General features: G+C 36.0%; 1 long non-coding RNA gene across 3 annotated transcripts; it reads left to right on the top strand.

The window, feature by feature from the left end:
* The first annotated feature begins 33890 nt into the window (after positions 1 to 33890).
* LOC124960513 (uncharacterized) lies at positions 33891 to 141193 on the top strand. 3 transcript variants are annotated; one of them, XR_007104085.1, is made up of 4 exons: positions 33901 to 34000; positions 136127 to 136205; positions 139835 to 139967; positions 141004 to 141193. It is a non-coding gene; the product is annotated as an uncharacterized LOC124960513 (long non-coding RNA). The 3 variants fall into 3 exon arrangements; XR_007104087.1 differs by lacking the exon at positions 136127 to 136205 and having other exon boundaries at positions 33891 to 34000; XR_007104086.1 differs by lacking the exons at positions 136127 to 136205; positions 139835 to 139967; positions 141004 to 141193 and adding exons at positions 50231 to 50411; positions 50711 to 50851 and having other exon boundaries at positions 33894 to 34000.
* The last annotated feature ends 2986 nt before the right edge of the window (positions 141194 to 144179 follow it).

Here is a 144179-nt window from a genome sequence, read left to right as displayed (position 1 = left end):
TACCAATAGAGGTTCAATGAGGGCTACAGTGAAGTGGAGGGAATGTTGTTTTGTAAGGTGAGAAAACACAGTTTTTCATTTCTGTAAAATTTCATATCTAACAATTGATAACTGTTAGCTGGAAAATACCTCTTCTCCCACTCTACTTATGTTCTCCATAGACTTTTGACTCCTTGATGAATGGTCTCTATCTTCCAAATGAGTCTTTTGAGAATAGAATGTTAATATGTTTAGGCATAGAAGTTCCCAGAATATCATGGATGAGGAAAAATGTGTATTAGCATATATTTTTAATCACAGAGAATGAACCACTCATGTCCCTGATAGCCAAATCTACTTTTCCATGTTCTTCCATTCAAAATAGATGGAACATGGCTAAAACACAGAAATTGCCATTTCAGAAATAAACAAAGAAAATAAAAGCTGAAATCCCTAATTTTGTTTTTCTCTGGTTCCTTTATTCTCAGATATGAGATTACTTTTAAAATGAGTAATTTTATCCAACAAATACATTAGACTTCCTTGGGTACTCTTCTGTGTGATAAAGTGGCAAAGAAGTGGACACCAAACTCTATTACCAGAGTCAGGATGCATGATTCAGTGCCCTCTAGACAGTGGATTATGTCCTGGGAAGAAACCTCTGATCTACTAAGTTCCTTCTCTGCCTGTATTTACAAGCCACTGTTCAGAATATGCAACAAACTTTGTAGATCTCTGGAGTCAGCAGGAATGAGAAGGGGAGAATTTGATCCAGTGCAGATGGAAGGAATTTGCTGCAAGGCCAAGTCTGTTCTCTCCATTGTGTACAATAATTAAGGCCAAGAGCAACAGAACACTAGGAGTTCAAAGAATAGAGATAGACAGCATTTTCATCTAAGATGCTCTTTTATGGTCACACCTATATTACAAGCAGTTTTTATTTCCAAAATAATGGACTTGGAATTAAAAACAAGTCAGTAAAGTTTAAATATATGTGTGTTGTAAATAATATGAGCATGTGTATATGTGTGTATATATCCTCAGGCACACACACATACACATCCTTGAAATAGGCCAAGGAGAAAAAATAAACTAATAACCCCTAAAATACATTTGATTTCCAGCTCTTAAGAAACTCACTCTAATATATCTAAGGAAAATGCAGAATTTTAAAACTACTTTCCATTTAGTAAATGCTATCCTAAAAATTTCAAGGAAGAGCTGATGTGCAGGAGAATTTTGAAGGGTTTCTTTTTCTTTTTAACTGAATTCAGGAAGAGGACAAGTGAAGCACGGTGGTATTTATCTGAACAACTTCTGCTGGTACCAACACAGATATTTAGATCTCCCAATATATTTACCTTGAAATTAAGCAAAAAAAAAAAAAGCTATGTATTACCCAATATAAACAATAATGATCTAACTTTAACACTGCAGTTAGTGTATTTGAAAAATCAATAATAATAGCTAAAATTATGGCATTTTGCTTATTAACTGAGTTGAGAAATGGAAATCCAGAGATAAGTTTCAGAGACATTATTATATACTGCCAAGAATTTTACAAATTCATATTTTGTTTTTAGAGTTTTTACATAAACTGATGTTTTCATTTTAAGAGTTATTTTGATATAAAATGACCTCCTTGTCAAACATGCATATACTTATACTCTGCTGTATAAATGGTAGGCACTCAATGAATATTTGTGAAATTACCTAATTCATAACACATACAAATTTAAGTGATCCTTACTACCAGAGAAAATATTCCAAAACCTTACAGTGATAAGATCAGATGGGAAAACAAATATTATACATAAAAATATTCACCAATAGCAGACCAGTTGTAAAAATTAATCTCTTTTTATACATAATGACTCACTTAACAATAGACACTATTTCTCATATTCTGCATCATCTCTCCAGGTCAGGCTTTTTTATGTTGAACAGTACAGTGAAAATGATTCAAATTGGTTTCAAAGTAAAATATCAAACCGTGCACAGATGCAGAATTCTATGAAACCCCCAAATGGGATGTCAGATGTGATTGTTGAGTTTGTATAATTACAGATTAAATTAAAAATTAAAATCATGTAGAATCTGTCATTTCCCAATTGAAGAAAAAGAATTGACATGAATGGTGACATGGTAGGTGCTTCCGAAGAAGAATGATTTTAATATCAAAGGAAAATTGGCAAAATCTTTGAATATTTTAATATTCAAAAAATTAATGCCCATATAATACTGCTATGAGAGAAAAAAGGGGACCATTTCTTTTCTTTTTCTTCATTGTAAAAATTAGCTCACAGCTTCATTTAGAATCTAAATTTTATTAAACAAAAATTCAAATGAAAAACTTCAACTATTATGTATATATTTATTCTCATGCTAAAGATATAATCAATTTTGTTATCAAATTTTTGCTAAAATATGGTGTTTTATTTAGTTGATCTATTTATTTATTCATTCATTCATTCATTTATTGAGGTACAGGATGAAACCCAGGTAAGCACTCTGCCACTGAGCTACAGCCCCAGCCATTTTTAAGTCTTATTTTGAGACAGGGTCTCATTCAGTTGCCCAGACTGGCCTTGAACTTGTGATCCTCCTGCCTCCGCTTCTCAAGCTGCTGGATGTATAGGTGTGCACCCATGTGCCCTCCGGCTGGTTGGTTTCTGCTTCAATGTAATCATGATTGGGAGTCTTTTCCTACAGCTCACAGGTATGGAGCATTACCTGAACTTCTCACAGTACCTTTTGGGAGGCTATTCCAGTTATGTAGGTGTTCATTTAATTATTGCAAAAAGGAAGAGATTGAACCCAATTATAATTAATTTCCCTCCTGAACAAAAAATTTAAATTATATAACCCTGTCAATAATTTCATTAGAATTCCTCTCGTGTAAGTTCTTTCTGTACATTCCTATAGTCACCTCCTAGGTCATGCTTGGATGACTCAGCTTCATATCCCATGTTTAATGGGCATCACAGAAATATCTGCGGAACCAATGCAGAAGGCACTGAGAAACTAGAAGCCTCCACTAAATCAATGACAAGTAAGCGTTCCCACTTTGATTACTAAACATCACAAATTTTTGGAGCACTCTTGTACAAAAGCATATGATTTGCTTTAAACCACAGACAAGTTCAGGCAGGTGAAACCATTATTGTAATGGTTGAGAGCTTGGGATTTGGAGTAACAGTTCTCAGTGCAAAGCCCAGTTTGATGCTAACTGAATGTTCCTTTTTTTTGTTTTTCTGAGACAATTTACTAAATATATTTAAGCCCCATTTTCCTTCTCTGAAATCCTGAAATTCAATTCTACACAATAAATATTTATTTAGTGAAAAATTAAATAAGATACACATAAATTGCCTACTACATAGAAATTAGCCCACAGTTACCTAGAGCAAAGTTTGTGCTAAACATATGATCATGTATTTGTTCTAATTGTGTTCATACACACAGTATATTTATAAATAAACAATTTATTGCCGATGAATGCTGAACCAAATTGAGTCCAATTGATTTAACATGATAATGCTTTGAAGTTAATTTGAAATATACTCCAAAAATTGGAACAGAATGAATTAAAAGAAAACCATTTGTCTTAAAATTTCAGTAATATAACTTAATCATTTATAATCTTATTTATGAAAAATACCTTTTGATACATTTTGTTTGAATTCTAAATAAATTGATTTTGCATTCCCTAAAAATATATTTCGGTTTTTCTATAAGCTTTTAAAGACTGGAATAAAATTTTTCTCTGCCAATTTTGATGTGGAAAGAACAGTTTACCAAGTGATCAATAAATAATATGTACCAATGTAATCGGGGTGATATACCAAATCAGTTCTAAATACAGATTCCTTGCCAGTCAGGATGGAAGCCAGTTATGATCAACCATGTGGTTGTGTTAATGCATATCAATTGGATATCAGCTTTGAGTGTTATAAATATGCACTTTATTATTTCTCATTGTTACTTATCACTCATATAATTCATCCCTTGTATTACAATTTCAGTTTTCTGAAATGCTGGAAGTCACGTGTGGTTAATGGTCTCTTTTACTTAAAACATAGAGACAAGATATAAACAGATATCCCTTTCACTAAAATTTAGTTTGTTAACACTAGTGAATTATTCAGGGTCACTGCACAAAACAGTACACTTGCATTTGTAAGAGAATTACAAAGGAGATGAAGAGTCATAAGACTGTAACTATAAGCTGCTACCTCCTTTATGTAGGTCTGAAGAAATGGGGGACAAGAAGTCCCTGGCATCCAGACAGAGAGACCTTTAGAGGAGGTCATCCTGAGTGGAGCAGGGACATGTCACAGACATTTCAGTCAATTATCCTGAAGCAAACTTCCATGGATGGAGTTGTGGGACATAACATCCCAACTTCCTTATCGCTGCTCTGATCTCTTCCAGGGTTTCTTATTGGTCAAACATTCAGAATTTAGAAGGCAAGGGTTTTCTCTCCATATAGTCCTTAAAGCTCAGAACCCTAAAGCAAAAGGAAGCATGCAAATGTCTGGAGCATGGTCTGCAAGGACTGACAGTGGAACATGCATGACTATTCATCTCTTCTACCTCATTCCCCTACCAGATATTTAAACCTTCTACCAAACACATCTAAAGATGGTTTTGACCTCGGTTGTACTCAGATCTAAACCCTTACAAAAAGACAATTCCTCTGGGATTGGAATATATAGATGATACTAGCAGTCATCTGACTCTACCATCTGAAGTTTTTCTTTAGAAAAATTAAATTTCTACTGTTCTTAATATTTAAACATTTCCAATGTATATCAATTCAGGCTTCAGATTGACATGGAAAGAGTTAAAATTTGGATCCTCAAACTTACTACAAATCTGCATTTTCTTCAAGTGGAAAAGAGAATATTATTACATGTGTTGAATTAGGAAGACACATTCAATGGTCACACGAGTGGCCATTGGCTCTGATACTAATGGCTAAGTGCTCTTTGAAATTTTAATAAAACATTGTCAATTCCAAAGGAGTACAACCAATTTGATAAGGTTATTATTTAATGTCATCCACTAATGCCCAATTTCCCTGTAGGGAAATAGCTATATGACAAGCAGACATAGTCACTAGAAAATTAAGACTCAAGATTCAAATAGGAGAGTTAATAGAATAGGAGAAAGGTCCAATCTCTACTAAATGCAGTAGCTACCTCCCAAGAAGAGAAATAGCCAGATATTTTCTGGGAAACCAGGCATATCGGGAATCAGGCAAAGCTGTTCCTCAGGAAGGGAGACAAAGGAAACACATCCAGACACTCCAGAACAAAAATAATCTGATCTCTATGGGCTCTGTGAGGTGCAGGAGCACCAAGTCAGAGAGTCTGAGAATCAAGGCATGATTGCAAGTTCCATTTGAGGATATTATAAATGTGATTCAATTTTCACTAATGTAATTAAACTAACTGCACTATTATACCTCATACTCTGACCCCTTCTTAGAAGCCTCAGAAGACTGTTCATTGACCCAGTAACATCGCTCAGAATTAGGATGTTTCCAGAGGGATGGATACTGAAAACCCACTTAGGACACAGATGATAAAACATTCAAGGATTATTCAAGGGTGGCCCAAATCCCTCCTGGGTCCTTCCATGACTTGTTCTCCTCTTGTCTTATTAAACTTCGAGAGATAATCAACAGAACAGAGTCGACTAGGGTAAGCCCTTGACTGATCTTGCCCTCTTGATCTCATGATAACTGTAGAAAAGTAAAAGATACTATCAAAGAAAAGTGGCACTACCTGTTTCCAACAACCTGATCTTTCTAACATTTTATATCTAGTGGAAATAAGTACTGGAATATTTCCTCTTAAAACGGAATATTCCCCAAATTATTACATGATCAATTTCTTACATAGAAATCTTAGATCATGCAACACATATGTGATCACACTTTGTATCCAAACACTTTTTGACATTACAGCAGTTACAGGAGGAAAGAGAAAACAGGAAGAAGGCAAATATAGGGGCTGAGACATCCACCCTAATAAAAGTTCTAATAGAGCCCTAGATATTCAGCATCAAATGCAAAGAATAAAAAGAACAATCCAAAATACTGCTAATGTACATAGCAAGGATATACACTGAGCAAACTGAAGTCTCTACTTATTTGAATGAAAGTAATTTTTTAAAGAATAACCTGAAATATAAACTTTTAAAGCCTGTACAACAGTGTAAGAAATAATAAAAGGTTGCTAAATCATAGTTGAACATTTTAAACAAAGTCAGGGATAAACTTATTCATTTATTTAATGTCATTGTATGTATGATTCTTAGAGAAGATAGAACAAAACTTATTTTTATAGTTGAATAAAATTCCTGTTCTTAGAGGTAAGTTGCTAACTATATAATTTCATTGGTTCTCAATATTCATTATGAATTAAAATCAAAATCCAAACAAAATAAAAAACAAAACAAATAAATAAGCAAATACTTTTGGAGGTTCTAATTCATTGTTTTGAGATGGAAGTGGTTGCTAGTATTATTTTTTGTCTTACTAAAATAATTCAATTCCCAATGGGAAATTCATAGCCACTAATCTAATTGACTCTGAATCACTCATTTTACAGGTGATCAAATGACTACAGAAAATATATGATTTATAAATCATATATTTATATGTATATATATTTATACACCATCAGTTATTAGGAAGAACACTGGACTTGTGACCAGAAGATATAAGTTTGAGTCACAACTTTCTTACTAATTGTGTGAAACTGTGCAACTCACTTAACTCTATTTCAGGGTATTTACTGGGAACATGAAAATAAAATAACTGTTTGATCTACTTTTCAGAGTTATTGAGAGGATCAAGTGATACAAACTGTATAAATTATTTTGTGTAATGCAAAGGACTACACATGTATTAGGAGTTATTTTTTGTTGATTTTAGTAGTCTAGAGCAGAAATACAGAGCAGAAATCTTCTCCATGTATTTTACTTTTGCTTTTGTAACCATTCTTGATTGCATCAGCGACTGTATTACACAACCAGTTATCATGCATTGTGTAAACCAGCGTATGGTATTAACTAGCTTATCCTCATACATTGGCAATGAATTTACTTAATCATGCTCCAAATGTCCTAAAACGTTCATATTCAAATTATGATCTGGGCCAAGAACTGATGGCATTGACTTCACCACAGAGCTTAGCAGAAGTGCATTGGTCTCATGCTTCACCTCAGATGCACCAAATCTGAACTGTCAGTTTAACAAGATCCCCAGGTGATTCAAATGCACTTTAAAGTTGGAGATGTATCATTCTATAGAATTGTGATGGGTTGACAGATCTGGCTCCATGAGAATGTTATAGATCAGATTTTAAGGGAAATGACTAAACAGACTCCATTTTGCTCTGAGACTCCATGTTATGGAGGAAATAAGCTTCTCCCATGGGAACACCCTACCTCTTTACCCATCAACAATTACTTAACTTCTCCCATGGGAGCACACCACCTTGGTGCCCATCATTGTTTGCTTAGCATGACATGTTTAGCAATACAAAATGACAATTCTTATGTAATGAAAAATTGCTCTCTTTTGATTCCTATTGCTCCTAAACAATGTACGATGTCAACAGTGATTGTGTGGGTGTTAGTAACCATTCTTTAGTTTGTACCTAGGTAAGGGTCATTTTGACCCACTTTGCCCCCTGTTGATGATCTCATGATGTTAGTTTATAAATTCAAATCATAGCAACAGACACTTATGACTGATGTGATTTTTGGTATAAGAACCCCTACAACCCTATGGTCGGGCTGTTCTCCCAATAACCATTTTTTGGGGCATTGTGTGAGACAGTCAGCTGGCCGGCATAATAAAGACTCTCAAATTTGGACTTCTCAGTGGTGATCAGTCTGTTCTTAAGTTGTACCCCATAACAGGAATTTCAGGATGTTTTGGCACAATGAAATAGATTCAGGATCACTCAAACAATTCTTTTTACATGTGAATTCTTCAAAAACTAAAAATTGACATGATAGGTATGTGTACATAGATTGTGATTCAATTCGAAACCATCGGATTAAGTAAATGTCCTCTTACTCTGTTTGGGCTGAATAACAATATTCATTTCATTAATTTTCTCAAACTCTCTTTAGATTTCTTCTCATAATAATCAATTCTTAGCAGCAATTTTGATTCATTTGAACTAATAACTATCAGATCCTGTGGAAGCTTAGGGATTTAACATTCTCATTTTAGATGAGATTTTTTGAACAGAAGTGATTAGGCTGTATATGATCAAAGTCCCCCATTGACTGTAAATGCCTTTCCTCCATTCTTCAAAGCCACAAATTCATTTTACTCAACCCAGGTTGAAACTAATTTGTGATTCTTAGGGGTGGCCAATGCATGCAGCTTAATATTTCAACCACATCTTTTTGTTTATGGAAGATACATCCTTGGTAATTTTAATTTAATCAGAATATCAAAATTTACAGAGAGTTTAAGGAACAAAATATGGTCTTATTAATCAGACATTAAAAAAAGAAGTAAATAGTTTTGTCTTTATTTTTTCTCAGAAATTCTGTGCTCCAATTAATTATCCTGTCTTAAGTCATTCCCCAGGCTCTGCACAAATTAGCAGTGTCTGAGTGGAAATTAAATAAGGTGAAATCTTAGCAAATGGCAGCTACTTCAGTTACTCAGCCATCACACAGACCATGCATACTGAGCGAGTGGAAATTTTCCTGCAACCCCAGATTTCCCTCCATATTTAATTGGGTGTAAATTTCTGCCTATTTATATTCAGTCTATTAATAGATGTCAGTCCAAGAATGTCATGGACTTGAGGCACATTGCAATAGGCTTATGATTAATTTGTTCCCAGGGGAGGTAATGATTTTTGAAAAGCATGGCCACAAAACGTGAGCAGAGCAACGAGATGTGGCAGGAAAGATGTTTCCTAGAACATCTTTCAAAGATTTTGTGAAGCGAGTCAACAGGAAAAAAACACAGTAATCCACAGGGCTTTGGTGCAGGAAGGATTCATGGGGGCTCCTGCTTTGTACAACTATTAATTTCACTTTAGAAAATATAAGAATGGAGAGAGAGAAACTAAGCCCCAAACAAAAAGTAAAAGCCTATTGCAGAGGATGAAGTTTCTAGAATAGATTCCTTCCCCATCACCTCTACCCCAAAGAAAATTCTGGTTATCATATCAGCACAGGACACCTGTCAATATTTCTTCTTTTTTCATGTGCATGATGCTGGGGATTGAACCTGAGGTTTTCTTTGTACATGCCACAACTAGTCAATTTTTCTATCACAATTCTCTGACAACCTTACTTAGTATTAGAAATGATACAATCAGCTATTCCTAGGACCAGGAAGGTTTTACCTTAATTTAAATAAGCCTTTAACTTGATGTATGTCCTTTGTAATATAATAATACATGAACCTTTATAATTTGTTTTTTTTTTTCACTTTATACAGGAATATTTCATACTAAGGCAACACAATGCACTCATGGCTACATTCACCAATATTATCATTTTGGTTATGTTCTCGATGTAGCTCTCAAGGGAAGTGTTTCTCCCTGTGGTTTCTCTCCCCCACTTGAGATACAAGGACTCATCCAAGTCAGGGATTTACAGGTATTCTGTACAAATGAATTTCTTCTGACTATACATAGATTCCTCTTCAATATACAGAATAACAGATGATCTATCAAGTGGAGTGTCTGTGGTTGGTAAAACTGATATGTATAATGAATGGTAAATAAACCCAAATGCCCAGAAGTTTCACTGAAGATGAAGATGTTTCTGAAAGAGTCCACTTTTCAGTGACTACTGGGCATTGTGGAGCGGTTGAAGCATTCTAGGTCAAGTTCACTTTAATTAGTTTAGTTTCATGGGCCACAAAAACACTGAAATAGTCTAGCTTCTGACAGAATGTAACAGAAAGAGAATCAGACAAGTAGGTTTCAACCCCTGCTTTTGTCACTTATTCACAGAGTAGTCTCAACTCCTTCAATATCCTCACCTATAAAATGTGTACCTTGCTGTGTTATTGGCAATGATAAAATGGGATAACATAACACACTAAGAACATTGTCCAGGACATAATAAAGTTTTCAATAAATGCCACTTCCCTTTATTTTCTTTTTTTAAAAATGGATTAAAGTAGTTTTCAGAGCTTAAAGTACATAAAATGTGTTTTAACAAATAATACGAGATAACTTGACTACTAAAATACTGAGTGGATGCGATATGAATACCTATATGCCATTTGTGATTGATAATTCTGACCCTCCATGGTGGTTGATTTTTATTTCTAAATACCACTGAGAAATGAAATCTACAAACTGAAGCTATACAGCTAGATTTATTCCAAAACTTATTTTCTATCAATTCACATATCTAGTATCTCAATGCATTCTGGGGCTTTAAGAGCTATTGCTCTTGTAGAATGAAATTTCATTTTCATCTGGAAATTTTTAAATCAAATGTATCATTTTTCCCACCTTTAGCTAACATTTTCTGGAACACATAGATGTAATAATATCCTACCCCCTTACAGTATTGTATACTCATTAACACCGCATATGCCAACACAACAGAGAATGCATACCTTCCATCACACTGATATGCTTCCTGTATGTATCAATAAGTCATATATACCAGTAATCATAACGAATACTGAAATGCTGATAGGCAATTGATAAAGAGCTATCTACTGCCTGAATTCTTCAAGGGTGCTCCTAATCCTTTTCCCCTTTCCCGGAAACTTCCCCACATGTCTCTAAAATCTAACAACTGAACACATTTGGACTTCCAAGTCATCAGCACAAGTGCTAAAGTCTAGTTTTCTTGACTGGTGTATGTGTTGTACCTATTGTTAAGTAGTAGTGTCCTCTGCCTACACCTCTGTGTTCTTGTTCCTGTTCCAGCATAGGATACAATCCCAATATTATATAGAAAACCAGTGCCAGCTTACTCCATACTACTTGATTTCTGTTAGTCCCTCTCCCTCTTCCACTTCATCGACCCTTGACAATCATGCTACTGATTCAGTGTAAGGACAATCTATTTTCAGTCCTTGGTTTATCTCTTCTGAGTCACTTTAGAGCCTCCTCTCCTCATATAGAAGAGATTTTAAGACTTTTTCTTACTTTAATGCCATGACACTCGCCTGCCTGTCAAACTCTTCTAGGCTTTCTTTGAGTGACTGCCCTGACTGTATTCCTCTCTAAGCACCATCATGCCCATTTCCGTAAAGACCAAGAAGATGAGAAAGGAGAAGTTAATTCTTAGTGCTGTAGAAGGTATTCTGTCTGGCACTGTACCCGTTAAGAAGTGATACATACTTTTTAAGATGAAGACAGACTGATGCAAAAAAGGAAGAATTAGTCTTTGTTGGCTCTGCCAGAATGCCTTCCAGAACAGTTGGGGGCAGGGAGCAGAATTGATCACAGTCAATGATATCAGTGAGTCATAAATTGTAGCCATCCACAGTTGATCAGAGTTTTGTTATTTTATTCTTTGGAGGTTTGAGAGATAAAGTTCTGTGGAATGGCAAGAATATTTGAGAATAGTTCAAGACCCAATGCTGATGTCTGCATCAATTCTATGTCTTTGCTTCCAGTTAACCTACCAACTAAAAGCTATAGTTGACCAAGTTTGACCAGCTCTTTTACTTCCCTTCTTCTGGGGTCCTTTTTAACCTGAACTTTTTTCATTCACTTGGCATTTGATTTTTCCTTGACTCACCCTTACAGATTTGATGATGGATACAGATTCACCAGCAGGAATAATTGCTCCCAATTTCTGAGGACAAAGATCTAAACTTGCCCTGTGATTCCATTCAACTTCTGTGACTCTTGGAAACTATGCAGTCACCTTCTATTTTCCATTTATTCTACTGGCTTGTATAGAGGTATAACAAAACAAAATGCAGCCTTTTTAAATTGCCATATTTATTGCAGAATTAATCATTATTAAGAAGTGAATATAAAATTATTCAGTTTATGTAAAGGAAACTTTCTTATTAATACATAAACCATTTGTACCTATTCTTTCAGGATATGGGAAAAGGTCACAGATTTATTTCCTTCCCCCAATGTGTGGGGAAAATCTAGTTCAGTATCAAACTTTTTGTAACAGCATTGTCCAGAGTCTTTAGCCAGAGACTTCAAGAAGAATGGAGGGAACCTACACACCCTGCAACAGGACTAAGAGCTATTGAACTGTGGAACACATGGTTCTTAGCCTTTCTGTAAGTAACTGACTTTCTGTAATTGGTTCTGTTTTCACCTTTGTTATGATTTTATATGCAAAACAATTAATCTTAATATGTTTGATTCTAAATAGAAAGCATGAACATGTTACTTTAAAGACTATACCTATTTGGCATAGGTTTGATGAATATACAAATTATATACTCTTTTTGTGTTGATGCTAATAAAATTCTGGGGCCAGAACTGAGATAGGTAATGAGGTTTCTTAGTGCACCTAGTGCTTCCCTCTTGGCTAAGTCTTATTGGCCTACCTTAGTCTCACCCACTGCCAACATTGTTAGGTGATACTGAATGAATCTCACCTATGCATTTGGGCAGAAGTCAAAAATGTCTCATTTTGAGCTACACTACTCCTTCAAGGTTTAACAGTTTACATGATGAATCAAAATGTTATTTTGTGTATTTAGGCAAAGAAAGGTTAAAATAGGTATTATCAGAACCATGTTGTATGGATTTTCCTTTTTCTAGCTCCAAATTTACCTGGTAATTGACTGATAAACTTGATTTTAAATGTGGGTTCCTGGTCTCACACTCAAAGATTCTGATATAACCTTTCTTAGGTATCAGGGTCCAAAAATTCATGGTTTAATAAATACCTGGCATAACGCTGAAGCAAACTATGCATTGAGTACTTCCTCAAGGGATTGCAGACCAATTCAGAACAGATGCTGTTGACTTCTTAACTGTTCAGCAGATGCTGTCAAATACCTTAAATATGCTTCAGTTATTTTATCAGAGAAACAAAAGAAATATAATAGGATATCTAGAAATAGACCAAAGTACATATGGCATTTTGATATTATAAAGGTGGCATCCAAATTAAGGGGGGAAGGAGGAAGAGAACTTTTTTTAAGGAATTGTATTAGGACAAACAGATAGTCATTTGAGAAAAAGATAAATTTGGATTTGTACCTCACACATTATACCATACACTTGATAAATGCAAATTGATCAGAAATCTAAATTCTAAAAATAATACCATACAAATACTAAAAAAAGAAATCCATGTGAAAAAAAATCTTAGAATTGGTTCAATAGTAATTATAAGAAGGATGAATATATTCTATTTCATATTCTTTTAATCTTTCCTTGGGGAAATTCATATTATAGAGAAAAAAAGACTAATGCAATTTTACATAAAAAGGTCTCAAAATATATTTGTTAAAACCCCTGATTTGAATAAATAAAAGATTTACTTATGTCACAGAAAAATACCAATAGCCTTAAACATTATAAAATGCTCAGGGAGTGAGTATGTTGCTATTTTGGGAAGAGGGTTCTAAAGCAGAAGCATGTTTGGTATAAAAAAGAAATACTGTATTGGTTTCACATACTGAAGCAAAAATGAGCAAGAATAAGAGTAGAGAAGGCTAGATTGATGCTCCTAGGCTCAGGTTAGATCAATGCCTTTCATTCTAGGCAAAGTGGAAAGACATTGATTTTCAGTAGGAAACCTGCTGTGACCTATATAGAAAGGATCATTCTGGCTGCCAGGTTGGGCAACATAGACTAACAGTGGGCTCATACGTCCCTTATGTTTTTACTATGATTCTCCTCCTTAAGGTAAAAATACAGGACTGCTACTTGACTCTCCCCAAGACATCCAAGAAACACACACACACACACACACACACACACACACACACACACACACACACACCATCCTTGAAAATGCACCTGTAAGTGCCAGAAAGAACTGAGTTACAATCTGATGCTGACACCTAAAAGCTGTACAATCATGAGCAACATACTACCCTCTCTAAATCTCAGCATCCATATCTACTGAATGGATAAACACAATAGTCATGTTATGTTTCCTAAAGAGTATTGATGGAATTAAGTAAGGTTGTGTGTATAAGTCCCTGATTTTAAATGCCTGCTGGTGGTTTCTTCCCTTTTCTTTCAAGTTGGCCTCTAAACCTTAATCCGTCTGTTGTTTTAGGTCAAGTGACAAGAGTCAGGTGAGAAATTAATCCCTGCTAAAATGAAGGAGTTCCATTCTCAGAATGTGGACTGTTCACAAAGGTGTTCACTGTTATCCTTTATTACCTTTAACTTGCTCACCCAGTGCTAGGAGAGTTGAATAGAATCTCTCTACCCTATTGCAATGACCTTGAATAAATTCTTCCTTGCCTGTTTAACTTGCCTTGTGCAAACTTTCTTTGATAATAGACAATTCCTTATCAAGACCTGATCACTCACTAAGGCCCATGATTGAAACTTAAAAATCTTTTTTTTTTCCCCAAAGGGAAAAAAAAGAACCCACTGTCTTCTTTCAATACTGTCTCTGATATAGCCAGACTTGGCAATTATACCTATGAGGGGCACCTACTTCAACAGTTGTTCCCAGGGATAGGAATGTGTTCAAGAAAACATCAAAACTTGCTGATAGATCTTCCTTACCTATGTAATTGACTGGCACTTTCGATTTTTCGATTGTCATATAGGGAAAATAAATTGCCAACCTTCTGCATATGACCATGCATCTCCTCCATACCTCCTTAACTGTCCAGTAAAATCAATTTCCTACGTTTTCTCCCTTTTCCTGAAGCATCTGTCTGGTCACTTTGGTGGTAACTGGGCACACCTCAGGGACAACTGGTTATGGGGTTATTGCTCAATATATCTCTTTGATACTAACATTGAGGTAAAAGATTCCAGATGCCAGCAACATTTAGAGACAGAAGGTTATCTCTGGTTCTTATTTGCATCTCTTTGTTCTTATCATCAAAGTCAGCAGTATAACACAGTAGTCATAAAGGAAATTCTTCTACTAACTCATTATGTACTGCTTCCCAGGATAGCATCATAGCTGACATTTCCCTTGCTACAGTTCTGATGAATGCACTGCCCTAGGCAAGGCACTTAACTAGCCTCAGGTGAAAGAGCCTCTTGCTTCTTAGAGATTTTTTTCTGTGCTTTGCATGAAGGAGACTTGGAACAGAAATATGCATGCACTAGCAGGGCAAATGGGATAAAGATCTCCCCTTAATCAAGACCAAGAGGGACTTTGATAACATCTACTTTCCCACAAGAAAAGGTTTCATTAGGCATGTTTTTAAAAGTGGCCATTTATGAAATCATAGGTGAGTGATCACCTCTTACCTAGCATTTTCCCTTCGTGAATTAGAGAATTAGAAATTTATGGCATCTTTGAAGTGCAGAATGTATGCTGAGAATTTGGTCTCAACTTAAGGAATAGAATCTTATCAGTTGAAATGCAAGGAGCAAGTTTGGAAGTAAAATTGTTACAAAGAGAATTCATGTGTGAGGGAATCACTACTGTCCTTATTTCTGAGACTATTTGATTCCATTATTTTAAAATTTCAACAAAAATAAATGGAGGGCACAATGGACTGCAATTGGAGTTTACACAGAGTCTACTGGATTGTTGTAAGGCTTTCCTTTTAGTAAACTTAGAATGGGATTTAATAAAGATGACCAATATATTCTTTATAGAGGTTGTACCAAATCAGAATTCCTCAAGTGAATTGTGATGGCCTGTTTCCCTGTACCGTAGCACCTCACAGTGTACAAACTTCTTAACCTTTACCAGTGTGCGTGGTAAATATAAAAACTCTGTAGTTCTAGTTTAAATTTTTTATGATGTGTGAAGTTGAACAGATATTATATGTTTAAGAGTCAGTATTTCCTTTACTGTGAACTTTTTATTCACCTCCTTTGCTTAATTGTTTATTAATTGTTGCTTATGTCTTATGGATTTAGAGCTACAGCCATTTGCCTGTGATATAAGTAAGTGTTTTTCAGGGTTCCATAGTTGTCTTATGGCTTTCTTTATTGTGTTTTTTCAATATAAAATTCAAAACCATTTTTAGTCAAATTTATCAATTTTTTATTTCTTTTGTCACTTCTGAACATTGCATCATACTATGAAAAATATATTAAAATCATTTTACCAATCTTTTTCATAGCCTATATTTCATATTTAAATCTAGAATTCATTTAGGTGTATATTATGAATCCAATTTTATTATACTCTAGGTGACTGCCCATAATCCCAACAAGATTTACTAAAAAATCTGTCAGTTCCTCCCTGATATGAAATGCCTCATTTAACACATGCTTAAAATCATATATTTAATTGGTTCTATTTCTGGAATTTCCAAGATATTTCATTGAATAGTCTACATGTATGTCAATTTTACACTGTTTTAATTATTCAGATTTTAAAATATGTTTAAGCATTCAGTAAAGATTCCTGGAGCCCTGGCAAAATGTCCTGAACATTACCGTTTAGTTTTAAATCAAATTTGTCCAATAAGAAAACAATGAATGAAATTGATATTTATACATATTCAATGTACAGAATGAATAGCTAAATAAGAATTATTAGCATTATTATGTGAGTCCTTTCAAGAATACAATATTTCTTTTTTTTTTCTTTTTTGTATTCTGGATCTCCTGGGAGTTGTCTTCATTTTCTCAAATGGAATTAAATGTTTTCACATCACATCACTTAGCCTTTTTCTCTACTACAGTCCATTCCACTTTATGTTATGGTTTATGTTGTTGATTGTTCTTTATTTTTTTACTTTTTTGTATCATCTTTATATCCTGGACATCTAACCCATATTGATGCTCCAATACTGTTTTCTGCTTGATTGGTTTAAGGTAGTTCCTCTGGCCTCTGATAGCCTTTGCCTGCTTTCCTGGTTCACCAGTACCAATACCAGACCCTATGAAACTCCCCTATTCTATTCTTCTCTGGTGTAACTCAAGCCAGGAGGGTGACACAAGGCTGGGGGTCCTACACTATTGGTCTTGTTTCTGGTTTACTCTAGATTGAAACCAAGCAAAACCTGTTTCTTAATTGCAGACTCTGATATTTATGCTTAAATATTAGAACACATAGTTACTTCTGCTTCCTTCTCCTTTGGATTCTTCTTTGGATGGGCCCAGAACTCCTGTAAGGCATCATTATTAGCCATGCAAATGTTAATTTTGAAGAGCAAGAAATAAGACGATAGCATCATTTATCGATTTACTTTCCAAGGGGGACGTGATGGAGACAATGGAAAGGAAGGGCTTTTGAAAACACAAAATCTAGAATTTGTTACTTTCTTCTATTTAAAGATTCCCCTCCACTCTAGCAGTCACCTGAACAATGCATGCCGACTTGCATTTTTCTCTTGTCTATATTTTTTTAGAAGTCTATTAGAATGATGATTTTTCTCAACTAAACTTGTTAACATACAGTTTCAAAATTAGATTCAATAATTTCTTAGAACCTCTGATACTTCAGATGCTGATAAATATTTGCAGTTATATTTTATCATTTAATAGTCCTAATAATTCTGTGAATTAAGGACAACTATTGGCATTGAAAGATGAGCAAATTGAAATTCAGAGAGGCTAAAATTAGCATTCTTCTTATTCACACATCCATTGCATTCTGGAATCATGATTGGAATCTAGGGTTAATTTCTTTCTCAAAAGATATGTCTCTTCATTTTTTGCTACAAAATTAAAGGAGGCACTGTTTTCAACAAGCATTTGGATTTATTCTGTGGTAGTCTAATATCTATAATAGTCCTCACTGTGAACTTAATTCTCCTAGTCCCCATGTTCATATGTGAAAATCCTAACCTCTAATGTATTATGAGGTAGGGCATCTAAGAGATTAATTAGATCTTGAGAATTAAGCCCTTGAGAGTGGAATTATAATGTGCCTTTACAAAAAAACATGAGAAAGCCTGCTTTTCTCTCTCAGCTTTCCACCATGTGAGGAAGCAACTAGAAAATGATCATCTGCAACCCAGAAGAGGTCCTCTCCAGTATCAGACTGTGCTGGCTTCCTAGTCTCCAACTTCTAGACTCGAGAACTATGGGGAAAAAATTCCTGGTTTTTGAAAACATTCAGTCTAGAGTATTCTGTTGTAGCAGCCTCAACTAAGAGAGTGCTTCATGATCCCTCTCTCCTGTGAGGACACATCTTTGTGTTGTTCCCTCATCTCCTGTGAGGACAATATCTTGTGACTTGCTTAAATCAATGAAATACAGAAAATGTGAAGAGATGTCACTTCCATGATTAAGTTTCAAAAGGCTCTGGATTCTGTTTTGCTGATAATCATTTTTTCTTGCTTCCCAGTTGGCTTTCTTTGATATTAGATGCTATTTGGAAAGGCCCATGTGGCAAGGGATGGACAGAGACCTGTAGACAACAGTATATAAGCAACTGATGTCTTAGTTCCAACATTCTGGGGAAGAGAATTCTGCCAAAAACTAGTGAGTGAGCTAGAAGCTGCATCCTCTGAGTCGATTCTTGAGATGACTATAATCCTAACCAACACCTTGACTACAGCCTAATGACGTACCCTGAAATAGGGGACCCAGAGAAACCATGAGCAAATTCCTGAAAAACAGAAACTGAGATAATAAAATTGTGTAGGTTCAGGTTGCTGACTGTTGGGGTGATTTATTATAGCACAATGGATAAGTCATTTATTTTGCTTTAGAGTTTTTGGTGTAGGTAGGTCTCACTGAGTTGGACTTTTCTCTGTTCAACAATGTCTGGACATTAACTGGAATAATCAGATATGCTGAGGCCAGGAGTAGCTGGGGACTACCAAGCATCTCTCTGTCTTTGTATGGTCTCATGGTCTCTCTATGTGACCTTTCCCTGTGGTGCTTACAGATCAGTGACTTCAAAGTAATCAGAGTTCTATATTGAGAGCTCAGGAGTGTAAAGGAAAGTACTGTGCAAGAGTCCTATCAGAAGCTGCAAAATTTCTTATAACCTAGTTTTGTAAGACACAGGGTTACTTATGTCATATTCTAGCGGTCACAGAGGGCTATCCACATGTGTATGTGAGAGAAGCCCATCAGAACATAAGTCCTGGGAGAAGAGACTCTCTTGGATCTGCTACCATACTGCTTTATATTTTCAGCTCTACCTCATCTGACTACATAGCAAATACTACCTTCAAAGGAAACAGTCATGGCAGTTAGACAGAGGTGCTTCCTACTATGTTTTTTAGCTTTTATTTAAAATGCTTCACCTTATATACCTTAGTTTCCTGATATACAAGGTAAGGTAAATACCCATACTCTAATAGAGTTGTGTTGAAACTTAACGATATACATATTATATAATTTTATATCATATATTATATATTATCATTAATTTCATGATATAACATCTTATAATGATATAACTTCTCAAGTAGACTATTAGCACATAATAGGTATCCCCCACATAGTGGGTTATAGCCTCACTTCTCTAATTCTTATATAATCTAGTAACCCCATTGTTTTTTCTCATCCTCTTTGCTAGAACTGTCTGCCTTCTGCCCTCTATTATAGTTGTTTATACAAACTTATCACCTTGCCTAATGAATTATAAAAATACTTTAGAGGCAGAAATTATATTCATCTTTGCAATCCTATTAATTTAACACCTGGTAGGTGCTTAATAAGTAATCATCAATTAAAGGTTGATTATTTATCCTCTGCACTGTTCATTGGCACGGTTTTTTTACAGACTTGTCCTCCTGTGGAAGGATAAGCTTCTCAGTGGAAGTGACCGTAACTTGTATCTTTTAATGCTCCATCAACATCCCCAGACTTTGTATAGATTGTTTAATTAAAGTCTGTGTTTTATTAACACATTCCTTTATCCATTTTACTGGACCTTTCCTACCTCCTGGTAGGAAATATCAGAGAAAAATGGAGAAAGAAAGTACTACAGAAAGGTTAGATACTTCAGTATCAGACTGCCTGGTTTGGAACCAGATCAGCCAGTTATTAATTATAGACCTTTAATCTTGATAAGGGTTATTTTACCATTTGTAAATCAAAAGTAGTTTCTCTTCATACAGAGGTTGTGCATATAAAATGGGATAGTGTACGTACAATAGTAAGCACACATTTATACAAAGTAAATGTACAATAAGTCTTGAATTCCTTTTAAAATGTCACCTCTTCCAGGAAGACTTCAGAGATTGCTGAAGCTGAAACTATACTCAAACAACCTGTCCATTATTATCCTATGTACATATATGATTACATGAGTGGTGTGAATCTACATCATATAGAACCATAGAAATAAATAGCTGTACCCTATTTGTGTACAATGAATCAAAATGCAGTTTGTAAAAATAAAAATAATTTTTTAAATTTTTTCCTCATGGAAAATGTCTTATTAAACTCTTTACCATAGTAAACTATTTGGTTTATTTCATCCTCTCTGCTAAATTGTAAATTGTTAAACTATAGCATCTGAACATGATTTGATAGGAAGTCCTGAATAAAATCTAGGTAAAGGAATATTTCTGTATCTTTCCCCATGCATCTGTGCCTCTGCATGCCCTCTTTGTAAGAATTATGCAAATGAAATACATTGCTAATATCATTTAATTGAATTTGGCATTGGGTATTTTTTACTAGGCAGCACTTTTGATTCCACCTGCCACTCTGATTACTATTCTTGCTAGCAGACCAAGGGCTTCTCTTGTAGCCAGAATATCTCTCTCTCTGTCTTTCTCTCTGTCTCTCTCTCTGTCTCTCTCTCTCTCTTGTTCCCTCTCTCTTACTCTTGCATGCTTTCTCTTTGATGCTATACCTAAGGATGTCTTACCTAACCTTACGAGTTATTTCCTCTTTTTCTCTCCTTGGAGAACTGAGAAAATATTTAAACTTCATTTTAAAACTCAACTTTAACCAGTGTGCCCTGTTTGGGACATTATTGGGCATTGACTCAATATCAGTCCTTCTTTTGTTCAGGGGGTGTATTTCTTTCAACCCAGAATTCTACAGAAATGTGCAAAAATAGAAGAAAGGATCTGGCTGTACCTTTGCTTTTAGAAGTAATAATTACATGCAAATCCCACCTACTGAATGTCCAGTGTGCTTTTAAGGCACACTAGTAACAGTACTAGTTGCTGGTATGCACTGAGATCTTTGTGAACCCTGCTAAATTTATTCTGTAAGGTCTGGGGTTGGAGAAGGAGACATAAAGAGTTACAAGGTCTGTTTAGCATCTAATGCAGAGTAGGTGCTCAATAAATGATTATTGAAGAAATGAATAAATGAACACTGGATGAAAAAGAACTTAAATAAGTGCATGAACCAAACCAGCTCAAGCTACATTAAATTGAGAGATATAAACTGAGAATAATCAAGTTATGTGGAAAAAGGTCCAGCTCTTTCATTTTTTTTTTTTAATGAGGAGATTATACTTGAGTATTATTCACAAGAGTTCTGAGCAGACAGACATTCACATACTAACACGCCCAGTTGTTTGCTTGTGACTCAACTGTGGCTTGTGGGTCAAGTTAGAGAGTGGCGTTTTCTTGCACTCCAGAAATACACTAATGGGACTTGTTAAATGGTGTGTTGTACAAATGCCAAGCACCCCAAATACTCAGCATTCCCTAGCCATTTCATAAACAAACTTCAAAAGTCAATTGGTTTAATTGAACTGTCAAAGTAGGTCAGACTGAAATGGCAGAGAGTGTATATAAATAGTCCAATGTCTGTCAGTCTCAGGGAGCTAGTCATTAGATTCCAATCTTATCATAATTAATATGTTATTAAAATCCTCACAAAATAAATTGACTTCGCTGAATTCAGAGAGCTGGAGTCAGGCAAGGGAAGTGCAGAGGGAGAATGTGCTGGGTAGAGTTCTGTACTTTCCTGGAATTCCAAATTTGCACTGACCAACATGGGCTATTTTATTTTTTTGCCTGAATAAAATTAGAGAGCTTTTCGTTTAGTAGTAGTCTACTCATATTTTAAAACTTTAGAAACTTTTTAAAAAATCACTAAATCTGTTCATTTTAGGTTAGATTTATGGTTTTCTCAATCTGGGACTTTGTCTGCAATAAAAGACAAAAACAGAGTCTTTTGTTAGCCTGCACATGACCCTCAAAAATGGGACATGTCCTCAAAATATCTGTGTGCCTTGCACAGTGCCCATAACAGGGAAAACAAATATCTGTTGGAATAAATTAAAATTCTAATTTCCAAGAATAAATAATTCATTTATGTTTATAATCTTAAATCTGTGCTTTCTGCCTGAATTTGCTATGGAATTATACTCTGTTTTGTATGAAGCACAATATTTGTAAGATATTTTAAGAAAACATTTTATTGAACATTTTCTGTTTGCTGGGCACTATATCTCATTTCATCTTTGTAACAACTTCATGAAAGATGCTCTTAATTGTCCATTTCATGGGTAAATAAATTGATAATTTGAGAGATTAAGTTGCCTGTGTTCATAGAACTGAAGAGTGAGAGATTCCAGATTTAAACAGACCTCGATGTCATCAAAACACCAGTTTCCCTTAACCCCAGCTTTCAAATTAAGGCTGAGAGAGAAAATGCATGGTTCCTCTCCCTTCAGCATGATGTTTGTGTCCTGAAATCTCCTGCTTCAGAATGTCTAGTGCTGGGTCAAGGGCAGGGCAGAGGTCTTGTTGAAAAGGTCAATGTACTTGCTTTGCCCAGACCTGCAGAAGGACACTATCTAGACCTACTACAGAATGGTAGAGCCCTGAATAAAACGTACTTGTCACATTGGCAGGGAGCTGAGAGAAGTTAAATGAAATCGGGTTTAACTATAAGTGGTATTTTCAGAACTGGATAATGTGAAAGATAAATATATTCTCCAAATGCCTTAGCAGCTAAGTTTGAAGGGAAATCTCAATCACTTCAAACAGGGTGACAGGTTAACAGAGAGAGCTTGGTGCTATTGAAAGAATGCAAAGAATTCCTAAGATAAAAGTAGGTGACCAATTTTTAAATTTTACTAGATGGTCCTGAACATGTTATTTGAACTTCATTAAACTCCATTTTACTCCTGTTTAAAATGGAAAAAATTGCATTTGTAAAGGAGCAACAATAATAATACTGTAGTTGAAAACATGTATCCAAGTTCCTGGTGTATTGTAAGCACTCAGCTAAAAATATCTTCCTCTTTTCTTAAAATAGTAAGCTTCTCCTATCTGAATTGAAAAATTCTCTCTATATTTATACAGCCTCTGTTTCATGCTGACTACCTATTAAGGTAGAAGATTGATTCTACAGTCCAATAACCATTTTGTAAAATCACCTCCCAGAAACAAAAATGAAGAAACAAGGGGTTGTCTTACTGGTCCCTTGAAACAAACCAAAGACCCTTTCCAAACATTGACCAATGCAAAGGTCATTCTGCCCCAGATATTCAAAACATGGCTTGAAGACTTTTTTAAGTTTACTCGCCAGGGTCTTTATTGAATCAGACCCATGACTGTGGAGCTGAGACAGTAAAGGTTATCTTAGAGAAATTCAGCAACCGCTTTGGAATCAAGTCTGCTAAGCAGAGAGTGTTAATAAGGATGGGGTCACAGGGTTAATCCCCATGTGAGTCTGTTATACTTACTTTCTTTGGGTATTTCCCTGACAATATGACTTGGGCCAGTCTTCTCGCACCAGTTCAGCAACAACTATAGGAAAGATGGAGCACAGGTCAAGATTTCAGTGGGAGACACCACATTAAGTAACTGGATGTGGGGCATTTCTGCCATTCTCCCTTAGGAGAGATGCTGACCCTTGCTGTGACTCTCAAGGCATATTCTGAATCTGCTTTCACTGCAAGAGAATCTTGAAGCAAAGTGCTTTCTGGAGTCAGTTATTGTGGGGGACAGTGGGATGCCTGTGCACTACTTGAAACACAGGACATGTGGGTATTAAATTATTGGTATTTTCCAAGAGATTCACTTTTGCTGTTAGAAAAAAGGAAAATAGGCAGGTGTGAAGAAAGGTGCTCTACCTTGATTAGGACTGTGAGAACTACTTTAAATACATCTTTTATTTACCCACTCACTAACTGTTTCTGGAAATCAGGCACTGTGCTAATAAGCACAGGGAAACACAGGAACAAGTGTTCCTTATTTTCATAGAATAAGGCAAAAAAGCAATGAATGTCGAATAATTAATTACAAGGGTCACATTTTATAAAGACAAGGTCAGAGGACATGACGAAGACATTTAATAAGGGGAACTTTCCATTACAATTTTGAGTGTAAAACACAGAAATAATTTCTGACTGAATATTAGTCAAATGGGTTAATTAACGGAGTCTTATATCCAGGAGTGGTAGTACATGTAGCTAGGTGGTAGAGAATTCTCAGGTTCAATCCCCAGTAGTTACTGGTTCAATCCCCAGTAATACACACAGAGATAAGAATGTTGTGATATCCCTACAGAATCCAGAGCCCAAGTCTCTTAGAGGATAGGCTATGTTCAGTGTAATCCTGCAATTTCATAAGCAAGTTGTCATGGTTCTACATAGAGATGATACCACTGTATGCATCTGTCACAATCCCTGACAATCTTTATATTTCTCCACACATAAGACTAGTGGAATAAGAATTATCTGATTGATTGATTTTTGAATTCGTGTCTACCTGTGGTCTATGTAGCAGAATCCATTGCCACATAAAGGAAAGAGAGGCGATGAATGAGTGATGTTTAATAAACAAAAATGAGATGGTGGAATCAGGTAGTGAAACTTCAGATGAAATTTGAACTGTAAGATAGGTATTATCTCTATTCTACAGATGAGTATATGAAGATACAGAAAGGTTTATTGACTTATCCAAGACTACACAGCCCTTTAGGTATTTAAATGGGCACTGAAGAACTAACCATAAAACTCATGGCTATTCCATGACATCACATTTTCCCAAGTTTTAAGTCATTAACATAATTAAAACATGGGCTTTAAAGGATATTAGAGACAAGTTTTTGGATAATAAAATTTTACATAATTGGTATTTCTAAAGAAAACAAAGGAACACCTTTCATGCCCTACCATTGATGTATTTTGCACAGTCTGCTAAAGCTATAGCAAAATCAACCTTATAAAACTTTATTGTATGCATATATAATAAAACCACAAGGAAATTAAGCTTATAGAAAATATTCAAGATGGAACTTGACTTGTGCTAATTAATGCCAGCATGACCAAAATCAAGGGTGGCAGTTGAAGACATAGTTAAGTAAAGGGGATCTTTTGTTAGCACGTTGGGTCTTTCAACATCTCAAAATGTTGGTGATCTAATCTTTTTCCAATATAGTACAGCAAAAAGTGAGTTAACAAGACCTGAAATAATGCTGGGCATGATCATTGGTGGGAAATCCTTTGGGATGCATAATAAATAAGATACAATGTTAGTTTTGAACTATTCCAAGCATTATCTTTATAACATCTCCTCCCACTCAAGAAAATATCCCAGGATATCAGTGAGAAAGAGACAGCTGTTGTAATGGGGATAACTTACAAGTGACTCTAATATATATAAAATTTAAACAACACCACTTTGCAGCATTATTATAGGACACACATAACTGATCAAGAGGTGAAGTATATTGTGGTAAAACTGCTGAGATGAATCACTAAAGCTCAGATTCCAGTTCACTTATTTCATGGATGACCTCCAGTTAGTCCAGAGTACTTTTCAAAGACCTATTGCACTTGCGCTCTGAACCACACAATGTATATTATACTTTCAAGATATGCACAACTTCACAGGTTTCCAATTACAGCCTAATGATTGAAAGACCTTCTGAGAAGTACATCTTTAAGCAACTCCATCAGTGTGTGACCATCAAAGAGTGCACTTACACAAACCTAGATGGTATATATAGGTTATCACTCAACATTGAGATTTTCACAATCAAGAGGCAGGAGAGGGGAAGCAAAATGGCAGACAAGAGGGTGACTGCATTCCATGTTGCTCCGTGACTCAGGATTCAAGAAGAAGAAATATTGAGAAAGCCAGGACCAGTGCAGAGTCGACAGGTGAGACTTCCACACCAGGAGGCAGGACCAGAAAGCTGGGACCAGATCAGCCTGGCCTCAGTCCACAGTCTAGTGCCCACCACTACGGTTGACAATCTGTCAACATGTAGAGGTGCCTCTGCCCACTAGCAGGGAATATACAGCACCTGGAGGCCACCATCCCTAAAGGGGCAGCATCCTTTTGGGGTCACTATGTTATCAAGTTCCTCCAAGACTTCAGGCTACTGAAGACTGAGAGGTGAGTTATTGGAAACCTGCAGGGACACTATAACTCTATAGGGGGGAAACTGCAATACCTCAGATTTGCACTCCTAGAGGGGAAGATACATGAGCAATATGAGAAAACAAGGGAAGAAAGTGTCCCAAACAAACCTAGATGCTACATCAATAAAGCCAATGACAGCATGGCAGAAGAAAGGTCTGAAAGGGAATTCAAAATGAACATAATTAAAATGATCAGAGAAGCAAACAATGAGATAAGAGAGCAAATGCAGGCATTGAATGATCCCACCAATCAACAGTTAAAAGAGCAAATGCAGGAAGCAAAGGATCATTTCAATAAAGAGATAGAGATTCTGAAAAAAAAAAAAAAACCAGAAATTCTTGAAATGAAGGAAACAATAAACCAAGTTAAAAACTCCATAGAAAGCATAACCAATAGGATAGAACACCTGGAAGACAGAACCTTAGACATTGAAGACAAAATATTTAATCTTGAAAATAAAGTTGACCAAACAAAGAAGATGGTAAGAAATCATGGAACAGAACCTCCAAGAATTATGGGATATCATGAAAGACCAAATTTATGAATTATTGGGATTGAGGAAGGCACAAGAAACAAACCAAAGGAATGAACAACATATTCAATGAAATAATATTAGAAAATTTCCCAAATCTGAAGAAGGAAATGGAAAATCAAAAACAAGAGGCTTATAGGACACCAAATGTACAAAATTACAAAATTACAACAGACCCACACCAAGGGACATTACAATGAAAATACCAACATACAAAATAAAGATAGAATTTTAAAGGTTGCAAGAAAAAAAATCAAATTATATTCAAGGGGAAACCAATACTGATATCAGCAGATTTCTCAACCCAGATCCTAAAAGCTAGAAGAGCCTGGAACAGCAGTTTTCAGGCTCTGAAAGAAAATGGATGCCAACCAATAATCTTATACCCAGCAAAACTTACATTCAGATTTGATGATGAAATAAAATCCTTCCATGATAAACAAAAGCTAAAAGAATTTACAAATAAAAAACCGGCACTATAGAACATTCTCAGCAAAATATTCCATGAGGAAGAAATGAAAAAAAAACGATGTAAGTCAGCGAACAGAGGAACTACCCTAATGGAATAGCCAAATAAAGGAGAAACCAAGTCAAGTTAAAAACCAGAAATAAGCCAAAATGACCAGGAATACAAATCATATCTCAATAATAACCCTGAATGTTAATGGTCTCATCAATCAAAACACACAGACTGGCAGATTGGACTAAAAAGAAAGATCCAACAATATGCTGCCTTCAAGAGACTGATCTCATACAAAAAGATAGCCACAGACTAAAGGTGATAGGATGGGAAAAAACATACCATGCACATGACTCAGCAAAAAAGCAGGGGTATCCATCCTCATATCAGATAAAGTGGACCTCAAACCAAAGTTAGTCAGAAGGGATAAAGAAGGACATTTCATACTGCTTAAGGGAAGCATAAATCAGCAAGACGTAACAATCAAAAATATTTATGCCCAAAACAATGGCTCATCCATGTTCATCAAAAAAAATCCTTCTCAATTCCAGGAACCAAATAGACCACAACACAATAATACTAGGTGACTTTAACACACCTCTTTCACCACTGGACAGATCTTCCAAACCAAAATTGAACAAAGAAACCACAGATCTCAATAACACAATCGATAGTTTAGACTTAACAGACATATTAGAATATTCCATCCATCAATGAGCGAATACACTTTCTTCTCAGCAGCACATGGATCCTTCTCTAAAATAGACCATATGTTAAGGCCGCAAAGCTACTCTTAGCAAATACAAAAAGACAGAGATACTACCTTGTATTCTATCAGATCACAATGCAATGAAATTAGAAATTAATGACAAAATAAAAAACAAAAACTACTCCAACACCTGGAGATTAAATATCACAACAGACACTAAAGAAATACAAAAAAAAAAAACCATAATTAGAAGCTATTTTGAAAATCTGTACTCTAACAAAATAGAAATTCTCGAAGACATCAACAGATTTCTAGAGACATGTGATCCACCCAAACTGAATAAAGCATAAAGTGGATACCACTGTTATCAGTACAGGGATTTCTCTTCTGTGGTTTTGGTTATTGAAGTCATAGAGGTAATTTCATAAAGAATATGAGGAACCTTGAGAAATGTTATTAACCTACTGAGGTTAACAGTTACTTCAGGAGCAAATAATAAGTTGCCATAGACCATTCCCAGGAATGTATTTTTGACTAAGATTTAAAGCTAAAACTTGGGATAAATTCCACTAGGTCATAAGTATTTTCCCTTTGTATGCCACTAAATTCTTGGGGAATATTTTGTTAATGACTTCAGTGTTGTGTTCATGATAACCACTAATTTTCTTTCCTTTTAATGTCTTTTTATGATTTAGGATCAAGATAACACCACATGCATAAAAAGGATGAGAAGTCCTTCTTTTTTGTTTGTTTTCTGGAAGAATTTGTGAAGAATTGGGGTTATTGATCTTTTAAAATATTTGATAGAATTAGCATTCACATTAACATACTCATAATTTTCCCTATTATCCTTTTAATGTCTGCGGGCTCTAAAATGTTTCCTCCCCTTCTCATTCCTAATACTGGTCAGGTATATCTCTTTTGCTCTTAATCCGTCTTACTAGAAGTATTTTAGTCAGTTTTTTCACCACTGTGACCAAAACACCTGACAAAAACAATTTTAGAGGAGGAAAAGTTTATTTTGTGCTCAGAGATTCAGAGGTCTCAGTCCTTAGATGGCGACTCCATTGATCTGGGCCTAGGGTGAGGAAGGATATCATGACAGAAGTAAAATGCAACTCAGAATATGGCTCCCAGGAAGCAGAGAGTACTGCTCTAATCAACAAATTATATACCTCAAAGGCATGCCCCCAGTGACCTACCTTCGCCATCCACATCCTACCTGCTTACAGTTACCACTTAGTTAATCCATTAAAGTTGATTAATTCACTAATTAGGCTAAAGCTTCCATAACCCAACACTTCACCTCTAAACTTTCTTGCATTGTCTCACATGAGTTTTGGGGGGATACCTCATGTTTAAAACATAACAAGAGATTTATAAATTTCACCTTAAAAATTAGGAACAAATTATGGATGCTCATTCTTAGCCATTTATACTCAACAGTAGACTGGAATATAAGGTCATTTAACTAGACCATAAAAGGAAATAAAAGACATAGAGATGGAAAGGAAGAAGGAAAGCTATCTTTACAGATGACTCAGTAACAAATGTGGAAAATCCTAGGACTATACAAATAAGAACATATAAAACAATAAGCATCACTGAAGAAATTAAATAATACTCAATAAATTAAATTAAACTTATCCTCATATAGATACTAATATTTTCCATAAAATGATCTGTGGAGTCAATATAATACCATACAAAATCCCAAAAAGAATTTGTAGAAATTGACAAATTGATTATAAATTTATATAAATGTGTAAAGGATATGAACTAGCAAAAGTAATCCTTGAAAAGGAACTAAATTGGAGAACTAATATCAAAATTTACTATAGATCTATTGTAATTAATCATGTGTGGTTTGGGCATAAAATCAGTCTATATATCAATTACACATAATAAAAATTACACAAATAGATTCCTATATTTTTGGTCAATTGATTTCTACAAAGATACTAAAACAACTCAATATGGAAGGAAAATCCTATCAACAATGGTGATGGAATAAGTTTATAACCATATGGAAAATATAAACCCCAAACCTTGCCCTACATAATACCTAAAAATAAGAACCATTGATCCAGTTGTATAATATAAAACAACAAAAGTTTCAAAAGAAAATATACGAGAAAAATCTTCATGACTTTACCATAGAAAATAATCCCTAAGATGTAAAACACAGAAACCCCCCAAAGAAATAAAAACTTTCAAATCAAACTTTATCAAAATTCAAAATGTTTGGTCATTGAGAGACAATGCTGAGGCTATATTTGAGGAAAGTTGCCAACTAGAAGAAAATATTCCCAATATGTATATCTGAGAAGCACTTAGATACAAATTATATTAAGAAATATTGCAAGCCAATAAATGTCAAACAGTCCAAAAACACATGGGCAAAAAATTTGAATAGATGCTTCAAATAAGATGATATACAATTGGCCAAGAAGTCCATGACAAGATAGTAAAAAATCTTTATTTTTAAGAAAAATGCAAATTAAAACTTTAGATCCTATTACATACACATTAGAATGAATGAAATTAATTATTATGGCATTTGCAAATAAATGGATGGAATTGGAGAATATTATGCTAAGTGAAATAAGCCAATCCCAAAAAATCAAAGGCCAAAAGTTTTCCCTGATAAGAGGATGATGATGATGATATATAATGGGGGTGGGGGAGGTGGGAAATGAGAGAAGAATGGAGGAACTTTAGATTACATAGAAGGAAATGAGAGCGAGGGGATATGAAAAATGGTGGAATGAGACAGGTATCATTACCCTATGTATGTGTAAGATTACATGAATAGTATGAATCTACATCATGTACAACCACAGAAATGAAATGATGTACCCCATTTGTGTACAATGAATCAAAATGCAGTCTGTAAAAAATAAATAAATAAATAGATTTTAAAAAATCAAAAATTCTAAGTGTTGGTGAAAATGTGGTAAAACTAGAACTCTCATAATACTGGTTGTGGGAATGGAAAATATTGCAATCACTTTGAAAAATAGTTTTCATTTTCTTATAAAGTAAATGTAAATTACCACACATCCCAGAAATTTCACTCCTAGGAATTAAGAAATTAAGGAATTAAGAAATTAAGACATATATTCATACAAAGACTTGTATATAAATGTTTCCGGAATTGATATTTTATATAAATGTTCCCCATTTGGAAACAACCTAAATGTCCATCATCTAGGGAATAGATGAACAAATTGCGGTTTATCCATACAGTGGGATATTATTTGGCAATTCAAAAAGAGAATGTATTACTGATATATACAACGCTATGGATACATCTCAACAATGTTATGCTACCTAGGAGGAGTCAGCTATAGAAGATTATATAAGAGTTTGTTTGTTTGTTTTTGTTTTTGTGTTTGTTTTTTGGCTGAAGTCAGTCTGAGGGAGACTTAGAACTGTGTAAGCAGTCCTATCAAGATGGCCAATGAGGAAGTCAGGAGCCAGGGCCTGACAGCAAGAATACAAAAAGGGTCCCCTAATATGGTCAACTTCCCAACTGACAAAAATGCTTGTGGACATAAGCAGAGGATCCAACAGAAAGACTAAAATAGACTCGTGGACACAAGGGAGTACCAATGTGTGGAAATAAGCAGATCTTGGAGAGGGGAGGAGAGAGAAAAGGGAGAAAGACCCAAAACCCCTAAGAAGAACAAGTCTGTACTTTCCTATTAGACTCTGGGCTCCAGGGCCCCTTTTCTTCAAAGAAGCCTATTAGTTTGTTACTCCTGCTTTGCAATAAACCTGCTGCTTGCTTGCTATCTTTGTGTCCTGTTATTCAATTGTTTGCTGGGCAGAGGGGAAGAACCTGAGTCCCCACAGATAGTAACAAGTCTTTTTTTTTAGAAGAGCATTATAATTACACCTAGTATTTGGGTTCATGCTGATAAAATCATACACACAATAAACACATATATATCTCATTTTTAGTGAGCATTTAGCAATAAAAACTTTTCCCAAATTAACATAAGTACACATCAATATGTCAGAGAAACACCTTAATTTTATGGATATGTAAGTACTGGTAGGAAAAGATGAAGAGCATTGTAAGAAAACAGGGAATGCTTCTGCTTCCCTGTATTCCTGTTTAATTGACATAGATGCAGAATGACAGAGGAATGATGGACAGGGAGTCCGAAAGAAGAGCTAAAAGAGAAATCAGAGCAACCAGAGTCCATAATTAGCATCTTATTAGAGACAAAGGCTCAAGAGTGAAGACTGGCATGATGCAAATGGTAGAGAAAACTTGAGAACAACTACAGTGTTTGTGAAAGAGATCAAGACAGAATTGGGATAGATAGCATTAAAAGTTTTGCTTAGACATGAACTACTGTTTCATGTATTTTGAAAGACTTCGATAATGTCTTAATTGAACTTCTAATTATTCTTGGTTAAAGTCTGATATAGTTGGAATATGATTTCCTGTGGATAATATTTTCAAGGAACTTTGTGGCTTATGTAGATTACAGTAGGAATAAAGGCAAGAAGAGAAAAGGAGGGAGAAAAATACTACCTCTTGGGTGCCATATTGGATGCTATAATGGTTTCAGTGGAAAAGCACAAGATTGTCCTTCAGAAAAACTTTAAAATGCTGTCTGGTTTTCTATCACTTTGGTTTCCATCCTGGATGAGACTCTGAGGTTTACAGGATGCTTGGATCCTTTCTTGGAAAATTTTAATGGTTCTATTAAAGTCACATGCCTCCAGTTGTCTTTATTTTCTTTAATTTTAAGAGTTTTTATTTGGGGGGGGGTAACAAAACTAATTTTCACTACTTTATGCTTTTGAAAACTCTGAGGATGGCATACAAGGAAACATTTCATATTGTGTATTTAAGAAAATTTTATTTAAGTGAGAGAAGTAGTCAAGTTCACACAGATAACTTAAGTGAATATGGTTTTAGGATATGGTTAGAAGGGTTCAGTGAATCCACAGGAGGACACAGAAATACCTTTGCATTTTGTCATATGCAACTGTGGGGTAACTGGAGAGTCAATGTTTGAAGAAATTTATATCTATAAATGGAAGGGAGAAACAGCTTACGATCACTAACTAAAGAAGATGTAACAGGGGCTGGTTATGTGGCACTACTACTTTAACAATGATATTAACACAAACTAACTAAACTTGAATGATTAGTTTTAATAGGATTCCCTTTTTTCTCAGAATACTGGACTTGGGCTTCAGTATTCTGAGAAAATTCAGGATATATATTGTAAGATTCTAAGTCACCTCTGACAATTTGGCAAGTAGACACAATATGTAAAAAAGAATAAATGCTTCCTGAGTAAAATTTAAATGTTTCCTCTGTTACACCCCTTTAATCCAGATGACCCCTTTTGAAAATTTGATAGTCATATATTTCCAGAAATTCTGAGTAACTCAAAATTGACTTTCAGTTCTGAAGAAGATTACCAAACTTATTTTTCATCCTCTATATGAAAATTTGAGCTGAATTTTTTTAAAAAAATGACAGAAAGAATTTCCTTTTTATTAGATTACAAATGAAAACTTTTCCTCACTTTCTCATATAAATGGATATCTAAGATAGAACAAAAATGCAAGCTGACTTAGCCAACAAAGGTCATTCTCAGAACAACTGTGCATTGTGCTAACTCCTTGGAGATAGATTGTAAATGACATCAGGGCCTCTGCTATGTTCTGAATTTTATCTCTCCCAAATGCCTAGCCTCCAAAGCAATAGTATTTGAAGTCTGTACCTTTGGGAGGAGTTAGGTCACGGGAATGAAGCCCTCATGATTGAGATTAGTGCCTGATAAAAGAGGCCTGAGAGACTCTTGCCCTTTCCACCATGTGAAGAAACAGTGAGAAGGCAACATCTCTGAACCAAGATGCAGTCTCTCACCAGAATTTGAGTCTTCAGGTGACTTGAACTTGGACTATCAACCCTGCAGAACTGTGAGAAATAAATTTTTGTTGTTTATAAGCTGTCAAATTTATGGTATTTTGTTATAGTAGCTCAAACAGACTAAGACAGTCTCTTTTCTCCCAATTTGCACATGATATTAAATAATGGAATATAATTTGAATTCTCAGTGTCAGAGAAACTACCAAGATCATCTGCAGAATTCTCTCTTATGTCCACCTTTCTAATCATTAGTCATGCATCACCTTCTGAAAACATGACTCAATATTTAGAACCAAAGTTTAGGGGACATTTTTAACGATAGCATACAGGCCTTGATTTAACTATAGTCAGTGTCACTTGATGATAGGGATACATTCTGAGAAATGTATCATTAGGTAATTTTGTCATTATGTCAACATTATGAAGTGTACCTACACAAACCTAGATGATGTAGTCTACTATACACCAAAGCTATAGGCTCTATGTGTGTGTGTGTGTGTGTGTGTGTAATGACCTGTACTCTCAGGGCCATGATGAACAAAAATAAAATAAAATAAAATAAATATAAACAAAAACTTCAGAAACATTAGATTAAGTGCAAGAGAAAATGATGCAATCAGAAGACAATTTTTATATGTAGGAGTGTATGCTAAATATTGATGAAATTATAGGATAAAATCAGTAACATCGTCTTTTAGTATCATTATTAAGTATTATATATTACACATAATTGTATCTGCTGTAGTTTTATACAACTGGAAGCTCAATAGGCTCATTTACACCAGCATCACCACAAACATGTGACCATAAGCAGTTATGACACCACTAGGTGATGGGAATTTTCAGTTCCATTAAAATCTTAGGGAGGCATCATTATAGATGTAGCCTATCATTGATTAAAATGTCATTATGTGGTACAGGACTATAAAACCAAATCACATTTAGTAGAAATATGCAGTATTTATGATTCAGATGAAGAAATGTCCCAACCACTTATACTCACTTTCTGCAAAATCATCTCTCCTGAACTGGTAGATCATCTAAAAATTTTTATTTTTATGTGTATGTTTTATTTACTTTGTATTATTCATTGATTTCTTTTGATAAAGGTTTGTTGAAAACCTATTTTTATGCCAGGAAATGAGTTTAGCATTGAAGATGAAAAAAGGAAAGCCTACCTTTACAAGGTTTACATTTTAATTTTTGAAACTCTCTCCCAAGAAGTGTTATTTGAGCTTCATGTGAGTACTTTGGTGCTAAGAATTCAGAGATAAGATTAGTAAGGTAAATTAACAAACCAGGATATGCTTTTTAGTAAAAACCTAGAGAGATATGACCTCTTCATATACAAAATCACATTTAATTTGCTACTATACTCTGGTAGAGACTGAAAACTCAGTCTTAGGATGCCAGATGACCTTGACACCCAAGCAGCTGAGTTAAAGGAAACATGGGCTTGGTAGTAGATGCTGGAAATATAAGTAACAGCCATGATCCCATGACCAAAGGAGAAACAGGGACTTCTAAAATCTACCTACATCCTCCTCCTTAGAGTTTACCTTAAATTTTGTCTGTTTTTTTTTTCTTTCTTTATCCTATTTTTTATGTCATATGTACTATTGGCATTTATTACAATTTACCTTAAACATTAAAAAATATCAAGGAACCCATCATGGAACTGGAGACAGAATGGATGTAGAAACAAATGACAAATATATATGCATGAAAGCTTATTTTATACCAATCCTTTTCTCAAGCACTTTGCATATATTAAATCATTAAGTCTTTCTAAGGAGCCTAGGGAATAGGTGCTTGTGAATTTAAAAAAAAAATGAGAAAGCAAAGAGCAATTAGTAGATTGTCTAGAGTCAGAAAACAAGAATTTGATGAAGCTTGAGTTTTTCCCAGGCAGTTCTGACTCCAAAGTCCTCAATCATAAGTACAGTGCTCCAGGGCTCCTGACTGGATTGCATAAATCAACTTGACTTTTTAAAGAAACCTTGAATACCCCTAGATCCATCAGATCACAGTAGCCACATGAGAGAGGTGCATGCACGACAGGCTGAATCAGCTACATTGCACTGAACTACCCCCTAGTGAAACACCTGCTATAAACACTGTGTTCCTTAACTTTTAACAGAGAGGGATAGATTATTTAATTCTGTGTGTAGAATAATTGCATTATGTTAAACATTTGTTGCTCTTGTTGTAATTTGAAATTTAAATATCATATAAGTGTATAATTTGATATTGGATCAAAAAAGGTGTGAATTTTATAGTAGATATTTTTCTTCAATTTGGGCGTACGGACTCTGAATATTCTTTCTATATTCTTTCTGAGGCCTCAAATGCCCTTACAGAAGCTACATATTTTCACTTCCTCACCAAAAACATTGTTCTCTCAGTCTAAATGGGCTGCTATAAAAATCTCACAACCTCAATATTTATAAACAACATGCAAGTATTTCAGAAAGTGGCAGCAGCTCTGAGATCAAGGTGTCAGCCAGTTGGTGTCTGGTGAAGGCCCTCCTTGTGGTTTATAGAAGGTGACTTTCAACTATTTCCTCACATGACAGAAGAAGGCAAATGAGCTTTTTGGAATTTCTTTCATAAGAGCACTAATTTTATTCATTAGAGCTATGTTCTCCTTACCTATCCAAAGGTCCTACCTCTTAATATGATCACCCTGGGGTTAACATTCCAACATATGAATTTTGGGAGAAAACAAAAATTCAGACAGTAGCAATGTATCTCTATCAACTTATTTTATTTCTGAAACTTAAAAAAACATAAAATCATACATTTCATATTTCTCTTCATGAATAATTATGTGATATTTAAATCTGAGCATATCTATCTCCTCGATCACCTAATATTTTCTCTTGATGTGAATATTCAATAATCTTTCTTCTAGCTTTTGAGATATATAGTATATATGTGTTATCTGTAGTTACCTTAAGAAGCTCTGGTTTAGTATCAAATTATTTTAAAACAAATGATCCACAACAATATTAATGCATTTAATGCAACAAAGCAAATCATTTTAAAAATGGTTAAAATGGTGTTATATATCTAATCATTTATCTTCATTCTCCTATTTAACTGTTGTAAAAATGGAAGCTATGATTATCCCATTTACAGTTGAAGACTATTAAGCTAAGTGGAATTTAGTCACTTGTCCAAGATGCATAGTTACCAATTGTAGAATTAAGACTGGAACCCAGGTTTGCTAATGTCTATGCCCATATTCTTTTCTGGGGAGGTGGTTACTGGGAATTGAAATCATGGGCACTCTACCACTGAACCACATCCCCAGCCCTATTTTGTATTTTATTTAGAGACAGGTTCTCACTAAGTTGCTTGGTGCCTCACTTGGGCTGAAGCTGGCTTTGAACTTGAGATCCTCCTACCTCAGTCTCCTGAGCCACTGGGATTATAGGCACGTAGCACCGCACCCAGCAATGCTTATGTTCGTAACCATTGTCCTATGAAAGTTTCCAATTGATAGTCTTACACTAGTATACTCCTGTGGTGCCAGACTTTAAAGGTTTAAGCTAAGTAATATAAAAGTTTGAATTGATTACAACCAAACCTAAAGTCTGAGGAATCGAATTAGAGATCTGGATATTCTCCATCATGTAAATTCGAACCATCTTCCAGGCCTGAGGTATCCCCTCCACAACACAAAGAGTTGCTACATCAAATGAATCAAGGCTCTCTACAGCTTGGTCTTTCTATGTTCTAACAACTCTCTAATTAGAAGTCTTTCCTCTTATTTGCCCTGTTAAAACAGAAATGTGTAAAAATTGTTAACTATTCACAAAGCTTTGAAGTTGTCCTCACATCCTCCTCATCCCCCGACTCCCTGCACCTGGGTAGAATCACACTCTAACTAAAAGACCAAGGAACTGTTTTATGTGCCAGGCAGATGATCCAAAGTCAAGTTTCAGAAGCTGCTGTTTAACTGCAGGTTGAAAATCAGTATTCCATGTTCTGTATTCACAAACATACATACACAAAACTATGCACACATAATTTACTGCAGCACATGGTATTTTGATTTCAGAAAAGAGATGCCAATGAGTTAGGTTTTTCTCAATGTTGCCTCATAAAATCAAGGCATTCTATGGGGCAGCCTTTGGACCCAAGTATGAGAAAGGTGATTGTTACTAAACCGTAGAATTCTCCCTAGAAATTTAGGTTCACTACAGAGGCCCTTTTGTCTTTGATCTTAAACAAACAAGTCAGTACCCATATACCAGGTCTCCCCTTGTGTATGGCTGTTATGCAGACTCTAATGTTGCTAGTACACTCATTACCCACCAAATTTTAAGGATCTAAAGACTGGAAACTTGGTTAGAGACTATGCAACCCATTATAGTATTTGAATATGGTTGAATATTAATAATAAAAATAGTAATACTTATACTATTTAGTCTTCATTAGACATTGGGATAAGAGGTTCATAAGTATTATCTAATATTATAATAGCCTTTTGTGATAAGTACCATTGTTAACCTTTTGTGAAACTACCATTATTATCATCTTTATTTTGTACACAAAGAAACTGAGGCTAAGAGGTAGAATTATTTCCCCACAGTAACATAGCTAACATTGTAGGTCTGCTAGACCTAGATCCTAGGCTTTTAACTTCTTCATCATGAAGATAATGATTTCTATTGAGAATTAGCCCTTCTAAAATATACATGAAATAAAATCTTATTTAGAAATTCTAACAGTGTGACTGAGCTTATCCTCTTTATTATTGAAGAAAGGTTCTTTTTAATCTGAGAAGGCTATCCACTGAGACTGCATTTTAGTGGGGAGAGACAGAGGTAGACAAAACCAAAATTGGTTGTGTGGTGGCAATTAGACAAGATCAAAAATACATGGGGACAGAAATAGAGATTTAACTTCCAGTCCAGTGCTCAAAGCAAAGACTGAATTGAGGACCAAAGCCAAGGTCATTTACTGGGCATCCAAATGGAACAATTCAAATGAAGAAGGAATTCATGAAATCATCAATCAACAACAACCAAAGAAAAAAATGTGTCTGGGAATTGGTCCCTCTAGAAAAATCAGCAGCAAAAATAGAGGAATTGCAATGTGGTACTATATAAAAGATAAAGATGATCTTATAAGACCTGGACTGCTTAAGAGAACTTAAGTCATGCCTACTTAATAAGCTATGACTCTGTATCTAAAAATATGCACTAAAACAAAGCTGGTAGAAATACCAGTTCTCTCAGATCACTTAAAATAATGTTGCAATACAGAATAAATTAACTCTGATTCTGTCCAGAATTTGAAATAAACACCTAGAGAAGACTAAATCATCAGACTTATAAAGCCACATAGATACATCTATTAAGTTGCACTCAGTAAACAACTGTCTGCTCTGAAATTAAACATTGCTGATCTAAACGCACCTACCAGGAAATAGGTGTTGGGAAGAGTGCTGGCAGGGTGTGACTTGCAGACCACAGGCTTAATTGTGATTTCTCCTGCTGCACAAACTAACTCATTTCTATTTAATTAGTGGAAAATACTTTTCATGGATATTTTGAGGTCCTAGAAATAAAATGGTGAGAACAATGGGCAAGATTCCTGCCCTCACTGAATGCACAGTCAATGAGAAGAAAGAAGTCCAGGGTCAATGACAGCAAAATGGAATAAGGGCAGGTTGCAAGGGAACCTACCCAGAACTGAGGGGCTGGCAATAGCTTTCCGGGACATTTTTTATCTTGTGCCCTCATGACCAGAAGTTTTTAGAAGGAACTATTCAAAATAGTCATGACAAAGCATCTAACCAAAAGAGGGAATCGCCAGAGAAAATTTGAGTTCAAATTAAAAGTGAAGAAATTGATGTCAGCAAGACAGCAGGTTCTTACAGTTGAGAACATAATGAGGAAACAAAGAGATTGCTGTGCAAAGTCCTTGACACATAGACCCAGTTTCCATTTAGAGAAAACAGTGAGCTGATTTAGAACTCCACTGCAGTCATAGGCATTTTATCCATGATAGAGTGGTAGAAAGCTTTATAATTCACGTGTATTTCAGGGAAGATGCTTCCCAGTAGGCCAGTGTCTTGGGAAGGCCAAAGCATTTTTCTGGAGAAGAGGAAATCCCATACAGTTAAGAAGTATTCAGACTCCATACATTGGAGGCCCAGCTTTAGCACTAACTATGTCCTTAAGAACTTGGCCTGTTTTCTTTATGCTTAGTTTCCTCACCTGAAATGAAGGATGAAATTATTAACATCCCCATCATAAAGTTAGTATGAAGGAAAATGAGAAAATCTGGTAAAATGCCAACCCCAGTGTTTTACATACGATCAGGAATATTGTGGTAGCACCACAATCACCACCACCATCTTTATTCTCATAATTATACATGTAATCTATAGTTATCAAGGTACACCCTCACAGTGCAGAATTTGGGAAAATAGAATGTCAACAACAAAAAATGAAGCCTATGAAATCTTCAAGGATCTTGAATAAGACTATTGTAACTTACTGTTTGAACAAATGAGAAAGTGCTAAGAAAACACAATAGAGTTATCAGGGTCCTAATCAGGAGGGCCTTGTAATTCTCTTGTAAACTTCAATTTTATTTTAAGAGCAGCACAAATATCAATAGTATTTTTTCTCTGATGGACCAGGCAGGCAAGTAAATGAACATGCATATGCAGTGTGATAGCTATGGTTGAAATTGAGTGGAAATTTGCCTTGGTCTTCAATGCACTTTCCATACCTTGAAACACAGAAAAAATATACATAGCCTCCATTTCCATAAAAAGAAAGAAATGAAGGCTTGGCTTCTTTTATCTTTTGTTAGTGCATTTTAGTTATACATAATAGTTGGGTTCATTCTGACAAAACCATACATGCATGGAATTTTATTTACTCCATTTCAGTCCCTGGTGTTGGTTTCATTCATATCTTCTCAGAAGATGTTTCCAATCTCATTGTCTGTAAAGTGTCCATGATTTAGGTCACCATTGTACAAGCAGTAGTTTTATAAAATTAAATTATAAAAAACAGTACATTTAGATTCTACCCATGCCAGTGTACATGGTTCAGTTCAGTGTACATTTTGCTTACTCCAACACAACTCTTTCCAGAAAGTTCCTGCCTTTGGAAGGTTCAGAGTTTGCTAATCATTCACATCTTGACAGATTGGAAGGAAAATTGAGTCTATTATTGGTCAATTTGGCAGAAATTAACAAGCAAGCAGATGTAGGTTTTAACAATATCCTTAAAGGATAACATGTTTTCACTGATAGAATTGTTTGTGATAGGAGTGGAGAATTTCTGATGGACCTTGAGATGATAAAGGACAGAATGTGTTATCTTAAGACTTCCTCATATATCCTGTCATTCTGAAAATGCAGTTTGGCTAAGAATGTTGGCAATATTTGCTGTAAAATTGGCTCAGATGCTCGCTGGAATGGTCCCAAAACTCAGAGGACAGCAAGACCATCACAGTGGATGACATCTGGCTCTTGCATTAATGAAGAACATTGGAGTTTTGGTCTTGTTGCCAAAATCACTCTCCAAAGGTATTAAAAGGCTTAAATATGTCCTGATGTCTGAAGACAAATAGCTAAACCCCATAGGAACAAGATTCCAAATCAAGTAAAGATATCATATACAAAAATTAAGTAAGCATTCCATTCTCATGCCTCCAGCACCTCTAATGAGTTGTCCATTCCATACATTTTAGCCTTCCCAGGTTTCCACCTACCACACGCAGAGTGACTTTCCTGTCCTGATTTCTGCTGGTCTCCCCTCCTCTCTAACTCTCCTCTCTATCCTTTCAGATCTGACTCCAGAGCTATTTCCTTTCTAGAATAGGCCTGGATTACAACACCCTAGAGTATAGTAATTACCTTCTTCAAACTCCTCCACAATCCAGTTTATAAACCTAGAAGAAAATCACAACCAAAAATAAGATGATAGAGTTGATACCTGTAGAAAAGTAGTTATAAGTATGTATTCACAACATAAGTTGTCAGATAAAGTTAGTAATTTCCTATAGGTATCCACTAAAATTGTTAATGCATAAAAGGTAAAGGCAAAAAAAGAGAGAGGTATAGGTATTGATGTTTGATAATAAAATGTGCAAAAGAAAAGCTTAAACTAATTAATAGATCGTTGTAACTCTAAGAGATTTTAAATACAGACTATTTCAGCATAGCATGTAGAGTAGCAGTGTTTCTTTTTAGTATATCAGGACTCAGTGACCAGATTCTTTAAGCCTGTGCTTAGTTATGTCTTGATATGTTCTTTATATTTCATTCAGGTAAGAACTGAGTATCCTGCCTTGGTAAGAGAACACTTCAGTACCTGCATTTCTGCCTGAATGATCAGTTGGCAGGAAGATAGGCAGCTGGACTTAAAGTTTGATAGTTCAAAGGCAATTTCACCTGAAAGTATATAAACTTAATAGAAATATGTGTAAATAAGGTGTTTAACATAGTTTCTAAAGAAGAGTCATCTCTAGATAGTAAAGAAGAATCTTTAGAAGTTTTCTTAGGAGCCATAATTGACATTAATTTGCTTCTGAGTTATTGTGGAAGATCTGCTGTTGATATCATAGCTATTTATGGTAATGGAATGGATTCATTGCAGTACTTAAACTAATATATCAATGTATCTTCCCCACTGACTACTTGTGTGGACATATGATAAAGAACTGATTATCCCGTTGTTGGATATAATGATGTCATTCCTGCAGCTAGCTGCTCAAAATACAGGCTCTTCCCACCCCTTCTATTCCACCCAAACCTCAGACAAAGTGGTAGAGAGGGTATTATCAAGAACAAGGGGTTTAAGTACACATATGTGCATGGGTATGTGTACACACACACACACACACACACACACATACACACAAATACACATCCCATATACTCTGAATTCTTAGGTCAAAATCCATGTCTTTAGACTAAATAAAACAAATAGGGTTAGATATTTTTGTTTGTTTTCAAACATAATTTTCTAAATATACATTTTCTGAATATGAAAGAGGCAACTAGGGGCATTTATGCCATAACAGAAAAATAACAACATAGAATGTGTTCCATACCACAAGGAAAGAGAAGGGCTTTTATTGGAATCCATGGTGTGCCTGCCTTAGGGCTGAAAGAAGTAAATAGGGTCTCAGTGGGAACTTGGGCTCTTTATCTTTCCAGAGGCAAGTTAAACAAGGAATGTGGAATCTGTGCATCTCCAGCAGCAATCTTGGCCAGATTTTTGGCTTGGGACTGAGTGGACTGTAGAAATTCAGGGGTACACAGAGACCAGCTGGCAAACTTGCTGAAACATTGCTTCTCACCTATCAAATACCAGCAGCCTATAAGGGCACTTCATTTTGACTTTTCATATTCAGTTAGAATCAATTAACATGTAATACTCTAGGACTGGGAAAAATATAACAATCCCTAATTCACATGGCAATTTTAATTTTCTTCAGCCTCTTCACTTTTTCTCCTCTCTTTTTTTTTCTCTATATTTTTTATGCCTCACATTTTTGCTACAACACTACAGTCAGTTGACAACCTATTTGTATAAGCCTAAACATGTAATTATAGTTTTTATAGCAAGCAAAACTCTAAATATCATTCAATTGGATGAGTATATGTGTTTGATAAAGGTTGGCTATACAGTTATATATAATTTGAACCTAGAAGAGCAACACTTGACTGTACTAGTTTGTCCTATAGTATCCTTTAGAAAATCATTTAAATTGCATCAGCTTCAATTTATCTACTGTAATAATAAGATAATACTTTTATATCCATTGTGATGATTAAATGAAGTCATAAATAAGAAAAGTTTTTTAATCAAAGCACCGATTCAATAAGGCATTATTGAAAAAATCATAAGATGAATAAAATTATTTGGAATAATGAGGAAGATCTTCTACTCTGGCAGCTGTAATCAATAGCACTGAATTTAAATCCCATATCTCCTACTTATTAACTATGTGAACTTTGTCAAGAATCCAAACTTGAAAACTCAAGTGTCTCATTTGTAAATGCAGAATGATGACACTATTCTATCTAACAAAGTTGTTTGGTTGGGTTTAAATTACATTATGAAGACGAAGGCTTTTAACACAATGCCTAAAAAAGTATAAATGCATAACAAATTATCAACCAGGTTCCCACTGGAAAACATATGACTCACACAGTACAGAATAATGTGAGGAGAGTTTAAGAAAAGGAAAATCTGCAGAAGGTGGTGGGAAACTACAAAAGACACTGAAAGGCTATTACCTTTACTATTTGGGAAGGGATGAAGGTATATAGTTACCTGATCCAGAAGAGGAAGACAGAGAAGAGCTAATATTTCTGCTAGGACTCAAGAACAGCTTGCACAGAACTCATCGTCTTTCTTCTTTCCAATTTCTAGTCTAACTCTACCCACCAACCCAACTAGATCTTCAAAGGCCAGAAAGTCCATCGATGTACTCCAGGGTTGGGCAATTTTTTACAGAATCAGATGGCAAGATATTTTATATTTACAAGCCATGTGGTCTCTTGAACATCTTGAAGATAACCATAGACACCACGTAAATACTGAGTATGATTGTGCTTCAACAAAAGTTTATGTATATAACCCAGTTACATTTACAGCAATCCTACACATCGATCAGATTACTGGTGCAAAGAAAGTAATCCTATCAGATAGAACCACACTTTTATGACTTCATTTAATCTTAATTACCCTTTTTTTTTTTTTTTTTTTTTTGGTACCAGGGATTGAACTCAGGGACACCATTTGACCACTGAGCCACATCCCCAGCCTATCTTGTATTTTATTTAGGGACAGGGTCTCACTGAGTTGCTTAGCACCTCGCTTTCCTGAGGCTGGCTTTGTACTCAAGGCTCTCCTGACTCAGCCTCCTGATTAATTACCTTCTTAACAAGATATCTCCAAATACAGTCACATTACCTAATGTTAAGGTTTCAACCATGAATCTGGTGAGAACACAAATCCTTACCAAGGGTACCTAACCACTGAGCAACCCTTTTTGAAGTAAATTAAATTAAATTTTTTTATTATTTATTTTGAGACAGGGCCTCTCTAATTTGCTTAGGGCCTTGCTTAATTGCTGAGGTTGGCCTCCAACTTGCAATCCTCCTTCCTCAGCTTCTGAAGTTGCTGGAATTACAAGTGGGTGCCACCTCTCAAAGCAGGTACACAGAACTTTCATTGATTCACTGGTAAATAATGGAAATTTTTATTCTTTTCAATCTTTATGTCTGGCACTTAACATTTCTTACCTTGTTGTACTGACTAGGGCCTCCAGGATGAATTTCTATGAGGACAGTAAGAGCAGATAACCTTGTCACATTTTTAATCTCAGTGGTAATTCTTTTACTATTTTCATTCATTCGATGTTTGCTATAGAAATTCTATAAGTATTCTTTATCAGAAAGTACACTATTATAACCAGTTTTTTAATTTACTCCTAAGAAGGGTTGGATTTTATCACACTTCTTACACCTTATGGTTTTTCTACTTGATTCTCCAAAAGTGATAAATTTCATTATTTCTGGTGTATAGCTAACTCAGACATTGTTCCTTATCCTTTAATTCTGTTATATTTTGAGGGGTTTATTATGACATATTTATTCGTCATTGTGCATGTCATGATTTGCTGTAATTCACTCTCTGGTATTTCTCCTTTCCCTTCCCCACTCTGTTCCCCTTTTTCCCTTCTATACTGTTCTGGTCTCCCTTCTATTTTTTTAACATCTATAATTTTCTTCATTGGTGAATTATAACTACACTTAAAAGTGAAATTCATTGCTGGAAACATGCATAGAGCATAATTCGGTTGACTTTATCCCCACTTCTTTGTCCTTTTGCCTCCCTCTCCGCTGTTCCCCTAACTCAGGTATTTTCTGTATATGACTCTGCATTAGATGCTTGTGACAACTCAAAGCCAGTTATTAGCCTTAAAATCACAAACAGGAATGTCTTTAAAATATAGTAGTGAAAAAAAATCTTCCCCGTATACAGTGTTCAAAAATATATTTTGTTGCTTATCCTGGCTGGACTAATAGCCAGATCATACTCATTCTCTTCTCACTTGTAATGATATCACTTCCATAAATTTAATTATGTTATATATATTAATGGAATGATATAATATTCTATATATTAAAGAATATACTATTTTATCACTTTATACTCTTAATATTCACTTATATTTACTGAGGACATTTACTTCATCTTAGACACAGAAAGGAGTCTCACTTTAACCCTAACATCAAAAAAATGAAGAATGATCTATAATAATGTAACTTTTAAAGAGTCTATCAGAGTGCTAAGGTTGCAGAGTTTTAGCTTAAAACATAACCTTTAGCTTAAAACATAAGATGGACACATACAGATAAAGACAGGACACAGTCCTTGATTAGCCAAGGCATAGCACAGGAGACAATATGGTCACCTTAAACACAGGTGGAGATTCAGCTGAAATGTTCATCAAATTGCTAAAGGGCAATGCATACCAAGGTAAAGATCAACTGTGACTGGAGAAATTAAGAGTAACAACAGAGCACTATCCCTGGGGAAGGAGTAAGATGACTGAAAAGCCTTACTTGAGACTTACTAACTACAGAGAATGCCACCCACTCTTGCCTATCAGCAAGTGTTGAGGCAGAGTAACGGGATTCCACCCCCACTGGGAGAAGGCACTGGTGTAGGAAGAAGCTCTCTCTGAGGAGCAATTTCACAGTAAAAATCTGAGTCTAGGAGTGCAACTGGTACTTTGAGAAAATCCTTCTACCACCTCATTCTCTACTCCAAACAAATCGTGCCTAAGAGGAATTTGAAGAATGTGGTGTAAGACCACTTTAGTGGTTTTTTTTTTAATTGTAAACAAATGGGGTACAACTTGTTTCTCTGGTTGTACATGAGGTAGAGGCATACCATTTGTGCAATCATAGATTTACATAGGGTAGTGGTGTTTGATTCTTTCAGTTATTTTTTCCTTCCCCCACCCTCCCCCACCTCTCTTTTCCCTCTAAACAGTCCCTCCTTCCTCTGTTCTTGCCTCCCTCCCACCCCCCATTATATATCATCATTTGCTTATCAGAAAAATCATTCAGTCTTTGGTTTTTGGGTTTGGTTTATCTCACTTAGCCTGATACTCTCCAACTTCATTTACCTGCAAATGCCGTAACTTTATTATTCTTTATGGCTGAGTAATATTCCATTGTATATATATGCCACAGTTTCTTTATCCATTCATCGATTGAAGGACATCTAGGTTGGTTCCACAATCTGGCTACTGTGAATTGAGTAGCTATGAGCATTGATGTGGCTGCATCACTGTAGTATGCTGATTTTAAGTTTTAGGTATAGGCCTAGGAGTGGAATAACTGGTTCAAATGGTGGTTCCATTCCATGTTTTCTAAGCAATCTCCACACTGCTTTCCAGAGTGACTGCACTAATTTGCAACCCCATTTTAATGTTTAAGTGAATATCTGCTATCAATTATTTCTATAAAATTTATTTTTTCATTTGAAAATATATGTATTTTATCTTAATTTTCAAAATAATATCCTGCATCACATTTCACTCTGCCCTGGAAACTACTTTATTTTAGGATTTTACAGATAACCTTTCTATTCTCTTTCAGTTTTTATTATTTCTATTGACTAAACTGCTGTAGTTCTTACAGTTACTACTTTGATTGTAATTTTTCCTTTGGTTGCTTTAAGCTTTTAGAGTTGTCTTTGTTTTCCAATAGCTTTGCCCTTGTTCGGGGTTTATAGAGTTTCTTTAAAGTATGTTTTCATTACTTCTGAAATATTCTCAGTATTCATTCTTCAATTATTTTGACCTCATTGTTCTCTCCTCTCTAGTTCTTCAGTACCATGTAGGTAGACTTCTTCATTATATGGTAAATATTTCTTATACTGTTTTCTGTGTTTTATTTTTTATCTCTGTGTCTTGGATCAATGTTGTGTGTATGTATGTGTGTGTGTGCAATTTATCTGTATTATAGATCAATAATCTCTAGTTTTGTCAAATCTGGCATTAAATCAATCTGTTGCTTTATTAATTTTCATTATGGTATTTTTGATCTCAAATTTCTATTTGATTATTTTGAGAAAATTTATGGTTTATTGTGACATCCTACATCTTGCCATCGGATAAGAAAGAAGATGTTTAAGAGATAATATTAATCATAGCTCTTTTAAAGAATTCTGTTTCTTTTACCTGATTTATTTTTTTGTTCCTAACTATTGGTGAGTTTTGTAATTTTTTGAACATATGAAATTTATACAAATAAGTTCTAAAAGTTCTATATGAGTCTTTATGTCTAGAAATAGATACATTTTGTTGTTCCAAAAAAGTGTAAAATTTGAGCTGATATATGCCTTATATTTGTTATATATTTATATTAATTCTACATATACGTATTATGCTTAATGCATATGCATATATAAATTCAAAGGGAATTCAGAAAAAGGAGAAATCAAAGTAGGTATTTTAGATGAGATAAGAATAATATTTTCATCAAGCAACACAGAGAAAACACTGGGCATGTAAGGTAAAATAGAAAAGGCTAAAAAACAAGGTGCAAAATACAGCAGTGGTTCTAAAACTGAAGCATGAATTGACTCACTCAGAGGTCTTCAAATATAGATTTCTGGGCACCAGAGTTCCTGACGCAATAGATCTGGGGTGGAGTCAGATAATTTGTTTTTCTAACAAGTTCTCAGCTATGCAGCTGCTATTATTGTTGATGCTAGTTTGGAAACCACAATTTGAGAACAACTAATAAAGAATAGCTACTGAAAGAATAGTGAAACAATGTGTAAACAATAACAGAGGCAGAGTTAAATTTAAATAATAAAGGCTTCAGCAATTATAATATGCTTCATTTAGCTGAAGTATAGGACACAAGTTTAAAGTTCTGGCACGTAGGATCATCAGTAATTTGTTACCAGAAGTAAGGAAAAAATTTCTAATTTGATACAAAATATGATAGTAGTGCAACTAGTAAGAAATGTAATTACATTATAAATCAGTTTTCCTGGGCCAGTATCCTATTGGATCCATAACTTTGTAAATAGTGCAATTTGCCTCTCCAATATCCCTACTAAAATTTAGTCTGATTAGTTTAAGAGCCGTTAGCACTTAGTTGTGTTCCACTATAATTGAACACATTAATAATTATAAAGAACAGCATTACAATGCAGGATATTGCTTTAATTACATACCACGTGACATCATTTTCCTTTGACTACATTTTTAGGACAGAGCATAGTTGAACCACCACTTATGATCCAAAGAATATAGGCAAAATAATGTTTCTTTAAAATAAAGAATATAGGGAAAATAATTTGATAAAAATATCTACATAGATGAGTTAAATTATATTTAGATGCAGTGAAGTATTCACATTTGTAGTTTAAGGAAAATAGAAAAGAAATATTGTCTTGATAGTATAATTAAAATCAAGGAAAACTTTGAAATAATCAGCAAACAGTTCAAAGACTTTGTTTATTTTAAATATTAAGTAAAAAATGTAAATATGGAAAACAATAGTCAACTCTGTATTCCTCCTCTTTGCTGGGTGAAGTCTATGTGTCTTCAATGATTACATGATTATTTTCTGTAAGTGAAATGCAAGTGACTGTTTTAGGAAAGCCAGACAGCGTTTAGAAGGTGTGCAAACCCTAGCAAGTCTCTCTGTTTGTCCTTCTAGGCTAATTTACTTGTGGGCAATGGGTTAACTGACAACATTTCTGAGAATTATTATACAGATAAAAATCACTGTGGAAATTGCCAAAACCCAATACATTACTACATTAGCAATTTGAAAAGGCAATGAATCTGGAGATAGACTAGATGAAAACCTGGGGAAATGTCAATTGTGATAACATCAATAATGAAATTCATTCTATTCAGGTGTAGATGAGATTCAGCGAGCCAAGTCTCTCAGCTCTTCAAAATGATTCTAAAATGTCCAATAGTTTTCATCACCCTCAACCAGGGTTTGATCTGCTAGCAATGAAGGAAAGGCAATTTGGGTTTTTAAGCTTTAAAGCACTAGGTCAGCAAATCCCCTATTGGTTCTTGGCTGTTTTAAATAATTAAATGTGTGATTTTATTAAGCAGACATGAAAGACAGAGGCATTAAAATACGCCATGGGACTCTGTGGTACAAAGAACCATTCTGACTTAATCAAAATAGAATGCTCTGCTCTTTATAGTAAAGCATCAAATTGTTTGTGGTTACCCAGAAGGAATTCACAGAGCCTGGAATTTACTGCCTCCTTCTACACGGTGTAAAGCACAGTGTGCACTCTCGGAATGTTCCAGTCTTTGATGTCAAGGAAGCAGAGTTTCTAGACCTCCTGGAGTTGATGGGTTACTGCTCCTTCTGGATCATGTTTGGACTGCAACAGCTCATGAAGCTGTTAGGTAATACTCCCATTATCATCTTCCTCGGGGAAGGACAATCTGTCCATGTGGCAAACTTCCTCATCTCTCCCTAATCTAACCAGATAGCAAAGAAGTTGAACTACATATTTATTTATCATAATATTTGTTGGTAGATTTATGTTTTTCCTTCTTTAGACCTAAAGCAAATTAAAATATCAAAGATTTTTTCCCTGCCACAAACTAAGCTTATTTTACTAGTGTGGAGTCCTTGATGAATATTTTCTATGTGGTAGAATTCTCCCATGTGCAACATTTTTGTATTCTTTATTTCAATTCAGGATATGGCAAACTTTAAAAGGCTAAACCATGGATACTTTAGGATTTGCAACTATACAATCTCTGTTATAACTACTTAACTCTGTCATCAAAGCAGCGCTGAAGTTAGAATCTGACAGACCTGGATTTGACTTCCAAGCCCGCTATTATAGGACTTCAGGTAAATTATTTTACATCTGTGAGGCATAATTCACCCATGAAATGAAATAGCAAGCTCTTTCTCATATGCTTATTGGGAAAGTTACTATTGAGTCCCTTGTATGTGCCAGGGACAGTACTACACAATTTCACAAAGTTCCTCACCCCCATAAAAACTGCTTATAGAGGTGTTATTAGCATCTAGGGAAGTTATGGCAAGAGGTTCAGAAAGATTAGCTGTGGGTCACTCAGTTCACAGTTACAGGGCTGGGACTCTGAATCATCATTTCTGAGACCTTTGTTTCTTCTAATCTGTGTTATCTGACTGACTTCTTCTTAGGAATGAGAGGGCTTGCAGAAAAAGTGATTTGCGCGTTGTGTGGCCTGTGTTAGGTACTACATAAACATTGGTCTTCTACTTGAGGCTTATTAAGGACAGCATTAGAAAGATGACCCGATAAATCTTCCCATGGAGAGGAGAGAAGAAGGAAGAAACCCATCAGTTAATATTGATAGCTCTGAGTCAAAAATTCAAGAGCAATTTAGCTCTCACACAAGGGCAGTTTCTGATGAGCAACAAGATAGTGCTGGGGACCTGCAGCCTGGCTGCAGACAGGAAGTCTCCACATAGAATGTGTGTCTGTTAAATTTTCAATTCCAGATCCCATATCAAGTTTGGAGCATTCTCATTACTTTCAGTGGCATCTGTTCAGTCTGCCTAGGAATTAAGGATATGACATTTCTCTCACTTACTTCTCTTTTGTCTCAGCATCCCCAGGTGAACTGGAGGATGTGGCGAGGATGGTGTCAGAAAATAAGCTTTCACTGAGTGCTCAGTAGCTCCACATAACCCCAAAGAACACAACACCCACATGTTTTCCCTTCATCTTTTTCTTTTGCAGAGTGGACTTTTTGAGTTTCAACATTCCTATCTACAAGCATTCTATGGAGTTCAGGAGAATTTTACCCAATTTCACAAGTCAGGTGGACATTTTTATTAAGCACTGTTACAAAAAGATACTGACTCAATTGTGGTGAGGCAGGCTGTGCTGTGCCAACAAATTAGGCCCGAAATGTCCATGATGTAATACGAAAGCATTTATTTCTTGTTCTTATAAAGTCTCATGTTCTTTTCTCCTCCCTGGAGAAGCTGAACTCTGGCAGTTTCCAGGCAGTTTCCATAAGAACTCAGAGGTTTGGGTCCAGAGGTGGTATATATTACACAGATGTACAGCCCCTTGCTCAGATCTGGTTACATGGCCTCTGCTCATTGCAAAAGAGGCCTGGAAATAGAAAATAAGGGTAATTACATAGAAATCCAAGCATTTATAAATGTCTCTGCCAGACATGCCTGCTGATAGCTAGAGTAATAGAAATACACATTTATCTGAATACAAAACCATTTATTGCTCTTCTCATTGTGTTTAAATATCAATGGTATGTGAGTATACGTGGAAATGTTAGTCAACAAATGCAAATCACATTATGCTGGGCTGAATTTGCTCTGGTTCTTGTCCTTTGCAAAATACCTTCATCCCCAAGTAATGTAATATCTAGGCTGTTCCATGAGGCAGAACCAAGACCAATAGATATTACTGAAAGATAGACTATGACTTTAAATTGGTGGAGAAAGTAACTGCTGGGCCTAGGTTTATATTTGCAGTAGAAGCATAGTGAAGGGAAATCTGGAGCTCTGGAGCTGATGGATAGGCTCCGAGCTCATTTTTGTTCCTGGGAAAAAGGTAGGAAGGTCTGATCTGGATCACCAGTATCCTCAAAAACAGGACTAGGTGAGAAGAGCCTGTTTTCCACTCTGCTCTGGTATAAAGTGAGGTATGCCATCTCAGGTGCTTACCCAAGAGACAGTAACTCTGAACAAATTCTCTAATAGGCTAACTTTTATAGCTAGGGTTCTTATTTCTTCTAAATATAAGTATATAATAAGGTTATTTAAAGTGACCAGAGTTGATGACCATACTGGGCACTTGGTTAAAGAAGTGAAGACTTTTCCTACTCCTCTGAGTGACTTGAGAACCCTGATAAAACCAGGCTACCCACTCTGGGAGAAGAGACTGAGGATGATGTGCCTTGTCTTGGTACACAGCTGTATTACAGGTAACAGAAACTAAGCTTAATCAACTTAAGATATCACCCACTCTAGAATACCTCCAGTCCTCTTACTGGGAACAGAGTAAAAAGTCCAGTAGAGTTATAAAGCAGAACAAATGAGGTGAGGTGTCTTTTATGGGGTAATGAATAATCATGAGGGAAAACATCTTTAATTGGCACAGAAAGAATCATGGCCCTTAAGGGAACATAGGTCTGAGGAAGGAAGCAGCAATGAGTTAATAGTGTCATGTGGTGGCATTGCAGAGAAGTAAGACGGGAGAGGGAAGGATCAGAAGGGGCGTTGTTGAATTAAAGACCCAAGACCTCAGCTGAACTGGAGTTGTAGGGATAAAGGGTTGATTTCCTCATCACCACTATGCCTGGGACATACTGGAAAGCAGGAACACAAAGGTGAAGCTGAATTCTCTACAGCAGCCAGGAATAAGATGGGCTGCCATGAGTAGTGAGATTCTTGTTAATGGAAACATTTAAAAGGGGTCTGCTCTAATTGGGTGTTGAATATTCCCACAGGTTCTTGTGCTAAGGACCTGGCACTCAAGGGGATGCTATTGAGAGGTGGTGAAACCTTTGGAATGTGCATCCTTGTGGGAAGTGCTTAAATCATTTCTTGCCCCTGGAAGAAATTTTGAAACCCCAGATTGTCCAGTCTCTCTTTTGTTTCCTGGCTTGTGATATAAGTACTATTACTCTGCCACACACTTTCTGCCATTGCTGTTTGGCACTCCAACCAGGAGACCAAAGCAAGCAAGCCACTAGGTCATAGTCTGGAACTTCCACAATGCTGGGCCATCATAAATCTTTTTCTCTTTACAAGTTAGCAGTCACAAGTCCCTTATTATAGTGATGCAAAGCTGATACAGGGTAGAATAATCACTTAACCAGGATACTGTAGAAAACTTTAAAAATTTGGAGGATGCCTAAGTTTCCTTCTGACATCTATGGAATAGTGAAGTCTGATGACCATGGGTTAATGATGTCAGGTTTCTTTTTTCTTTTTGTGTGTGTGTGGGTAAGTGAGTGTGTCCTCTTACTATTCAAAACACTTTAAATTCATGGCTGTGTTGAGAATCAGAAAGACAATGTATAGGAGGATGAAACAGGAAGAGATGAGCACAGTGAGCACATTGCCTAACAGATTATTACCATTCTCTGCCTATTTCTGTCCCTATCATCAGGCAAAACCATAATATTAAATAACTGCTCCCAATCCACAATGGCAGTGCTTCTTTTAATGACAGACTGAACCTGGGTATTGAGCTGAGATTAGTTGGAAAAACTTCATTTTGTCTTTTTCACTAGAAACCTTGGCAAGTGAAGACAAAGTTTGCCAAACCCACTGCACCTCCCTACCACTGGGCTACTGTGCTTTCTCAGGAACCTGCCCAACTTCTGCTCTGGACAAACTGTGATTCACTTCCCATGCCAGCCGGACACTCATCTCCTACCTCCGAGGAAGAGAAGGAGGCGGGTGTCCTGACTTCCTTTCCCACAGAGAGGTCCTCATCCTTCTCCAAACCTTGAGCCTGCTCAGGGCTTCCACTGAACAACTCACGTTTCCTTCCCAGGCCTCCCATATTGCAGCTCTGCCTCATTTGGATGCAGTGGGCCTTGCATCCTGCCAACATGATTTTTCTTTTTCTCTTGATCAATAAGTCATGGGTCTGTTTGGCCTTTTCCCAGCCATGAGAGGAGCCTGGCTTCCAGTCAAAAGGAAAAAATGCCCAAATCGACTCTGCCTTTGCCTAGTATTCCTCTCTCACACACTCCCACCATTGTGTCCAGTTCTCCTTTCCTGGTTTTTTGATTTTACATCAAAGGGAGGAAAGAAGGAAGGGGGTAAAAACAGAGGAAAGGATGGGAAAGAGGAATGAAAAGAGAAAAGGAGGGAGAAAGGAAGGAGAAGACAGGACAAAGAGTGAAACCATTATGGAACTGCTTAAGCAAATACAGAAGGAAAGATAGAAGTATCTTTTCATTCTGGATAGAGGCTCGTGTGTGTGTGCTTCCCACAGTCTTGAACTAGGAGCCTCAGCCTAAGCCTTCTCCCATTCCCTTCCACGGGTTTTCCAGCTCTCTCTAATCAGAACCAGAGTTCCCAGCAATGCCTCAACGTCGGGTTCACCCATAGGTCCTCAGACTCCCAAACCTGGAAACAATAATGGAATAACTGCTTTCTCTCTTGACAAAGAGCTATTAGCTGTTGATTGCTCCCTGTGATCCAGGCTCTGCTCCAAATGCTTGGCAAGTGTTCTTGCCTCTAGTTTTCATCACCTCCCTGTAAAGTATTACTGTCAGCTCCACTTTGTGAAGAAGAAACAGGTTAACTAACTTGCCTCAGGGTGTGCAACAAGAAGGAAGTCATGATCCAACCCCAGAGGTCTGCTGTAACTCATGGCCCAAACCCTCCCCTGACACTGCCCCCCTTGAAGGAAAAAAGGAAGAGGTGTCAAATATTCAGCCCAGACCCCTAAAGCTTTGTCTGTTCCTCAGTTTGCTGTGTTCTCCCTTGACAGAAAGGATGGGATTTGGGGAATGCAGTCCCTCTTTTCTCCCCCTAGAAGATGCTCTGGAGCAAAGTGGAGCCCAAGTTTGTTTAAATCACAGAACTTCAGAACTAGAGAAAAATGCATTCAAATTTTTGTTTTACAAATGAAAGTCTTAAAGTCCTTCAACCTGAGCAGACTTGAAAGATTAATTTTTAAGTGTAATCAAGATCAAAGCTATAGAATCAAGAACCTTAGAACTACAGGGAGCAGTGGTACACATCTGTAATCCTAGCATTTTAGGAGATTGAGATAGGAAGATCACAAGTTCAAGGCCAGCCTCCACAACTTTGCAAGACCCTAAGCAACTTAGCAAGATCCTGTCCCAACATAAAAAGAAAAAAGGATAAAAGAGTTGGGGATGTGGCTCAGCAGTAAAGCAACCTTAGGTTAAATTCCCAGTACAAAACAACAACAACAAAAAAAAACTTAGAACTAGCACATATCTGATAATCCATCTAGTCTAAGCCCTGCCTTTTTTATCCACCCCATTTTACAAATGTGAACACTAAGAAGCTTAAGGAACTGGGCTATCTTTGAATTAGTGTATCTAATTTTCTGCTAAATGTGGAGAGAGATTATGGCAGTTGCTATGACCATTTGCAGAGAGGTCCAGTATGGAACAGATGGTGCACAGAATGAGCAGATCACGAGGGGGGCATTTCATATATAGTGCCTGGAGATAGTAAGCATTCATTAAAGAGATGTTGGAATGAATAAATGTATGAAAGAACTAATGACAATTTTGAAGAAGTAGAAACAACTGAAATCTTTATGAAGTTCAAATGGGCCACCTTAATATGTTCCCTGATGACAAGAAATTTCTGAAAGACAAATACAGCTTCTATGTACTAAGGAAGTCCTCTCAGGATAGGGTGAGTGGGAACTTTAGACACTGGGATAAAAGTATGACTTGGATCCAAAAGTTCTATTTGATCTATATCTTCATCAACTTTCATTGGTATGGCAAATTGAACAAGGGTCAGGCATGAATTATCCTAGTGACCTTCAAACAAGAATATAGTGATCGGTGTTGTGGGAAGCTCTTCTGAACAAGACTTCATCAGAGATGCCCTCAGTTTTTGTGGATTTCCCTGCTTGTTTCAAATTCATCCCAAATCACCTAGCATTGCCAGCTGTCAGTCTGTCTCCACAAACCAACACTTGGAAGAAATGCTATCGCACAGTATAATGTAGTAGCTAGTTAGGAGTCTAGGATGTAGAGAAAGACAGCTCTTCATCAAGTATCTCTATTACTTAACAACTATCAGTAATAAAGCACTACTTAATCTCCCTGAACTCTGTGAAATGGATAGGGGTAATAATAGTCACTAAGTTAACAGGTTTTAGAGCAGAAAATGAAATGCGACAGTATTTTGTAGAGATCTCATGCCTTATCTCCAAAGAGTTGCCCTCATAATTGAGACCTGGCCATAGCAACTCCTCTCCTGACCACTGTGGACAATAATCTGATCACCTCGTCTTCCTTATTTTATTTCTCTTCTGGCCGACCAATAAGCTATTCAATCCCCAGGCACTAACTATCAGCCAGAGTCTGAATTAAGATTGTTACCCGGCTTTAAAAGACAATTTCAGGCTAGAGTGAAGACAAATTGCTCAAGAAAAGAGGTTTGATTCTATTTATGCATGTATTTGCTGTTACCATGGTCAGTGAACAGTGTCTCATTCAAAATTCAATTTGGGGAATTAAGGTGCTTTGAATGAGTAAAGGAGACACGTAGATGACGTAGTCCACAAAGTGGTATTAGTCTATTTCATACAGGTTGGACAAATCACTGCCAATAGAAGAGTCGTGATCAGAGATCTCTGCGAATAATAATTCCAAAAAGGTAAAAATGGGGAAACAAAGAGGGTCACATGTGTTAGCTTTTTGTCACTATGACCAAAATAGCTGATGTAAAGAACTTAAAGGAAGAAAGATTTATTTTGGCTCATAGTTTCAAACGTTTCAGCCCATGGTCTGCTGGCTCCATTGCTTTGGGCCTGAGGTGAGAGAGAACATTATGATGGAAGGTATAGCAGAGGAAAGCCATCAACTCATGGCAGCTGGGAAGTAGGGTTGGAGAACAAGGAACAATATATATCTCCCTAGGTCATGCGCCCAGTGACCCATTTCCTCTATCCAAGTCCCACCTACCTAGAGTTTTTATCACCTTCCAGTAGTCCATTCAAATTACTAATCCATAAAATGAATTTAAGCCACTGATGAGGTTAGAGCCCTTATGAGCCAATGAGTTCCTACAAGCCCCTACCTCAAGACATGGCTGCATTGGGCCAAGTCCTCAACATATAAGTTTTTGTGAGATATTCCAAAACCAAACCCTTATGGCTCACTCTGCAGGTTCTGTCTGGCACAGAGGAGCTCCCTCTGGCAGTTTCTAAGAAGAAGGGGAAGCAAGTATGGCTGAAAAGAGAAGCCAGAGGAATGCTTGGTTCACTTTTTCTCCTTGCTAGACAAGGATTTAATGACACAGTTGCTCTCAGAAATGCTGGATTTGATCACTCACCAAAAGATGCTGTGGGTAGCAGAGAGTTCTCCTTTCTCTGTATTCATAAGAATTTAATAACTACCTTCAACCTTTTGTATGGGTTTGAAGCTGCTCCTAAAACAGTCCTGGCATTTGATCCATCTCAGGAGGGTCAATTAAAAAATATTACTAGTGTTATTTTTCTTTCCCTATCTTTCACAGTATAAAAAATCAGTCCACCTGTACAGTGGAATAATAGTTGATGAGCCAACTCACTTCTGGCAGGAGCTAGAAAGGAAGGAAACATGTTGAGAAAATGAGATTCAGACCAGAGTTGTGGAAATATTTAACTGTCTGTGCTGCTTTCGGTTTTCCATTCATTATCTCAGGTTGAACTCACCATAGCCCCCTCAACTGAGAGCATTGTATTATCCATTTTAAAAATGGGAAAAATTAGGTTCGCACAGGTTAAATAGCTGCCCAAAGGTTACATAGCTACTAAGTAGGGAGGTCAGGTTAGGATTTCTAAACAAAACCATAGTCCTAATTCAGACTCCAACTCCACAAGTAATGCCCGGGGTAAAACACCTTAATAGTCAGTTGGAACCCCAGAGGAAGGTTTTGTTTTGCCAAAACAACTTGGAAAAGATGGTGAGGTCATTAGATCAGTAGTCGCTTGTGGTCCTTGCTCTTGATAAATCAATTCTCTACCAAAAATCAAAAGGAACTGCCAGATTGACCAATTTCTTCAGGTCCTCAGCTTGGTTCTAAATGATCGCAGCTGAAAAGAAAGTTTTCCCTTTTTATATGCACAAACATAAATACACATACACACACATATAAATTCACCCATTAACAAGTTTAAAAAGAATTGCCAAAATGAACTGCTTATACCCATCATTATCATCATCGTGACAGATCAAAGCATAACTAAGTAGGTAAGGGATTTTTTTTTAATTGGTGCATATTAATTATACAGAATAGTGGGTTTCACTGTCGTATATTTGTATGCAGATAACATAATTTCATAAATTTTACTCCCCAATATCTCCCTTTACTACCTTCTCCTCCTGTCCTCTGGTTCCCTTCCTCTTCTTCTGACTTAATAGTCTCACTTCTATTTTCATGAAATTCTCTTTTAAATTTGTTCCCATTAGCTTCCATGTATGAGGTAAAATATTCAACACTTGACTTTCTGAGTCTGGCTTATTTCACTTAACTTGATGCTTTCCAGTCCCATCCATTTACCAGCAATGCCACAATTTCATTCTTTCTCCTGATTAAGAAGCAATTTGTTGTGTATATATGTCACATTCTCTTTATTCATTTATCCATTGATGGACACCTAGGCTGATTCCATAATTTGGTTGTTGTGAATTGGGCTGCAATTAACATGGATTTGCTTGTATCTACAAAATATGCTGTCTTTTACTCTTTGGAATAAATATGGAAGAGTGGTATAGCTACATCATAAGATAGCTCAAACTACCCTTTCAATAAATGGGCAAATAAGGTAAAAGACATTTCTCAAAAGAAGATAGGCAAATGACCAAAAAAAAAAAAAAAAAAAACATGAAAAATGTTCATCATCCTTAGGTATTACATTAAAATTACATTAAAATTCTATCTCACTCAAATGAGAATAGCAATCATCAAGAGTGCAAATAACAATAAATGCTGGCAAGGATTTGGGGGAAAAGGAACTCTTATATTCTGTTGATGGGGATGTAAATTAGCAGAGCCACTATTTAAATTGGCATGGAAGTAAGGGATTTCTTTTACTGCTTATTTTGATAAACTCTTCCTTTGACCTCAGTGGCTTTATACCATCTTATGCCATTCTGAAACCCTGATATAAATCAGAGTCTTCCAAATGTTCTCTTCCAAGCAGCCACAGAGCAAACTGTAAGTTCACCACCACTTATATTTACAAACCAATCTATAGGTCTCTGACTCATATATATATGTATATATGTTATCCCTCTTTTTCTTCTTTCCATCTTTCCATTTTCCTTCACTCAGAAATTGTGTACTGAGTGTCTATGAAGTGATCATTCCTGAACAAAGCTTGGGGATGAAATTTTTATCCAAGGCAAGGGAAACTGTTGAGTGGAGCTTTGGTACTAGTAGGAAAGACAAATATCAATTAAGAGATCACAGAGACTATTGTGAGGTTACAACTGCAGCAGAAGTAGTGAAGAAGAGGCGTGGGGGGCTTTGAAAGAGGGAGGGCAAGGACAGCTTTCTAAGGAAAGGATGCTCTAGTTAAGATTTAGAAGATGAATTGGCACCAACTTCTCAAAAACATAGAGAATGGGTTTCAGGCAGGTAGAGCAGCATGTGCAATGGTCCTGTGGTGAGGGAAATGTGGTAGATTGGAGGGAATGGCCATCTGACAGTGTGAATGAGGAACAAATGCTGAGCAGAAACCTACTGCCAAAAAGAGGCCGCATAGATGAATGGGACACTAACGGCACGTGAATTATTATAGGGAACTTTTCATGAAAGCCTCCTCAGGAATCTAAATAAGAGATTTCATAATCAGGATTGTGCTTATCAAACACAGTTTTTGCTTAACTGAAGGGGTATGAATAAGTTCTCATGCCCACCTTGCATTCTGATTTAAATTCTCACTGAAGTTCCATCACCCCATTCATCTGAATGTATCCTGTGGTTACAATTCTCTTTCATCCCTTGGATCCACAGCAGACATAGTCACATTCTTTTGAGTCCTGGAAATGTGTAACCTGTTTTCTAGCAATGTTCAGTACCTACGGGGGCGGGGGTAGTTTCAGCAGTGTAAATAAGAAGCAAAAGTGAAATGTGGAGCATTAGACTTCACTCTCTTCAAGTTCCCTAGATAATTTTCACCATGATTATCTCACTGGATTCCTTTTACCTTGATCTTGCTATGACACATCTCCCCACCCTCATGGTGATCTTTTCTCCTTCTTCTGCAAGTCTTAGGGTTCCCCCAAGTCACTATCTACTCCCATCAGAAATCATTGACAAGTTTAAAATTCCTGATTCCACCTGGCTAAATCTCTCCTCTATGTATATCAAGGCTGTGGGGAACAGGATGAGAGATGGAAACTTTGCTTTTCACAACCAAATTAATCCAAAGAGGGTTTTTTTACTAAGCAAAATGGAAAATCTCTGTCTAAAAGAAATTCCTCTTCAACCTAGCCAAGCAAATCACAGTAGAGTGATCTCTTAAAGTAACAACTATTTTCTTTTCTTTACATGTGTAAGAATTATTAATTTTTTTGTTTTATCCCCTTGACTACCTTATTATGACACATCAACACCAAAATGCAAAAAGTATGAGGGATGTTTAAGAAAAAAATAATTGCAATATATTAAATTCAGAAAATAAAAAATTCAAATAACGAACACTAATTAGGAAAGAGGTGATAGCGAATATGCCCTTGGAAGCAAATAGATCTGTGTATAAATTTGGAGATGGAAAAACACAAATTTACTGTAGGAAACATCAGCTCCCAAAAGACACTGAGGAATGACAGCTGAACAGCAATAGAGGCAGAAAGGAAGGTAAAAAAGAGATGAGAAAAATAGGAAGGTTGCCAAGATGAACAGAATGATTTGCCAACATGCATGTCATTTCTCCCATGAATTAACTTCATCAATGTGCTTAATCGTTTAAACAAAGGGATGGAGCTATTTTCAGAATAATTATTCTGGTCACCAATTCCCTTTCCATGAAAGGAGCCAAAAGGGAAAGCATGCTTTTCCAGGCTTTATCAATTCAGCTGAATATTTACTCACAGAAACTGACAATAAAACTAGTTGCTGCTTCTTGGGCCTCTGAAAGATGTGGGTTCAAGGCAATGGAGAGTCCTGGAAACTGCAGACAGGTCCCTCAGAGAAGCTGCCCATCTGCCTGTGAAGAGCTAACTCCTACCATGGAATAGCATAGAGCACAGTCAAACTCAGAGTCCTCATGCCATGGAATAGCATAGAGCACAGTCAAACTCAGGCCCAAGATCCTGATCAGTTCATTTCTGAAGTTTATTAGAATTTTGCTTTACCCCTATTCTAAAATTCATTACCTACTGGAGCATACCATAATAAAATGATGGTGAAAAAGATACACATTCTCTAGCCATTCATTCATTTATTCATTTAGACCCCATGGGTATGAATCAGTGCCAAGTTTGTGGGATGAAGTCCAGGCCTTAGCATTAGAAAGATTAAGTTCAACTCCTGGCTCCATCACTGCAAAACTGAGTGACATTGGCCGAGGTGCTAATCCTCTCCAAATCTGGGTTTCCTCTGCTTTAAAATGGGGACAATTCTAATTTGTACCTCATATGTCAGTTGTGGTAATTAAATAAGACAAAACATTAAAACATTACAAATTGTGACTGTCATATGAGTCTCAAACGTGACAAATATATTACTGCTTATTATTATTATAAGTAAATGGATAAAATTATGTAGGTTAAGCATAGTAATTATTCTAGATCTGTCTGCTCATGAGTTCCCCAAGAGTACATCAACACAAGGATAGAAGTTCTGGGGGGTTTTATGGAAGGCGCAGAAATAACCAGCAAGGAAATGAGAAAATGATATGAAAAAGGGAAGACCGTTAATACAAATTGAATTAAGTCATCCTTCATGCTGAGTGACTGAAGATTTAGTCTTCAGAAAATCTCCAGGTGCAGGGTGCTGTGGCTATGATCCCAGTGACTCAGAATGCTGAAACGTGGGGATCGAAAGTTCAAAACAAGCCTCAGCAACTTAGCAAGGCCCTCAGCTATTCACCAAGACCCTGTCTCTAAATAAAATTTTAAAAGAACTGGGGATATGGCTCAGTGGTTAAGCACCCCTGGGTTCAATATCTGGTTGTTATGGTTTGAGTGTGAGGTGTCCTCCAAAACCTCACTTATGAGACAATGCAAGTAGGTTCAGAGAAGAAATGATTGGGTTATGAGAGCCTTAACTCAATCAGTTAATTAAACACCTGATGGGATTAATTGAATGGTACCTGAAGGCAGGTGGGGTGCGATTGGAGGGGGTGGGGCATTAGGGGTCTTAGGGGGTATATATTTTATCTCTGGTGAGTAGAGTCTCTCTCTTTGCTTTCTGATCATCATGTGAGCTGCTTCCCTCTGCCACACTCTTCTTCCATGATGTTCAGTCTCACCTTAAGCCCTGAGGAATACAGTCTGCTGTGCATGAATTGAGACCTCTGAAACTGTGAGCCCTTAAATAAACTTTTCCTTCTCTATAGTTGTTTTGATTGGGTCCTCTAGTTACAGCAGTGAAAAATTTGACCAAAACACTGGTCCAAAAATAAATAATAATGATAATGATAACCTCAGGGACTTGAGGACAACAGTTCTTATGATGTAACTCTGGACTATGGCAAGTGACTTCCTTATAATCCTAAGATGTAAGTATCCTTTAAAATGATCCCACCAGGTGTTTTCAGGTAGGCTTTCACTTCACAGATCCATTGACCCAGTGATAGCTACACATTTTTCAAATGCAATAGGAATGAAATAATAAATATAGCTACCATTATAATATAGTAGAAATAGAAATGACACAGGGATAGAATACATATACTTGAATCTTGGCTATGTCATTTTCTAGCATATGAACTTTTTAACACAGTTGTGTAATATCTTTGAGCCTCTCTTCCTCCTTGAGGTAGAAATAATATGTACCATTCATGGTTTTTATCTTAAAGTCACCTGATGATGTCAATATGTTTCACAGTAAGGTATTCTTACAATCCTTGTGTCCAGATAGCTGAAGATGACCTCTTCAGATAACACACTTAATCTTGTGGGTATTTTCTGATGGAAATGTTTACAAAATGCAAATTGCCAATAAGTTGCATTTGACAGAAATTATTTCTCAGCACTGTAACACTACAACAGCACTGATCTCCAGGCTGATATGATATGCCCCACTATTTACTTTCATTTCTTCTCCCTCATGGTATGCTTGCCCCTTTTTATTGCTATTAGTTTCTATGGCAACTAACTAAGCTAATTAAATCAGGAGCCCAAGTTAACACCTAATACTAACCAAATAAGCTCCAGCTAGCTTGAGGGTATGCACCAACTTAAATAAGCTTTGTGATAGCTATTTTCCCTACTGCTCAAAGGAACTTTTTCCTAATTTCAAATTTTTTGCTGTGTTTAGACAGTTGAGGGTGCCAACCATCTGATCATTTCATAAAAATAGTGTTATATTATACACTGAATATAGGATTAAGGAAGATGCACCAAAAAGAGAGCACATAGATATTCCTCTCTGGAATACCTCATTCATTCTTTCATCCATTCATTCATTCATATACTATTTCATTCATTTATTTATTCATTCAACAAATGCTGCCTGCTCCCATTTAAACTCTAAATATAACAGACATAAGAAGGAATCTAACATTTATTTCACCACAAAGGAAAATTTAACTGAGAAATGGAGATAAACAACTTGTATGTCTCATCAGAATCTTATCACATTACATATGAATCATTATGTTTCATTGGAATTTACAGGTGTCAGGGTACAGTTGCAGAGAGAGTACTTTGAAATTTGTAGATCAAATAGAAAAGTACTGAGATTTCAAGAATGTTGATTCAGAGAGGGTAGAAGGAAAGGCTATCATGGGCTTACAAGGACCAATGTCACAGAAGCATCTCCTTAGGGGATGCAGAACACAGAACAGTGAGTGATCAGTTTGATTTAAGATAGAGGTAAAGAAAGTCATGAGTCATGGGAAATAATGGTCTTAAAGTAAGTGTAGCATGAGAGAAGAAGGTATTGAATACCTAACTGCAAGTTGTGGACAATAGAAGCCACTGAATAGAGGGGAACAGGTATGGGGTGGGGTCATGGCTATACTGAGCATATGAGTGTATTAGGAAGAACAAAGACCGGCTGGCATAGGGGAGACTGAATAAGTGTTAGGGAGAAGGGAAGACAGCAATGAGGGAAGAGTCACTGACTACTGAGGAGAAGAAACATAAACAGTGCCTCATAAAGAAGACAGAGGAAGGATGAGGATAAATCTTGAGACACTGACAAAGGCAGAGGGCCACCGGATCACGCAGTTTTACACATCATACTCTCTTAGAAATGAGGTTATCTATTGTGAACTCGTTCTACTTTCCACTTGCCTGTCATCAAAACATTTATCTCAAAATAATTGCTCCTTAGTCATTTCTCACCCTAAAGAACAAGTACATGATTCATAATTTCTATTTTACAGCAAGAAATAAAGAGGCATGAGGAGTTCTGAAATTCACTTATCATTCAAAGTTAAGGTAGGAGCTAAGATAATAAGCCAGGACACTAGTGAAGAAAAGTAAGTCTAAGAATAACAGAAAAAGCAAAAGCTTTTCAAATTCTAATATGGCCTGTGATCATTTATGGACACCCGAGAAATGTATTATGGGTCAATTCATAAATGAGGGATTGAAAAAATTGATGAAATAAGGACATTGACTCTTTAATGAGTTTTTTGGGAAAAGTTCTAGATGTGGCTGCAATGTTGCCTCAATCTTTTATATTCATATTTTTCAAAAAATCAATATGGACTGTGGATGTGGCTAGTGATAAAGCACTTGCTGGCAATATGTGAAGCCCTGGGTTAGAACTTTAGCACTAAAACAAAGTTAACATGCATAACAACCCTCAACCCATCCAAGTCAAACTTTATTCAACCAAATCACAACTATCCATCTGTCACAATGGAATAGTCCTTCAACATGCATTTGGGCAAATATTGTGTTAAGTTCTATGAATATGGAAACATATAGTAGGACCTGACTTTGAGAATCTTACATTCTGGAGAGATAAGTTACTACATAATAATTATTAACTCTGATAGGAGTTAAAGTAGACATATTTACAGCCTGGAATGTAATCTCTGTGATGTGTAGAAATTGAATTCCATTCCCATTCATTCCTTAATTTGAAACTTGTTTTCTTTCATCAGAACAATGATAATAATTCTAGTTGACTGTTCCATATGATTGTAGTAAAAATCTGAGTTAATAACTTCAGATACTCCAGGAAGAGTTGTTTTTATTATCATCAATAATATTCATCAGGCATATACAGCATCATTGCTTTAAACTTCCAAATATGCCACTAGCAAAGCCTTTCATAAGTAGGAATTAATGGAAACAGTATTTGTTAATCAAAGCTTCAGAAAGTTCTCTCCAATTATAGAAGCTGAAAGACCAGTTTTCTAAGGGAAAATTTTGTTACAAGAATTTAAATCTGACCCCAGATTTTTCAGACAGTTTTCTCTTAGAAATGATAAATAACCAGTCCCTTAAAAAAAAAATCAGTCAGCATGTGATGGACTGACAGATCTGGCTCCATGAGAATGTTGTAGGCCAGACTCTAAGGGAAATGACTAAACAGACTCCATTTTGCTCTGAGACTCCATGTTATGTAGGAAATAAGCTTCTCCCATGGGAACATCCCGCCTCTGTGCCTATCATCAGTTATTTGGTGTGACATGTTTAATAATATACAATGGCAACTCCTATGTAGTAAAGAATTGCTCTCTTTTGATTCCTATTGTTCTTAACCAATGTACCATGTAAACGGTAATTGTGTGGATGTTAGCAACCATTCTTTAGTTTGTACCTAGGTAAGGGTCAGTTTGACCCACTTCCCCCTCTGTCGATGATCTCATGATGTTAGTTTGTAATTTTGAATCACAGCAACAGACACTTATGATTGATGTGATTTTTGGTATAAGAACCCTTACAACCCTGTGGTCGGGGCTGTTCTCCCAATAGCCATTCTTTTGGGGCATTGTGTGAGACAGTCAGCTGGCCGGCTTAATAAAGACTCTCAAATTTGGCCTTCTTAGTGGTGATCGGTCTGTTATTAAATTGCGCCCCATAACAAACATAGAAAATAAAAACTATCCAAACACTTAATACCCAATTATTTAAAATGGTAGGCAGCAGAATGAACAGCAGAGAGCAGGCGTTTCTTTTGGGCCTTGATCGAGGAGACAACACTTGAATTCTGACCCAAGTGACTTTTTCTATGCCAACTCTGAGTTGCATTCCTATTGCAGTTTGACTTGGCAAATTTCTTAGTATACAAAAGCATGCCATGAAGAAATTCAATGCTTTTTTTTTTGAATCTTTAATTTTTATTGTTTTTTTTATAACTTATTTATTTTGATTCACTGTAAACAACTGGGGTAAAACTTATTTCTCTGGTTGTACATGAAGTAGAGTCATGCAATTTGTGTAATCATACATGTACATAGGGTAATAATGTTCGTCTCAATCTGTTATTTTCCCTTCCCCCACCCCTCCCACCCCTCTTTCCTCTATACATTCCATCCTTCCTCCATTCTTGTCTCCCTCCCACCTCCCATTATGTATCATCATCCGCTTATCATAGAGATCTTTCATCCTTTGGTTTTTGGGGACTGGTTTATCTCACTTAGCATGATATTCTCCAACTTTATCCATTTGCCTGCAAATGCCATAATCTTATTCTTCTTTATGGCTGAGCAATATTCCATTGTGTATATATACCACAGTTTCTTTATCCATTCATCAATTGAAGGGCATCTAGGTTGGTTCCACAATCTGGCTATTGTGAATTGAGCAACTATGAACATTGATGTGGCGCCCTCACTGTAGGTAGGCCCGGAGAGCCGGGACCAGTGCAATGCTTTTTAAACAAGATTGTTTATTGGCATAGAATGAAATTTACCACTTCTGATAAAGACTGAGCAAAGCTGAGTACAAGACCAGCAAAGAGCAGGGAGAAGCAATTAGGTCCACAGAGTTTTCCAGGGTTATTTCACTTTGTATTCAGATCTTAAACTCTAGTGTCCTCACAAGATAAATTAGTAAACTGGATCACATATTGCTTGTACTTAAAATCTATGTCATTAAAATATCACCACGAAGTGAAAATTAAACAGAAAGAACAACTTCTTGCTTTCTTATTCTTGAAGAACATCCCCTCAAGCATGCTAAATCTGCAATGGCAACCAGTTATTATGTCAGCATTAACAGATCTTTGAAGTCGGGCATGAGAAGAGATCCTGGATATCAGCCTCTTATGCCCCTCCCCCACCCCATCTTTTCTTTTTCATAGATGAAGAAATTAACAATGAGAAAAGTGAAATTACTGTTTCAAGGAACTGAGACGATACAGAAAAAACACAGTGCATTGTGTACTAATTAATAATTTCCAGACACATTAGTAATGGGTGCTGTGCCACAAAAGAGCCTCATAAGGCTGACTCCCTGAGGTCCAGGCCTGTTCCCATTTTTGCTCTTCTTTTATCCTAATGGTATAACACAGTGTCTGACAGTAGCTGCTCAGTAAATATGAACAGCATGAATTTATTTCTGCTTCTTTAAAGGCAAGGTCACAGATTAGGCCAATGGCAGAGTGAAGCTTAAAACCCACTTTTCCTGACACCCAGACCCGTGAACTTTTCATTTTGCCACAAAACCAATCCCATGTTTTATAATTGAGTGTTTGCCACCAAGGACTAGTCTTCTGGGTGAGGTGAGCCCTGTTATATTTACTCTTGAGTAAATATGCACACCAAAAAACCCTATATTACTTCAAGTTAAAACTTACTGTCTCAAGGTTGTATAATATTTCATAATTGTCTGCTGCTCCATGTATCTTTTGAAATAAATATTAGTGGAGGACACAGTTCCCAAAGATTCTGAGCAAGGTAAAGTCCAAAATTACAAACAATCCAGTTCAAGCACCATGTTCATAATGATTTAGGAAATTAAGAGTCTCACAAAAGCATAATGTGAAACAAACTCCAACATTACATTCAGCTTTAATCTTCTAGAATTTCTGTCTGACCCACCAATTCCCCTTGTGGGTATTTATGTACCCGAAGATTTAGACTCAGTGCTAAGAGATTGTTATACTCCTACATTTTTGGTAGTACTATGCACAATAGCCAAGACATGGGCTCCACCAAAGTGTCCATCAATGAATGAATAAAGAAATTATGGTATATTTTCACAATAAAATATTGTTCATCCTTAAAAAGGAAGGAAATTCTGTCATTCTTAACAACATGGCTGGACTTGGAGAACATTAAGTGAAATATATCAGGCACATAGAAACAAACGCTGTACATACTTACATATATGCATCTAAAACAAACTCAAAGAAATGAAGAGTATAATGGTGGGTCACAGAGACTGGGGTGGGGAATGGGGAGATGATGGTCATGACTACAAAATCCCAGAAGAGGATTATGGTTTTGTTGGTGAGATCTATTGCACAGCATAGTAAATATGAGTAATAATACTGTATTGTAAATTTCACAACTACAGAGTCAGTTTCAAGTGTTCTTACCCTTACAAAATATTATTGGAGGTAAAGGACACATTAAATAGCTTAATTTAATTACTCTACATTGTTTCCATAAATTTTGACCTTACTTTATTCCCAACAGATATATATATGATAACAAATTGTCAATTTGTAATAAAAATAACATTTTATAATATTTTTGAACAATGGGAAAAGTACAACTAGTAAAATGATGCATAAAACTTATTCAGGATAGTAATAATAGCAGAAAAGCTGCATTTACACAGCATAGAAAATTTACATAAAATTTACATAAATAAAATTTGGGGGATTATTAGGTAATAACCATAACCTGCTTGGAATGATGCATGACACGTGGGGATCATAAAAAGTTTGATATCCTAATTATTATTATTTATTGTAGTAATACCTGTATTTGGAATATGAAGTTAGTAAACCATAGATAAAAGAATTGGATGGACTGGATTTGGAATTGAGTTCTTCCCCCTCATAGGTATGTGATCAAGGAAAACCTGTGTAAGAATTCTGACCTGCAGTTTTCTCCTCTACAATGTGAGGATAATAATAATCTTCTCTTGTGCTTACCACAAAGATTTAAAAGGATAATGTACATAACATCTAATTTTTATTGGTTCAAAATGAATACTTAGTATTCATTTTGAAATGATTATGAAAGCATGCAATATAATTTTCTCTAACACAGTCCCCAGTGTTTCCCGTTTCCCTTTCCTCCTCTCTCCCCCTGTTCCCTTCCATCTGCTCTACTGATCTTTCTGCTATTCACTTTGATTTTTTTGTTAATGGTTCATGTCTTGTGGCTGTACATGATGATGAGATCCACCGTGGTATATTCATATAGGTACACAGGAAAGTTAGGCCAGACTCATTCTGTTATTCTTCTCTTATTCCTCCCTTTCAGTCTCCTTCATTTCTAGTCCCCTGATCTTTCTTCTATTTTGGTAGAATTCCCCTTTCCCTTTCTCTCTGTCTTTCTCTTTGCCCCACTTATTTTGGACAAACTTTCTCTAATTAGAGAAAACATTTGACCTTTGACTTTCTGAGTCTGGCTTATTTCACTTAGTATGATAGTCTGCAGTTCCATCCATTTGCAGCAAATGCCATAATTTCATTCTTCTTTATGACTGAGTAATGAATACTCCATGGTGTGTTTATACATTTTCTTTATTCATTCATCTGTTGAAGGGCTCCTAGTTTGGCTCCATAGCTTAGTTATTGTGAATTAGCTGCTATAAACATTGATGTGGATGTATCCCTATAGTATGCTGTTTTCAGATCTTTTGGATATATGCTGAGGAGTGGGATAGGTGGATCATATTTCAAGGAATGTCCATACTGCTTTCCAGAGTGGTGGCATGAATTTTCAGTCCCATCAGCAATGCATAATGTACCTTTTCCCCACATCCTCGCCAATACTTACTATTTTTATTCTTTCTTACTGATACTTACCATTCTGACTGGAGTGAGATGAAATCTCAATCTAGTTTTGATTTTCATTTTCCTGATGGCTAGAGATGGTAAACATTTTTCATATATTTATTGGCCAATTGCATTTCTTCTTTGGAGAAGTGTATGTTTAGTTCTTTCATCCCTTTTTTAACTGTAATTTGGGTTTGTGGTGTCAAGTTTTTGAGCTCTATATATATTCTGAATGAATGCCCTACCTGTGGAGCTGGGGGCAAAGATCTTCTGCCATTCTGTGGGCTCTGCAGGCTCTTGTTTCCTTTTCTGGGCAAAAGCTTTCTAATTTGATGTCATCCCCTTTATTGATTTTTGGTTTTATTTCCTATGCTTTAAGAGTGTTGTTGAGGGAGTCAGCTCCTGTGTCAACATGTTAGAATGTTGGGACTACATTTTCTTTTCATAGTTGCAGAGTTTTTGATCTAATTCCTGGGTCATTGATCCCCTTTGAGTTGACTTGTGTACATGGTGAGAGATTGAGGTCAAGTCTCACTCTTCTCCATATGGAGATTCCAGTTTTCCCAGCGCCATTGGTTGAAGAGGCTCTCTTTTCTACAACAGATGTTTTTGTCACCTTTGTCTTTCTTGAGCCTTGCAATAGCAGGGACAAAATGAGTGTTGCTCTTTTAGTAGTTTTATTATTGTTACCACCATCTTGTTAACAATAATCATGTGAGGTGAATTTTGCTATACCTACAATTTTTGAAGAAGAAACTCAAGGTGAAAGGGAAAGTAACTTGAACTTATTGTCATTGAAGAGACAGAACTAGAATGATGATCCAAATCTAATGGTTCTTAAACAGTCTGATTTATGCTAAAACAACACTGCTTGGCTGAAAATAGTCACTTCCCAAAACAAACTTGTTAGTGAAAACCTGCAGGTCTGTGTGCAAAAGATGACAGTTAATACTACTAATGTTTTTGTCAGAAGTTTCTGGAGTCACAGTGCTTTAAACAAGCACCATTCAAACATGCATCTCATGAAATAAAATTCTCTTGTGATACTTATAGAAACAAAAAATAGTGGATGGTGTCCATGTTTTACTTAGGAATCACTCTATATTTTAATCACCAATTGTAGATTCACATATACATTACTATATTAAAAGAGTCCTGCATAAGATACTTAAAAAATAAATCAAACTATATTTAATCCCACATTTCCTGAAGTTCTGGAACACAGAATACCTATTAACAGCCAACAGAACTCACTCTGGGAAACTCTGCCCTCCATAATGTTGGGAGATATATTGAAAAAGTTTTAGGGACAATAATGAAGATCAAAGTAGTTTTTATTTTCCTCCCAAGTGTCACAACATGTATGGAGACCAGATGTAGTTATATATGATTGTCCTGAATATCATCAAATGTTTTCTTAAAATTTTTTAGATGCAAAAATAAGAATATGAGTTCAAATAGAACACTGGACCAATTCTCAGAGAGACTAGATTTTGGTCCTAATTTGACAACAAACTGCATCTTTGTAACTGGATTGACTTGGGTTAAAATTCTACCTCCACTACTAAGTAGCTATGTGACTTTGGGCAAATCCATGATTCCTACAAACCTTCACTACCTCATCTGTGAAGTAGGAATAATAAGAAATGCCTTTCACGTCTGCTGCCAAGTTAAAAGTAAAATGGAGCTGGTATCTTCTCCCTGGAAAGGTTATTGTAAGACTGGTGATAATCATGCAAACTCCCAACAGACATGGAACATAGTAAGAATCCAATAAATTTTAGCCACGGATGTAACCACTTTAACAGCTCTCATCTTTACTTTCCCTTCTCAGTAAACTAGAGATGATATTGGACCTGCTCGTCCCTAACCCAGGGTTGCCTGCATTCTTTCATTCACTCACTCATTCATTCCCCCCTTTCATTTCTTAAACATTCATTAACTCTCCATTTGAACAAGCACATGTAATGCCTGAATAAAGTGCGTGCCTGGCACTCAAAGAGCTTGCCATCCACAGAAGACAAATGACACTCAAATCAAAAATAGTTCAGTGCTTAATAAGAGGTGGGCAACAGATACCAAGGGAGCACAACAGAAGGGAAGCAAGCATCCTGCCAGAAAGAGAGAAAGGGAAGATGGGATGTCTCACTTGGAACACGATCTCTAATCTGCTCATTAGAGGTTTGAGAAGGATTTCACAAGGCAGAGAAGTAGTAGTATTTAAAATGGGTACCATTTATCAAGCCCTTAAGATATACAAGTCATATGAAAATTTTTCAATCAAGTGGCAGCCAGGACCAAGAGTGGTATCACCATGTCAACCACCAGGATAAACACTCTGGTGGGTGGCAGGCTGCTTCCTTTCTAAGCATTCCCTTATGGGCATTGATACCATAGTGCCATTGGCATTGTCCTTATTGACTGATAACTTGTTCTAATCCACACTTTGACCAAGATTTCAAGAGAAAACTATACAGTATCCGAAGAATAGGATAATTATTAATGAAAAATGATCATTTCTTTACTTCTCTGTGCATGTCCTAATGTTTTGCCTTCACTAACACAGTGCTATGGTCTGAATATTTGTGTGTCCCCCAAAATGTATGTTGAAATCCTACCCCCCAATGCCACAGTATGAAGAACTGGGTCCTTTGAATGGTGGTTAGGTCATAATGGTAGAGATCCCATGGATGGGAGTCCTGCCCCGGAGGCCAGAGAGAAGGACACAGGAAGAAGCTACCATTTGTGATCCAGCATGTCCTCATCAGACTCTGACCTGCCAGCTCCTTCATCTTTCCAGATGCAGAGCTGCAAGAAACAAATTCCTGTTGCTTATATGCCACCCACTTACTGGCATTTAGTAACAGACTAAGATATATAGCTTTATGCCTGTATACTTATATACTTGCCAGTAACATTTACATGTGTGCGATTTAATTCCTTATTTTGAATTCTAATGCTTTTTTATTTTTAATGTTTTTTTTTAAAGTTCCATTCCCTCTTTAAACCATGTTGAATATGCAGTTTACATGTTGTTATCATTGGCTTTTGAGAGAGAGGGATGCCCTTTTTGTGCCAGGTATAAATAACACTAGTTTTATCTCATGTCTTCCATTTCATTAAAATTAAAATTAGATTGACTTGCTTGGTGTATTCCTTAATGGGAAGTAAAATTTCCAGGGATTTCACATTCTAAAATTCCCTTCTGGAGCTGATTTCTTGAACCTGCTCTTATGTTGACTCCCTGATCTGAGTCTTTGTATTCACTCAAGCTCTCTACACTTCCTCTTCTTTCCAAGATGAGATGAGTGAGGGTCATGGCGAAGGGCACACAAAGTAGAAAATAACTCAGTCACGTATCAAAGGGAACTTGTCAATTACAAGGTAGCTGTGCTAATAGAAGCACTTCTCCCTTTTTATTAACCTCTTCTTTTTGTCATCTGGGGGCTTGAAGATGACTTCTTGCTTTTCCCCTTATTTGTTCTTTTGACAAGTGACCATTGAGGACATACTGTGTGCCAGGCACATTTCTTAGTACTGGGAATATTTTAGGAACAAAGCAATTACCTACTCTGAACCTTGTTTTATTTTTATTTAATTTCTTTTTAATTTTTATGATTTTCATGTGTAAAGACATGGAGGTAGAAATAGCCATCTTGAGGTTTTGTTGTAAGGATTAAGTAAGATCTGTGCTTAAAGTACATAATAAACTGCCTGATATGTCACTAATAACAACACCAATTTCACTAAAATAGGCATAACATTAAAGGGAAACTTAGGCTTGGGAAGGTATAGGGGAAAATATCCCTTACATTCTACCAGGGATGGTATGAGCAGAAGTAACTAGGAGACAGATAATAAACAAGTAACCAAAAACCAATAATACAGAATGTTTTAGTCAGCTATTCCACTGCTGTGACTAAAAGATCTGACCAGAACAATTTTAAAGGAGGAAAAGTTTATTTGAGGGCTCAAGGTTTCAGAGGTCTCAGTCCATAGAAGGCTGACTCCAATTCTCAGGGCATGACATCATGGTGGAAGAGTGTGGCAGAGGGAAACAGCTCACATGTTGATCAGGAAGCAGAGAGAGAGAGAGAGAGACTCCACTCACCAGATACAAATATATACCCCAAAGACAAGCTCCAAAACCCCACTCCCTTCAGCCACACCCTACCTGCCTTCAGTTACCACCCAATTAATCCCATCAGGTGACAAATTCCCTGATTGGATTAAGGTTCTCACAACCCGATCATTTCTCCTCTGAACCCTCTCCCTTTGTCTCACACATGAGCTTTTGGGGGACACTTCACATCCAAACCATAAGACAGAACACATAAATATTACCAAAACAAAGTAAAGAAAGCCTGGAGAGGTTGGTGGCAGGTGGGAGAGCTACAAAAGAACAAATTGTACATTTAAACTTTTAGGACTCGCCCACGAACTACTCCACGTACGTGTAACAATTGTTAAAATCAATAAGAAAGAATACCCGTGGGGACAATTTTCAAACTTGATTGAGAGAACATGTATTCATAGGAGGATTTGATCTTTGCTTTGTTTTGTTGTTTCCTTTGGGGATAATTACCTTTCTGCTTTCTACAGAAAAATAAAATCTACACCAACATGAAAGGTATAATTATTACAATGCATTTATAAACTGACAGACTCTGAGACATAAACCCAGTCTAGGATGAGAAACTTACCATAAAGTCACAGTCTTGCAATTTATGCTACAGGGTGATTCCAAAATGGCGACCTACAAAGAATCATTCCCAAGAAAGGCTAACCAATTTCCTAGGCCAACCTTTGGCATTTTTCAGGAAAAGCAACTCTGCTGTTCTTTTTAGAATGGATTTTCCTCTGTTTCTTTGTAGAAGGGATTTGTTCATCTAGAGAGGATTAATAGACTGAGTCTCTGGATCCAGGTGGGATTTTAGAATGAAATCTCTGCTTTTGGGTAGGAGTTAAGAACAAAAATGAGAGGCCGTCAGTGGTTAAGCTGGATGAGAGAGTCATGTTGATATTCCTCTTCTATGCAGGTCATGGAATAGAAGTGAGAAAGGAAATTAGAAGGGGCTGACATTATACTAGGTAACTGAGGCAGCTGTAGAAATGCATCAGCATGCTTATAGAAACAGTCCTAACAAAGACTGACCAACAGAAAGCTTTCTCCTTAATGTGATGCTCAATGGACTCTCTAATCCCCTCCCCACCCATTTTTTTCCATCACTTTGGTTCTAACTCTCCATTAGTTCCTCCTATTTCATACCCTCACAAGCTCTGTGGACAATTAGTTGAGGTGCATTAAGGAAATGTGAGGAGCCCAAGTGAATGTAAGAAGCCTAATTCAGTGACTTGGAAGACTTATCAAAGTAAGTCATTTTACTTTCTTTCCACTGTGACTCAGTATCCCTGCTCTAGAAAATCAATGTCTTTCTTGTATTTTAACTCACATTCCCATCTTAGATAATTTTTTGAGCATTTTCCCATGTTTCTCCTCAAGTCTGAGCTTTCCTTTTATCATATTACTATTGATATTGTTGTTGCAATGATGATGATGAGTGAGAATGGTAATACTTTTTGTGTCTGACATTTATTATGCCCATTGTGCATATATTCTTTGTTTGAACCACACAAGAGGACTGGGAATTGAAAGGAACTGGGAATGTATCTCAGTGGTAGAATACTTACCTAGCATGTGTGATGCCCTGGGTTTAATTTCCAGTACTGGGAAAAAAAAACAAACACTCATAAGAAAAATTCAAGGTTTCTATTTTTACCTTACATTGATTGCACAAGGAATTGCTGATACGACTTTAGTGGGCATAGAGTTAATCTCAAGCAGATACTTAAAAGCCCACAAAAATTTTATGGGAGACATGCTGACTTGGACTAAAAAAGGCAGAGTTTGAAAAGGAAAGAAGCCACTAGTTCCCCAAATTTTAACAATCAGAAAGCATTATGATAAAGCTGCCTATCTGTACACACGAAAAACTAATTACATCTCAGTGGACATAGATAGAAGCCCAGAGCTTTGAGCCAAGAGCAGAAGAGAACAAAGGACAAAATAATTATTCCTGGGGAACAGATTTTGGCCATAATCTTTCCAATAGACTAGAAGAAGCTAACAAAATGAGCCCTTCAAAGTGGTTTTTTTTTTTTTTTCTCTCTCTCTTTTTGTACAAGGCATTGAACCCAAGATATTTACCACCAGTTATATCCCAACCCTTTATTTTTTTCATTTTGAGATGGGGTCTTGATAAAGGGCCTAGGGCCTTGTTAAACTGTTGAGACTGGCCTCCAACTCCTCCTGCTTCAAGCCCCAAGTTGCTGGGATTACAGATGTGCACCACTGACCCCACAGGGGCTTCACACTTGATGTTTCCATTGGAATGACATTTGCAGGTCTTGTGAGGAAGTTCGGCATATTTTGCATGTGGGAGAAATGTGAATAATTTATGATCAGAAAGTCAAAACTTTACAACAAAATTGTGGTGAAGAACAAACCATGGCCTACTCTTTCATTCTTGCTACATACATCTCATTGCAATGTGAATCTTCTATTTCTCCCACCAATATGTGGAGTTTTCTTTCTTACCTCTTGATTCTGAACTGGTCTTATGACTAAGTTTGACCCACAGAATGTGGAGTAAGTGACCTCATATGACTTCCAAACCAGGTCTCAAGAGGCAGTGAAGAGGCTTCCTTCCCATCTCTACACCTTAGGCCACCATGCTATAAATATCATCAGGGTAAAAGAGCCATGCAGGAGTGAAAGGACCTGGTCACCTGGGCTTTATTATCCATCTCTTCTGACTCACCAAGTAGCTGTGGCTGCTTGAGTAAGTCCAGGGGAAACCTTCAGTAAAATCACGGAATCACAAGAGGAAAATATATTTTTATTTAAGTCACTGAGGTTTGGGGCTAAATTTGATGATTTGTTATTTATCCATACATAACTGAAACACCATGTGATGTGATGGAGGTGAAATTACTTAGCCTTCATCTGTCTCTAATTCATTGGTATTTTATAAGTGATAATATCAGTTTTACCTTCTTTCTAGGTATAGTGAGATCATGAAAGGAGATCCTGCGTTTGGGAGTAAATTTGAATAATACTGCTTTAATTATACTGCCTCTTATGTCTTTCAAAATTAGTTTACATTCAAGGAATATTTTCCACCTTGTTTATACATATTGGCTAAAAATTGTTCAGAAAGAACATGAATCAATTATGGCAAGGAAATGATAAGTAACTCAAGAAAAGGAGCTGGAGAGAAGGGAGGGAGGGTGGGAGGGAGGAAACCAACACACAGGACTTAAGTGAAGTAAACAGAAATATTTGTTTTTACTAAAGTATAGAATTTGGGGTAGGGTACACCCTGATGTCACAGAAGTACACATATCAGTATTGGAAAAGTTCACTTAAAGACATGAAGTTCAATCTCTTCTATGGAATTCAGGCAAGTCAGTATCTTCTTGTTTGAATACATTCATTAATAAAAACTTGCTTTCTCTTCAAGAGATATGTTTTATTTCAATGCAGTTAAGGATGATAGATTGTTCCTCTTTTGTGCTAAAATGTAGCAAGACCACGCACACACAAAATTCTCACCAGATTTACACATTTATCTAAATTAGAGTTCTCCAGATGTTGGCCTCAAATTAGATTGATCAGACTCTCCTATATATAGCTTGATAAAAATGCACATTCTTTCAATTTACTGTGACCTGCTACTAACATTGGACCTCAGGTTGGGAATATACATCTTAATTTTTAACTTGTACCCTAGGTCATTCTTACGTGTACATAAGACACATAAGGTTGTCAGACCTCTGACAACCAACTTACACTCTAATCCCCTTGAAAACAGGAATAAAATCTTATTATCCTTGCATTCCCAGCCCTTGGCATAACACAACACACACACACACACAGCTTCATTTTGTCCAGGAGAAGGGTGAATGGAATGGAAGGTTAATGATGAATGATGCTATGCAGTTCTAAGATTTGAACAATGTCATGCCTCATCCGTCTCTACTTCAGCTTAGATATATATTTTAAATGGAGACAAAATCCATACCATCTGTAACCACCAATTATGAACATATCTGAAGCTTTATTTTTTTGTCCCCATACTAACTTCACTGATCTTCGAGCCCAGGTTGTACAATCAGCAATGTTTGACAACAGTCAGGAAACTTAAAAAAAAAAAAAAAAAAATGTGACTTAATACTCTAGCCTCCATTCCTGGCAGGTGGTAAGTAGTTACACACAACTGTTGAAAACTTTCATTTTTAAATTTTTGCAGTCCTATTTCCTATTACATGTTATGATCTGAGTAGTCATATTTATATTCTTATCTTGAGATTAGAATCTTCTGTCCAAACTATGACTCCAGTACTATTGTATACGGATTTGTCAATCTCTTAACAAAATCTTCAGATACAAGCCCTGACCCCAAATGTGCCCAGCCCAGTGACTGGCTTTCTTTAAGCTACTGCCTAAGTCCCTGGTAGCTGCCTTTCCTGTAGTGCTTATGTTTACATAGCCCATTTCTCTGGTCTACTCATCGGCCCTTCCTGAAGGCAGCTGTTGACCTGAAACCACCACCTATTCCTATTTCCCTGTAATACCATGTCCTGATACCTACCCCCATTCATTTTCAGGTGCAGCTTGAGATTCTGGCCCTGTTTGACTGAATGCTTCCATTCAGAGTATCATCACATTCCAAACTGACTGCTTGATTCATATGCAGCCCAGGGACTGGAAAGCAATGTGCTTTGCAAATAACAAAAGTCTAGAAAATCATCTCTCTAATTTGATTTGAGAGCTAAGAGTTTAAACTCATTATACACCATTCTCTTTTTTCTAGTTGTTCTTGGGATTTGGAGACAGCCAGAAATGGACTTGAAACATGGCTCTCTTATTAACACCTAAAAACATTATTTAACTCTTAAAAGGATCACTCTCATCTATAAAATGGGAACAGTTATTTTTATTTCTTCACTGAATTAATTTCAGGACCTGTGTGATGGCATAATGTGTTTGGCACAGTGTTTGGCACAGTGCTGGATACATATAAGTTCTTGACCAATGATAATGTTATTAGGACCATCTCGATGGATCCTCTCCAGGAGTCTATCATCTTACATATTGGCAGCAGGGCGTTAGGAAACTGTGTGGGCATTTTTCAGTTTCCTGTAAGATAAGAATGCATCTGGATCATCTCTGGCACAAATAGCTACTGTTGTCTAAAAATAGAACAGCTTCTGCTTTGTGTCAGGAACTATCATTATTCCATTAGCAGCTTCTCTGAAAGCTACTGACAGCTTGGCAGAACCACTGTGTCTGCAGCTTGCTCTTTGACCCCTAAGGGACCACAGGGGCTGAATTATACTCCACTTGCTAGTATGTCAGGCAACCCAGCCCTTACCACCCTCCTCGCCCCTTATATCTCCTACCCACGTATATATCACTCCTTTCTAAACAGGAGGAAATCATAGAAACCACCATGGCCATGTTTATGATAACTAATCAATCAAATTGTTCATCTCAAGGAAATGACTAATTAAAAGACGTTTACAAAGAGACTGAAAAAAATTATGCTGGTTAAGATATTTGTATTCCTGTTTCCCCCTATGAGGGCACAGGTAATAGCTCAGGAGAGCCATGTGTTGGTAATTTGTGAACAATTGAATAAATAATAATATTTGGCCCTGATACAAAGACTAATTCAAAAGGGAACTGCTTTCATTATTCCCCCCTAACATTTGGGATCATGGATTTGGCTAAGCAAATAAATAATTTAAGGCTTAATAAGGATAAGGTAAAAATAATGATGATGAAAATAATTATAGAACACATTTGCTGAGTGTTCATTATATATTATCCCATGTGAAGAGATTATGATGTATTAAATCGCTTAATTAAGGAAAACTCTGGTAAACATTATTACCATCTCACTTTGTGGAGGTGGAAACTGGGATGCTGGGAAGTTGAGCACCATGCCCAAACCCCACAGGGAATGGGTGGCAGAGCCTGGATTCCAATACTGTCTTTCTGGCTTCAGAGCTATGAAAAAAGTTTCCATATGCTCAGAACTAGGGGACGGCAAACATTTGCTGTAAAGGACTAGATCGTCCATATTTTAAATATAATATCCTCTGTCACAATCATTCAACTCTACTCTCTAGCAAACAAGCCACAGATCACAACATAAATGAATGAACATGGGTGTTCCAGTGACACTTTAGTTACAGAAACAGGTGTAGAGCCCACCCCCTGCTCAAGATAATGACTTTCATTCTTTAAAGGAGCTAGTGAGATCTCTTCTTTTAAATTTGAAATTAAATGAATTTTGAATGAAGATTCGGCCTTCCCAACCTCCTTTGGCCCAAAGTAATTATAGGAGACATGAAGAAAGAAGTCGCAATGCTCACTTGCTCCAAATGAAGCTAGTAGACTATCAGCCTGTGACCAGCAACCTCTCATCCTGGACAAAACCAGGTCAGCAAGAAGACATTGGCTCCATCACCCTTCTGTTACCTCTTGTACTTAGCTTGAAACCCTTATGTGACCATCCCAATGAAAGGGACAACAATTGGGACAAACCCTTTTACCTCACTGCTATTACATCAGAACCACTGAATAATTAATTGATCACCCTTTATTATAATTGTGCTACTTTTTAACTAAGTAATTAGTCATTACTAAGTATAGAGATTGTTCCAGGCAGTGAATGGACTGTGGAGCTGTGTTCCTATCCTGGCTCTAATACTTGCTGTATACTTGGGAAATTAACTCAGTCTCCTCTGTCTCAGCTCTTTCATCTGTAAAACAAGAACAATTATTAAACCCAGAGGGTTTATTAAGGATAAATTGAGTTTGTATATATTTTAAGGGTTTGGAAAAGTAGTGCCAAACACACAAACAATAAAGGCCAGCTCCTTTTATTCAAGAACACAAGGAAAAGAGTTCTCAATTTTTTCTTTTATGTAAGGAAATATTGATTGAATTCATTCCTGGGATAAAGGTCTTCGTTAAGTGTAATTCTGAATTAGATACAATCCTAGCCCTTAAGAAGCTTGACATATAGTAGTCATTAGAAATTCGAGCTATCTTTTCTTCAAAGAAATTATGTGCCAGTTGCATTAAGACACTGTAACTATAATTGCCTTAATTCTGTTTTCCTTACTTCTTACAGACCAAATGTACCTATCAAAAGTCTCACATGTGTACTTCCTAAATATAGTGAGAAAAACCTAAGAAATTATATTCTAGTGGAGAAGGAATTAGAATAAATGATTTTGAAGTGAAATAAAAAACAAAAACAAAAAAAATACCAGAGTAAAAATTGAGGAACTATAATACCAAATGAGTTTCTTGGACTGTAGTTAAGGTAATAAAATCATGGTAGAATCATAACTATCAATAAATTAAATTATTCTACAATAAATTCTAAGAGACATTCATAACTCCAGTTAAAACTGAGCTATTTGTGATAGGGGTTAGAAATTCTGATATTTATGATATCTGACTTTGAGGAAGAATTACAATCTTAGTTGTTTTTCTCATTGATAAAATGTTTAAAGTAATTATGGTTGTCTCATTGCATTCTTAATGCAATACAAATGAGATTGTGCATGTAAACTGCCTAGCACAAAGGCTGGTTATAGAATAAACACAAAACAGGGTCTACTATTATCCTATTTTCCCCCCAAAGGGTACAGAAATATCAGTTATCCAGTGTCTTTATCACAAAGATATAGTGTGTCATATATATGTGTGTGTGTGTGTGTGTGTGTGTGTCATTTGTATGTATGTAATGTACATATATAAACATTGAATATATACATGTAGAGAGAATATATATACATATATATATGAGAGTTTTAATTTAATTTTGTGTTCAATTTACAAAAAGTAATTGAACATATTTATAGGTTACAATGTGATGTTTCTATCCATTTTGGAACAATCAAAGCAGCTAATTAACACATCCATCACCCCGCATCCTCATGGTTTCTTGGTGGTAAGAACATCCAGACTGAGACTCCTTCTAACCTGTCCTCCTTCCTCACTCTCTTTCACAAGTGTCAGACGTACGTGGTGGTGTGGAGGCTCAGTCTCACCTTTGTTCTACATTTTGAAGGACCCAAACTGACACGGACCCATTTATTCATCTTAACCTATTAGTGATTCCCTGTCTTCCCCTCACTTCTGGCTCTATTTTTCAATCTTGTTCTGTTGATTCTTTAACATAATACCATTTAAGGAGACATAGCATATGGCTTCCTCGAGTCTCTGATTCTGCTCTAATTTCAAGCTGTGATAGTACCCCCGCTTCCACAAGCTGGTGCTGCTTCTATCCATCAGCCACTGTGCCCTTCACACCCACACAGACTATGTGAACTCTGGTACTTCTCTTTTCATCAACTGTGCAGTGATTGCCCAGGTTCTCTACTGAGTCTCTTGGCCTCATGCAAAATTTCAAGATTGCTTGTGTAAATCAGGTAATACTCAAGAGATGAAGAAGTACCTGATTTCTTAAGGGTACTTCTTTAAAAATTTTTTTTTATTTTTAAATTTGTTCTACATGACAGTAGAATGCATTTTGACACATTGTACATGAATGGAACACAACTTCTCATTCCTTTAGCTATACATGGTGGAGACTCACACCAGTCTTGTAATCAAACATGTACATAGGGTAATAATGTCTGTCTTATTCCACCATCCTTCCCACTCTCACACCCTCTCCCCTCCCTTAACTCCCCTCTGCCCAATCCAAAGTTCCTTCATTCTTCCCTAACTCCCACCCCTCCATTATCGATCAGCATTTACTTGTCAGAGAAAACATTTGACCTTTGGTTTCTTGGGTTTTGCTTATTTTCCTTAGCATGATATTCTCTGGTTCCATCCATTTACCTGCAAATGCCATAATTTTATTCTTCTTTAAGACTGAGTAGTATTCCACTGTGTATATATACCACATTTTCTTTATCCACTCATTTGTTGAAGAGCATCTAGATTGGTTCCACAGTTTAGCTATTCTAAATCGAACTACTGTAAACACTAATGTGGTTGTGGCACTGTAGTACGCCTAATGGTACTTCTTAAAGGGAGATCAATAGATTACTGGATCTTAGAAGAAAAATCTTAGAAATTTATTTTTCCAATCTTGGCTTTTTACCAATGAGGAATCTAAAGACAAAGATACTAAGCAAATTTCCTGAGATCATACTCAGAACAGAAATGGGAGAAGTACTGTGCTTCCAAAGAAACGAGAACCCTCAATAACATATGCAACAACTTTCTGAAGAGCTCCAGCACCCACAATTCAGGGAAATGGGAAAGATTTTGAAGATGGCATGCGAGGACAGTATTCTGAAAGAGAAGAGGATGCATCCTTTTAAGCTATTTTGTGTAAAATCAAAATACTGCTAATAAGATTATGATTCAAAATAATGACCAGACAGATTATGTAGAGGGAAATAAGAGGGAGGGGGTATGAAAAATGGTGGAATGAGACAGACATCATTACCCTATGTACATGTGTGATTACACGAATGGTATGAATCTACATCATGTAGATTCGTGTTATATGATTACACGAATGGTATGAATCTACATCATGCACAACCATAGAAACAAAATGATGTACCCCACTTCTGTACAATGAATCAAAATGCAGTCTGTAAAAAAATTTTTAAAAATTTTTTTTAAATTTTAGAGACCAAGGGTTCTTGTTTAGACATCAAATATGACGTGTGCTCTGGTAATCACAACATGAAAATAGAGCTGCACAGGCCTTACAGAGGAGGAGAACATAATCTATATGAAAGAACACTTTTTCCTAACAATAAAATGATATAATTTATTCTCAAAATTGTTACTTTCCCCCTATAAACAGTAATGAATATGTTTTCCTTTTTTCCTTCAGTAGGAAAGGAGGATTATCTTTTTTCCCTTTTCATGTTTAGTTCTCTATCTCAGCATTAACCAACAATTAGTATGAAGAAATTTTGTTCCACAAGTGAATGATATGTTTATTTTTTGATGTTACATTGTTTATTTTCATTTCTTAGACCAATGATCTAAAACCATTAGTGAACACATTATATGAAACTAGCAGTAAAAAATTTTGAGTAAATCTTTCTCAATAAATATACATTGATTTATGTATAAATAATATACAAACACTATGAAAATTTCATGCGTATTGTAATACATAAATGAAATAGTACTTTCAGGAAGGATAATATCATAAATATTAAAAATCCTATACTTTATCTTCTTTCCCTCATAGATCATCTTAAATGCTCCACTTTATAGATCACTGGTCTATTTCATTAAAGTAGAAATGAAAATCCTCTGAATTTCATCAAAGTAAAATTCCATTTCATTTTCTTCATATTTAAAATTTTATTGGGATATAATCAAAGTATTTTATTGCTATTCTAGCTTTTGACATATGACTTACCCATATAACTTTTATCTTCCAACATTACGGCATCAAGTCTCTAAACAGTTGGACAATGGCAGAAATTGAACCCCTAAATATATCCTGTATGGCCTAAATAGTGTTTCTTAAGTATTTGAGCTCTAAAGTATACAGGATGGTAAGGATATTCTCGGATCTGCAAGATTCCTACCACTATTTTTTTTTTTAATCTCACACCTATCTGGTTTTACTTCTTTATATTGTGGCAGATTAAAACTGGTTGAAAATCCTTTGACACTTCTCCAAACAAGAGTTGTGTCCATTTCCCCTCCATTTGAATCTAGATTTTCTCTGACCATAGAATGCAGTGGGAAATGGTGCAGTATAAATGTATGATATATGCAGCTTCTATTTTCACACATTTTCCATTGGATTCCAGATGCCATTCTGTAGGAAGTCCAGGCCATATGGAGAGACCATGTGGAGGATAACAAATACACCCCATCAACACCCAGCTGAGCTACTAGCTGAGAGCCATTACCATCTGTCAAATATTTAACTTAGTAATCTTGGACATTCCAATTGATTCAAGCCTCTGGATTACCAACGCTTCAGTTGATACCACATGGAACAAAGGAACCACCTGTTGAGACCAGTACACTTTTAAAATTTCAAGTTTTAATAAACGCTTGTTATTGTTCTAAGCCACCATTTTGTGGTGGTTTGTTACACAGCACTAGACACTCAAAACATACATTATCTTTAATTGGCAGGTAAATGGTGATATCTTCCCTATACAACTTTTCATTCCAGTTGGGTTGCCTTAATAATGGGTTTCTAATCTCACTTTACAATATGCATTCTCCCTGCCTTTACTTGTGATGTTTTCCCAAAGGTTTTGTGTATCTATGCAAATTCCAATAATCATTCAAGACAGAATTGGTTATACATTCTATCTCCCATGCCCTATTTAAGTAACCATGGATGAATTGCTTCATTTCCCTAACACTCTTTTTATAGAATGTGTATAGTAATTGTAACTATCTCTTGAGATTTTAAGGAAGATTAAAAGACACATTCCCTATAAAGGCATTAACAGTGTCTTGTCCGCACTAAGTATTCAATGAAGACTTTTACTGAGCCTTACTTTAAGCATTTAAATAGCCTTTATCTTAAAATCTAGCTTTCTCTAGCTAAGTGATTACCTGTGTTCAGAACTTTGTTCCCAAAGAGGTGAATAAATTCCTTTTTATCCCTTCAAATCTCTGCTCTAAATAAATCAATGAAGAGAATTTCTATCAACAAGCTAAGACTCATCCTTCCAAAGGGAAATATTTTGGTCAGGTTAAATCTGGTAAATAGTAAAAAGTCAATGTATGTTTGTTGAATTAATGAATGTGAATAAACCATAAGGTAAAGCTGATGTTCAACTGAAAATGGGAAAAACAATCATTTCAGATGCTCTGTTTTTTAATGTATTATCAACACCTTATATTTCATTCACAAATTAGAACAAACATTAAACAAATCAGTTATTTGAGATGTGCTTCATGGTAAGCTATCTTATGATATATATAATCCATAAATTTACATAAAGTGAAATAAAAGAGCTAAATTTAATTAAGTTCATAGTCTAAGAAACATTTTCAAAATCAATGAAAACCTCTGTTGTTGATGTACAGTTGAAGAATAGGCCTAGAAGTTATTTCTAAATAAGATATTTCTAAATTCTGGCCCTGTACTCATCAACTTTATTTTAGTATAAAAACACATGAGATAATCAACTTAAAATATAAAAAGTTTATTTTTGTTCCCACTTTTGGAGGTTTCAATCCAAGGTCAGCTGGCTCCGCTGCTTTGAGTCCTATGGCAAGACAGCATTGGGATCAACTGAGCAAAGTCACTAGCCTTGTGACTGGAATGTGAAAGGGAAAGAAGAGACCAAGTTCCCATTACACCTTCAAAGGCCCACCTCCAATGACCAGAAGACCCTCTACAAGGGCCCATCTCAAAGTCTCCACCACTTCTCAACTGCAACAAATTGGAAACCAACCCTTCAACACATGGACCTTTTGGGGGACACTGTAGACCCAAACTATAGCAGGCTCTCACCCTTACGTTGCTCTCCTCTGTGTGTAAGAAAGTGGCCAACCCAATGTCTTGGAAAATAAAGGAGGCAGAGGATTTTTTGAGGTGAGAGGTTAAAGTAGATCCAAGTCGAATACTAAGATGACAGCTTAGAAATGCAGAGCTCTTCCACATGGAGAGAAATGTGTTTCTGAAAATATCAGATATTCTAACGAAGAAAAAAACAAAGCAAACAAAACGATACCTGGAAAACCTGGAAGACTCCTTCTCAATATTTCATACAAGAAAAAAATATAATGTATTATGTACCAACTCAAAACTCTCAACATATTTCTAAAATGCAACTTAAACACAGAAAAAAAGTCTACAGAAAATTACTAACCATACTAGTATGTAAAATACTTAGAAAATAACTCTGAAATTATACAATTACTAATATAGTTCCATTTCTGGTACAGAGAACAAAACATGGAAAATAATTAATAGATGTGTTAAATAAAGCAATTGCATTTCTTGTAATAATATTGTCAATTCCACCACAATCATGCTATCATTTGGTTTACTTAGTTCTCCACAATTTGGATGAATAATTTCTTCTGTTTGGGAGGTCACATTAAATAGTTCTTGGTCAAAACTTTGCAACAATATGAAACACATTCGTGGAAATTGGTCAGTGACCTAGAATACCAGGCAGGATATAAAGACAAAATTACTGTAACTAGTAAACTATGCAGTCTCAGTGGCTTAACAGAATAAAGATTTGTTTCTCACTCACTCAAAATTTGATTTGAATCATACAATTCTCCAGGACTGCTCTCCTCCATGCAGTCACTCAAGGATTCAGGCTCATCAAATGTGTTGTTTGCCAAATTTCACCAAAGACATAGACACATAGCTCTTAAATGCTCTAGGCTAGATTTTATGCATATAAGTTCTGCTCAACTTTCATTGATGAAAATTAATCAAATGATTTTCATATCCAAGAAATTTGGGAGAACCAAATACTAAGAACTATTAATTAACACCAAAAGTGTATATGGAGATTTTTAACCAGTGTCCTTGCTAATACAGTAACATTTTGAATTAATTGTCAACATTTAATTTTCCATAATTCTCTATTGGCAAGAAATGGACAGAAGATTGATCCCTCCACCTCAAAAAACAAAAACAAAAACAAAAACAAAAAAACCTTAATAAAAGCAAAGTGCAGTTTAAATAAAAAGGCTAAAACTGAGTCTCTATGAAGAAAGTGTGCTTTGAAAAAATGTATAAATGTCTCATATGACTCTGATGGAAGTATATTAGCACTATTCATCTTGTCACTTTCCAGAAATGATATTATTTGTTCAAACATCATAACATTATGTCCTTGTACTTCATTATACCACCCGCCAACACCTGATAATCACCCTCTTTTTGCTCTGCATCCTAGCATCAATCACATTTTGTAGTTGAGAAATGGCATTGGCCTTGTGGGCTCAGCTGTGAGGTACAGGATTCAAAGCTCTCATCCATCTTTATCAGCTCCTCTATCAACTGTGCCGCCACTCAGAGGCATCACTAGCCTCTCAGCCCCCAAGCCATGGTATTAGGCAGTTTATCCTTCTCAGCACCATTTATTCAACAATTCTTAGCAATATGTCCCCTCCACGTTGACTGATAGTACTCCAACACAGCCCTCATCACCCAACTCCTTGTTTGGTTCAATATTCCTCTTTTTGACTTTCCTTGATATTAGGCTCACTTCTCCTGGTTCCATTTGGCATACCCTTGCCATACAGTTTTTACACAAACACCCAGAATATACATGTAATATATTGTTGATTTTCCAGTGGATCTCTATTTTCAACCAAACCCGATATAAATTCTAATTTCTTCATTACATTAATATGACCCCATCCTTTCTACCCAAACTAATACTACATTCTTTCCAACATTTATCTGTTTTTTCAGACAAAGCCATCTCCAAAAGACACCTCATATGGCATACTGTAAGCAGGGCTGGCTAAAAGGTTTTCGAGTTCTGTAGAAGAAAGCTGGTTGGAAAGAAAAGAAACTAAAATCTTGCACCCAAAGAAATACTCCCAGAAATAGACTTGGACATTAAGATGGTTAATCAGCAATCTAATTAAGAATGTTCAGAGATATTTTGATCTCATTCATTGAATTTAGAGGAATCTAACCTTCTAGATCAGGTACTGTAGTGAGAGTCTCTAGGATAATGAATTATAAAGAACAAAATGAAAAAAAAAAAAACCCTCTGTATCACATCTTGAATATAATTAGAACACTGAATTATACTCTTTAAAGGGGTGAACTTTTTGGTACATAGTTATAACTTGATAAAGCTGTCATTAAAATAATTCTTTCTGATTTGGGCACAACTTTCAGTGCCAGATGCACAATCTATAGTAATATTCTCAAATTTTACTGCAGTGTTTTCTCAAATTTTTGCAAACTGTAATCTTTGTTTACTTTTAAAGCTCAGTGTCTTACAAATGGCAATTATGATTTCATAAGTCTACAACTGGATCCTGGAACATACTGCAAGGTTACCCCAAATCAAGGTACGGATTATTTTAATCATAACTTTATTGAGTTTTAACTACCTACCATAAGGTTTGTTCCTTTAAAGAGCATAACTTAGTTGTCTAATTATATTCAAGATGTGTTCTTGAGGGTTTTTTCAGAACCCAATCAATAAATGGGCCAACATACTGGATAGACACTTTACCAAAGAAGTCATACAGGCGATTAATAAATATATGAAAAAGTATTCAACATCTCTAGTAATTAGAGAAATGCAAATTAAAACCACTCTAAGATTTCATCTTACTCCAATTAGAATGACTATTATCAAGAACACAAACAATAATAGATGTTGGCATGGATGTGGGGAAAAAGGCACACTTTTATATTGCTGGTGGAGTTGCAAATTGGTACAACTACTCTGGAAAACAGTGTGGAGAATCTTCAGAAAACTTGGAATGGACCTACCTTTTGATCCAGTTATCCCACTCCTCGGTTTTTACCCAAAGGGCTTAAAATTAGCATACTATAGTAACACAATCACATCAATGTTTATAGAAGCTCAATTCACAATATCTAGATTATAGAACCAACTTAGATGCCTTTTAACAGATGAATGGATAAAGAAACTGTGGAATACATACACAATGGAATATTATTCAGCCATAAAGAATAATAATATTATGGCATTTGCAGAAAAATGGATGGAATTGGAGAATATCATGCTAAGTGAAATAAGCCAATCCCAAAAAACCAAAGGCTGAATGTTTTCCCTGATAAGTGGATGATGATATATAAAGAGAGTGGGGGGGTGAGGGATAAGAGAATAATGGAGGAACTTTAGATTATATGGAGAGAAATGGGAGGAAGGAGTATGAAAAATGGTGGAATGAGACAGACATCATTACCCTATGTACATGTATGATTACACGAATTGTATGAATCTACATCATGCACAACCATAGAAATGAAATGAGGTACCACATTTCTGTACAGCGAATCAAAATGCAGTCTGTAAAACATAAAAAAAAATTTTTTTTAATTATCAATCAGTATAGGAGATTCTGGAGGTCTCCATGGCTAATACCTTTAAAAACAATAATAAAATGCTGGCCTACCCAGAAATAAGCTTTTAGGAAGAGAAACTAAACATGACTGGAGAAGTTGTCCAAGTCTCAGTCAAGTTCATTGTTCCAGGAAAAATTCAAAATGTTATGGCCGGGAGCATGGTCAGGAAAACATTTCATTCAGGCTATCCAAACAAAGCAAATGCAGCACTAAGGGAGGTGGTAGCTTATAAATTATAAAATTCCTATCAAGCTGACCTGAAAGCCTAAAATTGTCATTGTCAGTATTTAGATAAGGCTTATGACTGCAAGAGTAATTTATGCCTCACTTATTCATAGGTCTGGTAAGTTGATAATATATTGTCTACTTGGGACTCAACTGGCTTAGCAATAGAAGAGGTAGCTGCAGGTTGAAGACCTCAGGGCTTGCACTGGGAAGGCCTGGGGATGTGAGGCATGAATTACCATGTCAACACCCACACTTGTTTCTGCTTCCCTACACCAGAAGCCTTTACAGAATCCTGCCTGGGGTGAGCATCCAAAGTGACACAGGAATTCTACAAAGATAACATGCTTATGCCTGCAAGTTTAATTCTGAATGTTTAAAAACTGTTGACCAGTATAATCTGTGGTTTAACAGACACCATTGAGAGAAGACAGATTCTAAAGCGGCATTAAGAGATACTTAGAACCAAGAGTCAATAAAGTATTTTTTCGGGCTGGGGAGATAGCTCAGCTGGTAGAGTGCTTGCCTCGCAAGTACAAGGCCCTGAGTTCGATCCCTAGTACCGCAAAAAAAATAATAATAATAATAATAAAGTATTTCTTCTGGCAAAAACTCAAGGAATGATACCCAAAGAGTAATCTTAGAAATGAGTAAACAGAAGCATAGGTTTGGTCAAAGAGAAGACACTGCTCATGATGGATTTGGGTTCTTTATGGGGTTTTTTTGTTTTTGTTTGTTTGATTTTTTTTTTTTTTTTTGAGAGAGAGAGGGTCTCACTAAGTTGCTTAGGGCCTCCCTAAAATGCTGAGGCTATCCTCGAACTTGCAATCCTCCTGCCTTAGCCTCTTGAGTCACTGGGATTATTATAGGCATGTGCCACCATGCTTGGCACATCATGTCAGAGCTTTCTCTGCAATTTAAGTCATAATTTCACTCAAAGTCATTTTAAAATTCGTATTTCATATATGACATGAGATTGCATGCCTTCTAGCAATTTTTAATCCCTTTTCATCAGGGCTTTATAATAAGAATCATCATTTTATATCACTGAGTTCTAAATTGTTTTCTTTCCTTGAGCAGTCTATCATTGAGTCATTTAGTAAACATTTATGGAACACTATTGCACTAAAAAGGCAAGGAAAAATGTCTTGTTCTCAAAGGACTTAGAGTGCAATATAACTCATTCCTTTACCTCAAATAAACAAGAAATATTTCTGTCAATGCATGGACCATATCTCCTACATCTTTTACCACCAGATTGAACATTGTTCTGAATACATTTCTTTCCTGATAATCAACATATTCATTAAATGCTGGCCTTGTTTTGAAATAATCCAGGCACCCTGAGTTAGCCCATGACTCTGAATGGCCAGGGTTTATAATCTACGATGGATATGCCAATATCCACAATTAGTTTGAATGTTTTTACTGCAGTGAAAAATAGTTTTTTTTTAAAAATAAATTTAATGAATAAGCGAGCACTTAATATTGAACTTGCCAAGAAGAAAGAGAAGTGTGACTGAGTTTTGTAAAATTCTGTGCCTGGAAATGGGTCAGCTGAAAGAGAGGCTATGGTTATTAAAGGAAGGTAGAAAAAAATAACCAAAATATGAGAAATGTCATGTCATGTGAAAGAAAGACTGTCAAGTTCAAAAGTGCAGAATACTTGATGAGTTAAAATGCATCTAAAGTGAGGTAAAGTTGCCAAGAGTGAAGGGGAAGGAAAATTCTGCCTAGACATCCCTCTGGTTCTAATTCACTAGGAACCAGGAACAGCAGTTTCTGAGCAGCTCGCAAAAGAAAACGCTGTCACGGAGGCCAGATCCGTCACTAGTACTCTATCCTGGTTACCTTTCAACCACATTGCCTATTTTCTGCTACTCCAGCTTCTTAAGTAAATGGATTCCACCCTCAACAAGAAGTCCTAGAAGAGGAGGAAAAATTAAATTAGACGCTGTGTTACTTCAACTCCTTCAGGAAAAAAAAAAAATGCCATGGCAGAATTAGGAATAAAAGAGATTTGGTAAGGGAAAGCCAGTGGAAACTAAAGGGGAGAGGAAAGAAAAGCAGACAGGACTATTTTTAGATGGATACAGGTCTAAAATCTCTGAAGGGAGAGGGGAAAGAAGATTACTGTAAGAGCCTCCTGTTGCATTATAGTTCTGAGAAAAGTCCAGTAACAAGAATACTAGAGGAAATTTTTCTCTTTAGGTGAGTCCTGCATTAAGCAGAAATGGCACAGATGCATTCAGTCATTGAATGGGGGGGATCTGTGAGTAGATTTTCAGTAGCCATACAATCCCAGATGTCTGCTATGGGGCTTCTCATGGGATCCTCTCTTAAAGTGACGTCTGAGCAGCAGAACTCTGTTGCCGCTGTGGTCCACTCCTTGTTCTGCACTTCTCCATGCAATTTGAAAGCAACTCCTCCAAGTTTAACTCTCTCTTCTTGAAAGGAAATTTATAAGAGAGAAATGAGAGAAAGTATAATCATCTTTAGCTTAGCTGGTCTTTGGTTGTGACTGGTAATCATTTCCCTCCTCTATTATCTGTTCTAAATTCTTCTTTCCTTCAGTTATCATTTCAGCAGGTCTTGGTAGATTCCTGAAAGGCTTAATTCCCTGGTAATCATCCACATCTCATTTCACTTGATAATTCAGTCACAATTGTGCAAGTGAAGTCAAAGAGACTCCATAGATCACATGTGTTCCACACATATTCTCCTCTGCCCTGGGGTGTTAAAACAACCATATCTTTTCCTATTGGTCAGGATTAATTTCCCTGACCACAATGGTGGCTTTTCTCACCTTTTTGTTGCTATTCTTACTGATTACAAATTTCTCAGGCAGCATCTGTAGCTTATAATTCCATGAGATCTGCTCTACCCCTTGACAAGAGTGTTACTACCAGAATGCAGAGATAGACCTGAAAGAGGAGTTCCACATATTAAGACAATAAAATGGCAAAAATCATCTTCAGGTAACTTTATTCCCCCAATTTCAAAATACATATTAAATAAATATGAACTAATATTAAAAGTGGCCATTTTCAAGGACCTCCTATATACTCATTATCATCTTTACACCATCAATATTCTGAAAGAATGATGTGAATGGAAATGAGATGTCATTTGTTCCAATATTATCTATCTCCATACCCTCATCTTCTCGAAGGAAATATTAATTTTTCCTCCCTTACTCATCAGCATCTTCTGCTTTAAGCTTGGTGAAACACTTGCATTCCCACAACCTCTGTACCCTCTCTTCCCTTAATCCCTACTCTCAACATGAATCTCAAATTCACAGCTCCTTTCTTAGGGTCCCCTCCTGGTACTGATGGATTAAATACTATTTTAGTCAGCTTTTTTTTTTTTTTTTTTTTCTGCTACTGACCAAATGACCTGACAAGAACAATTTTAGATGAGTTTATTTGGGGGTTCATGGTTTCAGAGGTCTTAGTCTATATATGGCTGGCTCCATTGCTCTGGGCCCAAGGTGTGGCAAAACATCATGGTGGAAGAGTGTTGTAGAGGAAAGTGACTTAGAACATGGCACCAGGAAGAAAATAGAGAGTTTCCTTCACTGTGGACAAAACAGAAACCCTAAAGGGACAACCCCAATAACCCACCTCCTCAACCCACTGGGTGGTGACCCTATCAGGGGATTAATGCATTGATTAGGTTAAGGCTTTCATAAACCCAATCATTTCACTTCTAAACTTTCTTGCATTGTCTGACACATAAGCTTATGGGGGGCACCTAATATCAAAATCAAAACAAATACAGACATTTCTATTCTGAGCCTCAATTAACAGAAAACTTTCAGTTTATTTTTCATTCTTAAATCTATGAATACAAAATATTTTTAGTATCTTCTCCATGACTAGAAGTACAAATAGCAGTGAAAAACTTAGAAGGGGATCTGAACTCAAAGTGAGGTTATTTGGGTTTTGAAGGAGTGCCCCAAGCCATGTGGTTAGCATTGAAGGAAGATGTTTGACTATGGAACAGGCACACCTTTGTCCTCTCAGAAGCAGGAGGCACACCTCTGCTGTGAGTCAAACTCCTTTCAGGCACACTGGCTGCAGGCACATCCTCTTCCCTTATAAGGAGTGAGCACCAGCTCAGCAGGAGAGAAACATGCTAACACCCAGACGCTAAAAGGTACTCCCCTTGTTGCTGATTGGCTGCTTGAGAATATAAAAACTGTATGTTTCTGCATTAAACTTGAGTCTGTCTCACCTGAACCTGGCTCCCTGCGTGGTGCGTTTGCCTTCGCACTGACCTTCCTGGATCCTGCCAGGCTGCTCTGGGTCCCAATCCGATTAGGACGCAGATTTGAGTCTATTTGTTTCAGTAAGTAAAATCAGAATGAGGGTCAAGTGGTTATCTGGTCTTTCTGAGACTTACTTTTTAATTTGGAAAATGTAAATACTGTACAACATAAATAAATAATAAAAATGTAAAAACTAGAAATAAATCAGATAAACATTTTCTGAAGAATAAATAAGACAAAAAATAGAAAGCCCATTGTGAACTCCAAAATGAATTACATTTGGAATAGGGTAGTTTTTATTATTATTATTATTATTATTATTTTATTATCAGCCCTAAAAAGTGCATTATCAAGTCTTCATTTGATTATGCCTCATTGGCATAATCAAAACTTCAAGATTAAAAAAAAAGTGGGAAAACAAATGATACAATTGCACTTGTTACAATATTTGAAACCTCATAAAGGATTTTCTACTCCAAATATTCTAATATTAACCAACTTCATCCCTGGCTCTTATCTATGTGATCATGGACAATTATTTGGAATTTAGGCACATTTTTTCAGATATCAAGAGGAGTAACTCCCATCTTACTGATTTCCAGGAGTAATTCTGAAACCATATTTAATAATAATGAAACCACAAATATCATATGTAAAGATAATTATATTTTATACACTATAATGTGACAAGCAAATTACTAGTCTTAAAATCTTATTGCAGTGAATGGTGTTTTTAAAAAGTTGTCTTACCTTAGCCTTCTATTTGAAAAGGTTTAAATTTTCAATCTCTTTATTATCATCTAACGATTTAGGGTTATGGTTTTTAGGGTTAGGGTTTTTATGGTTACAGTTGGTTGAAGGAGGTACATGCTTGTGATTTGGAAAGCAGAAGTGAACTTGAGTCATTACTCCCTGAAAGGTACTGCAGGCAGAAAAAGTGTAGTCCAACACAGTAGGCACAGATGAAGAGCTAGCCAGCTTGTCCATGCTCACCACTGCTCCACATCCAGCTAGTCCATGACTGCAGCTTGGGCTGGCCAATGCCAATTGCAATCTCAAGTCCAACTCTGGAGACTTGGCTGCAGATCCACAGAAGCATAGCTTAACCTCTATGAAGGCAACAGCTTCCTCCAAGGCAGCAATTTCCATAGATTCCTTAAAAGTCACAGCTTTGCTGTCCACTTTGACTCTGATCTGTCTACTTGCACCATTACCTTAGGCAGACTAGTTAGCAAATGTCACTTTGTCCCCTTGACTACTTCTTTTTTGACATTCACTTCTCATATACACGTACATTTGTGTATTTATTTCTATAATAAACCCACACTTTACATAAAACAGAGTTGTTTTTTTCCTGACTGATAGATAAAAATATGCATGATTCTGATGCCTGATGCCTACTGTAAAGCTCTGACAGAGTTGACACCTATCTAAAGCTATATCTAGCTATATATATATATATATATATATGTGTATATATATATGAATATATAGGGATATATATATATACATATACACCTATCTAAAGCTATATATATACACAAAAGAATATATAAATTTATATACATATATGTTATATATATTCTATCAAGTTTCATGGAAAGTATTGGGGGATGGAATAAAAATTCATTCTACTCTAAATATATATACATACATATATACACATATATAAGAATAAAGTATATATATGCACACATAAGAATAAAGTATATATATATATACACATATATATATATATACTTAAGAATAAAGTATTCAGTGAAATTAGCATAAAACCAATGAGGACTTAGTTTTTATTTTGATAGATGAATTTTATTTTATTATTAATAATATTTAGTAGCCAAAGTAAATTCTTAATGACTTTGAGTGCTGTCAAAAACTTAGAGACTATTAACTAAGGACCTTGGAAACTACCTCTTCTATGCCCACACAAAGTGGATGAGGAAGTGTCACATGAATTGCCTGAAGTCCCTAAGAGTAAGTGACTTGCAGTTCTGTTAAAAGCAGATTTCTCTAGTCACGCTCTTAAATGTCCATAAGAGAATGAAAACAGTTTTACTCAGTAGATCCACAGAATGCCTGTGTGTTATTCTTTTTTTTTTAAGGTGTTCCTTCAAAGCTCACGTATGAAACAAAGCAAGAAAGCATAGTGAAATGATATGGGTGATGAGAGTCTTAACCTAATCAGTGTGTTACTCCACTGATAGGGATTAAGTGAAAGGTACCTGTAGGCAGGTAGGGTGTGGCTACAGGAGTGGGTCCCAGGGGGCTTGCCTTTGGTGTATATATTTTTTTCTTGTTGAGCAGAGGTCTTTCTGTCTCTGCTTCCTGGTGCCATATCCCCAGCTGCTTTCCTCTCCCAGGCCCTTCTGCCATGATGTTCTGCCTCACCTCAGGCCCTGAGGAAGGGAGCTGGTTGTCTATGGACTGAGACCTCTAAAACCATAAGCCCCCGAATAAACTCTTCCTCCTATAAAATTGTTCATGTCAGGTCTTTTGGTCACAGCAGTGAAAAAAATCTGACTAAAACCTCGTGTCTATATTTTAAATAGCTTTGTTTTCTATCCATGGTCCTATTCCTTACTCTTTGTTTCACTTTCTCCCTATCTCACAAGATACCCACTTCTATGATCTTTGAGTTGAAAGTCTCCTTTTTTATTTAAATATATACTAAAATTTCTTCCTCCCTCCTCATTTTGAACTTATATAAACTATACAAGCCACGGGTCATATCACACTTCAGTGCATTTCTAATAAAATGTTCTATTAGTAATATTCGTTCCACACTATTTTTGCTTACAGTTGTCATTTCAAAGTTAATAAGGTAGGGGGGAGTTGTTGTAGATTAGATTTTCATGGATAAGTCTATCAAATGAGTGGAACATTGAAATCTATTCAGGTAGAGGAAATATACTCCATTAAAACAAGGTATCAGTGCATGTTTATGAACCCCCATCCAGATACAATTGTTAGAAATGAAAATTTTGGAGCAAAGCCTGAAATACCTGCAGGCAGGTTTTTCATAAATCAGCCCTGGAAAGTTTTAGAAATGGTGCATTGTTCCCTCAACTCATTGGCAATACAGTGGCCTTTTACAAAATTAAATCTTGCCTTGCCTGAGAAAGATTTATCTCAAAATGCTTCACTTGTCTGGCACTTTTTCTCTTGCCTAGATTCTCAGGAAACTTTTATTTAGTATAGCGAGATTATAATAAGTTTAGTTATTTATTTTAACAAAGTTGTGATCCACAAATTAGGTTTTTCATTATCTATTCTGATGATATTTACTAGCTATCTCTTTTATATCAAGTTTGATGGGAAGTATTGGGAGATAGAATAAGAATCCATTCTACTCTAAATTTCATGCAATTAGAAATTCTGTCCTTATTCACAGTAAAACACTATATACTTCACACTCACCTGATATAAGACAAGTGCTCAATAAACAAACTAAAAATTACTGAAAAATAAGCGAAAATCCTCTGATTAGTTTGAAGTCTGTTGTAGATATTTACAATGTTTATAGTAAGTGTGATACTACTCATATAAATGCAGGGTTATGAAGGCTGATAGGAGTGTCTAATCAATATTCAGGAGTTCCACTATAAAAAGTGAATTGGTGCCTTTTTGGGAAACTGAAGAAAGAAATTCACCTAAAGTGAAATAAAGAAAGGGAAAGTCCTACTTGGTCTCAATGTAGCAGGGCAAGAAGGAGGAAGAAATGGTAACACATAATCGGACTCCCAGATATTTTGTATAAAATTCTACTTTTAATATTTGCCATCATTCATAAAGACTCTAAAAAGTTAAAAGGAGGTAAAATTACTAAGTAGTGAATGGCTTTGCTAGAAACTTAAAAGATACTGACAGAAGCCAGGGAGGCCTTGTAGTCTGAAGCATCAACCCTGTGACACTGTCTTCAAGACCAATAAACTAATAAAACAAAAACTGGCAAATGGTCAGTCAACAAAAGTAACACAATAAAACCTACCTCACTTCCTTACCTGTGCCCCTCTGGCTTTGTCAATGAGTAAGGGATTACTATAAAAGCACCTGGGGAAGCTTAAGAAAATGTGTATACTGGCAAAATAGAAGGAGAATAGATTAGCAAGTTCATACCGATGGACTGCTGTAGCATTTGTCATATTTACAATAGGTCTAAAACTACAGAATCTGATGGTAAATCATAAACATTTTAAATTCAGTTAGAAAATCAAGAATATCTGGAGTAGTAAGAAAAACATGAAGCTTAAATCTAAAATTAAACCCATGAGTATAAACAATTCAACCCAGAGCCAGGTGTTGGATGCAAAATCAACTTAAATTTTAGCGACTTCAGTATTATTTTAGCTAGCAGGAATCTTTTCAAGAGGCTGGAAGGCACAGCTTGCTGTATCCAAAAGATTGAGCTTACATCCCAAACTTAGAATAGAGCCTTTCCTGGTTATGCTGTTGGTATTTTAAGAAACATGACAGCCCCATCTGTCATCCATATGAGAAATCACTCTTTCCAAGATGTCACTGAATTCATGCCTATAACCCCAAACTAACAGGAAAAGGAAATATCATTCTCCCCCATCTCCTTCCAAGAAAGGTTTAATGTGCAATAGTCTAGCACTCTTTCCAAGAAGATAACCAAAGAATTTTTTCTGCAAATGCATATCAAAGCATGTCAATATCCAAAGAATATGATGTAAAAAAGAGTAGCAATACCTACAATGATGATTTTTAACCTGAAATATTCTTGCCAAACCCTCACAGATGACCCCACCCCCATTATTTCATTTAATCTTTACAAAGTGGTTTAGTTATAGCCAAAATCATTTGGTAGATGAAAAATGTCCATAGGGAAGTTAAGACACTGGTTCACTCCACAATAATTGCAAAGTCATAGAACTTGGATTCAATTCCATATTTTTCTGAGGCCAAATTCCATGTTCTTAATCATTCTGATGTGGTGTTTCTATAATCAAGTCACACCCTTGATTACAATCTTTTGACAGTCCCCATGTGTAGCAAAGTTTTTCATTCTGCTCTAGGTTGGCCAGATATAGGATTCTGAGTGTCTATGAACATGAATAAGAAAAAAATGTATTTTCACCAACCTCTAATGCACTTCAGCATATGCTTCAATTATGAATGTAGGCAAAACACTGTAGCATATGAGCAATACCTCTACCAGTCACAATAGAAACCACAGATATTTTTATATCACCTTACATGCAAAAACCTCAAAATATTATTGCTATCACCATTTTTTGATAATTTTGTTTGTTGTTAGGACTTCAGCTAAATCTTATTGTATAATGAACTAATAAAGAATAATAAATTGTGATACCACAATTTTTAAATATTTGGTTCAATATCTTTCTTTGAATTCCTAACAGATTTTTTTCATATCATTTAAAAATATCTTTCTGAGAAAGTGTCCATAGGTTTCACTTGACTACCAAAGAGATGTACAGTACCCATGCACTGCGATCACGTGCACACACACACACACACACACACACACACACACGATCAAGAAATCTGTCTTTGTAAGATATAATCCAAACTATTGCATATAGAATACAAAACTTTTTATGTAGTCTGTTGGATGAGAAGCATTTCCTGACCCAAGCTGAGTCCATCAGAGTCTTTGTACATGATTGTTTGAACTGCCTTGGGATTTAGTCAACTTCTCTCTGGGGACATAATTTGTGATGATGTTAGGGTCTGGAACCTTCAGTGGTTGTGTTTTCCCCACCACAGTCAAAAGATCCTGTATATCTTAGGGAAGAATAAAACTAATTAAAGAATAACTTATGGACCAAGACAACAGCAGGATTTCAGCCTGGTTTTTGTTAACCTTGATGGTGGCATGATTCTTACCTTTCCTATAGTTTGGTTGTTCCTTGTAACTGAAATACCCATATATAATTAATAAATTCCAGTCTTTTGCCTAAGTTGATTTAGGATAGGTTTCTGTTACTGGCAACTAAAAGAGGCCCTGATAATAAACGATATTTTACATTTTACACCCATATTTTTCTTCCGTGGTGAAGACATATAAAGAAAGGCCCAGAAGACTTGAGACTATTTCTATGAAGAAGTAGTAGAGCACATTGAAGTAGGTAGCCATTCATCTTAAACTTTTATTGAAATCTGTTTTATGCCAGAAATTATACTCAAAATGCATACCAGAGAAGCAATAACCATCTTTGTCCTCAGGAATATCAATAATAATTATCATATATATATATATATATATATATATATATTAAAGGTTTTGATGAATATATTCAAAGCAGGTGATAGAAACAGATTACAGTTATTCAACCAACCTTGAGTATATCAGGGATAAAATAGGAAGGCAGGGTATCTTGGAGCAGATGCAACTTGGGGAATATAAATTATGCATTTGAAATTGCAAATCTTTCTAGGGTGATGTAATTGTGGAACTTGTTTGGTTTTTTATTTTCTCTTTTTATTCTTTACTAAGAATTATTTTTCAGCACTCCATTACTTCCTTTATAAACAATGAGTGACAGGAAAGAAATTTCTGACACTTCTTATTAAGATTTAGATATGAGGTGTCCCCAAAAGCTCCTGTGTTAATACAAAGGTATTCAGAGGTGAAATGATTAGAATACCAGCGCTATCACTAATCAGTCCATCCTAGTTTAAATGAACTAACTGGGTGGTAACTGTAGGCAGGCTGGGCATGACCAGAGGAGGTAGGTCACTGCAGACATGCCCTGGAAAGATGCAACTTCCCAGCAGCCCCTTCCCTTCTCTCTCCCTGCTTCCTGACCACCATGAGTGGAGCACACTCCTCTGCCTTGTCCTTCTTCCATGATATTCTGCCTCACCTTGGCCCAAAGCAATGTAGTCCACTGACCATGGCTGTGCACTTGAAACCATGAGCTTTATTTGTAATCCAGATCTACCTCTCACTGGTTATTTATCCTATCCTAGTTATTTCATTATTTAATGTATAATGTTTTCCCATAGTTCTAGTAGCAATAGAAATTGAATACTTATCCTATGGCAAACACCTCTAAACCCTTCAATTTAATTTTTTTTTTAATTCTTACAATATCCCTGTGAGTGAGAAACCTTTATTGCTCCATTTTACAGATGAAAAAAGTAAAATTATAATGATTATCTTTCAAAGAAGAATTATCTTGCAAAGGGCACATTTCTAGAATGTGAAAGTACTAGCCTTCAAATCCCAGCATTCTGACTCCAGAATTCATCCTTATCTATGCTCCACAGTCTATAAACACAGTAAAAACAATTCTGAGTTTGGAACAACTTCTAGGCCTAGACAATGTTCAACTGCATGCTTTGGGTTTAACCACTACTCAGTGAAGATTTGGGTAAACTGGATTAATAAATCAACTTTACATATTTACCTAGGGATCAGAATGTTTGATGCAAAATGCAAAAACAATAGCTTCTCTTCTTAAAAAACTCTTTAGTAGAATCATCAACAATGAATTTTTATTTTTATTAAGCTAGGCAAAATATGTAACTGCTACATATGTGATGGATACATTGTATAATTGTTCAGTAGATATTAGTGTTATTTAGTTAAACATTTTTTCTTTCTGTTATTATTATTACTCTTGTTACCACTGTGAGTCAAGAAGGGATATTTGGGATTCCCACTGCACATCAGAGAATACTGAGTCTTGAGCAGCTTGAACGATATGGGGAAGATAATGTTCTAGTCAGTTTCAGAGCCAGAACTTTTTTTTTTTTATTGTAAACAAATGGGATACATGTTGTTTCTCTATTTGTACATGGTGTAAAGGCATACCATTTGTGTAATCATAAATTTACATAGGGTAATGTTGTTTGAATCATTCTGTTATTTTTTTCCCTTCCCCCCCCCCACCCCTCCCACCCCTCTTTTCCCTCTATACAGTCCTTCCTTCCTCCATTCTTGCCCCACTCCCTAACCCTAACTCTAACCCTAACACTAACCCCTCCCACCCCCCATTATGTGTCATCATCCACTTATTAGCGATATCATTCGTCCTTTGGTTTTTTGAGATTCAGAGCCAGAACTTTTTATTTCCAGGTTGGGGCTCAAACCAACAGAACCCACAGCTATAATCTAATCTCAGGAATGATACCTGCTTTTCTAACAAAGAGTAAAAATGAAATCCATTCATTACTGGTCTGTGACATATTTAGTAGCATTCAGAAATTCAACTTCTATGATCATCTTTATTCATTTATTTAAAACAGAAGTTGTGATGGAAAAAAAAAAGATGAAGACAATTTATGTGCTTAACTAGCACCAGAAAATTCAAGATGTTATGCAACTTCAATTTTTAAATAGCATTTTCTTCCACCTCAGAATCATAAGCTTAGGAAAAATAACCAACCTTTGTTTTGAAGTCCCTTGCTTTTGTCATTTCATGGCAAATTTTAAAGTGCTTAAAGATAACATCTTTGATTCATTCTGGCTGGGGAAGATGAAGCCAGTCTAATAACAAATGCTGGTATTCCAACTTCAAAAGGTATATACTGCCAAGTCATTCCGTATTTATGATCATTCTTTCTGAAGAATAAAAAGTGTTGCATAGACTCTATGGACAGAAGGGGAAAATTAAATTTAACAGCTTCCTGCAACAGACATTTCTTTCTCTAGAGACAACTCTAATTATCTTAACTGTAATAAGAAGTTAATTGTTGGTCGCCTTCTTTCTGCCAGCTTTCTCCAAGTTTGGTCCCCAAACAAGCAGATTGCCTTCAAAGTAAATAGAGATTCATTGCAGGGCTGGAGGAATATGAGTGACTCAAGCTGGAGGCAATGACCCCAGTGGTTCATGTTCATTCAATCTCCTACTTTCATTGTAACTCTAAGCAGATGACAAATTAGCCTTGATTTGAACTCTACAGCTGTCCACGCTTTTCACCTTGGTCCCACTCCACTTCCCTAACCCTGTCTAATATTATTTCTTTTAACATCTCCTGTCTCTTAAAAATACCATGATCTGTCTCATCAGGGTGTTCCTTCATGATCCTACAAAGGTATCTATTCAACTGTGTTGGTCTCTCTCCCAAGACCTGCACAGGTACTAAGGAATTACATCTACTTCATACTCTTGTTCTGCTACTTTCCTTTTTGATGCTGTGAGTTCACCTTACCACTACAGTCAAAAGCAAAGTAACAATCCCAATCACTGTACAATGCAAACTAAAGGTAACCAGTCTTTAAACTAAAAGGCAACATGCTATTACAGGAATATCATATACATCAACATCAACATGGCTTCTTGTGAAGGGTTTAGAAAACTATCAGACTTCAATTATCATTCCTTCGATGAATTTCCCAGTTCTTCATCTCTAACCAGCATATTTCTGATTTACCAACCATAGCTTAGAAAAAGAACTAAGAACTGAATTTCTGATAGTACCACATGAGTTTATTGATCAAGTTAGAAAGAAATACTACCAGTTTTATTATTTAAGTATATTTTATAGCTTTCCAAGTACTAGGAGAATACTATATTTAAAAAAATTTGCATTGACATATAAAGATCGTACATATTTGTGGGGTGTCATGTGATGTTTGGATATATAAATATATTGTATGATGTACAAATCAAGTTAAGCCTGCCTATCTGTTTCTCCAAACATTTATCATTTACTTATGGTAAAAACATTCAAAATTTCCTCTTGCTTTCTGAAATATATACTCTATTGTGGTAACCTACAGTCACCATGCTGCACAATAGAACCCTAAATTTGATTCTCCTATTTAACTATAATTCTGTACCTGTTATTCAACTTTTTCTCATCCTTCCCACTTCCCTCTCCCCAGTCTCTGGTAACCGAATGAGATTCTAATTTTTATGAGATCAACTTTTGTAGATTCCACGTGAGTCAGATCACATGGTACATATATTTGTGTGCTTTATTTTATTTCACTAAACATAATGATTTTCAGTTCCATTGATGATGTCACAAATGATAGGAATTCATTCTTTCTTAAGACTGAATGGTGCATCATTACATAGATGTACCACATGTTCTTTACCACTTATCAGTGGATGGACACTTATATTTCTGTGTCTTGGCTATTGTGATCAGAGCTTTGCTAAACAGAGAGTTCCAATGTCTCATCAACATACTAACTTCATTTCCTCTGCATATAAACTCAGGAGTGGTATTGCCAGATCATATGGTAGATAAATTTCTGATTTTTAAAATTATTTAGTGTTTTTAGAAACCCCCATAGTTTTCTATAACAACTATACTAATTTCCATTCCTAAAAACAGTGTGTGTTCTTTTCTCTCCACATCCTCACCAGCACTTGTTGTCTTTTGTCCTTTTGGTATAGCCACTTTAGCTAAAGTGAAATGATATTTCATTGTAATTTTGATTTGCATTTTCCTGATGGTTAGTGATGCTGAGCACTTTTGTATATACCTATTGGTCATTTGTTCACCTTTGAAAAATCTATTTAAGTCTATTGCCCACCCCCCTTTTGTACATGGAATATTTGGCCCTTTGCTCTTGCTTGAGTTCCTCATATATTCTGAATATTGACCCCTTATCAGATGCATAGCTTACAAATATTTTCTCCCTTCGTCTTCATGCAGTAGATTGGTTTCCTTTGCTGTGCAGAAGCTTTTGTCTGATACAATTTGTCTATTTTGCTTCAATTTTCTGAGTTTTTGGGGTCTTATCCTCAAATCCTTACCTATTTCAAAGACCTGGAGTTTTTGACATGTCTCATTCTAGTATTTTTACAGTTTCAGATCTTACATATTAAGTCTTCAACCCATATTTGAGTTGATTTTGTATTGGTGAAAGTTTGAGGCCTGCTTTTTTCTGCATGTGGACATCAAACTTTCCCAACATCATTCATTGAAGAAGTTATGCTTTCCCAATGAATGTCCTTGGCACCTTTGTCAAAGATCAGCTGGCTGTAACTGTGTAGGTTTACTGTTAGGTTCTCTATTTTGTTCCATTGGGCTATGTTTCTGTAATGTTGATATCATACTATTTTGATTTCTATAGCTTTGCAGTATATTTTGGGGTCACATGGTATAATGTTTTCTGCTTCTTTGTTGTTCAAGTTTCATTTGGCTGTCCAGGAGGTTTTTTTGTGGCTCTCTGTGAATTTTAGATTTTTTTTTTCTTATAGTGATGGGATTTTTATTACATATTCATACATGCACATAACATTAGCAATATAATTTGGTCAATATTCACTCCCCAGCACTCCCCAGTCCCCCTTCCCACCTCCTGGTCCCTTTCCTCTGCTGATTTTCCTTTGATTTTCAGATCGCCACCTTCCCACCTTTATTATCCTGTTTACTCTCTAGCTTCTACATATGTGAGGGAAAAAAGTTTGGGAACACATTTCTGAAAATCTTTCATGTCTTATCATGGCCTTCAAGATAAAGTTTAAGCTTCTTTGCTTAGGGTAGCATGCACATTTCATCTCTTGAATCCAGGTTCATTCCCCATTATTCCCTTTATAGTTATTCTTGAAATACTGAGTATATTGTGGTATCTCACACTTCCTTAATGTCTTTTTGCCTCTCCACAATTATCTGCATTAACTTTCAATTGCCTAGGCTACTCTTTATTCCACAATGCAACCTTTATTTGCTTAGGTAATTCCTGTCCTTTTTTAAGACCCAGCTCTGTTCTGTTCTCAAAAACAAAGACAACTTCCATAGTGACTCAGTCCCCTGTTGAATGTCTATTGCTTACTTCATAAGATTTATTTTCACCATATAATATTCTTAGGACCTGCTTATTTGTCAGCCTCATGGTAGCTTCATGAAGAAGTATCTCCCATCATCCTTCCCTTACCTCCCTCATCTTCAGTTAAGATTACCAAGTCACAAAAATTGTGGCATGAGTGCATTTCTTATGGGAACTGGAAAAAGGGCAAAAGATAAGAATATGTGTATGTAAGAGTAAGAAGATGAGTATACGAACAAGAGTTCATGTAAGTGAAAACAATTCTCAAATATTTTGCAGTTTTAAGTATGAAATGAGGTGGCATTGCAGCCAATCATATCTAGAGCTCTATGAAGCAAAGATGTCTGGTTAATACCCAGAGCCATGACTGAAAAAAAGTGGGGGGAGAGAGATTATGCCCAATCCTAGCACTTTGTTCTTTAAAATAACATGCCAGAAATTCATTGACAAAGATTTCAAATTGTATGCAAAAAGTGAAACTCATAAACCATCATCAGATTTCAGACTGGACAGAGGTAACATCAGGTCAGATAATCAGGAAAAACTTTATAGAAAAAGTGGGACTACAACCAGTTCTGAGTGACCTGGGGAAAAAAATAGTTAACTAGACATAATTTAGAAAGGGAATAAGCACCAAAGAAGAAGCAGTGGTTTAAAAACAACAGAGCATAGACCAAATAGAGGTTGTATTTGGAACAAATAATATATTTTTCACCCAGAAAATTGCCATCTCTCCTCTTTGAACTGATATCAAAAAGTTTAGCATTCTGATCAAATGTTTTCATTTTCCTATCAATCACCTCATTACCAACTTTTATACTCTAAAATCCAAGTTCTCCTATTAGAACTTTTAGGAATAAGAAAATCTGAAGCATTTATGACAATTTAGAATCCCCCCATGGCCTCTTACTCATGATAGTATTTGAATCACTGTGATGACAACAATTCTTGGCTCTCATTGTATTTTGAAACTGACCCCAACATTCCACACAACATTAAAATCTTTCCAAGACCTCACTATCACCAAGACTTATTCCAAAGGTGCCTAGAAGATGTGGTAACTAGAATGTTTTATAAAGTTCCATTGAGATTATGAAGGATTGTACCTGTCATTTTATATTTATTAATACTGTCAAGGCTCACAACTTACTTCAGACAGGCTGAGCTAAATCTCTTTGTTTATTTCCCATATAGGACAACAGTCACAAGGCCCTAGAGGAGGATGACCTGGATTCAGATCCTCGTCCAACTCCTTCCAAGATAACATGGACTGCCCAAGTTACTTCAATTCCCCCAGCAACCCTTTCCTCATCTACACAATGAGGATTCTGATAACAGTGCCTATCTCATTCGTAAGGACCATCTGACCTAATCCTAATGCTTGTGTCCTGGTTACAATTAGGGTCATCTGTGGGAAAAAAAAAAAAAAAATCCAGAGATTTAAGTTTACCAATCAGCAATCTGTCAAGGTAGCTTCATGGTATAGGAAGATAGGTTCTTTATCACCTACTGCTCCACAGTTTTTAGGTGATATTCTCTGGGTCATTTCATCACCCTATGGAGTTGCTGAAGCTGGAGACATTGCATGTGCCTTTTGGGCAGCAAGAGGAAGGGTCAAAAAAGAGAGTGTTGTTTATCTGCAAAAGACTCTCCTTGGACACCCCACACAGTCTCACTATCATTGCACCAAACGAATCAAATCATACCATTTACATATGAAGGAGATTAGGGATAGGAGGAAGGGACATTTAGTGTAACATTTTAGCCAAATTATGCTTAGATTGTTTTCAAAAATCAGATTTATCTTACTAAAGAGAAAGGGGAAGTCATCAGCAGCCTTTCCAATGTATGTGACCATTCAGTAGCTTGTAAAATATAGGCAGTGTGCAATAAAAGATATTTATTTTTAATATTCTTAATTATTAAAGTTTTGCCATTGTTAAACATCATTATTCTAAATTCTGGTTTAATTAAAGGACCACAACTCACTTGTTTATTAAAATAAAGAAAATCTTTTTAATATTCACTGTAATTTTAAACTATTTTGGTAAACATTTATTACAACTGATTCCTTCTCTTTATTGCTAATTCTCTTTTAGAAACTGCATCAACATTCTAGTCAAATTTTAATTTAGTCTCCATCAGTTGCACAAAATGCTTATAGAATGAGTTTCTTTATAGTTTGATTTGTTGGTTAAGAGATAATTTTAAAAAATTAACTGGGATATCATGAGGCTGAGGAGGATCCAGTACCCTGAGTTCCTACATAAGCAAATTAAAACCCAACTCAGTGTAAAGAGTAAAAGGAAATTCAAGCTTAGACTGTCAACAACCACCAATTAGCATCACCTAGAGGACTTATCCAACATAAACCACCTCTTTAACCTCTCACTGGGGCCTTTCTCCTTCAAACAGTCAAATTTTATCTTTGTCTTTTGTCCATGAAGACCTTATAAAAGCTTTCCTATCATTTCCCTGGGTGAAGTCCAAACTTCTTGTGCACTGGTGCTGCCCAATTCATGAACAGTTGTCTGCTCAACTAACTTCTTTACAATTTTAATATGCCTAAGCTTGTCACTTACCAAGGTAGCTACAACAATCTTTTCATGCTTATTGTATTTCAACATTGCAGTTCTTTAAAAATCCATGTTTGCTGCCTTAGTTCATATTACAGTTAAAATGACTTTATCTTTATTGAATATTACATCTGTGCAGTGTTAGAGTCTTCATTATGAATAATAATCTCCCTTGTATGTTTGTATAATATATTTCCTATATCCAAGAATGGCTTAAAAGTATACACTACACTAACCATAGGGAAATTCACAAAAGTTTTCTTGGTTAATTTGCTTTTTAAAAATTCTACAGTTATCAACAGATTTTTCTCTTCTATAACCTCATTGTCATGAAAGTAGAGTCATACACAAACTGTCTAGAATCCTAATTAACTACATGAAAATCAAGTAAAAAATTTATATGCCATTGGAATGGTTGAATTCCATTTTTCTGGGTCCAACTAATGCTTGTTTTACTTTCATTACACAAAGTCTCAACATTATTCAGCATTAGTATCAAACTAAAAGACATACTGTCTCTAAAGGATTCACTGCAATACTTTAAACAACATGAAGAACTGTCTTTTAGGAAAATAAGATACATTTTTTATCTAAAACTAAGCACTTTCCATTTCATACAATTTCTGCATATTGTGTTTATTCACAAGTTGAAAGTAGAATAACTATAAGAAAATAGGGGCTCTTTAAATGATTTTCCTGCAAGAAAATGTCATATGTTAGCATTCTTTTTAAAGCACAAAGTCCATGCTTCCTATTTCCTACCCAATGAACTCACTATTTGGAATGTGATTAATGTAACATTATTTCAACATCACTTTCATAAAAACTCAGTCGTACAAATCACATACTTAGACTAAAACCTTTCCAGAAATGAATTATTGAAAAAGTCGAGGCCTCACAACAGCAAAATCACTTGAAATCTGATCAATATCCTAAAAATTGAGGCACTTATACCAGTTGAGACTAAGAAATTCTCTGAAAAAGTATTTGTTTCACTTTGGTATTTTTGGTTCTAGAAATGAAATGATTTTACAGCAGGATATTGGACAAATACTTGTATTTGTGTTCAGAATGACCAAAGGTATCCCAAAATAGATAGTAACGTTGGTCGCTGCTTCATGAAGTTACTGTAACTACATTAGATTCTTAAGAAAATATTCTTTTAAAAATTGAAAGGAAGAAAAATAAATAGAAGTAAAATGGATCATAGACTATGGATATTTTTGAAAGGTAGCTTTAGAAAAATTAAAGGGAGAAAATAAAAAAAAAAAAAAAAAAAAAAAAAAAAAAAAAAGAGCTATGCTACAGCCAGGACTGGCAATCCTGAGTTGGTTGCTGAGAGGAAACTGATATACATATAAAGGGCAGAAAAGAAGATTGTTAAACCAGCTTATATTATGTTTTCTGCTGAGGTCTTTCATACTCTGTCATGAAGTACCTAAGCCTGCAAACAGGAAAAGGTTTTGAAAAATGTACTTTTGTGCACACGGTTATTTTCTCCAATTTCAGTTGAAAGTAATAAGAAAAAAGAATTGCTTATTTTTGCCCATTTCAAGAAAATAATCTAAAAGTAGACTGTGGGAGACAGGAATTAATTTATTCCTTTATGTAAGCAAAGGCTTACAGGATCAAGTTTTTCCACTGTTGAGTATAGATGCTATGTTTACAATATCTATCAAAAGATAATGTGGGAAGGGTGAGTTCTCTTACCTGTGCTTATATACAGTGTCAGCTAGTACTAGGTACCAGGAACCAAGTATTAATTTTTCAGGAATTTTTCAACCACTTTTAAGCGTAGTCACTATTTTAAAAAATAATTTATTTAAGCTTACAATTAAAAATTATATTAAAAATAATAAATATCCAAAATTCATCAGTATATTTTACTATTAACTATGCTCTTAAAGTTACTTATATCTGTGTTATCTGCATAATAAATACTTTATAGTAAAAGATTCTGTGCATCGCATTTTATATTCACTGGTGGCACACGGGTAGCTTGAAACTTACCATGCTGTGAGCATTTAAACAAGCATAAAAACAAGCAAATGGTATGAAGCAAGGTTGGGTTTAATGTTTTAATTGACTGTGTACATTAAAAGTGGTATAAAGTGTTAATAATGAAGAGTAAACTTAAAAAGCAGGTTTTATTTGTAGCTGTTACATTATGCATTGCCCAAAAAGCAAGAAAATATTCTTCTGGTATTCAAAACACTATTTTTCAATTCAGCAATTGCTTGCATGATTGAAGAATAAATAGATTTGTAAAAAATGTCTTCATAGTTTCACCTTTACCTTAATCATTAAAGTAAGTGAAAATATCAATCAACATTCATGTTAGGTTTATACTCACTTATCAACATCATGAGTAACTCCGTTTGTCAAATCTGATAGTAACCTATAGTGTTAGTCAGCTTTGCATTGCTGGATCAAAATACTGGGCAAGAACAACTTAGAGGAGGAGAAGTTTATATTGACTCACTGTTCTGGAGGTGGTTAAGTTCATTGCTCTGGTCCTCCAAGGTGAGGCAGAATATCATAGTGGAAGAGTGTGGGATAGGAAAGCACATGACTCATGGCATCCAGGAAGGAAACAGAGAAAGATCACCTACATGAGAAAGTGAAGGAACTACATGTAAGAAGAACCTTTACAGGGCACACCCCACCTACCTGAGGTTACCACCCAATTAGTCCATTCAATCTAGGATGGACCAATTAGGTTATAGGTCCCATAGTCTAATCATTTCACCTGTGAATATTTCTGCATTAACACAGGAGCTTTGGGGAGACACTTCACATTCAAACCATAACATGTAGTATTTATTTATAGACCCATTTTGTCAGATCATTGTTGAATTGCAACCACAGATTAGCCAAGGATTGAAGAGTTAAACAAACAACAAAGGCATTGCATTGTTTGAGACTCTATCATCTACATGAAAATTACAATAATGAGTACTGTGCTTATTATTTGTAAAATATGTGCAACCTTTTATCATTAAACTTATTACAAACTTAAACATATATATATGCATATGTATATAGACATATGTTCTTCTATTGTCTATATGTACATATGTCTGTTGTTAAACATTTACTGTAATACAATTGTTAATATGCAAAGTAAACAACATTCCTGTGAAAGTAAGCTACTCCCAAAATTCAGTCTGGTTTAGTGCTTCAAGAATTTATTACCAATCCATTCTTGAATATATTTTTCTTTTGATATACATTTCCTCTTGCTCTTAGTGGGATCAGATATTATAGAAATCATTGTTTTTCTCGGATTGACTGAAAACATTAGTCATGGCATTTAAAACCTGACAAACTTGTGTTCATCCTAATGATATTTTGCCCAATTTACCTATCCATCTCAATTACATCCCCTCTTAGTTTCCATTATTTCTAAAGAAGATCCCCTGTCTGACTGAGAAGGACTCTTATCTTTGTTAGATTCCCTTACTCATAAATCCCTTATTAATCAAAGGTCATGAGATGTATCTACTTGATCAAAGTGTTTTCACAAATCATCCTCTGGTACTTTCAAGATATGAAATCTATAAATACCAGAGAAACTTATGCCAATATTAGAGACATCAAAAATAGGAGGAGAGTTCTACATTTTATAAACATACATACACATAACTGATAGAATATCCACCTTCTTCTACATATAGAGGCATCTCTTAGTATCCCTGGAGGCTGGTTCCAGGATATCCACCATAGATACCAAAATTTACAAAGGCTTAAATCCTTTATATAAAAATGGTATAATATTTGCATCTAACCTATGCACATCCTTCTGTATATATCATATAGAGATTACTTATAATACCTAATATAATGTAAATATCATGTAAATAGTTGCTATAACACATTATTTAGTAATGATAAGAAAAAAGTCTGCATACATTTAGTGCAGATGTAATCTTTTAAAAATATTTTCAATTCTTAGTTGCTTGAGTGTATGGAATATGGAACCCATGGACATGGAGGACTGACTGTGTGGGGTGTGTGTGTGTGTGTGTGTGTGTGTGTGTGTGTACAGAACCAATAGGAGAATCTTTGATTGATACACTCTCCTATTTAAAACTGCACTCCCTGGAACTTTCACTTTCTCTGAGCTTTCCCTTATAGCATCTTCAGATTAGGATATATTTCTTCAATTTTTTTAGCTTATTTTTTGTTAATCATCTCTCACCTATTAGAAGGAAATAATGTAAAGGCAGATAATTTTGTCAGTCTTTCTTACTGACATGTCACAATGAATAAAACCAAACAAAATGCATGGTGCACGCTGAAAAGTATTTGCTGAATATATAAATGGACAAAGTTCTCCAAATATTGTCAAGACAAAAATTATAATGACCATTTGTAAGATTAAAAAGAACTATGAATTCCATTATCTGAAAAATTAATAATGTCATAATAATATTAACAATTGCTATAGTCTATAGAGAATTTGCAATATATCAGAGAGGCCACAATGATGTTATATGTACAACATAAAACTGTGAGAACCTTATAAGACAGATGCTGTTAGTATTCTTTATTCCAATAAAGATATTGATGGTCAGAAATTTTACATGACTGTCACAGGCTCATATTGCTCACAACTGGCAAATGTAGTGGACTAAAACTCCTGTAAGTCTTCCTGCAGAGTCTGTGCTCTCAATTCCTCTGATACTGTGAATGATTTGAGGTTACTGAATCTTTACCTCAGTTCTCCATTCTATTTTCCATGGCTGGAAAGACTAACAAAGCTAAACTAGACCAAGTTACATTATAAAAACAGCAGGGTTTTACCCAGAGACCCATCTCAAACATTCATTCATCTAGTAATTTGTCTTGTTTTCATTCTGGTCTAAAGAAGACCTAGGGTTTTGTTTTAGCAAGACTTTCATTTTTGCCCTCTTTTTCTTTCTCTGTTCTGAACAATTCATTTGTAATTAAAACTATGAACTATACATCTTCCTAATAGCTGTGCATATTTCCTCAGCAGACCCTTCATATTCTTTGGGTTTTATTATTATAATTTGTCAAGCAGGTTGGCAATTGAGACACTGCTTCTTATCTATCAGCTCTAATAGATAGTGAAATCATCAGCAATTTAAAGAACATATTCATCGATCATATTTCCTCAATTATTTTCTGCAGTGAAATTCATGTAGTGTTAAAAGTAAGTCGCTCCACAAACTTTCAGGAAATAACTGGGAAATGGATATGGAAAGAAATAGCTTGCAGTGAAGGATGATTCAAGGATATATCCATTATAATGAGGCTTCAAGAAACATCTTTGTCTGCAATAGGACAATCAGTACAGATTTCATGGTGGTTGGTGGGCTGTCTGCTTGAGCACACTTAAAAATTATAAATATCAAATTTTACCCCCAAGATGATATTCTAAAAGATATTCAAATTACACATAAGATAATGGTATTTTCTTCTGCTCTTATACTATTGAGATCAGACATTTTTCCAGTGAAAATCTACTTCTTCATTCCCTCCCAGAGGGAATCAGCCCTAAGGAAGACACAGTTCTAAATGAGCATGATGACCTCCAAATGTGCAGAACTAAAATTCCAATAAACAACAGAATTAGGACAGTAAGTGATGGTGCTTAAATTGGCATATTCAGAAAAATAAAAATTATTGTCTCATACAATTGAAAGTTTAGGAATAGGCCAACATCAGCAACATCTGAATACAGGTGCTCTACATTTCTCAACATCACTTTCTTCTCTATGAATTCTCATGCTGAAGCTGGTTCCTCACACTATAATAGGACATTGGTAACCACTATCTCCAGGCTCACCACTTCATAGTTTAACAACTGGGCTTGGGATGGAAAGCAACATGTTTTAATATATTCTTCAGAATATTTTTGGATTTGAATTCTGAATTCAAATCCCATCTACCTAGTTGGTTTTGCTTGCCCATTGCTGAACCCACTGCTGAAGCCAGAGATGTAGAATACTCTTATTGGCTAAGCCTGTGCCATATGCACAACCTCAGAATAGGATTGGAGATGGGGTATGCCTATCCAAAAACATAAATTGTGTTAAGAAGGGGTATATTCCTCACTAGTTACTAAAATAACCTGCTGTGTCACTCCATATTCTTTAGAAAACAGTATCTCAAATACAATAGAAAATCATCGTGTACTCTACTAAAAATTACTATTTCATCTAGTTTGTAATTTTTTTTTTCTGAGAGGCAGCTAGTCACAATATTAAAGTCAGTGACCTGGGAATAATGAGGCTCAGATACCATTTCTGGCTCAGCTACCATCTAAATTGATGAATTTCTATAATCCTACTACTTAAGAATTCAAGTTATAGGAATAGAGTGCTAGAGATTAAATCTCAATTTTAACACTTTTGAGGTCACTGACTTTAGGTGATGTTATGTGTTAAAATGTATCTCCCCCCAAAAAAGATGTCTTGAAGTCCTAACTCTAGGTATCTGAACGTGGTCTCATTTGAGAAAAGGGTCTTTGAAGAGGTAAACAAGTTAATATAGGGTCTTCAGGTGGGTTGTACCCAGTATGACTGATGTTGTTAGAAGGTAAGAGAGACACTTGCGGGCCGGGAGAATGTGATGTGCTGTCAGAGGTCAAGGTTGGAGGGACACATCAACAAGTCAAGGAGCATCCAAGACTAAATGCCACTACCAGAAGCTAGGATGTTCTCCTACAGCTCTCAGAGGGAACATGGCCCTGCCAACATGTTGGTTCTGAACTTCTAGCCTCAGAAGTATGAGATGAAAAGTTTCTGTTGTTTTAAGTCACTCAATCTGTGGTGTTCTGCTATTGCAGCCACAAAAAACTGGGAATATTCTTGAATTATTTAATCTCCAGTTTCCTCAGATACAAACTAGTGGAAGAACATGATTGGCAAATTCATGTGATGGGGATAATGCCCACTAAGAGTTTAATAATGAGTCTAGCACAAAATAGGCACAATACAAATGAATACTCTTCTTTAACTGAATGTTGTCAATTCACCACTCATGTCTTCACAAATTTCAGGGAATCCTCCTGAGAACCCTGTAAACTGGAAAGAATGGGGGTTCTTGTTGCTGTTTTACACATCAGGTATCTGAAATTAAAATACACTTAAATGACTTATTCAAGTTCACATAGCTACTCTATAATGGAAACAGGGTTTAAACTTAAATGCACTAAATGTAAGTGGCTATTTCCTCACCTGTAGAAAAATATCTCCCAGATTGTGTTGAAGGATAAAGGATCTGTACTTCTGAACATCTTTCCTGTTTACCGTACTTCTAAGTGAATTTTACCCACTAATTCTTGACTCTGTCAACCAACTACCCAGGCAGCTATATGCCCATTTTTCAGGAAAGAAAACTAAAGTTCAGGAAAGGAAATTATTTACTCAAAGTCATAGAACTCGTAATATTAGAAGCAAGATCCAAACCTAGATTCTGGATTGATTTATTTCCTGTCACTACCACCCCTCAACACACACACAAAGTATCAACTAACATTGTGTGTATGCTTTTAGATGTACACAGTAAGTTACCATCATTATCACATGCAGTTTGGACAATATAGTTCCAAGTTCTTCCAATACTCAATTGGATATATCAATGTAAACTTTGAATTCTTTTTAAAGACCTGTGTATTTCCTGTCCAGTATCATTAAGAGGCAAACAACTTGTCACAATATTAAGCAGTATAAAACGATATGAATACAAATGATTCTGTCTTCCTTAAGAGTCAACTTCTGGATGGTTTACTAGCAGCTCCAGTCTCCAAGTTCTAAATGATTTTGTGACACTCAGTATTTTTGATCAGGAAAATAAATAAGTCATCATCATCATGGAGTCATATAAAATATCCAAAGGAGATGGAATTTAAAATCAGCAGTAACAGTATGCAGAGAAGAGTGAACAAGAGGGTTCGTACAGAACCAGATATTCCAGAAGGAAGAATGAATATGTGTAATCCTGATAGTGTTAAGAGAAATGTTACCATACTCCAGCACCCTATAGATGGATTCATGACCTCAGTGGCTCCCTGAATATCCAAAGGTCACGTGACAGTGTGATAACCTAGTGCTGAGTTCAAGTAACACATATTATTAACTGGAAGGACTTTCAGCAGAAGAAATTATCATTTGCTATCAAGCTTAACTAGTAAAATAGGATAGGAAAAGTCTTGAAAGAATGAAAAGCACACTAGAGCCCACATTTAACAACTATTAATTGAAACATATAGTTTCAAGCTATGATTCTAGACTCTTCAGATGCAATATTGAGTAAAGCAAAAGATTTTGCCTTCATGGATATTTTAGTCCAGAGATAATTGGCAAGTGTCAAGTATGTTAAAAATATTATATCATTTAATCTTCATCATTCCTATCACGGTTGGATTAGTGCAGATAGTACCCTCTTTACTTTTTGACTGCTTGGCACTTTGTATAAGTTTATAAGTTGAAATACCCTGTGTTCTGTCATGCTAAGCCTATTGGACTCTAATTCCAGGAAACTCGAAACTTGATCAGAGTAACGTGAGGGTAGAGAGGAAATTATGGGATCTCCAGCAGTATTGTCTGAGGAGATTATGAAGTATTTCTGCTTCTCAATGCCCCTGGCAGCCCTGCTCCCTGCCTATCTGTAATCCTGCTTTTACTGCCTTCCTATGCTCTCTGTGAATTTCCCAAACCTTACCTTCCTCTAAAGCTTATCATCTGGTATGCATTGCTGTTAACCAGGGAATCTTAAGTGCTGTCACAGGTTTCATCAGCGTAATGTTTTAGAGGAAGAAACTAAAATTCAGATTAAATGGTTCAAGTTCAGATAGCTACTACATAATGCTGTTAATTGTGACCATTCCCAAAGGTCCTGCTCTTTTCACCATACCACATTGTCCACTTCTTGATGAGGGCAGCTTAATGAACAGCTTCCTTTCCGTACCTGGTGATGCCTCCTTCCATGAGAATTTGTTAAATGATGGCAATGAATCCAAAACGTACAGGGTAGATCTCATCTCCTCTTTGCAGTCACAGGACTACAAAATGAAAAGGCAAAGTGCCAGAAGCCTCCAAGTTCTGCCTGTGTCTGAAATAAACAATACAGGAAGAAATCCTGCAGAAGCTCTTTAAAGGGATTTAGTAGGATGCTTTCCTACAATCTTTTTGTTTGCAGATTCTTTAATGCTGAACATGATTATGTTTCCTGAATCCTCTTCCAATTAAAAACAGGGCACGCCATGGTTCACAGTGTCAAGTAACCAAATTTCATAGCAAAATACCTCAGAGAAAAATGCATATAATTAGCAATAATATGTAAGTTTTTTGAAACTTGCCTCCTCCATATTCAATCTATGCCCATAGAGGTTCTTTTAGTAATTTGCATAGGTCACAATGAAGGGTCCACAGTGAAGGGTAATATAAAAAATGCCCTTTGGAATGCATTGTCTTATTTCTTCTAAAACTATTGTTGACTGTAATGTATGAGTCTACTAAGACATTCAAAAGAATTTAGAACCAGATCTGGAACTGGTCATTCCTTCCCTCTATAATTCACATAACTGAATATATTTGTCTTTCCCTTGATTAATTGATTATTGAGTTATTTGGTACTGGAGAGTGAACCTTGGGTTATTTCACTACTGATCTATATCCCCAGTCCTTTTAAAATATTTTTTAACTTTGAGACAGGGTTGGGATAAGTGGCTGAGACTATGATCTTCTTGCCCAAATATCCCAAGTCTCTGGGATTATAGGAATACATGACCAGACCTGGATTTTTTTCCTTGATTATTAAAAACAGATGCAAGAGTGTGTAAGGAATTCACAACTAGTTTACAATAGTTTTCCTTCCTTCTTAAATATTTACTCCATTGCTTATTACCCTTTCCCACTTACTCACCTGGATTTTACATACTCTTTTCTTACTTCTATGTAATTTTATATACTATTTTCAACATTATTGAAATAAAAATAACAGAGGATATTAGCAACCTAGAACAAACAAAAAAATGCACTATGCAATATTCAGGTTGGTTCCCTTCCCCTGCAATTCATTGAGGTGCTGCTTTGTGCCAATCTGCCCATTTTACATATTATGTGTGTCACAGGGAAATTGCCCAGTAAGATATACAAATGTGTAGAATATTTTGACTAATTTTGGGGGGAGTCAGAGTGATTTGATAACATCAATAAAGGAAAATATTTAGGTAATTATGGAAGTTCCTCATATCCCATGATCAAAGGAATCAACTATAGGTGAAGTTCATAGTATTGAAGATAGCTTACCAATTGATTTTCTTCTCTTCTTTTTTGATAGTGTCATTAATATTGACTGTAAATACTGAACTCATTTCTTAATTTTAAATTTATGTTCAATAACTTCCTGAAGTATAAGAGCTATAGTAAAGATTTTTCCCTTGTCAATGCTTAATTTTCTTTTAAGAACAGATAATCCTTCCATATTAAGTAGATATAGGAGCTATATAAGAGGAGGGGATGGGGGAGAGATGGGCTGAATGCCTTTGGAATTAATAGAATTAATTGACAATCAAACTGATTCCAAAATTCAAGTTTTTTCCCCACAAAATTATACCCTAACACTCAGCACGCAAAAGCCCTGAACATATTACATTTCATGTAACAAGTGTAACACCATTGAAAAAAGTGAAGACATTAGAAGCAGAGTTAAGTTGGTGATACTCATTGAATAGTCTTGGAATATAGCCTTGTTTAATCTTAAGATTCAGTTGTTATTAATTAATTAATTTGTTTATTTATTGTAAAATGTAAATAGTAGTACTAACTTCTTGGTGTTTTTCAGAAAACTAAAGACAATGAAGGTAAAACTTTATCTCATTGCCCAGTAAATAGTAAGTACATACCAAAAGACAGTTACTAGCAGCATAATTTTAGATACATTTATATGTATCTGTACATGTATGCTTTGAGTACTTACCATCTATCTACTACTCTATTAGGTATTGTGGAAAATGGAAAAGCTATATTAGACACAGTCCTAGGTCTAAGGAAACAACCAAATTTGGGGGAGGGCAGTGTTTAAAAATATGAAACTATTTAGTAAAGACATAAGTTTAAAAATGGTTCTGAATTTCATTAATAATGGTTCAGTTATTAATTATTTCCTGTCTTCTACTGATTTTGGAAATAGTTTGTTTTGTTTTCTAAGGCCTTGAGATATAACATTAGATTTTTGGGGGGGATCTTTCTGTTTCTTTTATGTAGGCATTCAGGGACTCAATATCCAGAACATAAAAAACTCAAAACACACACACACACACACACACACACACACACACACACACACCAACAACCCACATAACCCAATCAATAAATGCATAAAGTAACTAAACAGATATTTCTCAAAAAGAAGAAAGAAATACAAATGGCCAACAAATCTATGAAAAAATTGTTCATCATCACTAGCAGTCAGGGAAATTTCTAAACTACATTGAGATTTCATCTCACTCCAGTTAGAGTTGCAATCATCAAGAATAAAAATAATAAATGCTAGGGAGGATGTGGAGGAAATGGTACACTTATACATTATTGGTGGAACTGCAAATTAGTACAACCACTTTGGAAAGCAGTATGGAGATTCTTCAAAAAGATTATGGAACTACCATATGACCTAGCTTTCCCATTTCTTGGTATTCACCCAAAAGAACTAAAATCAGCACTCCACACTGATACAGGCACATCAATGTCTATAATAGTACAATTCACAGTAGCCAAGATAGAGAACCAGCCTAGACACCCATCAAGATACTAATGGCTAAAGAAAATGTGATATATATACACAATGAAATTTTACTCAGTCATAAAGAAGAATAAAATTATGACATTTGCTGGTAAATGGATAAAACTGGAAAACATCGTGGTACATGAAATAAGTCAGACTCAGAAAGTCAAGGGTATATTGTTGTCTCTCATGTGCAGAAGCTAGACCAAAATAAGAGAGGGCTAGACCAAAATAAGGGAAGAAAATAGTGGAGATGGAGAATCCCTTAAAAATAGAAGTGAGAGCAGTTAGAGTAGAAGATGATTAGGGAAGAGAGGAGAAACAGGAAAAGGAAGGAACTGTGGAATGAAATTGACCAAGTTGTACTATGCACATATATGAACATAATACAGTGAATTTCATCTATGTGAACTTATATAAAGTACCAATTAAAACAATAAATACATAGAAGGAAGACCAGGTTTGTTTAATTCTTGAAATACCCTAGAAAATGGATAGGATCACCCCATTTCTAAAGGAAACTAAAGCCAAGAAAGTGATAGAGTCTAAACAAGGCCTTCCCAAATTCAAAGCCCATGCTTTACACCAGTGTTCACTATGTCCAAAAACACTATTTTACTCCAGAGAATCAACAGAATTTCTACATGGCTCCCTTTCAATCAGTGAAGACACTGGGTAAAATCTATTCTAACTAAACACAGTTTCACAGGGCCTCTCTGAAGCTAATGACCAACACCAGCTGGATTCTGATGCTTTTGTTACATTTAGTTTACACTAAACTCCTTTGTTATTAAAACAGGCATAATTTTCTTCTGTTTTTAGTGATGTTCAGAGTGATGTTCAATAAACATGAATAAACTTTTTAAAGTTTCTTTTTGTCTAAGATCATTTACTTTCTGATTTCAGCACATTGTTTAGAGTAAATTCAAAGCATAAAGTAAAATGTATAATACATTTTAGGAGTAGAAATTTAAAAATACTGGAAACAGGGAGATGAGTCTTTTAATAATTAGAATTTTAAAAAACTGTATGGTACAATCCTATATAGCACATAATAAGTCAAGAGCAAGGTATGTCTTTTCTGGGAAAGGTGGTCCTCAGATTATTTCTCAATGGTTTTCTCCTTGCTAGAACCAAGACTTGCTTCTTCTTGTATCTAAAATGTGGAATATTTGTGGGCTAGGGTGCGGGTAGCTTAGGGCTTATCTAGCATGCACAAGATACTGCTTTCCATCCCCAACACCAAAAAACAAACAAACTTTTGAATAGATAAATGTGGAATAACTGTGAAGCAGTAAGTTGGTAAAGCAGTCAAAGAGGCTCCCTTTTGTGTATTTTCTGTGCTTTCTCACATTTTGGTATAATGTGTTCTTAGAGACACAGGTGGATGTGGAATACCAGACCATGTTCAGATAGCAGGAGCACAGTGGCTTCCACTGGACAGAACCCAAATCTGCCTTTTTCAAGCAATCCACATGAAACTTCAGTTCAGGCTAAATTATATATTTCTATTCGACAGATAAATATTTACTTAATTCTACTACATTTGTGTTATATATGGCTAGATTGGCCTCATATAATATCCATAATGTGCGTCATGAGAAAAGCTTCCTTGAGTAGAACGTCTTCCATAGGTAATTATGAAAACATTTTATTAATTGAAAATTGCTATATAAATATGGGCAATTATTATCTTTGCTATCATTATCAATGTTTATCATGATCTTAAATATCAACACCTTCTTTTCACAAAGATACAGACACCTTTTCACATACTTAAATTAATGCTCTCTATGGACAGAGGAGTAGAAGCCTCAAATGTCATTATTACTAAAGAGGAAAAAGGAAAAACTTTTCACATGATTTCATCTTTACTTCAACATACAACTTACTTGTTTTTTTTCTAAAATAGGGAGATGCTTTTATTCGCCATCTTCTGATTACTAAGACACAATCTGTCTATTGAAGAAATGTGGCAAAATGCAGAAAAACTAAAGGATAAAATAAGACCACCACTTATAGATCAGCAATATTAATACTTTGGCATACTAGGGTAGGCTTTTTCATGAGAACATATAAATAATTCTCCCTTCTTCCCCTTTAAAGTTTATTATATGTGCTCTTCCACAACAACCTACTTTACAATAGAATCATCAGAGTAGTCCATATTAATAAATATTATGCAACATGAATGTTAATATCTGTAGACTATTCTTGAGTACATGTACTACAGTGCTAAAAATTGTTAAAACTTGTTTTTATGTTTTACAGTTATAAATTACTGTGAATATTCTTCTATATAAAATATTTTTCATATCCTTTACAGGACATGCAGTCCATGAAAATGGGTTTCCTAGGATAACAAAGTTGACAAGGACCACTCTGGTTTACTGAAACTCACTAGAAACTCTTCATGACATTTGCCCCAATCCTCAATCACTCAGTATGATATCTAAGGGTTGAATTAAGGGAGCAAATGTCCCAAGTTGTTCATGACAAGTAACAGTATCTTTTCAATCCTCCTGTTAATATAGTTTTCTAACTTCACAATGTAAACACTCAAAATGATAAAAATTCCAGCAAAACAGTCCTGAAAAACAGCAAAGGGATAACTTTTGGTATGTAATTTAGATTTTATTGTGTGTGTGTGTGATTGAACCCAGGGCCTCGTGCTTGCGAGACAAGCACTCTACCAACTGAGCTATATACCCAGCCCTTGGTATGTAATTTAGACTTCTCATCTGAAGCTCATTCCCTACCTTGAGGTTCATTAATACTTTCCAATTAACCTATAACAACCTCCTGGAAAACCAAATGTTTAACTACCCATCAAAATAAAAGAAATATGTAGGAAATAGGGTAAAAGATGAGAGATCCTATTTTCAAATGTCTAAATAGGATACAAACCAAACCAAACTGTAATGGAATTCAATATGAAAGTGAATATAGAATCATAATGATAACCACAACCTTAAAAAAAGGAAATGCAGGTGTTAGTAAATGTCTTTTTTCTATACCATGCAATTGGAAGTAATGCAGTAAGGATTAAACTATGGAACTTTGGGTCCTTAGATTTGGGCAATTGAGCCCTATTCTGCAATCTTACCCTTTAGAGAACCTTCGTCTTGACTACCTTTGACCTGCTTTTGTATTAAAGTCCAGGGGTTAAGTTTCTATGTTCTCTCAGAATCTGATTCCTCGCTAACCTTCTGGATCATGTATATTCTGGGTACCTGAGACTTCACCCTGAATTCCATGCCTGAAATGCCACAAACTCACTTTGGGGGCTTTTGCTCAACCCTTTCCAACAGACCCTACTTCCCAAGAACACACCCTTATGCTTGAGGTGAGGAGAGAAGGCCTTTGGGAGAATGGAGGGTGCTTGGACATAAGGTCTGGGGTTGCATGCAGGCGTGAATGAGGCTCTTTATAGGATAGAAAAAGAAGACTTGTATTGGGAGATTCCATGTACTCTTCTCAGGCTCTGTGAATGTAAAGAACCTATTCTTCCAGCCCATTATATTTAGTAACAGATGTACTTCATTTTCTATATAACAGATATATCATTTTCTGCTTCAGCATGGAGATCCTTCTTTCAGAAAAAAAAGTAAATTAAAATGTATAAATGATACATTTTAATCATAGCAAATACATCATTTGAAATCCCTTTGGGGGAAACTATGAGATTACAGTATTCTGCCCCTTTTGAGCCATGGCTTAGGGTTCTATAGAAGAGATTCAGTGTTTTTGAAGACACTACAAAAATTCTGTTGTATTCAACATGAGAAAGGAATGTCTGCATTTTAGAAGGTTTCAACAAGGTGCCTAGCAGCTACCTACACATGTGATGCTTTTTCTATGTCCCTAGGTGAACTGTCCTCCTTTTACCCCTGAATCCAGTTATTCTGTCAATATCCCTCCCTCTCCATGCTATTTCACATCTGTTTCCAGAGGGTGGATGAAAAGAGGATTGAATTATTTCTCTAAAAATGATGTGTTCAAGTCTTAATCCCCGGAATCCATAAACATGACCGTCTTTGGAAATAGGATCATTACAGAGGTAATAAGTTGAGCCATACTGGAGTAGAAGGGACCATAAATCCAATGGCTACTGCTCTTAAGATAAGAAGGATGAGCACAAAGAGACCCATGGAGGAAGGCCGTTGGAGGAGAGATTGGACTAATGAACTACATACAAGGAAGAACTGGGATTGTCAAGTACACGGCAAGCCAGGAAGACACACAGCAGTATTCTTCATTAGAGTCCTCAGAGGAGCATTGTTTACCAGCACCTTGATTTCAGACTTTTAGTCTCCGAACTGTGAGGGAATAAATTTTGTGTTGTTTTACCCACTAAGTTATGGTAGTTGTGATAGCAGCCCTAGGAAACTAAAAGAAGGGTTCTTTACTGGTCACTCTCTTCCTCTTGACCTTGGCAGAACAGCACTCTGCCCTGCCTCCACCCATCCTTCCCCTCTGTCAAAGTGTACTAACAGTTCTCCTGATAAAGGTTTTGCTTCTAACTCTTCTAAGAAGAGGAGTGGATGCAGGGTTGTGAGTAACAAAATTAGTCAACATGGACGAACAGGAAGGTGTTTTCTGAACATCATCCCTTTGACTAAGGGTATCTCTCTGCACATTATGTTAGTCGGTAGATATTTTTTAACCCCCCTATTAAGAAGAGAAAACTATGTATCAGGAAAATTAAGTTACTTAAGCTTAAGCACACTGTCATCTAACTAAATCAGAAAAGCCAGGAGGCAAACTAAAATTCAATTATCAAAAAGGCTTCAAATACTTTCTAGTTGTATTAATTCACAATTGTACTTTTTTTTGATAGATTATTGTATCTCAGGATCAGATGTTATTCAATATATATGCTATCTTTTTGTGATTTATTAGTTGTATATTAAATTTTCACTGATTTTTACTTATTAAAGCATGTGTGATAAACATCTCTAGTTGCATGCAATTGTCATGAATATGTTTTACTCTGTATTATGTATGACATAGGTATGAGTCTATATTATATCACCCTTCTCTTATTATGACTTTATATATAACATAAATTTATATATGTGTATATATGTATTTTATTATTATTATTGTGTTGCAGCACTGGAGATTGAACCCAGGACCTCAAACATGCTAGGCAGGCACTCTACACTCTACCACTAAGTTATAATCCCAGCACAAAAGTTATTTAATTATAATTATAACTCCCTCATTCCCTTCTCTGATTCAAAATTCCAGTTGTCTTACATGAGTCAGTTGATCATACTAGTTTCTTAAGTATTAAGCATTCTTACCAGAATATACCATAAATTGATCCATTTCTCCACATTTATCTTTGCTTTCTTCCTAAATGGCAGCATGGTATACACCCAGTTCTGCAATGCCCTATGAGCTTCGTATCCAACTCCTGGCCAATCATAGTTCTACCCAACATTCCAGACCTTATAATGTATTTCTATTTCCTAAATTATTTCTGAACATGTCACATCATTCTCTTATTCTTCTTTTTCTCCCTGTCTCCCTTCCTAATGCCCACAGGTTTCATGTTTTGTTGATTCACACTATTGTTAACATGAATGATCGAGTTAATTAGAACATCAATAAACCAAAACTTGCCTCTACCTCCCAAACCCTGACAATATCTTATTATAATCTAATCTAGCTCATGGACTGCTTTAGAAGAAAATGCCTTACAAATTGTCATGTGGGGTGCTTTTGATTTTGTAGAATATTTGTGCCTAAAGATGCATGGAGGAACTTTTGCTCAGTGGTAGCCCAGATCCCACCATGGGAAAATCCATTTTTCATTGTCCTTCCTAAAATAAACTAACCCATGTAGGTGACAATAGAACACCAGGGAATAGCTCCTCTGAAGCTCAAGAGGGCAACGTTGTCCCTCCAGCTGACTTTTGTTTAAACATTCCTTCCAGTACAACTGACTCACAGGTGCCCTTTCAACAGCAAGCAGAAAGCTCAGTTTCTCACCTGTGCCAATGCCCTCCTGCCAAGGACCACCAAAACTCCCAAAGTATAAGGACTGGGTTTGTTAGAAGTTGATGCAGTGAGGGGGAACACACAGCAGGGGGCATTGCAGTGAAAGGGTGTCAGAAAAATACTTGTAGATTTAGGGTTTTGCTAATTAATTTTAGGGAGAGTTTAAGGAACAGGGGAAATCCTTGATTGGGTACCTTAATAAATCTAGAAGGAGGGACGTCTACTAGACTGAGACTTCAACTAAAGAGGCATTGACTAAAGAAGCAACAGTCATTCATATTAGCCAGGATAAGGAGATTTTTCACCCTTCTGTGATTTAGACAGTTTTCTTGTTTTTTCTTTGTTCAGACATGATTTTGTCTTGAATAGCAAAGATGACAGTGGCTTTGTATAATGTTGATGTTCTGGAAAGTTGTTTAGTTTCAGCAGAACACCAATACTTTATTAACTGAGTAACAATCAGCTGGTAGCAATCCTAAACCCTGTCTGAGAGTATCAGGTTAACTTCTGTATGTCAGGGGCTCCTTCTCTTTTTCATCTCCTTCCCCTTCTAATAAAGAGCAGATGAAATTAGGCTGAGGGACACTGTGACTCTTGAGACCCATATTTTCACCATTGTCAAGATTTTGCCGAGCTGAAGTTTGTTTAGAGGATCTCATCTGTAGTTGAACCAGGGTTAGTTTCTCCTGCTATTTTGTGCTTGATAGTGAAGTTGAATTCTCCAAGCCAAGCACCCAACGAGCTATGTTTCAGAGCATCAACTGAATATTTCTTTCATAACATAATCATGATATTCTTCAGTTACCTTGTAGCAGATGAGTGCAGCAAGAAGTGATTTTTAAAGCATAAATAGTCCTTTGTCTAGGTAAGAGAAAAGAGAGAAATAGGTAATTGTCTGTTAACAATTCTTGATAATGAATTTAGAGTAGTTTTCTAGGATTACAGAGAAGCAATTTTATGCAGTGAAAATTTTTAATTAATGCAAACCTGATAAGAGTAATATTAATAGTAACCAATTAGTGATGGTTACTTTGTACTTATTTAATTTAATCCTCAAAAATCCTGAAATATATATTATTTATTTCCATTGCACAATTAGAAAAAGTAAGGCTTAGAAACAATTACTTCCCCCAAGGTCACATCACTAATAAGTAGAAGGGGATGATTCAGTCTGAAGTTTGTCTGACCTTAGAGACTTCATCCTTAGTAATTACTCTTTGTTAAAACACTTCTGTAATCAACTCCAGTGACCCATTCCTGAGAAATGAATGTGGGTAAGCTAGTCTCCTTCTACTGCCATTCTCTATATCTTCTCGTCTTGGTGTGCCCATGATCTGAGGGTTTCATGGAAGAAAATACGTACCAGAAGAACAAAATAATTGACAGTTTGGTGGAAGGGTAAATGAGGAATTAAGAGATGCCTGTTAGTTAGGTTCATTCCATAGTTTTCGCCCTACCTCTCTATGAACTGATTTACTAATTACCATTTTGAAGTGGTTGCCTGTATTAGAAGTCAAAGTTAAATACAAACACTAAGATGGCATTTGTCCTATTTCTCCAATAAGTATGGCTATGGAGATTTTGAAATTATTCATTTCACCCATTTTTATAAAATGGTATTTTAAAGCTTTATCTTGTTAAAATGTTCCCAGTGAAATGTACTAGAGTCAACCTGTCAAACTCCCAACACTGCACTATATCATTTAACTTAGCAAAGCATCCCAATGGATGCCCCCAGCTAATTAGAAAGATGACTCGAAGACGATATACAATGACTCAGAAAATCCACATCAACTATTTTTTTCTGTTAATTATTGGTTTGGAAAACTACACATCCTATTTTGAGTGCTAAGTTCTCCTTTCCTGGAATAAAAACCATGAAAATCTATACTGGTGTTGGATTTTTGTGTCCATGGTTCTCATTAGACTTTTCCATTTATAGATATTGCACTCTTAGCCTTATACATCATGCTTAAAACACCAAGTTCCATAATGCTCCCATCTACTTATTTTTTTACCCTGAAACTTGGAATATCACTATTATTTTTAAAACAACTTAAAGTAGAAAAGCTACTCAATGAATTTTATTCTTTATTTCATGCGATAGGTGTGATACAAAAATCTTATATGCAAAAAAGTAACGTCTATGAAACTGAATCACATTGTGAATATTTCATTGCATACAAAATTGTTTTATTATAGAATTACCTTAAAGTCAAATATGGTTTTGGAACTTTCTGGTTTGTCTGTATTCAAAGTTCCTATCTCATTTTTTCTCAAAGTAGATCTATGCTGTTGAACACATTGAAATTCTATGGGGTAAGAAACTGTGTATTCTTACAATACTGCTTACATAAATACCAAGCCCAGTGCTGCGTAATCCAGAAAAAATGCTATGCAGTGTAGTCATGCAAATGCACCAAAACTCAGGAGTTATTTTTAGTCTCTGGAACTTTCAAAGAAATGGATGACATTAAGTAACCTTTAGCAGAAACCAGTGGCCTATAGCTGAACATAAAGTTCCAACCAAATCCAGTGTGACTCTACTCTTTGGTTAAAACATTGTGGGCTCCATGAAGGTATATGTTTATTCTAATTTTATTTAAAAGATAATGCTCATTTCTAGGAAAGTCAGATTCAGAAATGAGGTCCTTATCCATTCCAAATTACATAAGGCTAAAACTTTATTTTGTTTTACATGTAATTTCCTGTTTAGAATGGAAGCATGGAAAAGGGAGAGAAGGAAAAAGAAAAAAAGAGGGGAAGGAAGAACAGGAGATGAGGAATGTTGACACCAATCTAATAAATAGTGGAAAGACCAAGGAGGAATCAAAACTTGCTCTACTTTCAGCAGTTCATGTGATTTCTAAATCGGGCAAACCTGGAACCATGTCTTCTCTCTGTAGTGAAATCTCTTCACACTCTGAGGCTCCTAACAGAAAACCTTCTGGAAGGTAGGACTATTCATATTTCACTCTCAGATGTTCCTGCAAGACATTCTCCAAACTTAATTAGACCTTCCTACTCATGAAGATAGGTACAAAAGACTTTTTAAATGTCACTTAAGAACATGCTTTGAAATTCACCTTACTAATCTGTCTGATGTCACAGCTTAGAGGCCATGCCCATGTTACAAAACCCACTTCAAATCCAACCCCATCCTCTCCTCTCAGCATTGCTAATTACCTCTGTCTGAAATAACTCATATTTCTCTGCTTCAATAAGCAACTTATTTTTTTTTTACTATAAATGCATTCTCTATTTCTGCAAAACAAAATTCCTATTTATTCCTGGTTTATTTAGCATCCAACTCTTGAAGCCTTATGATTGGGGTTGAAAATCTGATCCTGCCACCTACTAGCCATGTGGACTTGAGCAAAACACTAGACTCTTCAGTTAATGGAGACCTCATCAATTACTTCAACTGTAAAACTGAGATAAAAATACTCATCTTGTTATTTGCTATTATAGGATGAAAGGTGTTAAAACGTGGAGAGCTCTGTGAATTACATCAGGCACACAGTAAGAACAAATAAGTGTTAGCTTCTATTGTTATTATCACTACCATCCTCATTATTACAGTTATTATGATTATTTATCTGATGATACATTTTATACCTTTAAAATATTTTGACACATTTAATCAAGACTATAATCCCCACAAATTGTAAGGATTATACCTATCCATCCTTGTATCCCAAATCCTCTCCGATTTTTTTGAGATTTAGAAGTTCTCAGAAAGAATGTGTGAAATAAATGAAAAATGGGCTTGTTTATTGCTGAAAATACTAACTCTGTAGATTAAATTTCTCTGCCATGAATTATACATAGGTTCCTGGAGGTCAGAAATTTCATCTATTTTTGCTCAATTAGCACAGTCTAGTGTATAAATGCATATTGTTGAATGATGTAAATGAATTAACAAACCCTAAAACATATGTACCACACATGCCAGTTCTCTGCTTAATTTGTCATCATAATTTTATTCCTCTGCACACACCTGAGACAAAGGAGGCATTCAATGAACTTAGGAGAAAGAGTGTATTTACCTATACTCATTGACTTAGAGATTCCTTCTAGTGAGCTCTATGAATAGGCAAAAGACCTGTAAAAGCTCAAGTTAGTGCCCAAAATGTATATCATGCAATATCAAGTGAGATTGAATACATGAAATATGAAATTATATTTGAAAAATGAGTGACATGACCATGCAACAGTTATGAATGGCCTCTAATAACATTTAATAGTACTTCTCCTGGGGTGACCTACTCTATTTGCAGGAAACTACTATGAAGTTGCTGAAAACAAGTCACTTTCTCTAGTGCCTTGCTTTTGAAAAGCCCAACTGCTAATCTATTTCTCTAGAATGATAGCCCATCTATCCAAGGTCTTGGGAGTAACATAGCAATAAGGAAAAGATTAATATCCTCATTCTGTTTTTCTCTTTTCTAAAATGAACATTGGGTTCAGTGGTAACGAATACCAGCCTCTGACTTCCCTTCTGAGATTTCCAAATCCACAAGCTCATGGTTCTCTCAAGCAGAAAATAACTTATTTTCTCTGTGCTATATATTTCTCTTTCATTTCAGTTTGCAACTTCTTAAGTAATATGATGTATAATTGACCACAAAATGGAAGGAGAGACGGAACTGCATGCAGCTAGAAGCTTTGGGGTTGGATTGCGCTAGTGCTTGCAAGTGGATAGTTTCTGGGCCACAGGGTGAATCTCGTGGCCCTTGTTTAAGGAATTAACTTACCTGCCAAGGGATTTTCAGTTGTTGATGGAAAACTGAGTTTTTGATGAAAACATTTTGGGAAAGAACCATGAGACCAAAGATTCTTCAGTTTTCTTACTTCTTCCTCTACATTTTAATGGCAGTAAACAAAGCAATCAGCAAAGTTTCAGAGTGTGCAGAGATTTGTGGAATGTACATATCACTGTTACAAGGAGAAAATGAGTTTTGGATATATGTATTATATATATACAATCTCTGCTACTACTATAAAATACAGAAACACATGCACACACTTGCCTTCTGGGTAAAACCCAAAAATCAATAATTGAGTACTATACATATACTGCCACAAATTTTTTATTGGGGTTGTTCCTAATTGTTTATTCTCCTCATTTAGTCTTTCTCTTCCCATGATAGGTGTACCTATCCCTCCATTCCATTGACATCAGTCTTGAACACTGTAACTTGTTTGGGGGAACAACATTTGAATGGAAAGCAATGGGTATTGCAAAAAACATACTGCACTCTCAGTCTTGTCTCAGTGCCATGAGCTCAAATAAGACTGTTCCTTGGTCTTGACCCTGGTGTAAAAAGGCAAGAAGCAGAGATATTGCTCATATGTAGTATGAGTGATAAATAAAATCTCTTTTTGGAAGGCACTGAGATTTTTTTTTCTGATTTTGAATAGTTTATTAAAGGAAAGGTGAAGTATCAGTTTCAAATTGTACAAAAGGAAAAAAAAACTCATATTGCAAATGTACAATTTACAGAATTACTAGCAAAACCAATCAAGGAGACACTGAAAATACAAAAATTTGATTTGACAATACTTTGTTGCTGCAGCAAAACCTAGCATAAACTGATTATAGAAAGACCTCATTTTAGGATTATTTGTAGTGTATAAAAATACAATTGACTTTTGTGCATTGATCTTGTACCTGCAAACTTGTTTTTTAAACACCAATTAACATTTCATTGTGTGGATGTATCACTTTTTATCTGTTCACCTACTGAGAGTCAACTTGGTTGTTTCCAAGTTTGGCAATTATAAATCAGGTCTCTATGAAAAAAAAAAAAAAAAAAAGAAAGTCCTCATTTTATGATGGTTCAATTTATAATTGTTTTGATTCCCCAATGGTGTGAAAACCATATGCATTCAGTAGAAATACACTTCAAGTTTTGAATTTTGGTCTTTCCCTGAACTGGTGATATGCCATCCAGTACTCTCTCATGATTATGGGCAGCATCAGTTTTGCAGCTCAATCAGCCACACCATCAAAAGGATTACTAACAAATTCTGTACAGTGTTCTATTGTGTTTCTAAACTATGATATTCAGTAGATTATATGTATTAAATTCTTTTTCAACTTATCATATTTTCAGTTTATGATGGGTTTATCTGGACATAACCACATCTCAAGTCAAGAAGCATCTGTATCTTTTGTTTTTATTTTGTTTTTTAGTTGTCGGTGGACACAATACCTTTATTTTATTTTTAAGTGGTGCTGAGGCTTGAACCTAGGGCCTCACATGTGCTAGGCGAATGCTTTACCACTAAGCCACAACCCCAGCCCACATCTGTATCTTGATAGAATATCTCATACCGTTCATTTGTTCTGGCTCCTTCCTTATTTCTAAGGCCCTGTGTATTATGTAAAGGCAAAACTCTCATATGGAGTTTAAGATTCTGTATAATAGAGACCTTGAGCCTGTTTAGCTTCATCTCCTGATTTCCAATATAGTCCTATGGATATCACTACAATTCTTCCACTTCCCTCAGACATTTCACCTCTACACTTAGCTCATAATGAATGCTGTCAATTCCAATTCTCTGCAGGGCAGATTTCAACTTATTTTCAAGACCCAACCCTCTCTTTTTCTTCTCCCTTAAGTCTTCCCTGGCCACCTACATAATTACTCTCTTCCTACTTCTTTTCACCTATGTATCATATCAGACTTGCAATTACTTTATGACATTTCTGACCCTGGGGTTTCACTGAGAGCAAATTACAAAGTTTTAGATAGCTTTGGAGCTCCAGCACATAGTAGAGTCTGACATATGACAGATATCTGATAAATATTGTAGAACTCATGAGTAAATAAATCATTAAGTGAATTAATAGTGTCCTGTTTCTTTTTTCACAGATGTGGGTTTTTTTTAAATTATTGTTAAAAGACTGGAGGAGGAAACAACATGATTGGAATGATCATGTTGATTTTGGGTTGGTATAAAGTGCTATTATTTTTTTACTAGTGTGTCCTCTCATAATAAAAGGAGTGCTTATAGGAATGGGAAGAAATTTGAGGTGCATACTAACTAAAAAGAGTCTCATATAAATTTGAAGATTATTCCTTTGGTCTCTAGTTTGATTTTAATGTCTACATTAATGATGGCATATTTATGGTATACCTTGGATACCTGGTGCCAATCTCAAAGATTATCATAATTTTTTACATCCTACAATGTAGTATCATCCTGTCCCTTAACAACTTTGTTCTTTTTTTAAGTTTTTGTTTGTTTGGTTGGTGGGTGGGTTTAGGGTTTTTGTTTTGTTTTGTTTAGTACTGGGGATTTAACACAGGGGCACCTTACCACTGAGCTTACATTCCAAGTCCATTTTAGTGTTTTATTTTGAGGCAGGGTCTCACTAAAGTTGGTTAGGACCTTGCTACATTGTACAGGCTGACCTTGAACTTACAATCCTCCCATCTCAGTCCCCCAAATTGCTGAGATTACAGGTGTGCACCACAGCTCCTGACACAACTTTGTTCTAATGGTTGCTTCAACCAAAGGTTTTGAGGTCATTCTTGATTTTCTTCCTTTCTATGTACTTCAGATCTTATAGCTATAATTACTTCATATATCATGAATGCAACCATTTATCACAACCTTTAATATACCACTCAATACAAAAACCTTATGAATTAATGGTGGTAAAAATAAGGATGAGGATATTGATAAGGATGAGAATTAAGTTAACATGTAATTATTTTTTAGACACTGTTCTATCCAATTTTGCTATATCTTGTTTAAGGCTGCTATACAACTTGCCATAGACTGGTTAGCTCTTTACAAAACTCACTTCTAACAGTTCTCTAGGCTGGAAGTTCAAAACTAGGGTATTAGAATGATCAGGTAATGATGAAGTTCCTTTAGGTTGCAGACTGGAACCCTCGGATGGAAGAAAGAAGGCAAGAGAGCTCTCTGGGGTCCCTTTATATGGGAGCACTAAATTCCATTCACTGGGGTTCCACCTTCCTATCCTAATTACCTCCCAAATGTCCTGCCTGCAAATATAATCACACAGAGGGTTTGAAGTACAACAGATGATTGGGGCAGGGAGTGAGGGAGGGCAGACACAGTATGCAGTCCATTGTTGTCTATCACTTTAAATTCTTACAATATTATGAAGTAGATAATATTCTCACCTGTATTTTAGAAACAGAGAAAACTGGAGGGTAAATAGATATTTTACCTAAAACTCTAGAACTAGTAAGTACGGTACCAGTATTCTTAACCTGGATGTTGCACCTTCCAAATTATAACAAGTGCTTGGAATCCCAGAGAAGTGGGAAAAACACTGACATTCGACCTAAGTTTGTAGTTTTAGAAGTAAAGTCTTTGAAATTTGAATATATTCCAGCCTCACTGCTTTCAGTGTTACCTTGTGCACCTTTCTAAATTTCTCTGCATTTCAATTTCCTAAAAGTTTCAGATTTGCAATTTTGGTTTTCACTTTGGATACTTATTAGATGCCACTCCAATATCTATTTCTTTTTATCCACTCAGCAGTACCTCTAATTATTTAACTGTGTATGTTAGGAAGGTTCTTGATGCATTTTCTGCTGATGTATCAGAGTAGCACAAACTGGATGATTTATAATGAAAACAAATTTATTCTGCACAGTTCTGGAGGCTTAGAAGTCCAAGTCCATGGCACTGCCATCTGGCAAGGGCCTCCGGGCTGGATACAACGTAACAGAAGGGTAAGTGAACATGCACCAGAAATGGGAGATGGGGAATAAAGAGGGCAAAACGTAGATCACACCCACTCTTGTGATAAGTAATCCACTCCTGTAATAAGAGCATTAATATATTAATTAAGAGCCTTTATTTTCTAATCTCCTATTGTTAGGTTTCACCTTCCAACAGTATTGAACAGGAACCTTGAAGGACACATTTGAACCTTGATAGGAAGCACTGATTCAACTATTAGATCCAGATCTGGGTTTATAACTGTAGGAGAGAACTCTCATCTAGGAGATGTGGCCTATTAGTTGAAAACTTAAAGAACTATCAACTCTCAGCCTAACAGGTCGCAAGCTGTGGGAAAATTTTCTAGCTTTATTTCTTTCATTTCAAAAATTTCTTGCTGAATCCAAATGAAACTAGTGGGTAAGACATTCAGCAGCAATCTGTGAAAGTTAGCCTCCTGGCACACAGCAGCATAGAAAAGAATGGAGAATGGGTCTAGAGAGGCAAATGAAGAAAGATCCATTGCTCTTTGTCAGCATAAAGTCAGAATGCTGAGATGTCAAACCTCCATCACAAAAGTGAGAGGCCAGGACAAAAATGAAAAGGCACCTCAAAAATGAGCTTGTACCTCAGGACATTAAATGTAAACACACTTCCTTTCAAGTTAATTAATAAAATGTGGGATCAAAAGTAGAAGTAAAAACTAATTTTGTGATATAATGACACAAAGTTCTTTCAGTGTGATTAATTTTTTATTTCTCAGCCTCAGCATTTTCATCCTTAACAGTCTTCTAACTTTTCATTTTGCAAGCTCACCTCCGCCAGTCGGTACCATTATTTGCTGAGCGTCTTTTCCATCTTGACTAAATCACATCGGCACCAGCAGTTGCTGTTCACATAAAATTGGGGACTGAGCAAAGACTGCACTGATAATAACTCCTCTTTGAAGAAAGTACCTGGAGTTTTCCATAATTGGTTTTCTTGATAAAAATAAGTCTCTTCAATTTTCCCCTTCACTTCTACTGTATACTGCAACTTGCATTTTCAATCAACCGCCATGTAATACTGGCTGTACTTCCAAGTGTTCTCTGCCTGACACTCTTACTTTAGTTTATTTTATCAATAATTAAAGCATTTCAAGCTTTTTACCCAGCAATCCCTGTAAATTACTTTCTTATTTATCTTTTTTGTGAGGGTGGGGAATTTTAAGCTTGCCTTGACTTGAGTTTCAAGGAACAGAAAGGCCATTGCTTTTTCTATATAAATTTATTGTTACCAAGCCCCAAACAAGAATGGTCTCAAACTTGTTCTAGGAAACCTTACTTCTATTCAGCCTGTATACCCCATGGATTCAAAGATACTTGATGCTCAACAGGGAAGGGCCTCTTGAAGGAAAAAAATCTTTGCACAGATTCTTCCCAAGTACTTTTGGTGACAAACTTGTTTTACAATTTTCAAAGCTGAAATCCAATATCTGTCTGTGACTTCTCTAAGTATATAAAATTGCAGTTGCTCCGTGGGGCAACAATTTGCTACCTCCTAAGGAAATAGAAAAGATGGAAATAAGGTAACCATTTGAGAGTAAAACTTTGTAATCAGCACACAAAGGCATCAAAGCAGAGTGAGGCACTCATCTGGGGCAGGCAGAATTGGCTGTTAATGGTAAGAGTACAATGACAACAGTAATAAATTAGCAGAAAACTAGCAAAATTTTAAAGAGAGCATACAGACACTATGCCAACCGCTTGCCATGATTATTTCATTTAATTCTGACTAAACCGTATTAGGAATGTTTTTATGGTTCCATTTTACTAATGAGAAAGCAGACTCAGAGCCATTAAACAACTCATTGGTTTAATGTTTACAAAGTCATAAATGACAAAGCTGGAACTTGAACCTTCAGAACCATGACCATGTTTCCAAGCAAAGAGGAAGTACAGAGGGTGATAACTCAGAGAGACACATGCTGGTAGACCCACACAAGGCAGCACAATCCAGAAAATATTGCCCATTCTCCCCAGAAGATTCCTCTCTCTGTTGTGGAAATCAACATGACAGCCTGCCTTGGGCTGAGGCTATTAAAAATTGCAACCATAGAGCTACTATCCCTTGTCGACTTCCACGTTTACCAGTAATTCTTAATAACGTGGCTTTTCCTGAGCTTTTCTGCAGGGAAATGTTGTGTTGGTTCTATTGACATTTTAATGACTCGTGAGTTATTTGTGTGAGCTGCTGGTGCTTCCATTGGAGCAACAGAGTTGATGTCTATAAGACTTCAGAAATGTGATACTAAAGAGTGTGAATTTAAGGAACTGTGAAATGGGCATCTATTGTTTTTATTCTCCTGGCTCAGGAACGAACTTCTGTGATTTCTTTTATTGAGGAAATATTTATTTCTTCTCACACCAAGCATATGCTTTGAGAGGAGACATCCGTATTTTTGGTCATGGTCAGCACCTGACCCTTAAGGAAACTAACGAAATATCCAATTTAACTAGAAAAAGTGTTAGGCCAAAGATGTGCACCTGCTGCAAATGGAGCCAATCAAAACTTGTCACTGAGACCTTTTATCTTGGGATTAGAGAGTTATAGTACATTTAATGTTCTTTCCTAAAACAGTACAGTGTAACTATAGAGCCATGAGAAGCCATAGTCTCCATCCTGGGGAAGAAATCCAATCCATAGTGATGATCAAAATTCTACAGAGAAGAGCAGAGATGAAAGAATGAAAAGATCAAGTTTTCATGTAAGGCATCTTTTTCCTGTCCCAGTCATATCACTACCCTGTCCTCAGTTAAGCAAACTTTCTAATTGCCCTTGCTTTAGGGTAAAGCTAATTCACATTTGGTTCCAGCCAAAAGATGACTGAATAATGTATTTGCTAACCTAAGGGTCAAACCTGGCACAGTGAAGGCAGGACCACCATAGGCAATTGTATACATTGTATACTGCACAAGGGGTCCCAGTCAAGGTGGGTGAGCTGGGGACAAAATCCAGCTGTGCAACTTGGTGTGAGGTAGCACCCACCCAGAAGTGGGAACTTTGACTTTCTAAGGTTTTCACAAATCTCCTAATCGCAGGACTACTGTTAGCTCTAAATGAAGTCAATAAAATAAATGTCAACTTATAAGTATCCTTGGGAGCTGAGTACATTAAGAAGACCCAGACCTTACCTGATTTCTTCTAACATAAATGCCTGTCCCAGTAAGTGTGTGATTGAGAGATGTGGATATCTGAGAATTATATATCAGGACCATCCTTCCACCTGCCCCGGTTGCAATAAATACCAGATCTTTTGATCCTATTTAAAAACAAAAATCCTGACTAGTTTTCTTCTCAACAATTTTGAACAGAGAGTGTATTTTACTATTACGACATTTCTAACCTCTGGATAGTTAGAATGTTCTACATATTAAAGGTTTAGCTGATAATCCCTGAGTTTCAGAGTGGCTTGGTATGATGTTATTATCAATTTCACGTGACAATATGTGCATGTGACTGTCCATATTAAACTGTGCATTGCCACCCACGCTATCCTTGCAAATACCCAGTCACTTGGATCTGATTTCAAATGTTCCCAAGTGCACAGCTACACTTATCCTGTATCCTGGGTATCTGAACAGTTCTGTTGTCATTGCAGTGAGTAAGCCAGCCATGTCACAACAGCTACAACCGCCCGCCTGGAGCTCATCACACCCATCTCACACATGCTTCTTGACTGCTATTGGGGTGATGAAGATGAAAACTGGGATGCTGGCTTTTCCATTTACCCAGTGAGTCACTTTATCTCTAAGACATAAGAGAGTTGTAGGAAGGATGATTTGAATATTGAATGCATTAACAAGCAACCAAATAAGAAAATAGGTCATCATTCTTAATATGCAGGTTTCTAAACGTCAGTCAAATCTCTAGCTAAACACTATCATTGGAGCTCCTGGAAATAGAACTGATGATATCCACTTTCTTTTTCATCTATATGAATTAATCACTGATGACTTATTCTTTCTGTTGGGAGACAGTGTAACACAGTGGTTAAGAATACATGCATTTCAAATTCTTTGACAAAGGTCACGTACCAATTAGAAATTCTTTGAGTCTCAGTCTCCTTACCTGTAAAGTGGTCATAGTAGTACCTATCTCAGATTACATTATGATCATGCATGTAAAGTAATGAGAATTACCCCTAATATGTGACTAGAACCAAATAAGAATTAGCTCTTTTTACTCTTGTATATTCTTTTTTTCTTTTTTTTTTTCTTTTTTTTTTTCAGTACTGTGAATCAAACCCAGGGCCTCATACATGCTAGGCATGTGCTCTATTGCTGAGCTAAATCCCCAGTCCTTTTTATACATATTTCTTAAATATTTGTTAATCTTTATTATATGCTAAGCTTTATGCTAAGAACTGAAAATGGAAAGCATCAAAGTGAGTAAGATAGGCCCTACTCTCAAAAAGACACATTATGTAGTAGAGTGAGGAAATAGAGAAACAATTAATTCCAACAGAAGGCAGGATGAAACAAATGTTAAACAGAATCATAAATCATGTGCTAACATGCACAGATACTGTAGGTGTCTACCTCTAACTGGGGTTTCAGGAAACCCTCTTCTCTAGGACTTCTCTCAACTTAGGAGCTGACAGTGGTGATTTTAAGCAAGATCAAATGTGAACTAGGAGATATGATATACATTTTCACAGAAATAGTTGATTAGATTCCTTCTTACAGAGTCTGGCCCATAGTGGATGCTTAATTACTATTTGTTGAATTAGTGAGATAAATACTCTATGTCCTTTATCCCTTGCTACAGGTGAGTCTTCAGACCACTGAAATGCTGTCACTCCACAGTTGGAAATTCATCAGTTTTTGTCTCTCAGTGGATCTACCTGTAAGAAGAGTCAGAAGGGACCAACCTGCATGATTTCACTGTTGGCTCTGAGGCTTCTTTCTTTTATGCAGTAATTTTATTCCTACGACAACAACAAAAAGACTAAAAGACTTCTGGAAAATTACACATATGCAAAGAATTAAAAAAGAGATTAACTCTGGAAAATCATACTCTATAATAATGTGTCTTTATCCTCCATCTCCCTTGAAGTTAGTTACCTCCACGACCATGGTGCTAACAAAATGTCATAACATTAAAGAGTATTGTCATAGGAAGGGAATTTGGAGATAGTTTAAGCTCTTGTCCAGTAATTCTCTAATTGCAGAAGGGAAAACAGAGGAGTCAAATAACTCACCCAAAGCTACACAGCCCATAATTCATGAACACTAGAGCCAGCTTTCAAACCTAGCTCTCTAGTCTCAAAGACTCTCTACCCACAGGGCTGCATCACTTTTGAAGTTAAGTTCCTTTGTTTCACATTGCTTCTTGGGTTTCCTTCTGCCTCTACCAGTACTGATTTAACCGACATAGGGATAAGCCTTTCATTAAATACCAGTTTCCCGTTTGAGAACAGCACTGAAGGACTGGGTCCAGGAACAGGCTGCACTGCTGCAGGCATCATTCCTGGTATGGCTAAAGCAGATGGAACCACTCCATGCCTCCTGCATGTGGCCGAGTGGACAGCAGGGTAAGTGCATTGGACACATGAAGGGCCTCGTTTTAAAATGGTTTCTCAGAGCAGCAGGAGAAAGGAACTGAAACTGAGAGAATAAATATTGCTCCTCTGCTATGCTCAAAAATAAAAGACCATTTCCAACCTCAAATGGCCCTCAGCTAAGTACATAAACATGTAGGAAAAGCTATTAAAATTTTTATGTGATATTTACAGATTAAGTGGCTATGTCCCCTTTCCTGTCTTCTGGTTTTAGTCCCCATTAAACTATTCTGATCACATTTCAATTTAATTACCACATATTTCTATTTAACTACTTAGAAATTATAAGACTAATCAAGTTCTTTGTTTCTCCAACTTTCCCCAAGCCTACCAAACTCAGCCCTACTCTAGAAATCTATGGCCAGCAGGTGCCATGAGAATCCTCAGGGGCAGCCAGACTCCTATGGAACCCAGGGTGGGTGGATAGACACTATTTTCATGCCGATAACCAGGACTGGAGGATGAGAGGATGAGGCGTATTTGGTTGTTGTCCTCAGAATGTATGTCCATGTGTCCATTTGAAACTATACTTCAAAAACTTGCTACAATTTATGCTAGCTTTTATTCACCACAACAAAAAATAACTGCTAGATGTCTGCTGGGTCTCTAGAATTTTCTCCAACTATCGAATTTCATGCTCCTATTAAACTAAAAAAATTAAAAAAGAATCTTCCATATAACTCAAAAATAATATCTACCCTCAGTCTCTCTAAACTAAACCATCGCTTACCTTCACAGTGATTCATTAACTTAGGGTACGCATTGTAAAGGGCTTTAGGGACATAGAATTGAAAGGTTGTCTCTGTTCTCCAGTTTCCTGTCATCTGTGAGAGAACAGAAACATAAAGATGATTAGATCTGGGGTTGAGGAAAGAATGGGGTGCCATGTAATGAATGAGTAGTCCAAGTGACCAAAGGTGGCAGTCCAAAGTTTTGAGACCAGAATGAATTCAAGAGCAGAAATTCAAGAAAAGTGGTTCTCACCCATTCTCTTACCTAAGAGAGCTGGGTGCAGCATGATAAAAAAAAAAAAAAGACAAAAACAGGTAAGGATGGGCAGACAGACAGACAGACAGATGGAATGAAACAGAATGAGCAAGAAGTAGAAGACAAGAGCTTTCATAATGGTGGATGCAGAAAGTAAAAACAGGTACTTGCTGAGCAGATGACCCCAAGATAAAATCATGATTCATGCTAGAATTCTAATGGGGCTTGAGAGGAAGAAGGTCCTGTTTGTCAGGTTCAGGCAGCCAAACAGTAGTACTACTTCAAGAAAGGGACTTTAATATCATGAGCTACTTAGAAAGATCTAGAATAAACTGAAAGCCATCCCCAAGGTTAAAAACACTAGAGAACCACAAAAATACCTAGGGATGGAAATACAAAGAAAAGTCTTCAGAAAGGTATATTACTATAGCTCAGTATCTGGGGACAGAAGAGTCTTTACAGAAGGCTCTGGAACCACAGAGGAGACTCAACCTTCGGCAGAGAGGCCACTGACATCATTCCCTTCCTCTGACCCTCAAATCTCTTGCCAGGGATTCCACTGACTGAATTTGGTGGAGAGTCAGTGTGGAAGTAAGTCTGTGAAACAGCAAAGGCTGGTCCTCTGAGGTTAAGAGCAGATGAAAGATCAGGAGGGTAAGGGACATGAGAGCAAATGGAAAATGACTGGCAGAGTGATGAGGAAACAGAGCAGATTAATGTAGAATCCAAACACATGGATTTGAATACTAGAACAAGATAAAAGTGCATTCAGGAATCTTAAAGCAACACAGGTGGTTAAATGTTCCCCATCATTCAAGAATGAACAATGAAAGAAGGGTAATTGCCTTAAGGAAGCACAATCCCAAAGCAAGCAGCACAGAGACTTCCAATGGAGCACAGGGCTCCATTGCAGGAACAGCTTTGCATATTCAAGTCTTGATATTAACAATGCTATCTTAGTCAAGTGTCTAGTATATAACACACACTCTGCTGGATACTCGGGATGCAATGTTTCTAAGCTTTACGACTGGGTCACATCATAACCACATTTAATAACAATGAAAACCAAAGCATAGAAAGGCCTGTGAACTGCCCAAAGTAAAACAACCAATATATTAAAAAGAAGTATCCGAATTCTCGTCTAACTCTGAAACCTGTTTTCAAGGCATTAAACCACCCTGTCTCAGTAAAACATAGGGAATTATCTCAACTTCATTGATGGAGAGAGAATGGATTTAGTGGTTAAACACACAGATATCGGAATCAGATGGCGACAAATCCCAGCTCTGCCATTTATGAACTGTGTTGCCTGGGAGATGTATTAGTTGCCTATTACTGTTGTGATAGAGGACCACAAAATAGTGACTTCAAACAGCAGAAATTCTCTTATAGTTCT

This window comes from Sciurus carolinensis, chromosome 11, assembly GCF_902686445.1.
Source record: "Sciurus carolinensis chromosome 11, mSciCar1.2, whole genome shotgun sequence".
Taxonomy (NCBI): domain Eukaryota; kingdom Metazoa; phylum Chordata; class Mammalia; order Rodentia; family Sciuridae; genus Sciurus; species Sciurus carolinensis.
Note: the sequence above shows the minus strand (reverse complement) of the source record. Positions and strands in the feature narration are given on the sequence as shown.